The 144,179-nt window shown below is 39.0% G+C and overlaps 1 protein-coding gene and 2 pseudogenes across 1 annotated transcript; all 3 read left to right on the forward strand.

The window, feature by feature from the left end:
* The first annotated feature begins 16,707 nt into the window (after positions 1–16,707).
* On the forward strand, positions 16,708–97,437 carry LOC137771278 (ankyrin repeat domain-containing protein 17-like). The gene is given in 32 exon segments (XM_068554485.1): positions 16,708–16,855; positions 22,263–22,419; positions 26,004–26,151; positions 26,411–26,558; positions 27,724–27,957; positions 30,746–30,840; positions 32,769–33,006; positions 34,357–34,548; positions 34,928–35,037; positions 37,835–37,922; positions 39,455–39,582; positions 39,836–39,979; positions 40,517–40,619; positions 42,113–42,865; positions 47,761–47,909; positions 56,779–56,890; positions 57,023–57,168; positions 60,963–61,105; positions 61,635–61,848; positions 62,358–62,533; position 63,390; positions 63,630–63,791; positions 66,114–66,209; positions 67,506–67,530; positions 67,533–67,621; positions 78,071–78,242; positions 79,387–79,834; positions 80,279–80,434; positions 82,321–82,470; positions 83,827–85,463; positions 91,294–91,491; positions 97,385–97,437. Coding segments are annotated over 32 exon segments (6,741 nt in total). The 5' UTR covers positions 16,708–16,743; the 3' UTR covers positions 97,402–97,437.
* A 43-nt stretch (positions 97,438–97,480) lies between these two features.
* LOC137771279 (DPEP2 neighbor protein-like) lies at positions 97,481–100,887 on the forward strand (annotated as a pseudogene).
* A 1,214-nt stretch (positions 100,888–102,101) lies between these two features.
* Positions 102,102–106,801, forward strand: LOC137772154 (dipeptidase 2-like; annotated as a pseudogene).
* The last annotated feature ends 37,378 nt before the right edge of the window (positions 106,802–144,179 follow it).

A 144,179-nucleotide genomic window follows, 5' to 3' on the forward strand; every position in this document is an offset into this window, starting at 1 on the left:
ATATTACTAGAGATCCTAGTCAGGTAATATTCAGCAATAAAAAGGAATGAACTGCTAACGCATGCTGTAGGGTGGATGAATCTTAAAGGCATTGTGCATTTGTGAAAGAAGCTGCACTCAAAACTCTGGATGATTCCATTTCATTCTGTGAAAGAGAAAATGAAAGTAACAGAAAACATGATTGCTAGGGGCAGAGGGTAGTGGTAAGAGATTGCCTATAAAGGAACAAGAGAAATTTTTGAATATAAGAAATATTGTCTATCTTGTTTATGGTGGCAATTACGTAACTATGTAGTTGTCAAAATTCACAGATTTCTACAACTAAAAATGGGTGAATATATTCGAAGTTATACTTCAATAAACCTGACTTTCAGAAAAATTTAATTGGATACAGAAGGAAAAAGAATGAAGGGAAAGAATATAATATTCTCCTGATTTTTCTTCTCTTGGGAAACCAAGCAGTTGCTTTAACTGAATCTTACAATGACTGATTTTGATGCCAAGACTTTTTGCATTCATTTAAAAATTATTGGGTTGCATGTGCATTTCAGACTGAATTACATATACCAGCAAGTTAATCCTATATACCTCAAAATAATACAAATTATTATGGTAGTTCTTTTGGAATTTTTGTTAGAAATATGGAAATAAGTAAGTTATTCTTGACATTTTTCTTTAAAGATCTAAAGGTTTTTTAAAAAAATTATTTGCGAAGATTACACAATAGGAAACTACGTGGTCTTTTTTGTTGTTGTTGTTTTTAAAGGTAAGGAATATAGAAGGGTACAGACAAGTAAAAATGTAAAATTCTCTCATTGATTTCACTCTTTGATTACACTGTTAATCGCTTGGGTTTATATATCTTGAAATTTTTTGCTTGTGTTCTTGTACACATACATTTTGTTTTTAAAATCAACTTAAGCAGACACATACCACGCCTGCTTTACTGAGGCATTTTTCACCTGATGTAATGTTGATATCTTTCTACATCAGTATTCATGTATTTATTCAGGAAATATTTTTATGTTTACGGCTCTGTTCTAGTTGCAAAGGACAGAGCAAGGAACAAAATATGGTCCTTGCCTAAGTGAATTTTATTCAAGTAAGAAGAAGATAATAAACAAGTTGGGGGGAAAATGTCACTATATTGTTAAGTTTCATAAAGATAAATAATGAAGTGTAAAGAGATGAAAAGTGAAGGGACAGAATGAGCAGGATACGCACCTTAGATAGTCGTGGTGTAGGCTTTTATATGTAGACCTACTTTATTCTTTAGATGGTTATTTATTATTTCATAGTATAATTTATTTAACTTATTCTGTTGATGGGCATATGGATTACTTAGACTTTTTTTGTTATAATCAATACTTTAATGAACATCCTTGTACATATTTTTTTGCTTACATGTACAAGTATTTCTGTACACTAAATTCTTAGAAGGAAAACTGCATTTTTAAATGTCGATTATAGATTCTGCCAAATCTCCAAAATAGGCATTATCTGTCAATGGATAAAAAATAATACCACATTTTAATTTGTATTTACCTGATTCCCAGTGAAGTTGAGCATATTTATTGGTCATTTGTTATGTCTTGTATAAATTGCCTACTCATATCATTTTGCCCATTGCGGGATTTGCCTTTTTCTTACTGAAATTTTAGGATTTCTTTATAATTCTGTTTATAATATACTCATCATATTTTATAACATTTTCTCCTAACCTGTCAATTGTCTTACTTTATGGAATCTTTGGATTTTTCATTTTTATACTGTCAAAATCTATCAGTCTTTTCCTTCCTAGCTTCTAGGTTTTGTGTCTTTCCAGAAAAGCCTTCTTATAGTAATTTAGTCTCTTATATTTTCTTCTACTACTTCTTAGTTTTATTTATGTTTCTAATAGATTTTAATTCATCTGGAATTTTTAGAATATATATTCTGTGGTTGGGACCTAATTTTTTCAGTTTTGTAACCCTTCTCCCCAAATAATTTATTGAACAATATGTCTTTTTTTCCCACTGACTTGATATACAATCTCTATCATATTTTAAAAGTCCAAAATATATTTGTTCTGGATTTAATACTCCATTGTTTTGATGATTGTCATTTTATGTTTGACATCTGGTAGGGCACCCCTCCCCATTGTCTTTTTCCAAAAAATTTTGGCAATTTCTGTGTATTTTCTCTTCCAGATGAACTTTAGAATCAACATGTCAAGTTCCATTAAAAATCCCTTTGAGATTTTGATTGGAAGTGCATTGAATTTACAGATTAATTTGGGGAGAATTGACATCTTTACACTATTGAATCTTCCCATCCAGGAGCATGGTATGCCTCTCCATTTCTTCAGGTGTTCTTTTATGTCCTTTAGTAAAGTTTTATCGTTTTTTTTCATGTAGGTCTTACATTTTTCTTGTTAGGTTTACTCCTGAGTATTTTTTAGTTTTTTTTTTTTTTTTTTTCTTTGCCGGGATCGCCCGGGTGGCCTCGGGGTCCTGGCGGGGGGCGGGGGCGGGCTGGGCCGGGTGGAGGCGGGCGCGGGGCGCTGTCCCTTTAAGGCGGGAGGCACGGGCCGGCCGAGCGCGGCAGTGATTGGCGCGGCGGGATCACTGGCGTCCCGGGCCCGGCCCGGGGGAGTCGGCTGGAGCCGGCTGCGCTTTGATAAGATCTTGGCAACTCGGTAACCACCGGAGCGCCGGGAAATAAAAGTAACCCCTCCGGGCGTCGGAGGCGCCCGTTTGCCCCGGCGAAAGCTGTGCTGTAAAAGGTGGGGGCGGAGGCGCGGCCCCGGCCAAGCCGCTTCCGAGCCGGGCCCCCCCGGGCCGGGGGCAAGGTCGCGCCCCACCGCGTCGCGGGCGCAGGGCGCGGGAGGGGGTCCGTCCCGGCCGAGAGGCGGCCGGGAGGGCGGCCGCTAGCCGGACGGCCCCGGAGAGGGGCGGCGGGGGCCCCGGGGGCGGCCCGGAGCGCGGCGGGCGCGTACCTCCTTTTCAGGACCGTGCGCCGGCTCGCGCCTTTGAAGTGCACAGTGAAATCCACGGCGCAGTTTTTGTTGGAAGCGCCCGGAGGACATTGGGTGCCCGGAGTGGCTGCTGGAAGCGGGGCCCGTGTCGAAAGCCGTGCCGGGCGGGGGCCGGAGGGGCCGAGGGCGGCCACGGCGGGGGCGAGGCCCACTCGGATCTTCCGCAGAAAGAGGGGCGGCGGGGCGCGCCTCTGCCCCCTCCCTCGCCGCCGGGTTCCCCGCACTCCCTCCCCGGCCGTGCCACTCCCGCATGTTCCCCGACGCCGGGACCGGCCCGGGGGGGGCCCGGGGCCGTGGCGGCGAGCCGATCCGGGGGCCGGGGCCGAGGCCCTGCCCGGGGCGCCCGCGACGTCTGGGCGCGGAGCGCGCGCGCGGACCCCTGGTGAGTGCGAGGCAGAGGCGGCAGCCGGGCCGCGCGCTTCGATGTGCCGGGTGGCCCTTTGAAGTGGGCAGGCCGGCTATTTCGGGGCACGCTCCGGGCGGGCGCAGAGAGGGGCGGCGGGCGCGGCGCCCGGCGCTCCGGGGGTCTCGGCCGGGGTGGCGGGGGCCCGGCGGAGAAACTTGTGCGAGTGGCGGTCGCGGCGGGGGCGGAGCGGGAGCAGATCCCCTCCCCCGGGGGCGCCGCGCCGGAGCGGTGCTGGATGGGAGTCTGCGTGCGAGTGTGCGCCGGAGTGCCTTTGGGAGGTGGGATAAAAGGGTGGCGGCGCCCCCCGCCCCCTCCCCTCCCCCCGCCCCCTCCCGCCTCTCTCTGCTCCCTTCCAGTCCTCCCGTCCCAGCCCAGGTCCGCGCAGAGGGTCTCTGAGCGCCGGCCGAGGCTCAGTCTGCGCGCCCGAGCGGCCCGAGCCCGGGGTACCCGCGTCCTCCGCGTCTCTCCTGCCGCCCGGCCCCGCGCCCCCGGCCGCCCCGGCCCCTCATGCGGAGAGGCCGAGCCTCCGCGCGTCGCCATTGCTGGACCGGCTGCCGCTTTCCGCGCTTCTCCTGCGGGCGCCTCCGACCAGGGCTCGGGGGCTGCGACCGCCCACCGGGGCTCTGGACGCGTCGGGGTGGATTGGGGCCGGGGGGGCTCGGCGGAGATGAGAGCCGGGCCTCGGGCCGCCTTGGTCTTCCAGGTAACGGTGCCGCCCCACCTCCCCTCCGCCCGGGGAACGCGGCGCTACCGGCGGCCTGAGGCCCCGCACGGGGGCCACGCGCGCCCACCCGGAGCCCAGGGTTCCCGCCCCCGGTTCGGGGTCGCGCCCGCCGGCCCGCCCCTGCCCTCTCCCGAGTTTGATCGTCCCCTTGCTGGGGAAAGCGGCTGGTTTACTGGTTAGATAAGACTTTTTGCTTTTGGGAAAAAGAGGCTTGAGGTCAGCCGAGTCTGGGATTCCTGGCACAGGCAGTGGTAGCGTGAGACGATTTCTGATCCGGTTTTGTAGGGTTTGCGGCTCCAGGAGGCGGGGGGCGCGGGGGCGACGGGTCGTGAGGCTTCTCTGCTCCCTGGCAAAGTTGGAAGATCAAAGCCTTGTCTGAGTGAGTGGATTTCTGGTTTGGGGGAGCCCGGAAGACCGAGGTGTAGACTGAGCCGGATTCTTGGCAGGAGGCGGGGTCGCAGCGAACGCTTCCATCTGGGTTGCGGGGCGGGGGCTGCAGCCGGGAGTCCGGGCGCCCGTTCCGCCCTGTGCTGGGCGGGCTTTCCTCCTCGGTCGAGGCTCTTCTGAATTTTTAAGGAGTAGGAAGGGGGGGCGCGGGGGGAAGGGGTGGATGGGGGGAATGGGAACCAGATGCCGGGGCTATTTTGTAGTTTTTGTTGTTATTGTGAATTACATCTTTTCTTCCATTTTGCACTTTATTTTTCAATTGGTTATTGCTACTGTTTAGGAAATCTATTGATTTTTTATGTTGATCTTACCATTTACTTAATTTTCAATTGAGTCTCTCGAAATTTCTAGAAGGATTATCAATGTTTTCTGCAAATGATGGCATTTTGTTGTTTCCTTTTTTCAGTATTTACTTCTCTATTTTGTTTTTTTGTTTGTTTTATTTTGTTTTCTGGTCTTGTTGCATTGGTTAGGTTTCCAGATCTGTTCCCTTCTAGTTCTGATTTGGGCATCTTTTCTGATTTACATGGAATGCTTCTAATTTTTAAACTCCTACTTGATATATGCCTTAGATATCTGATAGAATACATTGTCAAGAACAAAAGTGTCCTTTTTGGCTTACCAGGTATTTCCATGGTAATAGATACTGTGTTTTATCATGTGTTTTTGTTGAGATGATACATATTCTTTTCACCTCTAACATTTTAATGTAGTGAATTACAAGACTACATTGACCTAATATTGGTAATGGTGTTTCTCATTTTTAGTATTTATTCAGCGAGTATTTGGATACTTGCAATATCGGATATTGCGTTGTGCCAGGAACTTTGCCACAAACTGGTGATAGTGCTAAGTCTGAATGGTTCCTCTCTTTTTTATATGGAGAAGAGAGATAATAAGCAAGTACCCAAGGACAAGATAATTTTAGACTGTGGTAGTACTGTGGAGGAAATAAAGAGAATGGTATGGTAGAGAGATGAGGAGAGTACCTCCTTTGGTATTATCATCTGAGAAGGTAAAATATAAACTAAGACCTGAAGAATGATGAAAGCATTGGGAAAAACATTCCAGGTAGGGGAAGATCACACATTAATTGGATTTCTTAATGTCTTCTTGATCCCCTTTCCTATATGTGTGTGTGCTCTACTTTTTACACAACTGCTGAATTTTCTAGTGGTGTTTTATTTAAGTTTTTGTTTTATTTAGGTTTTTTTTTTTCTGTTTAGGTTTGCTAATAGGGTTATTTATGCTTATGAGCTAGGGAGTTTCACCATCTGATTTCTGGACTTCGTAAATAAGATAATAATGTTCTGTTCCTTCTGAAAGGACTACCCTTAAGATTTCGTCTATGGATATATTCTATCCCATTTCTACCTTTCCTTGAGGTAATTTTGATGATTTCTTAGAAAACCATCCATTTTGTTTAGACTTTCACATTTATTGATGTATAGTTGTGCTCAGTTTTCTCCTTATATTTTTTTCTTTCTCTGATTTTCTGTAATCAGACTTGTCAAAGGCTTGTTTCTTTCTTGTTAGACTTACCCAAGAAGGAATTTTTGGTTGTATTAATTACTTTTGTATCTCTCTGAATTTCTTCATTTCTATATTTATCACTATAAGTTATATTGATATATGTTGATTTGTATTTTCTTTTTGAAGATTTTATGTATTTTAAACCTTTCTTGTGCTCTTCTGAATACATTTATGCTCTAAATTTTTCTTTAAGGATTGCTATGACCAAATTCCATTGGAAATAATATGCTCACAATTTTAATTTTCTTTTCCTCCATATTCTGAGAGTTCATGAGGAGGCTTTTTTTCTTTTCTTTTTAAATTTTCAAGTACAGTGTTATTCTTTTATTGATAATTTTTAGTTTCTTTTAGCTTAATGGACCAAGAATGTAATTAATTAAAAAAATGTATTAATTTAAAAAAATCTGTTGAGATTTTCCTTTGCTTAAGATATGATCAGGTCTATTTTACTATGAAATATAAGTGTAGTTCCTTAATTCTATTTCTGAAGTGTAGTTTTTTTTAAAATCCTAATCTACATGTCAGTTTTAAAATAAGAGGAATTTTCCCATTCATTTTTTTAAAAATTAATAGCTACTTTATTTATTTAATTAATTTATTTATTTATGGCTGTGTTGGGTATTCGTTTCTATGCGAGGGCTTTCTCTAGTTGTGGCAAGCGGGGGCCACTCCTCATCGCGGTGCGCGGGCCTTTCACTATCGCGGCCCCTCCCGTTGCAGACGCGCAGGCTCAGTAGTTGTGGCTCACGGGCCCAGTTGCTCCGCGGCATGTGGGATCTTCCCAGACCAGGGCTCGAACCGTGTTCCCTGCATTAGCAGGCAGATTCTCAACCACTGTGCCACCAGGGAAGCTCCCCATTCACTTTTATATTAACTTGGTCTTTTGGTCTTTGTTCTTTTTCGTAACATTGAAGATTATGGCGAAGATGTATTTTCTTATTATCCCACACCCCACCCCCTTGTCTTTAACTGAATTGGAGTTTTTAAAATTCTATTTCCCTCCCAGTTTGAAAAATATGTTTTCTTCCTGTTCTTCAGCAGGCATTGGATTGAATTAAACACTTTGTAACTAGTTGCTCCCTTTCCCTTAACGTAGGCTTTTGACATTATTTCATTCAAACTTGACTTTACTATTTTTTAAATAATTTGAAATTTTAGTAATATATTTGTTTTAATATGCTTTTACTTTTTTAACTTTAAGGAATTATTTATTAACAACTACCTGAAATGTTAATGAAAGATTATATTCTACTAATTTCCTTTCTAACTCCTTAGTCTTATGATTCCAAGGCTGTCCTTTTCTTGGATTCATTTTTGTTGTTAAGGCATACATTCTCTAAATTGAGACATGTTTGTGGTTTTTAAATTTTCAGAGTGCTTACATCTCTAAAAAATTACCTTGTTCTACAGTTTAGACGTTTTAGAAATAATTGTACTTCGTTTCTTTTCATTGCAAATTGTATTCTAGCATCTAGTTTTGTATTTGAAAAGTCTAATAGCAATCTGATTTTTAATTCTCTTATTAACAGCGCCCCCCTGGAATCTTTCTAGACTCTATATCCTTGGAATTCTCACATTTTACCAGGTCATGACTCTGTGTGTAGGTGTGTAATCTGTATGTGTGTGTATATCTGCATGTGCATGTTAATGCCATCTTACAGGAAATTGTTTTATTTTGAGGCTCTTTTTATGATAATTGATGAATAATGATAAATAGCAGAAGTAGGCTAAATTTATAATTAAATTGCATTGTATTATTGATATTGAACTTAAGGAAACCCTTGAAGTAATCTATAACTAATTCTGTTAGCAAAAAATCTACTTAAAAACTCTAGATTTGAGAATTCCATACAATTTTTACTTATTTTAAACATTAATAATTTGTTCACTTTCTGGTGGCGCAGTGGTTGAGAATCTGCCTGCCAATGTAGGGGACACGGGTTCGAGCCCTGGTCCGGGAAGATCCCACAGGCCGCGGAGCAACTGGGCCCGTGAGCCACAACTGCTGAGCCTGCGCGTCTGGAGCCTGTGCTCCGCAACAAGAGAGGCCGCGATAGTGAGGCCCGCGCACCGCGATGAAGAGTGGCCCCCACTTGCCACAACTAGAGAAAGCCCTCGCACAGAAACGAAGACCCAACACAGCCATAAATAAATAAATAAGTTAATTTAAAAAAAAAAAAACTGGTGAATTTAAAAAAAAATAAAAAAAATAAATAAAAATAAAATCAGAGTCCTAGTTTAAAAAAAAAATTTCATATTGCATTGATAATTTAATACTGAGTTGTTGCAGGCAGGTAAGTACTTTGAAGCATAAGAAAAGACGTCATGTCTTGTATTAGCTCTGTGAGAACACTGCTGTGTTTTCCAGTATATCACTGATGCTTAGCACATTCCTAGATCTTAACTAAAATTTAGTAGATGGATAGATGAGTATGAATGAAAGAATATAGGTATAAATCAGTGTTTTCTTAATGAATAGACTTTTTTTTTAAAGGATATTTATTTCACTTTTTTTTTTTTAAAGGAATTCCTTTTATTTTTATTATTTATTTATTTATTTATTTAGTTTTGCCTGTGTTGGGTCTTCGTTTCTGTGCGAGGGCTTTCTCTAGTTGCGGCAAGCGGGGGCCACTCTTCATTGTGGTTCGCGGGCCTCTCACTATCGCGGCCTTTCGTTGCGGAGCACAGGCTCCAGACGCGCAGGCTCAGTAACTGTGGCTCACGGGCCCAGTTGCCCCGTGGCATGTGGGATCTTCCCAGACCAGGGCTCGAACCCGTGTCCCCTGCATTGGCAGGCAGATTCTCAACCACTGCGCCACGAGGGAAGCCCGCATTCTCGTTTTTTAAAGTATGTTTACTCTCGAAGACTGACCCTTTTTCCTATCCCCACCTTGCATAATCTTTCATTTGATATATTGATCAAATGATTGATAATTCCTAATTGGTTTCTTTGTCTCTGTTGTCCTGTCTATCCAAAACCATCTTTCACGTGGCCTCTATCTTTCTAGAACACTGAGTATTTATTTTAATGCTTTAACCCTTCAGTAAGCTCCCATATAAATTCTGAACTTCTCAGCAAGATACTGAAAGACCCCCATCTTACTTAAGCATTATTCTTTTGACTATTTTCATTCAGAATTGTCTTTTCCTTCCTCTGTACAATCACTGTATTAGTATCTATTTTGTACTATTTTCCAATCTTGTTTGATATAGTTAGCTATTTGTACATAGAGTTGCCTTTCTATATTTATATTTGTGGAAGGCATTGATTATTAAAAAAAATCATTTTGCATTACCATTCTCCTGCGGCTGTCCTGCTGCTTTGCACATAGTATGTAATTGGTAGTGAATGTATTCGTTAAATTGAATGGAGTTTGTATATATGATGTCTAGTTAATCAGAATATACTGTATCCTTATTCTTTGGAGCGAATACCAGTTTATTACACTACCAAATGGACTGCTCTTGTCTTATATAGGAGTGATAATACATTTGTTCTGAAGAGGAGTTGGTTTGAAATGTTATGCTAATTTTCACAGTTGGTCCAAATGACGCTACATTTCCACATTTTCATGTGACTTTGTGTTTTGAGTATACAAGGATTGGGAATACCATTAATAGCATAAACAACTTCATTCAGCTCTGACCATTGTTAAAAGACCTTGCTTTTTATTGTTAAGCATTTGTGTTAAGTTTATTTTGGGGAGAAAGTAAAAAATACTTGTTTTGAATTTTATTATTTTTTTTATACAGCAGGTTCTTATTAGTTATCTGTTTTACATATATTAGTGTATACATGTCAATCCCAATCTCCCAGTTCATCACACCACCACCCCACCCCCACTTTCCCCCCTTGGTGTCCATACGTTTGTTCTCTACATCTGTGTCTCTATTTCTGCCCTGCAAACCGGTTAAAAAATACTTTGTTAATCGAATAGTATTACCGTTAAATAATTTTTTTAAACAAAAGCAACCTCTGCAGTAAAACATCACCTTTAATCTTTAAAAACTAAAAGGATTTAATGTGCACAAAAGTATAGAGACTAATAAAATAAAGCCTCTATAAATCTCTTTTTCAGATCACCATTATCAAAAATTTGCCACACCACTTTGTTTTAAATTCCTGACAATATTTCTGTATACTACAATATGCATCTCTAAAAGATAAGGGCATTTTCTCACCTAACCAGAGTAATTCCTTTATACTATTTAATATACAGTTCATATTCAGATTTCTTCATTTTCCTTGAACATTTCAAATAAGGTCTATATTATTTTGATGGTTATGTCTCTGGAATTTCTTTAATTTAGAACAGTTCTTCCCTTTTACTGTCTCTCTCTCTCTTTTAAAACATGTTCTAGATTTTAGTTTAGTCTGTGTGCTTCTGTTTAATTCAGTGGTTCCCAGTTTCCCACCCCCAGGGGTTTTTTTTGATTTTTCCTCCAGGGGGACATTTGGCAATGTCTGGAGATATTTTTAGTATCACAACCTGTGATAGGGTTGCTACTGGCATGTAGTGGGTAGAGGCCAGGGATGCTGCTAAACGTCTTGAAGTGTATATATAGGACAGCTCCCAACAGCAAAGAATTATCTGGCTCAAAATGTCAGTGGTGCCAAGATTGAGGAGCCCTGATTTAACTTTTTCCTGATATTTGCCTTAATAATTTTTATAAACTGCAAGTTATTTCAGGGAGGCAACAGTACTTCATAGGAGGTACTGTGTATTTTATGTTGCATAAATCAGGGGCATATAATGTTTAGTTGTCTCACTTTTAGTAATTAAACATTGGGTTCAGGTGTTGACAGCTTTATCCCTTAAATATAGAATTTAAAGTCAGCTTCTCTAGAGCAGAGTCAAACAACAGCCTCTTTTTCTGGTGGAAAGAATATTGAACTTGTTAATTGGATAACTGATCTCTTGGTGTTAGATCTTTAGAAACTTGCTGTCTATATAAGGATCCTGTGATTTGTTTTCTCATCTGTAGCAATGAATTGAACCTGGTGATTTCTAAGACCCTTGCATTTTGATGGTTCTTTGTATTAGACAAGAATTTGATGCACAAATACCATTTCATAAAATATCCAGCTAGTCAAAACAGCACATCCAAAATAGCTTAGATATAACTTAAATTGTCATGCTTTGAATATTGATAACTTTGACAGATTATTTCCCTTAGGGATGAATAAACTTAGTAAGGACATCCCTTTCCTTCTGTCTCTCCCCTCTTCAGGAAAGTTATTTATACATTTCATTTAAGGAAAATGTTTCAGAATATTTATGTGAATTTCTTATTCAGACCATTTTTAATGTTCCAGAACTTGGCCATTATTCAAAATGAATTTTTTTCTATAGAAATAATATGATAACAGTGAGTTAGGTTTCAATGGGAAAAGGCATTTTAGTTTTTCATCTGAATTTCCTCAACTAAGGATATGTTAAAGAGGTATATGCCCATAACTTAGTTGACATTTGAATAAAGGGTTACTTATTTTTGTATTTTTATAAGACTGCATCCCCTTATATCAGTCTCTCTACTTGTTCTGTAATGTAGCGCAAGAATTTCTCCAGGTGGGAAAAGAGGAATTGGTGTTAAAGGAGGAAGTCCTCTTCTGCTTCCTCTTCAGAACTCCTATGGCTCTTTTTTCCCCTCTCTTCATCTTATGCACTTTCTACCTTGTATTATTGTTATTGTATACTTTTACTCTCACATTAAAGAAATAAGCTCCGAGGTAGTAGCTCTTTTTTTTTTTTTTAATTATTTATTTATTTATTTATTTATTTTTGGCTGTGTTGGGTCCTCCTTTCTGTGCGAGGGCCTTCCCCAGCTGCGGCGAGCGGGGACCACCCCTCATCGCGGCGCGCGGGCCTCTCACTGTAGCGGCCTCTCCCGTCGCGGAGCACAGGCTCCAGACGCGCAGGCTCAGCAGCCGTGGCCCACGGGCCCAGTCGCTCCGCGGCACGCGGGATCCTCCCAGACCAGGGCTCGAACCCGTGTCCCCTGCATTGGCAGGCAGACTCCCAACCACTGCGCCACCAGGGAAGCCCCCAGCAATATCTCTTGTACAAAGACCGTTTGTAATAAAAGTGTGTTTAATAAATCAATGAAGATAGCATTTTGCCCTACCTGCTACCTAATATTTGATTTTTCTATATAAAATATACCTTTAAATTTATTTTTTGTAACTACCTCTCCCTTCTCCAAATACACTGCAACCTTTTAGAATCTGAAAGGGAAGGGTCCCCAAACCATCTTTTTATTTATTCAAGAGTTATTTGAGTCCTAACAATGTGATGAGCATAGTTCTAGTTGCTGTATATATATCAGTGCTCCAAACAAAGTGCCTATTTCCATGGAGTTTAGAAAGACAGTAAATATGTATAATAAGTCATGTGAAAAATTCATGAAAAAATTACGCAGAATAAGCATCTAGAGATGGCTGAGAGACTTGCTTAGGTCTCACAGGTAGCAGATGAAGCAGCAATGGTACCTAGGTCTTTAGATCCTAACAGTATCCTTGAAATTAGTTTATTCTTCATTAATCTTAAACTGGGGGGTGGGAGAGAATATAATAGACATCCTTTCCTATTCTTTTCTTTCATCCTAATGTCTTTTTAAAAATCTATATATAGAATTTCATAGTCACTTGAATCTACTGATTTTTAAGTTATCAAGTTTTTCACATATCAAGAATAGTGGGCTTTAAAAATCAATATGAAAACTTTTATGGATGGGAATTCCCTGGTGGTCCACTGGTTAGGACTCCGGGCTTTCACTGCTGAGGGCACGGGTTGGATCCCTGGTCAGAGATCTAAGATCCCACAAGTTGTGCTGTGCGGCCAAAGAAAAAGAACTTTTATGGAGACGTTTTAAATCAATAAGAAAACATATTTCTTCTGCACTTAGTATCCCTCATGGAAAGACTGACATGCATTTTTCTTGGTAAATTTTCACCAAACTTAGTTAAGATACAATGTGGCATAAGGGGACCTTGTGTCAGAAAATCACTTTTGATTGAAATTTAATACCTTCTGTGATCTAACTTGTAGCTTTGACTTTTCCTATAGTAAACCCTGTATTCTAGCATATAGAAATTTTATGCTTGTCTACCAGTGCTACACTCCTTCTTCTCTTTTTTTCTTATACCAATTAGTTATTTTGGTCAAAATCCTTTCATATTCTTTCTGCATGCATTGTCTCCTTTAAACAGTTTTAGTACCTTTGATATGTACTTTTGGTTTGGCACTTTGCAGTGCTCTTTGATATCTTTTGTTTTCTAAAACCTTAATCTGAAACATTATTTAATTTTTCACCTGTTCATTTTAACCTGTGTTCATTTTTCCATGATTATTTCCTCTGTTTTTCTTTTTTTTTTTTTTTTGTCTTCTCCCATTGGATTGAAAAATTGTAGGTATTTTAACAGAGAAAATTTCATTGGGATGCAACTTTTTCTCTAGAAAGACTCATTGTCTGGACCATGGTTAAATATAGGAGGACATAGTTTTTACCACTGTATAATATTGAATCACATGTGTCTATGATCAAACCATGCTGAAAAGTCCCCTTCCTAATGTGTAACACTTACGCTTTCACTACTGCCTTTAAAAATAAAAGTTTTAAAAAAATGATTGTCTCGCGAGCTCGCCAGCCTGCAGGCGGGTCGCTACCGGGCGAGGAGACGGGCGCCCGGGGCGATGGGTGAGTACAGGAAGCGGCCGAGAGGAAAGCACGGGGCTCCCCCGGCTTCCGCGTGGAGTGAGTGGAAGCACGAAGGAGGGTCTGAGGAGGCCGCCTGCACGGCCCTCTGGCGCGGCCGTTGAGGACTCACCACCCCCGCCACCTCCGCGCGCGCAGTGCGCCCCCCCCCCCGTCCGGTGCGCCCCGCCGTTCCCGCGCGCGCCGTCCCGGGTGGGACCTGCAGCCGCAGGGCCCAGCTCTTGCCTCCCAGCTCTGCCGCCCGCTGCCGGGCTTCGCTGGGCCGGGAGCGCCGTCCGACTGCCGGAACGAGCCTTTCCGGCTGAGGAGGCAGTGCGTTCATTTGGGCGCGCCCGGGGAAGGAAGGTGCCTCCCGGCGCGCATCGAGAGCGGGGCGGGGAGGGGCCGGGCTTTGCCTGCGGCCCGGGAGAGCGGCGTTGGGACCGCGGAAGGGCGCCTGCCCCCTCGGGGTCTGGGATTCCGGGACCCCTGGCTCCGTTGAATGTCCGGGACGGAAGGGGCCTGGTCGACCCCGTCCGCCACCCTCCCCTCCCCCTTACCACAGACCGGGGAAATGGACGCCTGGAGAGCGGAAATCCAGTTATCAAAGTTGACTCCAGAAGAGAGAACCTAACAGACCTAACAATGGAAGAAATTGAGAAAGTTATCAAAAAGCTACCATCCCCCAAAACACCAGTCCCAGATGGTGTTTCAGGTGAATTCTTTTAACTTTCAAGAAAAAGATAATGATAAGATTTAAATTGTTCACCAGCTTAAAGAAGGAAAAATGACAGATTTCTTTTACAAAGCCAGTGGAACATTGACACCTGAACTTGACATGAAGATAGTACTGAAATTGGAAACTTGGTTAAAAAAATCCTTCCCGAAGAAGATCTTAAGCAGAGTTAACGTGTTTCTTTTGGTATTTCTGATTGGAATAAATTTTTTTTAAGTCCAAAAAAAGAAAAAAACAAATTATTGTCTTTTTCTTAACTCCCTCCTATCATATAGGTATTTAAGGTTAATACATAGCAAAATTTTTGAAAATTCTCAAATATTTACGGAGATTATTTTCAGAGTGTTCTGTGTCTATTTATATTTGAAATACTAGAAATCTGAAATGTTATTTCATATTAAACTGCATTAGCTTAACGGAAATTTAGAAAGAAGCATATTATTTCCCCCTAAATTTAACATTCAATATTAAATATGTATTGATTAAATATAGGATTTATGCCTGGTTGCTAGACAGGTGACTTTTAAAGATGGAACAATAGAGTTTCTGATGTTATGTTGGTTAAGAATTTTATTTCCGAAGTTTAAAAATCTTATTTCTGACAGCTAGATACTAGGCATGAGGGTAATTGTGTTCCAGGTTGTTAGTAACTTTTATATCTATTTTAGTTATTACAGTGTTAGAAGTACTTTAGACTTGTGAAATAAATTTCACCTGATCATGTTAGTGATTTTTATATAATAATTATCAACTTTTGATCAGCAAACTGTAAAGAATTATATCTTTATACCTATTGGTAAGTAGCACTATGACAACGGATGTCAAAACAAAACTTTTCCCCATGTCGTAAGAGTTGCTATTTTCTAATTCTTTACATTTCTTTTAATTGAATCTGGTCTATGTTACTGTATCAGTGGGTCTCAGTGTAAGGTCTGCAGCCCTCTCAAGTTCCCAGAAATCATTTCAGGATGTTCAAGAGGTCAAAAATGTTTTCATCCCAATACTAATATGGTATTTGCCTTTTGACTGGGTTGATATTTGCACTGATGATACAAAAGCAATGGTAGGTAAAACTGCTGGCCTCTTAAGGCCATGGCACCAAATTGTGCTAGTATCATTGTAGTTATCACTGCCATATACTCACAGTTAAAAAAATAAAATGAAAGGCCAGTTTCACCTGAAGAATAATCTTGATAGAGCAAGAAATATTAATTTTTTGATATTTTCACTTTGGAATACATGTCCTTTTAATGTTATTGTGTGACAAAATGGGAAGTACACATAAAGCACTTATGCATATAAAAGTATGGTGGTGTTTGAGGGAAAAGCACTTGGGCTTATTTGAGATGTGAGGTGAATAGTCCACTTTTTTTTTCATGAAATGTCTTTTTTGCTGGAAAAATATAAAAGACAGACATACTATGCCTGTCAAACTTGGGCATTTGGCAAATGTTCTCAGAAATGATCGAAGTGAGCCTATTCCTTTAAGGGAAACAATCAACAGTATTTGTCACCAATGATAAAATTAAGCTTTCAAGCACAAACTAGAATTTTGGAAATTTTATTTGCCTGGGCTTGACAGCGTTCCAGTACTTAAAAACTTTTGTAATGAAGCCAGTAGTGATATTAATGTTTTGATTATGTGATATTGTAGTTTGATTTCAAATATGGTAAATATTAATAAATATAACCCTTATATGAAGTCCTTGGGAGCAGCACAGTACTTTCTAGGTGTATAAAGGTGTCCTGAGAACAAAAGCTTTAAGAACAGCTAATTTAGGTCCTCTACCAAAGTCAAAGGTTTCATGTCTAAGTATTAACCTCATAACCTCTCCCATCCACTACCCTTCCCCCATGAAATTAGAATAGAAAAGAATACATATGATTTCAGTAAGAAAAGAAAATAGACTACATATGATATGACTAATACATTCTTAAATTATTCTACAAATGTAATTTTCTCCTTTAAACTGTGGGCTTATCTATCCCATTGAAATTATTCAGGATTGCATTGTATTTATCATTGATTTTGATGTTAAAATATTTTTCTCTTCTCTTCCTTTTTCTTCTGTTTATTTCTCTTCCAAGTTTCCTTTTCTCCTTTCATTCCTCCCCTTCTTCTTTTTTTGGTATTTGTTTTCTAGGTGGAGTCTTTCATTTTGGATCAGGAGGATTTGGAAAATCCAATGCTGGAAACGGCTTCCAAGTTCCTCTTGTCAGGTGCTGCTGATGGTGCAGACCTCAGGACAGTAGATCCAGAAACACAAGCTAGCCTGGAAACTTTACTAGAAGCTGCAGGTAAGTCTGCAAACTCTACATATATAATAAGCCTAATTTTCCAAAGTTCTACATAACTCTTAAAAACTCTGGTTCTTATCAATGTATGATGTTGTATATTTAGTATAAGACTATTCATAAAGGTTAATGGATTACTTTCTAGAGCATTACATGCAACATTTCATATAAGCATAGTTTCATTACCAGAATAAAATTGACAGGTTGTTGTAAACCTTATAAACAGAGACTTCTTTTTTAATTTTATTTATTTTGGCTGCGTTGGGTCTCCGTTGCTCCACGTGGGCTTTCTCTAGTTGCGGCGAGCAGGGCTACTGTGTTGCGGTGTGCGGGCTCCTCATTGCAGTGGCTTCTCTTGTTGTGGAGCACGGGCCGTAGGTGCGCGGGCTTCAGTAGTTGTGGCACATGGGCTCAGTAGTTGTGGCTCATGGACTCTAGAGCACAGGCTCAGTAGTTGTGGTGCACAGGCTTAGTTGCTCCGTGGCATGTGGGATCTTCCTGGACCAGGGCTCGAACCTTTGTCCCCTGCATTGGCAGGCGGATTCTTAACCACTACGCCACCAGGGAAGTCCAAACAGAGACTTCTTATACAGTTAGTTTTCATTAGTCCTGAATTCCATCTTTGCAAATTCACCTACTTTATAAAATGTATTTATACCCCCAAATTATAGTGCTTTCTCAGTCTTTCATAGAAATGCACAGAATGGTGAAAATTTTGAGTTGTTCTGCGTGCATGTTTTCTGCTGAAGTGATGCTCTCTGCCTTCTTGTTTCAGCTCTCATACTGTAAACAAGTGTCCTTTCCATGGTCTACTTAGTGCCACATTTTCCACAGTTTTGTGCCTTTTGTTGGTGACTTCAAATGGCCTCCAAGTATAATGCTGAAGTGCTATCTAGTGTTACTAAATGTGAGAAGGCTGTGATGTGCCTTTTGTAGAATATACGTGTATTAGATAAGCCTCTTCAGCATGAGTTATAGTGCTGTTGGCTGTGAGTTCAATGTTAATAAATCAAGTATAATATATTAAATAAGATTGTATTTAAACAAAAACACACATAAAACAAGCTTATGTATTGACTGGTGAATGCAAATGCTGTGGCCAGAGACTTGCAGGCACCTAGCCCTGTATTTCCCCTTGGAGCAGTGGTTCAGTATTCATTAGTTCAGTGTTCCCAGTGACTTTACAGAACATAACCACCATGAATAATAAGAATCGACTGTGTATAATTCCTTCCACTTTTTTGTCATAGATTGTCTTTTAAAACCTTGTAAAGTGAATCATCATTATATTTTTGTAAAGTGAATCATCATTATATTGTCCTCATAGGAAGTGTTTTAATTAGAGTTTATATACATAACCAAGAGTAAGCATCATGATATGTAATATGCCTTAAATATAAGGGAACAGTAACTCTAAATCTCTATGATCATTTAAAATAACCATATTTTCTTAACTTTCCTAAAGTGGACATAAATCTATGGTGAACATTAATTGTTCATGGCTTGAGCACCCTGAACCAGTGCTAGATTCTGTACATTCAATGCATATAAACTGATATTTCATTATAGCATAAAACTGACCTATTGCTGTTTGATAATCCTTTCAATAAATATCTCAGAACACAGCATCTAGATATTTGAAGGACTCATGGTTAAGTTTGATTTCTATCCTGGGTAAAATTCTAGAATGGATTATTAAGGGAATCTTGACCAAATACCGATGAAAACATAGTAGGGGCACATGCAAGGTTCTTTCCTTGAGTATGGAAAACTGTACAGGGTAGCAGTGATATAATTTAGCATTTGCCTGAGATTTGATGTTGCTTTAGGAGTTTACCTGAGAGAAATGAGGATTGTGAAATTATTTGAAACCATGTCATAAGAGGAACAGGGAATGTTTCTCCTGAAGATGAGAAGACTCAAGTTGAATATAAGAGGGATATTTGTTTTCTGTGGTTCGAAGAGGCAGAACCAGGCTTAAAGAGGCTACATGAAGGTAGATTTCAGCTGAAAGGAGCTACTTTTGGAGGTAGAGTTCCTTTTGATAGGATGCTAATAGTTGCTTCATTTTTCTCATTTCTGTGTTTATTCCCTTTTTTTCCCCGTTTTCTTTATAATAGCTAACAATCAATCAAGGTGTCAGCTAAGCTGAGTTCTCATCTGTAGGCTGTAGAAGAAAATCCATTTCCAAGTTTATTATTGTTGGCAGCAGAATTTAATTCCTTGGAATTGTGGGACTGAGATCCTGATATTCGTACAGACTGTCAGTTGAAACTGCTCTCACCTCTTTGAGGTCGTCCACATTCCCCCCATCTTCACATCAGCATGGCATGTGGAATCCTTGTGCTTTGAATCTCTGATTTCCTTTTCTCCAACCAGCCAAAGAAATCTCTTTGGTCTTCCTGCGGTCATGTGATAAGGTCAGGCCCACCCAGATAGCCTTCTTATCTTCAGGTCAACTATGCCATATAGCATAACCTAACCATGGGGATAAAATCTATCAAATTCACAGTCCCAAAGATTATATAGAGTGTGTACACCAGAGCTGGGTAATCTTGGGAACATTTTAGAATTCCTAGTTTACCAGTGATTGGACAGAAGCCTCTCCATTTCTTTGAGAACCCCCAAATGTCAATATCTTTAAGTCTTTTCTCTGTGGCTGTTTCATTTCTTGAGAGACACATCTGCCTGTTTTTGTCTAGTGAATTATAAATGCTGGCTGCCAGCATTTGGGGAGCTGAGAGTAGAAAAGGGGCTAAGGATCTCACTGTTTATCATGCATACGTTCACTTAATCCTCATTTTCAATTTAGTATTATCTCTTCCTCATCTATAGCCAATGTCTTCTAGCCCAGGGTCTTTCTGGCTTAGTCTCTTTAGAGAATAATTATCTGGCTGTGCAGTTTGGGATGGAGTCTTACATGTCTGACTGTTCCTCACAGATGTTCAGCCAGTCTCTCTGTTTTCCAACCCAAGCCTCACCCCTGAACCTGGAACCTGTATATAACTCCTGAGTCCTATTGGGCTGATCACTTTGTTTCTCACTGATTTCTATGTTTCTGCTTATTCTGTTCTGCTAAGTCAGTTAATCTCCTCTTTATTATGTCTTCATGAATGTTAGCTTTGATTTACAAATTTCTTCTAGTTTTATCAAAGATGGAGTTCCTGTTGTATTTTAGTTCTCCTTTGAGTAAGTTCTGAGAAGAAAAAGGGGGGAAATAATTGTCTTAAAATCATCTTGAAATCAGAGATCTAGGTAATCATTTAATACACCTTTTCTCTGAAATTATATGGTTCTGTTCAATTGATTAAATGTCATAACTTGGAAAGAATAATTTGGTCATCGTGTATCTTTTCTGTTATTGATCTTCACTGATTAATATCTAATTATTGAATAAGACCAGTAAAAAAGATCACCATAATCCAGAGTAGCTAGATAAATTCATTTCCAATCACTGTTTATTTATTTGAAAGGTTACTATGTATTTCTTAGGTTACTTCCTAGTTATTTTTACTAAGCTAGTTATCTTTACTTATGAAGATATGAGAAGTTCATAAAAATTTAATATGGAATATTTTATTTTAAATGTTATTTTTTTTTAAAACAGGGATTACTTTCTTCTGATCCGGACGTATCCTCTTGTTTAGTTCTTTTTTGTCACTGACAAATAGTTGTTATATAGCCCATCTGAGTTGGCTAAAATATTGGAGCTAATTCTCTCATGTGAGAATGCATCTGTGATATTGGTCTCAATAATGTTAGGATACTTAACTAACCACAGATATCTTATTGAATAAATACTACTATAGCACGTTCAGACTACAGTTGGCTTTTAATATTAGTGACACAAATTATGCAGTAGGTATCAGTCTTACCAGATTAAGACTGTTTTTATCCTTTGTACATCTTGATTGTAGCAGACACTAAATTTGACTGCTCTGAACATTTGTTATATCTAAATATCTAAAATCAGAAATGCTTTTTGCCATATTTATTCCATAAGATGTAATATTTCATATCTTGGATTTGTCAGAAGGAACAGCAAACGCGTATAAAGTTTTTTTAAAATAAACTTCAAACACAAACTTATATGATATTATTGAGTCCTTCCACTATCAAAAGAAATCCGTGCAGATATGTTTATTATCACTTGGGAGATCTTTTTGGTCTTTGTCTTAGTTAAATAGTTTGTTTTAAAACCTCTAATAGTGTTTCTTAAACCTTAATTGCATTTGAATCACTTGGGGATCTTTTTTAAAAATGTAGGTTATTGATCAGTAAATTTTAGGGTCTCAGATTCTGTATTTCTAACAAGCTCCCAAGTGACAGTAATGCTTCTATCAGTAGTTCATGAACTACATGTTGAGTAGTGGGGTTCTGTAATATCCATTATAACATTAGATGTTTTATCTTCAAGTTAGAGCAAAGGTTCTTAATCCTGGCTGTGCTTCAGAATCTCCTTAGAGCCTTTAAAGTATGTAGATCCCTAGGCCTTCCTTTTACTTACTGAATTCTATCTTTAGATATAGGAGAGTTCAGCATCTGTACTTTTGAAAGGCTCCACTGATGGACAGCCTGGATTAGCAGCACTGAGTTTAGAATAATAAAGGTTAGAGATCAGCTTGCTTTATAGTGATATGTAGAATAGCAACAAGTTGTGTTTCATGTACATGGTGACTAACCATTTCTGCTTTTGAAATTTTAAAAAAATTTGTCTATTCTGATTATTTTTTAGATATGGTGTTTTTAGACATGATTTTGGGTGTATGTAGTAAATTGTAGTCGTAATTTGAAGCAAATAGGTACTCATAGATAGGTGATCTTTTCTATAACCTATAATGTCTTATATGGCCATTTTTTGGTCACAAGTGGTAGTAGCCCAACTAAACATTCTTAAACGAAAATGGGCATTTACCAAAGGTATGGGGATGGTGCTGGCTTCTGGCAGTACTAGTGTCAATGAGTCAAATATAACTTGATCAGAACTGTCTCCTTCCTATTTCTCTGCTCTCCTCTCCTCTATGTTGACTTATTTTGGGTAGTCTTTTTCTCTTTGTGGTGATAAAAGTGACCAAATAGCTCATGACTCCCAATTTAGCAACCTTTGAGCATAGGTTCTTCTTGCAAACGTACGGCAGAAGTCTGAGCGAGGACACCCGATTGTGCCAGCATAGACCAACGACCCATTTCTAGAAGCAGAGAGTCACAGAGTTGAGCACTTACGGACCACATGGAAGGAATAAGACTACTAGAAAACTGGAGAACAGGGATTTCCCAGAAGATTCTGGCCAGGCAATATATATGTCCAGTGTATCATTTGGAGTTTAACATAAATAGAGTTAAGTAACTTGAATTTTGCTTTGTTTCTCCTTTTGGGTATATCTGAATTGGTGTGAAAATAATAGAATAGGAATAGGCAAATTATCTACGGCTGATGGTAAAGCCTTTGCAGATCCTGAAGTGCTTCGGAGGTTGACATCATCTGTTAGTTGTGCGTTGGATGAAGCTGCTGCTGCGCTTCCCCGTATGAGAGCTGAAAGCACAGCAAACGCAGGGCAGTCGGACAAGTAAGTGGGTTTCCACTGTGATCAGTATAAAAACATTTTCTTAAAAATAATTAAAATAGCTAACATTTACTGAGCATGTATTTTGTGCCTGGCACTATGCTAACCACTTTACCTGTGATATCTTACTTATACTCACGAAAAGCCTTAGGCATGGATTTTGTTTTTATTCCCATTTTACTCATGAACAGCTGAAAAGAAGTAACTTAAGATTGAATAGGTAACAAGTAGCAGAGGCAGGACACCAGTGTCTGTCTGACTACAAGGCTGACTTCTTAGCCAATATGTTATAAAAGACCTTTTGCTTATTTAGATTTTGTTTTCTTTTAATGTTTTGGTGACAAAGAAGTAAATGATTTCTAATTAGTCATGCCATTTTCTACTTCATGTGCATAGTTCTGACCATTTTAAAGGGCAGGGCTTTTATTTGTTTATTTGCTTTATGAATGTTCAAAAACGTCAAAGATCTAGTTTCCGTAACTTGAATGTAAGTGAGTTCCAGGGATGTTATTTTTATTTGTCCTATAATTCCTTTTATATAATATTTCACGTTTAGTAAGAACTCAGTAAATATTTTCTGACTTGGCCTTTAAAGTTTTTCTGATGATGTTATGCAATAAAAAACAATCACACCATCTTGTATATAAAACAATTATGGATAGTATAATGAAAAATACAATGCCAAGGAAGCAGCTGGAAAAGAACCATTGATACATGTTACTGTCTTCACCCTTCAGAGGCTTCTTTTTTTTTGCCTTTAACTGAAAAGAAGCCATTAAGCCATTTTATTTACAGTTGACTCTTGAACAACACAGGTCTGAACTGCACAGGTCCACTTACACACAGGTTTTTTTTCTTTCTTTTCTTCTTTCTTTTTTTTGTTTTTCTTTTGTCCACGCCACGTGGCTTGTGGATCTCAGTTTCTCGACCAGGGATTAAAGCCGGGCCACGGCAGTGAAAGCTGAATCCTAACCACTAGACTACCAGAGAACTCCCAGCACAGGTTTTTTTCAGTGGTGAATACTACATTGCTGCACAGTCTGTGGTTGGTTGAATCCATGGATGCAGAAACGTGCATATGGAGATATGGAGGAACTGCATTTATGGAGGGCAGACTGATTAAGTTATTTGCAGATTTTCAGCTGAGTGGGGTGTGGTTACCCCTAATCCCCGTGTTGTTCAAGGGTCAACTGTATTTTAGCAGTTCCCTTTAAATAGTTGAAAAAATGAGAATACTCTTCTATATATGAGTTTAGAGAATAAAAAATAGCATTCAAGAATTGTCTTTTATATAATAGTGTTTTTATGCAACATCTTTTAGTATTAACAAGAGTGTGAATTTGCTGTTTCTCTTAACTCTGTGTTTGTCTTCATTCATCTAAGTTTTCTGTTTTTATTAAATTTATTTTACCATCCTTCTCATAGATTGACTCTCCTTCTTTAGTTAACTTCCAGTTCTATTCCTTAGTTAACGTTCAGTTTTTCTAGCCTACGATATTATTGATATTCTCCAGATATTTTTTAATGTGCCTTCTGGGACTGGCAAGACACCTTGAAGAGTATATTAAAGCTAGTTCAAGCAGGAAATAGAATAGAAAAATAAAGAGTCATAGATTCTTTGGCACTGACACTACTAAAAGTGATCAGCAAAACACTAGACCATGTTCGTGACAGTCATATTTGTTCATCAAAGCTTGAGAAACAGTGGCGCGCAGTGGGTGTTACGTGCCAGGTTTTACATTAATTAAGTGTGGTGCCATGTGCCAGATTTCACATACCCTTTGCTCAGAAGTTGTGAAGTTCAACTGTTGCTAGAGTAGTTCCTGAAAGGCTCTTTTAAAGCTAACACACCTAAGGAAATTGAATGAAAGTTCAAATGGGAAAATAAAGGAGGATGTGTGCCTGAGGGGGAGAGAGAGAATGAGAGACCACCCGAAAGGGAGAAAAAATATGTTCTTCTACATGAAATGTCTTGTGGGAGGGATTTGTCCTGAACTTACTTGAAGGTGATAGAGAACATTGAGTCTAGAGACTGTCATTGCCTATAAAATGGGAAATTAAGAGACAAACTTATTAAGTGCTATTTGAGACTTTCACTTTGGCAGGGGACAGTACAGTTAACAGGTAGACAAAATATATAGTATGGCATACAATGATAACGATTATGGGCAGAAGAAACTGAATGGGGAAGTGCTAAGGCAGTGTTTGGGGTTGGGGATCATGTTGCATTTTTAAGAGGGTAGTCAGGGAAACCCTCATTTAAAAGGTGGCTTTTTAGCAAAGACCTGAAATAGATAAGGCAGTGAGCTGCGCCTGGGGGAAGCTTTTTTGTCAGAGGGATAGCAGATACATAAATCTTGGAGTTGCAGCTTAATTAGCATTTTTCATGAAAAACGGGAAAGCCAATTTGGCTAAAGCGGAAAGAGTAAGTGAGAATAGTAGGTGATGAAACCAGAGAAGTAAAAGGAGGAGTTTGAGATCCTACCACTGGACAGGTCTTACAAGGATTCTGACTTTTACTGTGGGTAAGGTTAAAGGCCAGTGGAGGATTCTGAGCAGAGGAGTGACAGGTCTACTTCCTTTTAAGCAAGATCTCTCTGGCTCCTTCACTGAAAAGAGCCTGAAGGAGAGCAAGGGTAAAAGCAGGGAGACTGCTTAGGAGACTTCGCCATAATCTTGGCTAAGGATGATGTTCTTAAAACTGGGTGGTAGTGATAATATGGGTGTAGAAAACAGGTTATCCATGGATGATGGCTTTAGTACCTGAAGTGACAGGGCCATGTTTTAAGAGGAGGTTGTAAGAATTGAGGTATATTTGAAATAAGGAGAATATTAATGAAGAGACTTGGATTTAGTGTTTTTCTAAGAATGACTTTTAGCCGCAAGTGAAGGAATCTTTAGAAATGTCCATAGTTGAAATTCTTTTGGAAGATTTACAGGGCAAATGCTTTACTCTAAATATAACTTTCTGTTGTTCCACCACTTTTCCCACTCTCCTTTTTCTTGAATTAAGCCTTTGCCTTACCTGGATATTTTTCATACTTCCCCAAAACATGATGGCATAAGTAAATACTTCAAAAAAAGAATCTCTTCTCAGTTATTCATAGATTAGTCAAAATTACATGCTCACAACTTTCCTATCTGATTTCCCTTTACAACGATTGAAGAACTCAGATAGGCGTTTATAATTAGTAAAAGTTTTACCCATTTCATTAAATCTTATAAAATTGTTCTAGTGACCAAACAAACAGAAGTGTAATTATAACTTGTATTTCCTTCATGTGATTTTTCTGTACAATTTTATATTTTAAAATTTTGGATTTTTTCCCTACTTATAGTAAATTAGACTTCATCTTTCAGTTACATGACTGAAAACATTTTGTAATGTGGGTAATTTTAATTCAGTGACTTTTATATGTAGATTTTAAAAACTCAGTGAACTGAATCATTTTATTTGTTATGAGTCATATTAAAATAATGATTCTTTTTAGCACTACTGTCCAGATTAATTTCAAAAAATCATCACTTATGCTGGGCAATATTTTATATTCTTATATCCTGATATTACAATATTCTTCCCCCTGTAGCCGCAGTTTGGCAGAAGCCTGTTCAGAAGGAGATGTAAATGCTGTGCGAAAGTTACTCATTGAAGGGCGAAGTGTAAATGAACACACTGAGGAAGGGGGGAGCCTCCTTTGTTTAGCTGGTTCTGCTGGATATTATGAGCTTGCACAGGTTTGTATTATCAAAATAAAGCTCACAGTTTTTTGATTGTTTTGTCTTAATTTAGACTGTGTATTAAGGAAATAATAAAATAAAATCAACCATCAGGCTCATTTCAAGAAATAGTTTTGTTAGATACATTTTTTTTGTTTATTGGCTGTTTTGCTTATTGGCTCTGTAGTATGACTAGGTAGGTGTTAACATAAATATATGTTCAAAAAATTTTGAAAATATCATTTTCTAATATCCTTTAAACTTTTTCTTTCATAAGGTTTTGTTGGCAATGCATGCCAATGTGGAAGATAGGGGGATCAAAGGTGACATTCCACCTTTAATGGCTGCTGCTAATGGAGGACATGTCCAAATTGTGAAGTTGCTGCTAGCTCATAAAGCTGATGTCAATGCACAGTCTTCAACAGGTTATGCATACTTCTTTTTCAGTTTTTAAATATTAACTCCCTCTGATAGTAATTAATTCACATGAAAGTGATCATTAGTGATGCTTTTGCAGTTATCAGTGCTGCACATTTGTATATATCTGTGCATTAGGCTTAAAGTACATAGAATATATTTTGAATGAAATTTCTCCTGTTTTGTGTATGAGTGCTATTAACTGGCCTTGGTTCTTTTCTATTAAACACTGGCCCAGTTAAAAGGACCATCTTCTTGGAAGTGGAGAGGATGGTCTCCACCTCTCAAACCCAAGTTTCCTATTTATCAGGGGAAAATGGAAGGGAAGGTAGGAAGAATAAGAAGGATATGCAACAGAAGGCAGGTCTGTCATTGCCTAGTGTTAATAAATTGCAGCCTATAGAAAAAGAAAGTATTATGAAAACATTGTGTTTACACAAGAGACAATGTTAACCTAAATCAGTTTTTTTTTCCTTTCAAATTTGGGCATAGATAGATTTGTGTAAAAGCTCTAAAATATATGAAAATATATTTGGTGCATTTCCTTCATGCAAGATTTTTAAATTTATTAAATACTTTAAATCATTTTAAAGGTCTGCATGTTCTGGTTTGAGGGGGTTTTAGGAATTCTTATTTTACCCAGAAGTTAACTTTTTTTCCCCTGTAACATGGGAGATTTTTATCATTATGAGGGAATGTTTTTGAAATTATTTTAACTTTGGCCACCAGTTAACTGATGTGTAAATTTTCAGTGAAAACAGTACGTGATTAAAAGTAACGGTATGAGGTATATCTATATATGATGAATAATTATAATCCAAAGAAAAAATAAAGGTTGGGAAACATTTCTCTGATTAAAGTTAGAATCAGTGTAACTATTTCCTCATGTGGGAAGTTAGTTTCAGAATTGCTCAGTGCTTTTATAACTCTACAACTGTGATAAGTGTATGTGATTTTCCACATGTGTTTGACCCTGATTTTTAAATGGAAAGAATAGGGAGTTGATTTCAGTAAGATAAAATGTAATGAAGAAAAGAATTATATATATAAGTGTAATAGCTAAATTTATTAAGATTATAGTCTCTCATTTCAGTATTGTCTTTGATACTAGATAAACCTCTGTATTATTTTGGTATTTTATGTTAATGTCTTTGTTTTTCTTCATTCAAATAGGCAATACAGCACTTACATATGCTTGTGCTGGAGGTTATGTAGACGTTGTAAAGGTGCTCTTGGAATCCGGTGCTAGTGTTGAGGACCATAATGAAAATGGTCATACTCCTCTTATGGAAGCTGGAAGTGCTGGACATGTGGAAGTAGCCAGATTGCTGCTAGAAAATGGGGCTGGCATTAATATGCATTCCAATGAATTTAAAGAGAGTGCCCTTACGTTAGCTTGTTACGAAGGTACAGTAAAGAACTTGTTTTTTTAAACAAAGTTTTTAAACTCATGAAATGACAGTTACTTCACATAGAATGGTTAGTCACTTAAAATAAAAAATAAAATATGGTAATAGTACATTATAAATAAGTGTATAAAGTGTTTTAGAATTTAAAAGTTTAATATATAAACTTTATATATTAAACTTTTAAAATATACACTCAATATTATAAATATTGTCAATGAAAAATGACTATTGATCCAGTTGTTTTATTAGAAACAGTTATTTAATTTTAATATGCACTGTATTTTTTAATGATTTTGCTTGTCAGAGTATTTTGCCTGGTTTACACAAAAGAATCCAGAAGTATTTCGCCTGTAAATGTAAAGTAAATGCAATAAAAGCTAGAATGAGGGGCTTCCCTGGCGGTCCAGTGGTTAAGACTCCGCGCTTCCACTGCAGGGGGCGTGGGTTAGATGCCTGGTAGGGGAACTAAGATCCCACGTGCCGTGCGATACGGCCAGTAAAGAAAGAAATAGAAGCTAGAATGATTTATTAACAAGAAGGTGCTTAAGCTATTTCTCATGATACCAAGAAGAAAGGAAAAAAATTGAAGAGAAAGGAGGATATATGAAAAGAAAAATAAAGAGTGGTGTGGAGGGAGTTTGTATTCCAAAGAACAATTTTAGAGTATCATCAACACGTTTAATAAAGTTAGAAGGAAGAGGTGGTAGAAATTGAGAATACCTACCAATATATAGCTGTATAAAGGGGGTACATAGTGTTCTAAATGATGTCAATCAACCTGAAAATATTGATAATAGAGTCAAATATCTTCTTTTGCGGGGGGGGCCAGATAATTGTCTGGAAAGATACTTGGTCTTCAGCTAGTTAATCTAGATTCTAGATTCTAAAAAGACAGCCACAGAGCCAGACATTTTTCGGAATCAACCTTTTTGACAGATAAATTGCTATAAACTAAGAAACTTTTTAAAAAGAAAATTTCATGAAATTTTATACCTGCATAGCCATTCACTTCAATGTTTTCTACCATCTGCAGCTGTGTCATGATTGCATCATAAAATAAGTGATACATTTTTGACCCAGAGGCATCAAGAAAAAGCTCTTGCAAGGCAAGATACAAAAGTGAAGGAGGCACTCACTCTCAATGGCTGAATCTTCACGTACACTAGCTTGTGAGTGAATGTCTCCTGAAATTTTGCACCCAGGGCTTTGATTCCTTCCCCCTTGTGTTGGCCCTCCTGTTGTTTTGTTTCATTCTATCAGTACTTCAGAGTGGCCAGGGTTTTGTTAGGTCTTTTGGAATCACTTCACTTAAAAAACATGGCTAAAATACTCCTTAGCCACATAAATGACTAAAATTTAAGTTAAATGTAAAAATGTGCTCTAAAGGACTTTTGATTATCTCGTGTTACAGATAATTCAGATTAAGGGTACTTAGGAAGCACACCTGAGGTCTCTTACTGCTCCAGTTGTGTTTAGTAGTTACGCAGAGGTTGATCTTCATTGGGAGGGGAGGAATTAAGCCTTGGGGCAGCCTCTCCAGGGCAGGCTGATTGGGTGGCTCTGTCTCACCTTTCCATCAAATACTTTTGAAACCGGAGCTAGCTCCATTTTACTACTGAGACCCAGCTGGCCAATGAGCTTTGAGATGGGGCTATGTATAACTACTCTTCCCTCTGTCTTATGCTTGTAGCCCCACCATGCTGAGGTTGGGGCTTGCAGGCTTTCGTTAGAGAAACTGGATATAGAACTGAGCTGGTGGAGAACATCTCTACTACTTCCAAGGATCCATGGACACTCTTACTTTCCTCTATTTCTGGTGAGGTCTCTTAGGATACAGATTGACAAGGAGGAGATGGGGAAGGGATAGAATTCAGGCTGAGACTAAGCACTGATGTGGATCTTTGGGAAGGGAGAATGACAGAGAGGAAGGAGAGATCGTTTGTTAACAGAAACAAGGCATGGCAGGTGCTACACTTATTCACCAGAGTTAATTTGAACTGTTCATGATTCCGCCATCCACTCCTTCCTCCATTCCCAGTTGACTGAAAATTGACTGCAGCTCATTCCAGATGAAGTTGGAAAAAAATTAGTCACTTTTCTACTGTTTCTTACATAGTATCTGAAGTCCTTTTCAAAATATAATTTATGTTCATTGTAACTACTCACAAGGTAATCTTTATCTGAACTGAAGTATAGGGTTTATTTGAAACTCCATAAATATATGTGTGTGTGTATATATATGTATGTGTATATATATATTTATATCTAAATAAATGAATAAATATAAATGGTGTTATTTCAAGAATATTTTCATATACACGGTTTCCAACTTACAAGCAGGTTGTTCCCAAAATGTCTGTGAGTTAGTTATTGGAACTTAAAGCTCATTTCCTCATAGAAATAACTTCAGTGATGATTATCATCCCAGGCTACTAGTTCACAAAAACGAATTTAGTCTATAGTATAAATAAAATAACTATGGCATGCCTGGGCCCTAAAAAGGTTGTAGAGGGGATATTCTGGGTGTTGCATTTTAGGGCCACCTTTGCTCACCTACAGCAAGGATTTTAGTAATAGCAGTTTCTAGGGTAACAGGGTAAGGAGTAGAACAGCACAGATCACTTGTATAATTTGTGTTGGGCAGTTGAGGGTGGCTTGTAGCTGACTTTAGTATTATGGTAATAAATGTATTGCTCTAAGTGAAATATAACTTTTCAAAATATTGTAATTTTATTTTTGGGGAATAATAAAATATTTTTAAGTAATCTTATAAACTTTTGGTTTAGGACATCTAGAGATGGTGCGATTTCTTTTGGAAGCAGGCGCAGATCAAGAGCATGAAACAGATGAAACGCACACTGCTTTAATGGAGGCTTGCATGGTAAGATTGGTGAAATACATACATGAAATATATTTATGTATTAGGTAGAGACAGAGCCAGTGTATAGTGAGTGAGTGCCGTTTCCTTGGGTTCAAAGATTCTGTTTATCATGACTTGTGGATCAGAACCTCAGCTATCTGAGTTATAAGAGCCAGTTGTGCAATATTAACTTCTATCAGAGGTGCTTTCTGAAGCTTTGTAGCACTACCTTCATTTTCTGGTTTTATGTAATTGGCACAAAAAGTGACTTTTTGAAAGATGGATCAAGGATATTAAAAATGAGAACATAATCCACAGAGTATGCACATAATACTACTAAGTAAAACATGTTCATCAAACCCGTAATGTAAAATTTATGAAAAATTTGAAATTAGAATATTATTTGCATTACATAATTCTCCCTCTGTCATTCTCCTTTCCCAAGGATCCCTTTCCAAAGATTCTCCCTTCCCAAAGATCCTCTATCGTGGTCTTTTCTCAGCCCTGAATTCCTTTTTTTTAAATTTGTACTTGAGAATGCGTAATAATAGTACTCTTCAACTTTTGTATCTCAGTCTATGACTTGTGGCACAGAAATGAATCAGAATAACATTATAGACAGATTTATGAGAAAAACACAGCAAAGGTAAAACAGACCCCAAATTAATTTTAAGTTTCTTGTCTCAACTTCCCTTCAGAGAATGATTATTGAAAGGATGTTAAATTTTAATTACTAATTTAAGAAAAAATTAAGTAGCCATTTAAGACTTGAGTTATTTTTTGTTTTTCTTATTGCCATACCAGTGTTTGCTTTAGTAACTTATTCTTTTGATTAAACAAGTTGTCTGGGAGGGTTTTGAGTTCCCCATCTGTGAAAATAATATCCTTCTCTAGGGTTGTTGTGAGGATTAAATGACATAATGTGTCTAAGGAACTTAAAACATCCTTGCCACCCCCATTAGAGAAACAAACTATATGTAGATTAAAAAATTAAAGTGGAATATTCTGTAAACCTACTCTGCATGTAATGGAAGTGTTATAAGTAGATGAAAGATACTAGTAGGGGCCATACGTTTGGAGACTTGCTAAGAGACTGAGGTTTTAAACTGGACTTTAAAGGAAATGTAGGAGTTGACTACTTATGGAGGGAGAAAATTCTGAGCTAAAGGAACAGCAAAGTAACCACAGTGGTAAGACTTGAAAGTTGTGTAATATGGCAAGTACCAAGGCAAAAATGGGCATGACATGTTCAAAAGAAGATGAAATGTCTGTGAGGTAATACAGAAGGAAAAATTGTGTCAAAGGAAGAAAGAATGGAAAAGTGAGCCTTGGGGTTGCCAATATTTAGGGAAACTGTGAGAAAGGGAGTCCGGTAAAGAAGACGGAAGATATTAAGAGAGAACTTCTTTTTCTTTTTCTTAATTTTCACTGGCATTTGATTGTCGAGCAACAAAGGAATTGTCATGTACATATTGTGTTCCCTTTTCCCTAACACATCATGCTCAATTCCCCCACTCCTCTAAAAAGTATTGGATTTTTCTTTTTCTACCTAGCCAAAACTTTGCTTATCCTTAAGGTTTCTATGAAAATCCTGCTTTCCCTTTCTAAACTTTATCCTTTTAGCATTTAAGCTTATACTATGCAGTGTTAATGTTATCTCACAGTAATCTCTTATTTTATGTGCTTACTGGTTTTTTTTTTCTGATGGTTAATAAGCTTTTTGATTGAAGGTATTTTTCTACATATTTTATATCCTCAATTGCTATTTACTACTAGAGTAAACTGTAGATATGTCTTAATTAATGCTTGCTTACTCACCTGTTAAATGTAGATTTATTAATTCTTATTTGAATAGAGATCAGTAAACTTCATTGTATAGCAATTGAGAAGTATGTTTAAAGATTTTTTTAATGGTGCTGATTCAGTTTTTTTAATTGCATTGTAATCAGGATGGCCACGCTGAAGTAGCTAGGTTACTTCTTGACAGTGGTGCCCAAGTGAACATGCCTGCTGATTCATTTGAATCGCCATTGACTTTGGCTGCATGTGGTGGGCACGTGGAACTTGCGGCTTTACTTATTGAAAGAGGAGCTAGCCTGGAAGAGGTCAATGATGAAGGTTATACACCATTGATGGAAGCTGCTCGTGAAGGACATGAAGAAATGGTGGCATTACTTTTAGGCCAAGGTAACCAATACCAATCAAGACACTAACGCATAAATGTGTAAAATGTAAGATTATGATTTTATAAAATTGAATTTATTTCATTTTTCTAGTAGATTTGTAATGAGGTGCTATCACAAAAACTGAAGATGAAATATTTTCTTTGAAAACAGCTCTCATACTGTACTCAAAATCAGATGGACTTCTTTAGTATTTAAGAGCTTTCAGAGCCATTTTGTGCTGTGTTAATAAAAATAGAAAGAAGTGGGGGTGGGATAGGGTTGTAGGTTATGTGGGGGCATGTATGAGATTCAGCATTTCTGCAGCTAATATATTGAGAGAGTGCCTCGTAGGGCAGAATACCTATTAATAAATATTTGATGTTTCTAGTGTTTCATGAAGTACACTATGGGAAATCTTGCCATAAGGACTAACTTGATGAGAATGCAAGAATGCATGTATAAGAAGCTGTCAAGGAGCTCAGTACACAGTGGGCTTCTCTTTTGGGGAAAGTGAAACAGTTACTTGACGGTATTAAGATACCTTAAGTTTAGAAGTAATCTCGCATCTCTATCCATATTGGTAGCCTGGTTTTATATCTCTTTTACTAATAAAGGTTTTGTTTGTACAAATTTAAGAGGAATGGCACATTTTTCAAAAACCTTTTACTGAGAGGTAATATTGACTAGAATTTTAAAAGCATAGTTTTCGGAGCAGACTTCTTCGGTTTGAATCACAAATCCACTGCTTGCCGACTTTGTAACTTTAGGCAAGTTTCTAACCTTCTGTGCCTCAATTTTGTTGTCTGTAGGGTTGTTGTGAGAGTTTATAGATGTCTATAAAGCTTTTCGAACACTGTCATATAGTGCCTGTTAAGTATTAACTGTGGTGATGGTGGTAGTAGTGATGATGATAATGTTGTTGTGACCTTGGGCAAGTTAGTTAATCTCAATTTCCATAGCTGTAAAAATGGAGCTAACAAAAATATGTAAAATGCTTTAAATATTGCCTGACAAATAACAGCATATTAAATATTATCTATTATCATTTTCATCAACACGTTTATCATCATTATTTTGAATCTTTCTAACGAGGGAATGTGGTTTATTTTCTAAGGCCTTAAATCACATGACTTGTACCTTCTGGCTGAATAAATCTTATTCCAGCAGTATACATCAAATATGGACTAGTCAATGTGGTGTTGATAGTTTTATTTTTAACTGCCTCCTAGAATAGGGGAGAGGTACTTCATCATTTAGTAAATTAATATAAATGTTCATTTTTGAAGTATAGTTTACTAGGAAATAATCATGTTTTGCTTATCTCTGGAATAAGTTAATGACTTTCTTTAAATAATTGGAATCTTTATTTTAGGAGCAAATATCAATGCACAGACAGAAGAAACTCAAGAAACTGCCTTGACTTTGGCTTGCTGTGGAGGCTTTCTGGAAGTGGCAGACTTTCTAATTAAGGCAGGAGCTGATATAGAACTAGGGTGTTCTACCCCTTTAATGGAAGCTGCTCAAGAGGGTCATTTGGACTTAGTTAAATACTTATTAGCTGCAGGTAGGCATTTTTGCATTTGGGAGTTTTTTTACATGATTTCTTTAAGTAAAAATATTACAATGCTAATAGCTTTTTTTGATGTATGATGCACTGAATGTGTATAGAAAAATCATGTGATGAATTTTTTAGTGTATTCTGAATAAATAATTTACCTTATTGCTGTTTGAAATATCTGCAGTTTTAATTTTAAGCAGTAATCTATTTCTAATTTTTTTTCTTTTTTGCTTTTAAAGATGCTGACAATATTCTCTATTTCTAGAAATGGATAAGGCTGTTTTGTCTAATTTGAGGAGATATGGCTTATCTAGAAGAAATTTCAGTATCCACATTTGTGTCTTATGATTCTTTTATTAAGGCTGTGTACCTAACACTACTGCAGGAGCTAATGTTCACGCAACAACAGCAACAGGGGATACAGCACTAACATGCGCCTGTGAAAATGGTCATACCGATGTAGCAGATGTCTTACTTCAGACAGGAGCAGATCTGGTAAGCTATGTCACTTTCTAAATCTTAATATTTAAAGCTAAGACAAGAAATTAATTGAAAGGAGATTATAGACAAAAGGTATTTCTTTACTTCTAATTTTATGTTGGCCTTTTTGCCATTCTTTATCTCATTTAGTCATATTTTTTTCCTATGCTGTTTGGTGTCCATTCTTATTTTCCTTGTTAGCAGGACTATCCAGTGCACTACCCCTTTTCCCTTACAAAAAAGGGAAAATTTTGTGTTTGATATGTTAATAATTAATCGTAATAATTAATACAAATTTTCTCTTAACTACTTAGCTATTTTTAGAAGCTTTTCTGATTTGTCATAAAAAGGCAAATATGGCTTAGAGGCGGCATTTCACTGTAGTTTAGGAAATAAATTGTACCTATACCATTCAAAGCATTATTAAATAAAGGAGTTAAAAAGATAAGTATTCAGTAAATAATATTTTTCCCTCAAATAACTTTTTATTTAGTGAGAAGGATGAAATACTGAGATCATTTTTAAAAATATTTATTTATTTATTTATTTATTTTGGGCCGCGTTGGGTCTTCGTTGCAGTGCGCGGGCTTCTCATTGCAGTGGCTTCTCTTGTTGTGGAGCATGGGCTCTAGGTGCGTGGGCTTCAGTAGTTGTGGCACTCAGGCTCAGTAGTTGTGGCGCACGGGCTTAGTTGCTCCACGGCATGTGGGATCTTCCCGGACCAGGGCTCGAAGCCGTGTCCCCTGCATTGGCAGGCGGATTCTTAACCACTGCGCCACCAGGGAAGTCCCTTCTGAGGTCATTTTAAGGTAGATTACAAAGAGATGTCATAGGGAAAGGACAGACAGTCAAAAAGCTCAGAGGAGGTGAAGATGTCATCTAAGATGTTATGTTTGGGGCTGGGTAAGGTTTAGAAAGGTAGATACTGTGCTCTTGTTACAAAAGAGATACTCCAGTTGGAAGAAATAGTATGAGTACAGCCTGAGAGGTAGGGAAGAATAAAGCAATTGTGTGTGGGGAAAATAGTCATTCTTCCAGTTTAGCCTGTGAGGGAGTAAGAAAGGTAGGTTTTAGTTAAAACATAAGCACCCGTGTGTTCATGGGGCTGAGATTAATAAGTTAATGTGTTTTCCTGTAGAAGTTCATAGTTTTTGACAGAAACTCACATGCAGGCAGAAACAGGCTCCTCAATTAACTGGTTTCTTTTTTTTTTTTTTTTTTTAAAACATGTTAATTAATTAATTTATTTATTTATGGCTGTGTTGGGTCTTCGTTTCTGTGCGAGGGCTTTCTCCAGTTGCGGCCAGTGGGGGCCACTCTTCATCGCGGTGCGCGGGCCCGTCACCATCGCGGCCTCTCCTGCCGCGGAGCACAGGCTCCAGACGCGCAGGCTCAGTAGTTGTGGCTCACGGGCCTAGTCGCTCCGCGGCATGCGGGATCCTCCCAGACCAGGGCTCGAACCCGTGTCCCCTGCGTCGGCAGGCAGACTCTCAACCACTGCGCCACCAAGGAAGCCCTAACTGGTTTCCTAACTTAAAATTTACTTAACTTCTCTTTCCTCATTTATGAAAGGAGAGGGTTAAATTAGATTACTGTTGTGGCCTCCTTCAGCTCTGTCTGTGTTGGTACAACGCTTGGAGAACTTATGACGCACATTATATTCTAGCTAGTCATGTGCATATTCCTCTTATTAGGTTTTGAGCTTCTTCAGCTTAGGAACTAAATTTCTAGGGTTTACTACAGTGACTGTGAAACATACAGCAATGTAATCTTGCTTAGTGAATTGCAATTAAAACAACTTAGTGGGGCTTCCCTGGTGGCGCAGTGGTTGAGAATCTGCCTGCCAATGCAGGGCACACGGGTTCGAGCCCTGGTCTGGGAGGATCCCGCATGCCGCGGAGCGGCTGGGCCCGTGAGCCACAGTTACTGAGCCTGCGCGTCTGGAGCCTGTGCTCCGCAACAAGAGAGGCCGCGATAGTGAGAGGCCCGCGCACCGCGATGAAGAGTGGCCCCCGCTTGCCACGGCTAGGGGAAGCCCTCGCACAGAAATGAAGACCCAACACAGTCATAAATAAATAAATAAATAAGTTAAAAAAAAAAAAAACAACTTAGTGTATGACTTAAGAGAAGAATCATCAGATGTAAGTGTAAAAAATATTGACATATAAAATGCTTTATAAAAGGTGTTTTTTTCTCAAACCTTTATACCGTAAGATCTGAAAATTTTTCCTATGCTGATATTCTGAATTGCAAAAATGCAGCTGGTTCTCCATCCTTTTGAAACCCAGAAATCTCTAGTAATATCTTATAATTGATGGTATTAAATGTCACTAGCCTTGTTATTTTTATGTACGGTAAAATAGAGATAATGGGAAGTCTGTAAAGGCAGAGAGTGATATATTTAGAGAAATTCATACACGTAGGATACAAACTTATGAAAAGAAAATCACTTGTAGTGGATTAGGATAATGTTGATTGTTTGGAGAGGGCTGTGCTAGAGTGCCATTCATTGTTCAAGTTCCACAGTCCTTTTCGTAGAGAGAAGGAAAAATTACCCAGATGGATTTCGATGAGGGTGTAACAATCACATGAATATAACCCCAGTTCTTAATTTATCTATATTTCCATAGAACATGTTTCTAATTTGAGATTGTTTAAATTAAAGAATATATTCCTTGATTTACTTCAAAGCATGTTATTTAATATATTTAGATTCTGAAATTTGTTCAGTTCTCTTCCTTTTGATTTTCATGAAAAAGAAAAATTGTTCATTAGAAATTAAATATCAAGTAAGTCTGTGTTTTTTAAACAGGAGCATGAATCTGAAGGTGGAAGAACTCCTTTAATGAAAGCTGCAAGAGCTGGTCATGTTTGTACCATTCAGTTCCTAATTAGTAAAGGTAGGTTTGTGTAAGGCAGTAATTTTTTTCCACAGGTATCTATCCCCTGCCCTTGCGTATTAAGAGATTTACAGGTAAAGGACATTTTGGAGGTGTCACGTGGTAGAGGGATGCTACTGAGATTTTTGTGAGTGGGTAGTTGATAAACATCCTGCAACACATAGAACCATTCCAAACTGTGAGGAATTCTGATACCGAATACCACCCTTGTTAAAAACCATTTCAATACAGAAAAATTTCTCTCTGTAAAAAACTTTGAGGGTTTAGATACCTTGAAGTCTTTTCTGTTCATGTAATAATATATCTTGAAACCTGGATTTTTATGTTGTTTCTGCCACTGATTAATTTGAGGGCAAGTCACTTTTCTTCTTTATATTTCCTTGGGCCTAAGTTTCCTTCTTTGTAAAATATAGAGAGGTGGTCATAAATATAGCACCCCCCCAAAAAAATCAAAATTGAAATGGAACAAATATGCCAAAAATGCATTTTCATTCATGGTCATTTATTCTACTTTGAATACCAAAATCCTTAATAACAAAAGTAGCATATTATTACTTCCTTTAAATTACTTTTTAGGTATTCACTGTATAAGTTCAAGTTGAAAGTTTTTCATGAACTTTAGAAGATTAGAGATTTCATTATATTCTTAAGTATAGGAGATTAAAGATTTTACTTTTGATTCAACATTAGTAAAAGTGAGACTGTGTAGACCATATACAATTAAAAAGGCAACATATGCCATTTCCTTCTTACCAAAAATACTAAAGTTTGAAATCATTTGTAGGTAAAGAAAAGAAATCAGAAATAACTTACTGGTCAAATTATTTTAGGCAATTTGAACACTTCCTTGTGTTATATGTTTATAAATAAGACATAGTATTCTCAAGAATGAAATTATTTTCAGTTATTATCTTCTCTCTTCTTTGGTTAATTTTAATGAATCTGATTCCAGTTTCTTCCTGGTATTTTACTTCCATTTCCCACATGCATAGCACAGTGCTCCAAATCAGGGATGAATTCATATTAAGGGGAAAATGTACCTGTTTTCATTCTCAGATATTTCCCAATGAAAAAAGATTATACTACTATTACTTACTATTTTTTGTTAATTCCTTCCATATTTGGCCCATAGAGGGCAGTGTGGTTTATTTTTTATTGGTTTTCAGTCATCTTTCCCACTGAAGATATTAAAATGTAGATAAAATTTTATATTTTACTTTTTTAAAACAGTGATTATATTAGGAATAATATATACTTTTATCATTATCTTTTAATGGTACATACTGAAACATTTATGGATAAAATTATATCATGTTCGTCTGGGATTTGTTTTAGAATAATTCAAGATGGGAGAGGAGAATGGATGTGGGTATATGTGAAATGAGATTGGCCATGTTTATAATCATTGAAGCTGGGTAATGGGTATGTGGGGCTTCATTATACTGTTCTCTCTACTCTTCGATTTTGAAGTTTACCATAATTTAAGAAACAACACTCTATTAACATGATTTTTCATGCCTTGTCTGTTTTAGGAGCAAATGTGAATAGAACCACAGCTAACAATGACCATACTGTACTGTCCCTGGCTTGTGCAGGGGGTCATCTGGCAGTGGTGGAACTACTTTTGGCTCATGGGGCAGATCCTACTCACCGTTTAAAAGTATGTAACTCAAATGTTTCAGGTAGCATTGTGAATTAATCTTCACTCTTGAGCATAACAAATTATTATCTATAAGTTCCACTTGTATATTGGCATTCTAAATGTGTTCATTTTCTTCTGTTTTTAGAGGAAAGTGTTCTTTACTAAACCTAAAACTTTAGTGTGTCTGGGGCCTGTTGGCTATATCTTCCTTATGTTTCTGTAAATTAACTTTAAAAAAAAACTTTTTCCCCTTCCATATTCACTCTTTTAGGATGGCTCGACTATGTTGATAGAAGCAGCAAAAGGTGGTCATACAAGCGTTGTTTGCTATCTTTTGGACTATCCTAATAACTTGCTTTCAGCGCCTCCACCAGATGTCACTCAGTTAACGCCCCCATCCCACGATTTAAATAGGGTAAGCTTCTAAACTAAAGCATTTTATGTTATATCATCTTTTTCCCTTTTTCGGTCATAGTTCAAGATTAAACTAGATTGTTTTTTGTTATAATATGTAGTTCTTTTTATAGATAACATACTTGATATGGTTAATGAACATCTGGTGTAATATTCAGATTCTAGATTGATATGATTTTGCTTTGCTTTCTTACTGTGGCCAGAATAATCTTTTGATTTCAAAGTTCATTAAAAAAATGTCATGGAGGGAATTCCCTGGCGTCCAGTGGTTGGGACTCAGCACTTTCACTGCTGGGTCCCGGGTTCAATCCTTGGTCGGGGAACTAAGATCCCATCCCGCAAGCTGTGCGGCATGGCCGAAAAAAAAAGTCATGGAAAATAATTTGATACCAGCACATTTTAAGTAAATATGTCACCTGAGATTGTCATATGAAAAAATATTTTGAATGGATCTTTGTAACTTATTCTTCATTTAAAGCAAATTATATAATGGAAGGTGTAGGAAAAGCAGATATAGAATCAGTTTCATTTGTCTTAGGCTCCTCGTGTACCGGTTCAAGCACTGCCCATGGTTGTCCCACCTCAGGAGCCTGACAAACCACCTGCCAATGTTGCCACTACTCTTCCCATCAGGAATAAAGGTCAGTTATACTTCTAAAGACTTACAAGTTGTCCAAGTAAAAATGATAAGATTGCAAAAAAACCCAAAAACTAGCCATTTAAAATTATTATTCCACAATAATTGAATTTTACTAGGTCGGCATAATTGAAGATTTTTTTTTAAACAATGAAAAAAGCATGTTATTGGGAGAGAACATAGTTAAGAACACTAATTTGTGCTGGAATCAGAAGTATTAGCAGTAGAAATTCAGATGCTCATCTTTGATGCAATTCCGATTATCCGTGATTTCCTCTAATAACTAGTCATTTCTATTCATGTTAAAATGTTAGGCTGCGTATAATTGGGTGACATTTTTGTAAATTACTAAAATTTCTGTAGTGATATGAGGCATAAGATTAATAAGCTAGATCAAAATTAAATTTTATTTTAGAATAACTGGTTTTAATGTAGATTTTATATCTGGAATACCTTTTCTCAACCAAGAATTCAAGGTTACTTCAGATATGGTTGTTTGTTGCTCTAGAACTCTGAGGTCCATATTTGATTTGTGGAAGTTACATCATGCATGTTCATAAGTTACGTCCCAAAAGATTACAGCTACCAGTTTGAATCAGTTTTTCCTTTTAGAAAGTTTTACCTGAGGAACCAATGTGTTTTTAAGTTTTTGGTTTTTGGCTACCTATATTATTTTACCAACAAGAATACTAAGTATTTCCACCAGTTCTTTTCAATCACCACTACCAATCTAGAGCCTTGGCCCCTTTTTCAGTTGGTATAGCAAGCAAATGATTGCTATACCGATAGGCAGATATGTTTATTCACCTGGCTGTCAGAAGATACAGTGGATGTCATAGTTCAGCATCTTTTCTTCCAGGGAAACTGAATCCCAGTTCCCTACTGGCCAGGTAGCTTTGTGAATATGTGAATTTCTATCTTAACTTTTATCAGTCTTGAAGATGGTAGGCCCCAACAAAGACATATATTTTAGTTGGATTTTAATTTCCTGGTACTTCTCAGTGGTTTGAGTACTCTTTGTGTGTATGTGTGTGTGTTTAAAAGGCACAGACTATTAAATGTAGAAAAAGCTTGACTTAGAGGTTTAAGTTTTCCCTACATCTTAATAATTTAGCATTATTTTTCTGTTCTTATGATAAGTTTTTACATCTTTATGACCAGATGAGGTATCTATCTACACATAGCCTTAGATTTTACTTTAATTGTACCACTTAGATATCACAAACCTGCATCCCTCTATTGTCTAATTTTAACCATGTGATATTTTTAAAATTCTGAAATTAATTTCCCAAAGATTACTCTATGCACATAAAATACATACATTTTATATTTATGATAAAGAAGGTGGATTTGTTTTTAACTCCTTAACAGTGCATTTTCACCTTCTATGGACATAATAACTTGGTGCATAACTGTTGGCACTAAACCTCCCAACAGTAACTCTGTAATGAGGATGCCATTCATGTGCGCTTCTGACGGGGTTTCTTTTTCACACAGCTGCTTCCAAACAGAAGTCCAGCAGCCATTTGCCAGCAAACAGCCAGGATGTACAGGGTTACATCACCAATCAGTCTCCAGAGAGCATTGTAGAAGAGGCTCAGGGCAAGTTAACAGAACTGGAACAGAGAATAAAAGAAGCCATAGAAAAGAATGCACAGCTGCAGTCCTTGGAACTGGCTCATGCTGACCAACTTACCAAGGAGAAGATCGAGGAGCTGAGCAAAACAAGGGAGGAACAAATTCAGAAGAAACAAAAGATTTTGGAGGAACTACAGAAAGTAGAACGAGAATTACAACTGAAAACTCAGCAGCAGCTAAAAAAGCAGTATCTAGAGGTTAAAGCTCAAATAATTCAACTTCAGCAGCAGCAGCAACAGTCTTGCCAACATCTGGGACTGCTAACTCCTGTTGGGGTTGGAGAACAGCTTTCCGGGGGAGACTATGCACGGTTACAGCAAGTGGATCCCGTTCTGCTTAAAGATGAACCCCAGCAAACTGCTGCTCAGATGGGTTTTGCACCAGTCCAGCCTCTGGCCATGCCTCAAGCTTTGCCTCTGGCGGCAGGTCCCTTGCTTCCAGGGTCCATGGCAAATCTTACAGAACTGCAAGGAGTGATAGTTGGACAGCCAGTACTGGGCCAAGCACAGTTGGCAGGGCTGGGGCAAGGAATTCTGACAGAAACACAACAAGGGTTAATGGTAGCCAGCCCTGCTCAGACCCTCAATGACACGCTGGATGACATCATGGCAGGTGGGTTATATTGTTATGAGCAGGTATCAAATATGATTTGCTTAAGGCGAGTAAGAGTGTGCCAGAATTTTTTGCCATTACCCAACTTGAGAACTATTTCTGGACTCTTGAACCATGTATATCTTTAGAAATATTAGTTCAATCTCAGACGTTCTCAGATGGATACAGGTCAAATGAAAGATTAGCTCATTCAATGCAAGAGGCTGAAACTTTCTGGCTTAGGTGGGTAGGCTGGGAATCTAGGTTTTTCAGTAGTCAGGTTGATGTTTGATTTTTTTGTTTGTTTTTGTGTTTTCCCTTTACGTTCAGAATACTGATAGAATTTTGGCTTTTTTGCTTCTGTATTCACACCAGTAAACCGGGAAATTGATAGAAGTTGAAGTGCAAAACTAGTAGAATATATCAGAAAGCTTATTTGTGAACAGAAATACTTTATATTGTAATGGATCAGACTTCAAACCTGATGGATATTTAAAAGAAACAAAAAACGTAAATACTTTTACAACAATAATAAAGTACCAAACCAAATAAGGTTTGATTATACTGTATGTCAGTGATTTATCCCCTGTGAATGTTAATGTGTAGTTTCTTTCTAATTGTATTATGAGAAGGTGTGGTCCCCTGATAGTATCATAAATGATATATCTTTAAATGGGTAGGCAGAGAAATTTTTTTCCATTTTAATTAGTTTCATTGACAAAAAGAAATATTTTAGGGGTCGTTTTGATGGTTCTAGTTTTGGGTACTTAGTTTTTGTGAGTTCTGTAACAAAGTAGTAGAATGAGATTTTACAGGATTATAAGCCATAAGAATACTGTACTGAAAAGAATAATTTTCTTCATTAAAAAAAAAAGTAAAGAAAAAAAAAACCAGAAAAAGAAGGAACAGGGGAAAACAAAGGGAGTAAATAGGTGAATTTTGATAATTTTCATCTGCTCTCTTCCCCCCTTGTAATTCTTTGGTCTATACTTAAAGGTTGATTGAATTTTCTCTTATTTTGAAACTATGTTTAAGTAGCATTATATATTATGATGAGATTATACATAATTTAACTTTAATCTTTTAAAAGAATAAAAGAAAATGAAATTGTATAGCGTTGAGATATTTAGCTAACATTCAGAAACGAAGAAACCAGCTAATGAGACAGATTTTGTACTTAAAAATTGCTCTAAAGTTTCCCAGTCCTCTTTTAGTATCACCTCAACAATAGTATGTGGAATGAAAGTCTCTGCTAATCTTAGAGGGTACAGTAACTACATCGGAAAAAATGCTATTAATTGTTAGTAAGAACTATAAAGCTTCTTATATTAAGAAGTATACATTTGTCCTATAGATTTGAAAGTTACTACTAATCACCATTAGTGGGTTATAATAATTGGGAATGTAATTTTAAAAACAGTAGCTGTCTTATGAAAATTGAAGCACAGTAGCTCCAAATGCCAAATTTGATATTACTTTCATGGCCATTAATCTAGATCATAATGGTGTTCTTTATATTATGTCAATTGAACTACCAAAGAATGTTTAGAATTAAGTGTTATCTATTGAGTTAAATGAAGAATGGACATCCCATACCAATGAATATTTAAAAAATTTTGATATGCTATCAGAATTTACCTCATGTTCTTGGGCATAGTTATCAATAATGATTTGCCAGTTGTATAATTTTTATGCTGATCAGAATTATCGGAGGTTTGTAAAGTAGTTTTTCTGTTGATTTGTTTACCAAACAAAAACAATTAAATTCTCGCTATGTGTTCTAGGTGTTTTCATATAAAATTATTTTTTAAAGCTTATAACTGTTTAGGAAATATGACAGATACTTGTCATATTATAAAAATACTTTACCTGTTTATTCTCATTTATATGAGGAGAGGAGAGATGGCCAGAAGAAAGAACAGGATTAAAAACATCCAACTACCTCCCTGCAACCCATTCCTGCATCATGCATGTGTACGGGCACAAACATACACATATACACTCACTTCCACAGCCTTTAAACTTCTGCTATGGTAGTACTTGTTATTTCAGTTGACTAGTGACCATTTCCATTTCTTTCCTTGGGTTTTTTAATATCTTACAACTTCATTAGGCTCAGTCTTCCTTCTCTCCTTCAGCATAATCTCTGTTCTTTATTCCTTAGTCCCCATTTATTAGACTGCTTTTATAAGATTCAGTCTCTTTTTCTCTAGTACTTGGCTGGTCAGAATCTTCTATCTTCCTTGTTTTCTGTACTAGCCAAAGCAAAATCAGTTCCCTATTTAACCACTCTTAACAACTTGCCTTTGCTGTGTTGTCAAGTTCCCTCTTTCCTTACCTGATGTTAAAACTTCTTTGAGCATCTGGTTTTCCCTCTCTGAAATCTAACCCTAAAATGAAGTTCCACATGTAAAGATCTGGTCTGTACCATGGTTCCTTCAGGTACCTACATATTTACAATTGCTACTTTTAATTGTAAAGAATGGATGAGTGACAGGCAGCTATTTAGTTTTAGTAAACCAATTTCATAGGTACCCCAAGGGAATTAAATGAGGGAATTGATTTTTCCTATCTCCTTCTAGAAGAGGTGATAAGAACAACCAGTTTGACCAAAAATAAGAAAACTAATAATGTTCTTTAAAAGAACTTATTCAAATTGAAATGTAAATTATAATTTAGTCATTTAACAATAAAGCTTAGATTTTTTTGTTCAGTATGATGAAATAAAATTCAGTTTTTCGGACAGATTGGTGTTCATTCTGTTGAAGCTAATTTTGTGTTTAGCATTTTCATTTGTGAAAATCAGTCTAATCAGAGGAGAATATGGAACCCATTTTAAGAGCCATAGATTTTATATGGTTTTGAAATTTATATCTAGAATGTGTACATTTGAATTGTCTTGATCTTTTTCTTTTTTTTTTTTTTTTAAATATCTTTATTGGAGTATAATTGCTTTACAATGGTGTGTTAGTTTCTGCTTTATAACAAAGTGAATCAGTTATACATATACATATGTTCCCATATCTCTTCCCTCTTGCATCTCCCTCCCTCCCACCCTCCCTATCCCACCCCTCTAGGTGGTCACAAAGCACCGAGCTGATCTTCCTGTGCTATGTGGCTGCTTCCCACTAGCTATCTATTTTACATTTGGTAGTGTATATATGTCCATGACACTCTCTTACCCTGTCACATCTCACCCCACCCCCTCCCCATATCCTCAAGTCCATTCTCTGGTAGGTCTGTGTCTTTATTCCCGTCTTGCCACTAGGTTCTTCATGACCTTTTTTTTTTTTTTCCTTTTTCCTTAGATTCCATATATATGTGTTAGCATACTATATTTCTTTTTCTCTTTCTGACTTACTTCACTCTGTATGATAGACTCTAACTCCATCCACCTCATTACAAATACCTCCATTTCATTTCTTTTTATGGCTGAGTAATATTCCATTGTATATATGTGCCACATCTTCTTTATCCATTCATCCGATGATGGACACTTAGGTTGCTCCCATGTTCTTAACATACAAAACTATCAACGTGGAGTAACAATATCAAGATCATTAGATGATTAACATACTAGGGTTGAATACATGCCCTTTTCTATTGATCTGGATCCTTAAGGATTCAAATAGTGTGTTTTGTTTTGTTTTGTTTTGTTTTGTTTCCTCCTTTGTTCTTCCTTTGGCTTTTAAGTGGACTTAAAAATGTATAATTGTAGAATGAGTGTTGCTATAATGTATAGTGTATGTTTGTGTGTGAACTAAGGATTTCATGTAAAATAGATTTCTTAATTGACAATTGTGTTTATAATTGTTATGATAAGGTCTATTTCAGTTTTGTTCTTGGTAGGAGCATAACCTCTTTTGCCTGGTTTCAGATACAGTTGTGAATCATGATTGTTTTCTGTCTGATGTACTTGATAACTACGTTGGTAACATACATCCACACTACTGTTGATCATTCAAAGATTAATGCCCAGACTCTAGTGCTATAGCATTTTGAATAAGGGGGAAAAAGGATTGATGTTCACATGTCAACTCCAGAAGTGAGTTGATGAGGGAATAAAGTACCCCTCAACTGCTACCACCTTTGGAATTCTCCCATCTCAAGTACTGACCTAATTAGCCCCTTCTTAATTTGCTTATTTTGGTGAAAATAATATCATGGCAAAATTATACGTAGAAGAACTAACAGTAATCTATATTTGAAGGCTGATTGCATGCATACATTTATTTCTACCCTAATGTTTTAATTTTGTCCTCCTAAGTCAGTGTGATTGCTAGATTGATTGGTGAGCATTTTATGCCCTTCAGAATAATTCTGTATGTGAGAAACTGTTTCTGTGTGAGGATCAAATTTTTATATATATATGCTGTCATACTGAGGGCCACCCCCTGTGTGCACTTAATAAAAGAATAGGAAGTATTTTAAATATTCAATAGCGAATGTCCCCAAACAGTGATATTACTTTCATTAGTTCTAGAAAATAAGGTGTGAAATTGGCAGGTAAAAGACACATTTTCTCCTTCTGAACTTGAGTATTTTAACTTTTATTCGTTTTCTGATTAAGAAGATATAATGGGTAACCATTTGCATATATATTTAATTTTAATTCATAAAAATATTTTTGTTTTCAGGGTTATTTTGAATTAAGGTTTTGTGATTACATACCATAAGAGGGGAATTTGTTTTTCATATGGTTGACTGTTTAGCAAATGGGTTACTCTCAATATATATTTAAATTTTGGTCTGTTGTCCAGTGTCAGAAATAACCAGGACAATGAGTTATTAGTGCTATGGCAGTCTACCTGTAGATATTTTGTTTTTAAAGATATTTAAATATTTTCTGACAACTGTTTCTTGCTGTTACCTAACAACGTTTCATCCTCATTAAGTACAGTTATTTTGTTCAACAGCAGTCAGTGGAAGAGCATCTGCAATGTCAAACACTCCTACCCACGGTATCGCTGCTTCCATTTCCCAACCTCAGACTCCAACTCCAAGTCCTATCATCTCTCCTTCAGCCATGCTTCCTATCTACCCTGCCATTGATACTGATGCACAGGCAAGCTCCAAACTCAGGAGTGATAGTTTTTAACTGGAATGATATCATCATTAGAAACATTAATCAGTTATTTAAATCATCTTAGACTGCTTTGTCTCTGGGCAAAGACCTGAGCCACAGTTATAAATTAGAATCCACATTTAAAGAAATAAAATGCCAAATACAGATTATTAGTGATAATTATTGTGAAGATCTGGTTTCTGATGTCATCAAGTAATCTTGTTTTCTTAAACTTTAGTTTCAAAAGGGATGTAAAAAGAAAGAACTTATTTAAGATTATGTATTTTCTTCTAAACTTAAATTAGAAGATGTGTTATAAAATTCATATTGGATTCCATTTATATAGCATATATACTCAGTTGCATTTATATTGTCTTTGAAAATTCTGATCTTGCTGACTGAAATATGTAGTAAGTCTATGTGTCTCTTTCGATAACGCTGTTAAGTTTAAAAAAAAGTTTTTTAAAAGAATTAGTTTACCATGAAATGTCAGAGCAAAGTGAGGTTGGAAAAGAGAAGGTAGCTTGTGTTTTGTCCTGAAGAAATGCCAAGCAGCCTAGCTTAGAAGACTGCTGAATGAGGTAAGGGTATATGGTTTTCTTCAGGACTGAGAAATGTTTGCAGTTTATTTAGTTTTGTGTTTTGATTAATGCCTGATGGAGAGACTAGTGTGAGGGTGGTGGTGTACATTATAAAACTTGCAGTTTTATTAGTGATCACTTCTTTATAAGCATCAATTTTAGGGAGGGGGGATGGGGGGAGAGAGAGAGACTGTGTGTGTGTGTGTGTGTCTGTGTGTGTGTGTGCGTGTGTGTGTGTGTGTGTGTGTTTGTATTATTGCATCCTTAAGGGCCTGTACTATTAAGCTATTGAAATAAAGCCTCCTTTTCATTAAGATGTTTCTTGGTAATACTATGAAAAAGGAATTTCATTTCTGTTCTTACTTGCTTCCCTTATTTTATATGAGCTAACTTTTTTGAGCACCTAAAATAGTTAGGGGCTTTTTTTAAGGAATAACTTTATTCAATCTTCAGAGTACACAGATAAGGTAGCTCCTCTTAAACACCCATTTTCCTGATGAAGAAACCCAGGCTAAGAGAGAGATGAAGCATTTGGCTTACAATCACTTCATTTAACTAAGAAATGGTGGGGCTGGGAGTCAAACTTAGGTTGGTTTGACTTCAAAGGCACCCTTCCAAATACCATACTATAGAGCTTCATTTTTAGTCTCATAAAAAAAATTAGACATTCATTTGGTGAACCACAATGGTTTACATTTCATGTTGATAGCATTATAGAATTGGATTGAACTTTTTATTGAATTTGCATTATTTTCCTCTAATCTGTTTTGCTCTGAGTCTGTTAATGTTTTAACCAGAAGTATATTTTCTAATTTTGTGGGATCAAGAATTGATCCATAAGCGGGATTCCCTGGTGGCGCAGTGGTTGAGAATCTGCCTGCCAATGCAGGGGACACGGGTTCGAGCCCTGGTCTGGGAAGATCCCACATGCCACGGAGCAACTGGGCCCGTGAGCCACAATTACTGAGCCTGCGCGTCTGGAGCCTGTGCTCCGCAACAAGAGAGGCCGCGATGGTGAGAGGCCCGCGCACCGCGATGAAGAGTGGTCCCCACTTGCCGCAACTAGAGAAAGCCCTCGCACAGAAACGAAGACTCAACACAGTCATAAATAAATAAATAAAAGAACGTGAATTTCTTTTAAAAAAAAAAAAAAAGCAAACTGGGCTATTCATTTCAGTAACAGTCAAGTGGTTTTAGTTTGCATTCAATTTCCAATCAGTTTAAAAAAAAAAAAAAAAAGATCCATAAGCAAAAGTAAAACTTGACCAAAATATAAAGGGTTTCTTTCTTTTTTTTTTTTTTTTTTTAAATGCTTTAAAATAAAACAGCCACAGGGACTTCCCTGGTGGTCCAGTGGTTAAGACTCTGCACTTTTACTGCAGTGGGGCAGGTTCGATCCCTGGTTGTGGAACTATGATCCTGCGTGCTGCACGGTGCAGCCAAAATTAAATCAATCAATCAATCAGCTACAGAAAAGGTTCCATCAAGTATGATCATGATTTTATTGAATTTGAGATTATCATGATAATGAAATTTTACCTGACTATACCACTCAACCAACCATACATTAATTTCTGAGAAGTTACATATAAATACTTTTTAAAAGTTAATTTGAAAAAATGACGTACATTTTAAATGTAGTAGACATACTTATGTAAAAAGATTTGACTATGGCTCCTTAAAAAGCTGCTTCTTTATCCGGTCTTTACATTGAGGCTTTTCAGTTGGGTTAGCCTAATATGGGTTACAATACTTTTCATGGAGTTTACCATAATTGCATAGTTAGAAATTAGAAATTTCCTGTTTTGGAACACATAATACAAAATAATTATTTGGAAATAATTGTTCACCATTTTTTCTTTAACCTTCAGTGTTAGTTTTTTTAACTTACTAGTTTTTATGATACCAAGAAGGTACTTAAAGTGATAAATACAAAGATTCTTTTATGCTTCATCCAGCTGAAGTTTTTTCTAGATTCTCAATACAAATTCCATGAGATTTTACGTAATGGATATTTTGGTTTATGTGTGACAATACTGTGCCATTACAGACAGGTGATATGATGAAAAAGTTAATACTAAGATTCTTCCTCTATTTTGAAAGATTAAAAATCCTCTAATAATTGGATCTTTCATTTGTTTATTTAACAAAACTTAACATGTACATTCTTAACTCTTTACAGATACTTACTTCTTTAACTTAATCTCTGTAACAATCCCATGAAGTAGGTACTGTTACTATTACCATTTTACAGGTAAGGAAAGAGGCCTTGCCTAACAGCCAATTTTTAGTGGAGCCAGCTTTCAAACAAACGAAAAAAAGACTCTGGGTCTAAAATCGAGAAAATGGGTCTGCCTAGATAGCAAAGGGTCATGTGTATTTAATCTTTACATCTGTTTAGCATATTTCCTTGGCCATACGGCATATCTACTGCAAATCTTAACTTAAGGAAGAACAAAAGAAGTGTGATTTTTTTGATGCCTCAGTGTGTAAGTCTCTTTTTTAAAATGCTAATGATTCTTGAAAAATGGTCCTTTAGTTGATCATTATAGTAGGGAACTAATATTTTAAACAAGGATTAGCTGGAATCATATGTGTAATTTCTGGCCCTTAAAGAATGCTGACGATAAGAGTTTGCATTCTTTATAACATTCCTCAAATCTTATGTTCTATAACTAGAAATCAGCCTTGGTTTGTGTGCCACAGGCTCTCCCCCTCTCATGTAATGGCTTTATTGAATTAAGTTCGTCTGGATACTATCAAAACTTTTAAGATTAATACTACACACTGTGCTGTTACCAAAATTTATTTTAGGAAACATCAATAAATGATAGTTTGAAGTAATTATTTGGGACTGTTTTACTATACATTCTGATAACATAGCTCTAATCTCTATTTTTATTTTGCTTGAGTGGTGTAATACAACTTATACCTGGGTACTCTAGATATGGAAATTAGGAATCACATATAGATTTTTGAGAACTGTGGTTTTATATGAAACAATAAATCTGGTTGAAGGTTAGAGTTGAATCCCCTGAATTAATTAAATATTTTCTGTATTTTATAGTGTGAACTTTTTATTAACTCTACTAGCCACTAAAAGTGAGAAAGAATTAGTTGTTCTGTTCATAGGTTCTAAAACCTGTGTTCTGGCATGAACTGAACTTGTGTTGTAGTTCTGAACTGCTTGACATTTTATTCTCAAATTTCTAAAGGCTTTCCTTGAACTTGGAGTAACTTATTGTAGCACATCTCAAAAATGAGAAAAATAAATACCTCCTCATGTAATTTTGCCTTTTTTTCCTGTTTTTAATAATTAACATGTATCCATTATCTTTTTTTTTTTTAAAGATAGTAGTCATCTTTTCTTTTTTAAATTATTTATCTATTTATTTTTGGCTGTGTTGGGTCTTCGTTTCTGTGCGAGGGCTTTCTCTAGTTGCGGCAAGCGGGGGCTACTCTTCATCGCGGTGCGCGGGCCTCTCACTGTCGCGGCCTCTCTTGTTGCGGAGCACAGGCTCCAGACGCGCAGGCTCAGTAGTTGTGGCTCACGGGCCTAGCTGCTCCACAGCATGTGGGAATCTTCCCAGACCAGGGCTCGAACCCGTGTCCCTTGCATTGGCAGGCGGATTCTCAACCACTGTACCACCAGGGAAGCCCTCCATTATCTTTTAAAGAAGGTAGATGTTAAATTTAACCTACATATCAAGACTGAAATTGTAGAATATGTAAAATTATGTTTTACCTTTAATGGTATAAATATCATTGGTATTTCTCTTTTCTTCTGTTTTTGCAACGTGGAAAACAGTTTCACCACGATTTAATGAGAAATTAAGGAGACCAGGAAAAAACTCATTTAACTCATAATAGTAATATGAAATACTCTGCCATTAAAGCATTCTACTTTAAAATGCATGCATTCTACTTGTTTATATGAAGTGTTTTAAATAGGTTATTTACTATCTTACTGATTTTTCTCATTTATTGAATGCCCTAAAGTGCCATCCTTTTTAATGTTATATATGACCCCTAACATGGTTAGAGCATGAGATATTTGGGACTATGGAGGTCTAAAAATATTCAGCCCTTTAAATCCTAATAGTTTTCAAAGTAATTTATTTAATTACTTTAAATGAAATTAATAGATATACTTCCTTTTTTATAGTTAAGATATTTTTTTCACTTATATTCTAGCTTATTAAAAGTTGCCTTTTCCTTTAATATTGTATTTGTCTTATGATTCTTGCTTGTTTTTTTTTTTTTTTTTATGGCTGTGTTGGGTCTTCGTTTCTGTGCGAGGGCTTTCTCTAGTTGCGGCAAGCGGGGGCCACTCTTCATCGCGGTGCGCGGGCCTCTCACTATCGCGGCCTCTCTTGTTGCGGAGCACAGGCTCCAGACGCGCAGGCTCAGTAATTGTGGCTCACGGGCCCAGCCGCTCCGCGGCATGTGGGATCTTCCCAGACCAGGGCTCGAACCCGTGTCCCCTGCATTGGCAGGCGGACTCTCAACCACTGCGCCACCAGGGAAGCCCCTTGCTTGTTGTTTTTATCTTGTAAAATTGAATAGTCATACTGGTAATTTACAGAATATTTTTACATTGAATATAATTTTATCATTTTTTATAAGCCTGAATCATCATAACATGTTATGATACAGAATGATATATTTTATGATATTGTGAGCTAAATGGAAATTTTCTTTAAAATATAAACCTGGAAAGCTCTTAACAAAGCTCTGGGCATCTTTTTCCTTTCCAGGTTTCTCTTAGATATATGACCAAGAATGTGACTTGGTAACCAGTATAATAACATAACTTTAGTGTTACTTTGCCTTCTAGAAAGTCATCACCTACATTTCATTTCCTTGATTAGAAATATTCAAAACACCTGTTTTCTTTAATTCAAAACTACCTGTATCTTATCAGTAGTGAGTTTTAACCCAGACTCCTACTTCAGTTAAATTGTTTCTTGATATATTGCAAATCAGGATATTTCTTATCATTTTGGGAATGTGTAGTATGTATTTGGGCAGGGGGCGGTGAAAGTCTCACTTCAGAATCTTTAAATTCTTTCATTATTGTCTTAAAAAGATTGTTGTAAAATATTAGTTGCTTTAATTTCACCTTAATGCAGAAGTATAGTGAAGTTACCTACTTTCACGTTGCCCAGGGAATTTGACTAACCTCCCCCTCTTCTTCAGCTTTAAATATCTTTTCCTTCAACTCTCACATTGTTCGTATTTCTCTCTTTGTCTCAACCTAAATTTGCCCTGTACAGTAACCTGTAAACTCCTAGTGAGCAGAGACTATATTTACTTATCTTTGTCAGCCCTAGAGTGTCTAGCAGAGTACTTTGAATATAAAAGGTGCTTAATAAATGTCAATTGAATTGATGTTTTATAATGTGGAAAAAACCCAAATTTTACTGATCCTCTAAAATTTTCCATGCTTACCTTTTCCAAGTTTTGTCTCTTCATTCTCTCTTACGATTGGCACCAGTTTCCTAAATTACTCTTTAACCCCTAGAAGACTTCTAGAAACCTCATAAACTTCATCATAAAGTTGACTCTTCATCATAAAGATTACTCTTCTACTGATTGTCTATACACTAACATAGAGAGCACATAATACAAATAGACTTAGCATTCTGTTCACCTCAGTCAGCTGTGCCTTAGGGCTGCTCTCTGATGTAAGAGGGTAAGCAGCATTTTGTTATCCATGATCCTCTTGGTTTTTTTCACACCAGTCTTTACCAGTTGTTAGCATGTGTGACCATCGGAAGGTTATTTCTCTGACCTTTGTCTCCTCTTCTCTGAAATCAGACGTAATAATTCCTTCCTTATAAACCTGAAATAAATATAATATTATATAACACAGTAAATATATATTTCATATATGTAATCCTTTGTTTTATTAGTGATAGCCTTTTATTCTATGATCCTTACAGCTACTGTCATTCATCCAACTTAACTATCATTTATTGTTTCCTAGGCAAGACATCACTAATAGGTAGAGAATGCAAACATAAATAAGACATGTTCATTACCTTCCAGGAATTTATAGTCCCCTGAGGGTGATAGGCACATAAGTAATATTGGTGATAAATGCTGTAATAGAGGTGAATATGTAAAAGCAGGAAGATGGCTTAGACAGAGCTATGCAATAAAAAAATAATACAAGACTCCTATAATTTTATGTTTTCTGGTAGCCACATTAAAAAAAGCAAAAAGAGGGACCTCCCTGGTGGCTCAGTGGTTAAGAATCCGCCTGCCAATGCAGGAAACACAGGTTCAACCCCTGGTCCGGGAAGATCCCACATGCCGCGGAGCATCGAAGCCCATGTGCCACAACAACTGAGCCTGTGCTCTAGAGCCCGCGAGTCACAACTACTGAGCCGATGCACCACAACTGCTGAAGCCCGCGTGCCTAGAGCCCGTGCTCTGCAACAAGAGAAGCCACCGCAATGAGAAGCCCGCGCACAGCAACGAAGAGTAGCCCCTGCTCACCGCAACTAGAGAAATCCCGCGCACAGTGATGAAGACCCAACGCAGCCATAATAAATAAATAAATTTATTTTAATAAAAAGCAAAAAGAAATAGGAATTCATTTAAAGAATATTTTATTTAACCTAATATATCCATAATATTGTTTAAACATGTAATCAAAACTAAAAAGTTACTAAGGTATTTTTCATTTTTATTTCATACTAAAAGTCTTCAAAATTCAGTGTGTATGTTACACTTACAGGTTAGAGTGGTCAGATCATCCTGGTTTTCCCAGGACTTTCCTGACTCTAGCACCAAAAGTCTCTCATCCCAGTAATCCCTTCCATCCTGGGCAAATCCAGATGGTTTGCCACCCTGTTTAAAATATATCTCAACTTGGACTTCATTGGAAATATTTGTTTTGCATTTAGATTTGATTAAATGTATGGCTAAAAAGTAGGTTTCATTACTCAGTTTGCTCCAGACATACAGAAAAGGTTTCCAATAACCAAATCGAGTATCACATTTTAAATTTAAATTAATTAAAAGTAAATAAAATTTAAAATTTAGTTCCTCAGTCACACTAGCCATATTTCAAGTACTAATAGCCACATGTAGCTAGTAGTTACCTTTTTGGTATAGCACAAGCTTAGAGTACTAAAAGCATGAGGACTTAGTTCACTAAATAAGTATTTAAACTATGATAGAGTGTGACCACTGGTTAAATCTATCATTGGTCACTATCACTGGCATAAGTCAGAAGTAAACTGTATATAAACAGTGTCATGTCTCAATTATAATTGTGTTTGTCTTTCAAAATACATTGTATATTATATTTTATTGTTCCTTTAAATTTTTAGGGGCTTTGTTCCTCGAATGCAGTTAAGTTACTTGGAAGTAATTTTTTCATTTCAAGCCTTGTTTTTCAGCTTTGTTAGATGGGTCCAGAGTAGCTAATTTGGCCTAATGGCTGAGGATTTTTCTTGATATTCTGTGTGTTTTGAGGGTCTTTCTGCTCTGGCTGTGGGAACCAAACTATTTCCAGTTCTGTGTAAGCTCTAGGTGTTGTTCAGTCCCTTCTGGTAGTCTTTCCCTGGCCTCCAGTAATTTTTCTTATGCACGTGTGTTGATCAGAACTCAGCTGAAGACTCAAGGGGAGCCCTCTGCAGATCTCTGGAGTACTCTCTGTATGTAGTGCCTTCCTCTCCAGTAGTCTACCCCATGAATTCTAGCCACCTTCACTTCTCCAAACTCTCTTTTCAACTCAGGGAGAATGCCAGGCTCTGTTTGGGTACCCTCTTCCTGCACTTTAGCCTGGAAACTCTCCAGGCAATACAATAAGTTAATCATTTCTGTCCTCAGTGATCACTGTCATGTGTTGCCTGTCTAACTAACATCATTTCAAATAGTTTGTCTTTTTTTGTCATTTGGGATAGGAAGATAAATCTTGTCTATGCTACTCTATTTATGGGTAGAAGGGAAAGTGAGTCCACAGTAGTATTGCTTAAAGCATGTAGTTGAAAACAGCATATGTTGAAAATCATACTTTTTTTTCTTCTTGCTTGCTTTAAGAATTGCCCATAAAGTTCAAATATTATTTGTAGTCTTTAAAAAAATCACAAGTTGACCATTAGTGGAAAAAAAAAGAAACTTACTATCCAAATGTTTGATATAGTAGAATGGTATATATGTATGTGTGTGTGTGTGTGTGTGTGTGTGTGTGTGTGTATTTGGTATATGTACATATATGTAATTGATGTTAACATTTTTAATTGTCTAATGAGCTAATCAACAATTTTTTACAGACTGAGAGTAATCATGACACGGCACTAACGCTTGCCTGTGCTGGTGGTCATGAGGAACTGGTACAGACATTGCTAGAGAGAGGAGCTAGTACTGAGCACAGAGACAAGAAAGGTAAGGCCTACTTTTGTTAACTTTTCTTCTGAATTATTTGTGTTCTGTGACGAAATACTACTTGTAGCCCTATTTTGATGGAAAACAGCACTGTTCCTTTGCTTAGCTAAGAAGATCTTTATTTTACTCCAGGTTTTACTTCGCTCATCTTGGCTGCTACAGCTGGTCATGTTGGTGTTGTGGAAATATTGCTGGACAATGGTGCAGACATTGAAGCCCAGTCAGAAAGAACCAAGGACACACCACCATCTTTGGCTTGTTCTGGGGGAAGATAGGAGGTATTATTGTCCCCAAGTGTAATTTTTTGTCTCTCTCTGTTTAACAGATGTGCACTTCAATTTATATGATTTTGTGGTAACAGTGGACAGACATTAAGATTTATCACAGTAACTGAAACTATAATCTTTTAGCAAAAGGATAAGAATTAGTGTTAGCATAAGCTGTCTTGCCAGAAAAATCATACATTGTTTATTATCCTACTCATGTAAAAGTACGAACTGCCATAGGAATCCCTCTATATTGCATTCAGGCTAAGAGAATGATTAAGACATCCCAATTCAAATCAGCAAGCTCCTGATAAGTGGGGCCTATATTCACTCATCTTTTCCTGTCCCAGAGTACTTAGTGTGAAAGGTACTTAAGCTCAGCCTCTGTTGCTCTCTATGTATAAGATTAGTAGGGAATTAAGAGTGTTCAATTTTTAGTTGTCCTGAGTACTTTTGTCTTTTAATTGTTCCCCAGCCCTTCTCAACTCTGGAGGAAAGGTTCTCGGTTATATTATATGACCTTTTAGTTTCTTTAGGTAGAACAGCTGGTGTGCTTAGGTGTAGGCCCAAGAGGTCATAGCTTTGCTCCATTGTGTGTCTTCTTCGGACATTTAATAATCAGTTGGATAACCTCATTCTGCTGGCATTTAATAACTAGTTGGATAACCTCATTTTAAATCAGGTTTTTTTTTTTTAGAAATTCACGGTCTTTTATTTATTTATTTATTTATTTATGACTGTGTTGGGTCTTCGTTTCTGTGCGAGGGCCTTCTCTAGTTGTGGCAAGTGGGGACCACTCTTCATCGCGGTGCGCGGGCCTCTCACCATCGCGGCCTCTCTTGTCGCGGAGCACAGGCTCCAGACGCGCAGGCTCAGTAACTGTGGCTCACGGGCCCAGTTGCCCCGTGGCATGTGGGATCTTCCCAGACCAGGGCTCGAACCCATGTCCCCTGCACTGGCAGGCAGATTCTCAACCACTGCGCCACCAGGGAAGCCCTTAAATCAGTTTTTTAAATCCAGTTCTATTCACCAGTCGTGCTGTCTCTCTGGATTGGTAACTTCTCAATTAGGGAGTTGTTGAATCTTATATTTAGGAAGCACTCTAGGTCATTCCAGGTGAGTTTCCTACTCTCAGCTTAAAAATCTTTTTCTTTTTTATTTCACCATTCTAATTATTTTCTGTATTCCACAGTGGAGGTGATTCTATCAGTCAGAAATGTAAATGTTCTGTTTTTGGTATATAATGAAAGTAAAATTTTGACTTAACTGAAATTTTCAATCACTGTGTGGTTTGAAATAATACTTGTCTCATAACATTTTTCAATATTGAATCAAAAAGAAATCAGTTGATTTTCTTCCTTTCAAAGCAATGGTAAAGCCTACTGTAATCTTTATGTATTCTTACTAAAATGTAACAGATGAGGTTATAATAATTATAGAAGTCTTTTAGGGTAATAATTTTGCCTATAACACTCTTGCTTTTATTTGGTGTCATTAGAACAGTAAAGTATTTTGAAGTAATTAATAAAATATTAGAAAGTCATTTTACTATAAAATCACAAAATAATTCTTTTATATTGAATGTTTATTACTTTTGGGGAATAGACCACTCCCTCTGAGAGATAACTAGGGTCAGTTATCTTTGCATAAAGGAATTAAGAAAACTTTAGAAATGTGATTAGGGTTTTGTACTTTATTGCTTAAGGGACTGTTTGTAAAATAAAATAGCCTAATGCCAATTTGGGGGCTCGTTTTTATGATCTTGTTACATAAGCCAGTTAGTCTTACTGGCTCTAAAAGCAAAAATGTGATAGAAAGTCATCTAAGATTAGTCATAGTTTCAGAGAAAGATAAGAATCATATCGCTTATACATGGAATCTTAAAAAAAAAAATACAAATGAACTTATATACAAAACAGAAATAGACCCACAGACACAGAAAACAAACTTATGGTTACCAAAGGGGAAAGGAGTGGGGGAGGGATAAATTAGGAGGTTGGGATTAACGTATACACACTGCTGTGTATGGAATAGATGAGCAACAAGGACCTACTGTACAGCACAGGGAACTAGACTCAATATTTTATAGTAACCTCTAAGGAAAAAGAATCTGGAAAAAAAAAAGTATGTATATGTATGTATAATTGAATCACTTTGCTGTACACCTGAAACTAACACAACTTTGTAAATCAACTATACTTCAAAAAAAAATTTTTTTTAATGAAATTTAAAAAAGAAAATGCTTATGAATGTGAACTTAAAAAAACCCAAAAAACACACAAAAAAATAAAATTGGTCATAGCTTTATTCAAACGAGTAAAGTTTTAGCTGGTAGTAAGGCAAAGCACTGGTCATTAACATTTATTTATTTCCCAGTTAGATATATTTTTAACAGTAAGAGCAAGGATAAGTGCTATGATCTTGAGCAATCCTTAACTTCCTTATGCCTCATTTGTAAAATGAAGATGAAGATGCTAGTACCTGTGTCAAAGAGTTGTTTTGTGCATTAAATGGCATAATGGACAAAAGATCTATGAATGGCACTTAAATAAATGCTAAATATTCTCAGCTATCAGGGAATGCAAATTAAGACCCCAGTGAGATACCACCAACCACATCCACTAGAATGGCTAAAATTATAAAGATTGACAATACCAAGTTTTGCTGAAGATGTGGAGCAACCAGAACTCCTTGTTGATGAGCGTGTAAATAATACAACCACTTTAGGAACAAGTTTGGCAATTTCTTAATTAAACATGCACCCAGAAATTCTGCTACTAGGTGGAGCCCATGAGCAATGAAAATATATTTCCACAAGAAATGGTCATAGCAACTTTATTCAGAATTGCCCAAAACTAGAAACAGTAGAGATGTTTATCAGTAGAATAAATAAAGCAGCATATTCACATAATGGAATGCTACGTAATACACACAGATGACTCTCAAACACTGTGTGATTGACTTATATGAAGATCTATGGTAAATGAAACTAATCTTTGGGTAGGATTGACTGAGAAAGAACATGAGTAAATAACAGATTTAAATTAAGTTTATGCATTTGTCGATACTCAGTGAATATACACTTAAGTTTTGTGCATTTATTGAAAGTTACAAATTTCACCTAAAAAAACCTAAAAAGCCTAAAAACAAATAAGAGTTTAGCTCATGGTACACATGCTGATGTGTTTAAGGGAAATTGCAGGTGTCTACAATTTACTTAGAAATGAAATGCATCAAAAAATGATGAACAGACGAATAAATGTGATAAAGTAAGTAGAGGAGAATGTTAATGGTAGGATCTAGGTGATGATTGTATGTAAATTTTTTTCAACTTTTCTGTGTGCTTAAAAGTTTTTATGGTAAAATGTTGGGGGAAGATAAGTGTTAGCTTTATTCCAAAAATGTTTTTAACATTTAGGTTTTGATTTTAAGTTTAAAAAATATTTTAAGGACATTTACATGTATAAATGAAAAAATCTTATTCTATTTTACCACTATGTGGTAGAATAATACAGAAATACTAATTTCCAAAACAGCATTGCACAAGAACACGAGGTCAAGATCTTTCAATGAAAACACTGTGCCATTTCAACAGATTCCAAAATGGATTTTACTTGAGAAACTATCCCTTTATTGGCCTCTAAAACCTTTTGCTTTCGTTTGAGACTGATTTTGTGCAAAGGATGAATGACTTTCCCCTTCTTTTGTTATACAATAAAGCAGAAAAAAAGAGAAATCAGAAATATACACTTTGCAAGTTGTCTCACCATAAGAAGAAAACACATTTTTTCCTTTTCTTTTTCCAGGTGGTGGAGCTATTGTTAGCTCGAGGGGCAAATAAAGAGCACAGGAATATTTCTGATTGCACACCTCTAAGCCTGGCTGCTTCTGGTGGCTATGTGAACATTATCAAAATATTACTAAATGCAGGAGCTGAGATTAATTCTAGGCAAGTTTTATTCTCTCTCTCCAAGTCCCTTAACAGTGTTATGTTAAAGATATTTGTAGAACACTTTTTTTAATGCCATATTTAGGAAATGCCTTCATTACAAATTTAGAATTCAAATTTAAGTGTTTAAAACTGTTGACATAGAACTTGAAAAAATTATCAATTACTTTATTTCTTATGATAAATGTAAACACATCTGTCTTATGTTTTTATTAAGCAAGCAAGTATATACTTTAGAATGGAAAGTTCATTTTTAGTAATGACTTAATAATTTATCACTTTTCAGCCCAAGTCATTATGTTGAATGAGATACAGAAAGTATTCTAGTTCTGGGTAGTAACAGATTTGTAGTGTAGTCTTGGTAATATCTCGAAGATTTAGTAGGGCTGAGAAGAATGATTCTTTTAAATAATTCTGCAGAATAAAGAATCTTAAATCCTGAGATAGAATTCTGTATTATCATCTAGTTTTTGTGGGACATTTAAAAAATATATTTTTCCCTTTGTTCTCCCCATACTTCCACCCCCAGAACTGGTAGCAAATTGGGTATTTCTCCTCTGATGTTAGCAGCTATGAATGGGCACACAGCTGCCGTTAAGCTCCTGTTAGACATGGGCTCTGACATAAATGCTCAGAGAGAAACCAATCGGAACACTGCCCTTAACTTAGCCTGCTTCCAAGGAAGAACTGAAGTGGTTAGTCTTCTGCTTGATAGAAAAGCAAATGTGGAACACAGAGCTAAGGTAAGAAAAAGTCTGAGATTTACCCATGGATTTATTGCTTTGACATTTAAGGTGTACATTAGCAATATGCTAATTATACTTCTAGTACTTTGTAGTAACATTTATCTCCTACATATATATTTAAACAGAAATCATTCTGTATGACTCAGTTAAGCATGAACTCTTGAAAATACCTCAGCAATAGATTTTTATAGGTAATAATGACATGGGGGTTATCAGCTGAAAACTGTGTAGTATTATGAAAGAGAAGAGAGGGAGCATTTATTAAGTGCCAGTTATATGCCAAGTACATGTGTCTTAAAAGTTTTACCAACAAATGGACATTGGGTAGAATCATCTGCTTTCAGTAGACCTCACTGTAACTGAGAGAGGTTAGCAGTGTCAGTGCTGAAATTTAGTCGTGAATTTTGTAATAGCTATGCCGTATTGCTCCCCCAGATCGTTGTTCTTTAACATTTTAGTACTTTCTGGTCTCTTACGTGTTGTTTTTTGTTTTTCACTAAACCTAGACTGGCCTCACACCGCTAATGGAAGCTGCCTCTGGTGGATATGCAGAGGTGGGCCGAGTTCTTCTGGATAAAGGTGCTGATGTTAATGCCCCTCCAGTGCCCTCCTCGAGAGATGCAGCTTTAACCATAGCAGCAGATAAAGGGCATTATAAATTCTGTGAGCTTCTCATTGGCAGGTATGATGCTACCATACCCTTCATATATGAACATGGTGTTACTAGTGATTACTATTCTCTGTGCAAACTGAACTATTAAAAAATCAAATGTGATTACTTCTATAAACTGCAGTGTATTTTTTTAATGTTTTAAACCTACCTCTATTATTTTCCACCCATCCAGAGCTATGCTGCATTGTTTAATATATTTCAGTGCAATCTTGAAATATTTCTTTTCTTCCTTTTTTGTCTGTGTATATACTTTTCAAGTACTATAATAAGCTATTTGAACATCCAGCTATTGTCATCCATATTCACATCTCCCACACAGTTTTGCAGCGATATCACCTTAAGTCTTGTTAAGTCTGGCAATAATCTAAGGCTTCATTGTTGATTTTCTTGTTCTTTATGGTAATTAGGGCTTTTAAGAGACAGTTATGGAACTGTTCAAGATATAAGATGGAGTCCAGGATATTTTTTGTTTTCAGTCACTTAGGAGTTACTTGCGAGTCTTTCAAAGTTGCTTGTATGCTAATTGGATTTCCTACTTTAACAGTCTGAAAGACTTTTGCATGGTGTCCTAACAGTAGTAATGAGTAGTAGCTACTATCAACTAGTTATTTACCATGAGTCTTATCTACCATGATACCCACTGAGTGCTAAATCTTCATGTTATTTTAAGATTCATTCTTTTATGAAGCCACATAATATATACACATGAATACAAATAATCTGAAAGATATAATCCCCTCATAGGATACTGTTTATGCTCTAGGATACTGTTTAATATATTATGATATTAACGGGATGTACCATTATTTTTCACTAAAGAAAATTTTACATTTTCTCAGGATTTGAAGCTCAGAATTATGCACAGAGTCATTATTTTTAAAATAAGAAAAGCAATTATTGATGTATCGTTAGTTTTGATTCAGTGGCTTTTAATTTGATGACTGGAAATTCTTTGTAATGTAATTCTGAGAGAGAAATATATTTTAGTCCTATATATTTTAAACAATTTTTTCCTTTACAAAATATTTTCACAAAATTCATAGTTGATTTTTATTATTATCTGTGTCATTTCATTTAAAAGTGACATTTGTGTCATTCATTTAAGGGTGCTCACATTGATGTACGTAACAAGAAGGGGAACACTCCATTGTGGCTGGCAGCAAATGGTGGACACCTTGACGTGGTTCGGTTACTGGTGCCAGCAGGTGCAGACGTGGATGCAGCTGATAACCGCAAGATAACTCCTCTTATGGCAGCATTTAGAGAGGTAGAAGTCATTCATCCTCAGTCACTTGGATATTTTTCACTTAGGCTAGGAAGTGCATAATTTAATTATCACTAAAGACTCTTATTTTAGGATCTAACAGTAGTGATGAAAGCAGTAAAATAATAAGCAAATAATCACTCTGATGGCAACATTGAAAGGTAGGTACAGGCATGCCAGAAAAGCCATTAATAGTATCCATATTGGACGTCAAAGCTAAGTAAACTTTTAAAAAGTTGTTCTAAGTAGTATTTGCAAAATCTAGTTGCAATCTTAATCTTTCACAAAATATAAATCCAACTAAGAGTAATTAATTACTTGTTTATGAATGAGTGTTTTCTTGTATTAGCACAGCAGAGAAAAATTTAACTTAAATTGATTCCATTTTTAATTATTCACTTTAATTTCTAGGAAAAAAGGAAAAATGAAAATTCAGCTGCCAGTATTTGAAACCTTCAGAAGTAGAAATAAATCTTGTGAAATTGAAACTTTCTGTAATGCATAGCACAGAACTGTGTATAAGTAATTTGATTTAATGTTCTGGTTGATCTGTTAAATGCAGGTCTGATTTGTTATTGGGGAAGCCAGACTACTATTCCAGGGATTATAATTTTGAGTTTTGTCATTCTGTAGGTATGATTTTGAGTTTTGTCATTCACGTAGGTAAAATCTCTTATAGATTCCAGATTACTTTGTTGTATTGAAAATTTTTAATATATAAATTGTAAAAAATCATCTTTTCCTTTTTCTCTTATTCTTCTCTCTGACTCTTGTTCTTTATACCACCTCCTCCCTGGGTGTTCTAGACTACCTTCCCACTGACTCTCTGAATTTTTTTTTCCTCGCTAATCAAACTTATTCTCAGTGGCTACCTACCTCTTCTCCAAGCAAGCTAGCATATCAAGTTTATCATCCAAACCATTTCACTATGTTAGTATCCTCTTCAAGTACCTTTTCATGTCTCCCCAGTCTCTGTAATCCTTTGAAATCCAATCTTAGTTTGTTATTCAAAGCCCAATCTAGTGCTTTTAGAACTCATCTCCCATTGAGTCCCTAATGTGGAGTCTTTTCCTTGCTTGGTCTTTTGTCATTGTCTCTCATAGCACCTTTGTTCTCATCTTGGGAATGCCCATGTCCTTCCTCATTCTTCCAAAATTACTCACTCTTTGGATACAGTGTAAATCTCCCCTTCTACAGAAACTCTTCCCATTCCATTTGAGCTCACATTGAGATACCTAATCTCTTAAAGGTTGTAGAAATTCTACAATTCATTATTATCTTTATCATTTATTTTGACAAATATATATTGTTATTACCTTAACATCTAACATGCATATATCTCATCTTTCCAAATAGACTTAGCTCCTTAAGAAAGGCACTTATCTTTTATACTCTTTGTATTCATTCCATTATTTATTTTCTTAGTACCTACCATGTACAACTGTAATTGTTGACATATTAAACATTGTACAGATTCCAACTGTTGCATTTTGTACAAAATGTAATAATCAGGGATCCACACACAAAGTCAGGTAGCTGTATGAGTTGTCCCATATAAATAGTTTAAATACTGTAGAAGTGTTGGTGAGATATCAAGGAAAGGTGCAAATGGCATTTAAGCTATTCATTAAAAGATAAGGATAGTTCAAAAGGATGCGGATGAGAAGGAAGAAATAAATGCAATAGAGGAAATGTACTAAATATAAACAGATGTTTATTCATCTGTTTATATGTGTTGTGTCAGTAATAGTGTGGATTAGAGAAAGTAGAGAGCCTCTTGAAGGCTGGTCTAAAGATTTTGAACTTAGTGAACTGTGTTACAGTGAATAATATAATCATCGCTCAAGCTTTAAGAAAGTGTATGTTATTTCTTTTGCACTACCTAGTATAGTGCTATGCATTCAGTTTTTATCTCAAAGAAAGAACAAAATTGTTATTTCTGCTCTCTTAATGCTTAAAATTGAAACAGGATGCTCAGTTCTAACGAATTAGCTAGAAGAAAAAGATGAGGTTTTTCTTTTCTTTCACACATATCCTGCATTTCTTCATACTGACTTTATTGTTTTTTTAAATTCAGAATGGTTTAGAATGTTAGGTCACGTTATTCTGTATTTTTTTGGAGGGTAGGATGAAAATGAACAATGTAGATTTATCTAACTTATTAGAACCAAAGCCTGTCTCTTTTTCATTTAAAGTGCGAATAATACCCAATTTAAGTCTTTATTTTGTGGCACTAATGTTAATGGAATCTTAGTTAAGACAGACTAGATTCACTGAATCCTGATAGAGTCTGTTTTCAGTCTGACATTAATATCTATTTTTTAGGGTCATGTGAAGGTGGTGCGCTACTTAGGCAAAGAAGTCAGTCAGTTTCCATCAGATTCTGAATGTATGAGATACATAGCAACGATCACTGATAAGGTAATATACTGATTAAATTCATCCCCATTATATGAGCTTGGGATCCCATTTGGCTTTTTATATATATGTATATTCCACACTAAGATAAAACAAGTCTTAGTTTGAGCAATAATGTGTGGTACATAGCAATTTTCATTTATCTAGTATTTGGGAATGAAGTATAATATTTAAGAAACTCTTCAGATGATTTACTTACCTCATGAAGTAATAAAACTTTTTCTGTTTTAGAATTACTTTATCTTTTTAAATAGTACTTAAGCTAATTTAATTTTAATGTAAATACTAAACTATCTAAAGCAAGTTATTGTTACTATTCATTAGTGCTATAATCTATCCAGACAGATATCTCTTCTGAGAGGAACAAGTCAGTGGATTTTTTTTAGACCTAAACAAAAATTAACACAGTACTTTTAATTATGGTCAAGAAAACTCTTAAGATGTTCAACATAATATAAAAGTTGGAGTAACTGTCAGTTTAAGAATGAATTTGCTAGGATTTTTGCAGGGAAAGTACGGAAAATAAAATAAATCCCTTTAGAATTCTAATTGAGATCAAAATATTTGAATAAAATCCTAAGACATGCCTCTGAAAATCTAAAAATGTCTTTCATTTTCTCAGCAGTTATCACATGATAGTGAACAGCTTTTTCCCATAAGTTTTATTTAACATAGCTAATCCACTGTCTTGCCTGCCTCTAGATTCATTTATGACAATTAATATTCCTGGATACCCCTTATGGAAGGGGGGCAGAGATTAAAAATAAAGCTTTTGTCTTCATAGGGAAATATCCCTTTCCTGTCAAAAAGTGTATGTTCTAAGAATGAAATCACTGAGATAAGTCTATAAATACGTGCTTTTTATGAACGATTCTAGCACAAGAAGTTATAGCAACAAAGCTTAAATATTTGAGAACAGTTCTTGCCAAATAAGTATTTTAAATTGTTTTAAACTCATTTTCTTTTATTGACATTGACCTTTTCCTTTAGCCCATTAACCAGCTGACAGATTATTGCAGCTCTATTTGCAGTATGATTTCTCATATTCAAATTACAGGAGTAAATAATTTTAGTACCAGTCAAATGGATATTATTTTGAAGAACAATAGAAGCTCTTTGCTTATGTATTTTTTAAAATATACCATTTAAATTATGTTTTTATTTGCACTCTTGTTTTGCCCTACTACTGATCTTTATTGCTTATGTTCATTCAAATACCTTAATTAATATTTTCATGTTTTCAGGAATCTCTAAATGTTAATTTTTTGAGTCTGGAAACATCTTAATTTTTCATTTTAGGAGATGCTGAAGAAGTGTCACCTTTGTATGAGTCGATAGTACAAGCCAAAGATAGACAGGCTGCTGAAGCAAACAAAAATGCCAGCATTTTATTAGAGGAGTTAGACTTGGAAAAGGTAATGGTAACCTTTACATATGAAAAATACCTACTTTTTTCTTTTCAGCTTCTCTTCCTCCTAATTTGTAATCTGCGGTTTTTTGTTTCATTTTGGTTTTGCTTTAAATTATGTACATGGTTTTCTCTCCAAGTTTGGCTCAAGTAGTGGAGAGAATTATGAGTATTTTAAACATCATTATATCGTTAAAATAGTTTTCTTTATAATCAAATTAACAAAATGTTAATGTAGGAATTGCATTGATCTGCAAGTCAGGGAACCTAGCCTCTAATGCTCAATTATCTCAACTGTTCTCTTAATCCCCATCCAAGTCTGTACTTCATTGATCGTAGACCTTGTAATTTGTTGCCAACGGATTTATCAGAAGTACCAAATACACTACGAAGGCATACACTACCAAGCCATGACCAGCTAGTGAAATACGACCAGTTGATGGAATGTTTAATGCGTACCTTTTTATTTTATTTTATTTTATTTTTATAAAATTGTACAATTTAAATGCATGAAATTTATTGTATATCTATTATTTTTTTAACATCTTTATTAGAGTATAATTGCTTTACAATAGTGTGTTAGTTTCTGCTTTATAACAAAGTGAATCAGCTATACATATACATATATCCCCATATCTCCTCCCTCTTGTGTCTCCCTCCCACCCTCCCTATCCCACCCCTCTAGGTGGTCACAAAGCAACGGAGCTGATCTCCCTGTGCTATGCAGCTGTTTCCCACTAGCTATCTATTTTACATTTGTTAGTATACATAAGTCCATGCCACTCTCTCACTTCGTCCCAGCTTACCTTTCCCCCTCCCCGTGTCCTCAAGTCCATTCTCTACGTCTGCGTCTTTATTCCTTTCCTGCCCCTTAATGTGTACCTTTTTAAATGGATGATTTCTCTTGTATTTTTCTCTTTCAGGCACACTACAGTATCAGTCCCATTTATTGCCATGGGGAATAAAACACTCCAAACAATGTACAGTTTGGGCAGTCCCATAGCTGCTTCTTTACTCTCTGTTCCTATCAATAACTGTACTCTAGAATGTAATAGTAGGAAAAGAATTAGTTGGTATTGAATATTATGGAATATATATTCCGCCATATTTCATCTTTTTTAAAAAGGTTAAAAATGCTATGAAGTTTAACATATACTTTTTAGATTTATAAAGGATATGCAGTGATAGTGGGGGCTGGGGCCCCCCACCCCCATGCAGTTGAAAATCAACGTGTAACTTTACACTTGGGCCCTTCGTATCTGCAGTTTCAAGTCTATGGATTTCAACCAACCACAGATTATGTAGTACTGTAGTACTTATTTATTTTAAAGAATCCGCATAAAGTGGGCCTGCACAGTGTTGTTCACAGGTCAATTGTATATATAACATTTTTCATTTGAGTCAGGTCCATTTTTTTAAATTAGACTTACTGACTTTGTTAAGCTATATATTTCATCTCACATAAAGAAAATATGAATTATTTTAAACATTTTGTTCTAAAGTCAATGTGAAAATACACTATTATTTTCTGAAAAATATATTTAAAATCAGAGGTTCTTCATTTTAACAACTTTCTAGTTTAGATTCTGATCAAATAAAAATTAGCTTTTTTGGCCACTTTGAAGTTTTAATTGAATATGAACACATTGAGAACAGATATTGTTATAATTATTGTAACTGTTACTTTACCTATTTTTAATATTCAGTTTCATCAAATATTTATTTAATGTTTACTAAATACCAGGCAATGAAATAGGGCCAAGTTGTATGACAGATTATATATTATTTGAGTCTTCTCTGTAAGAAATATTATTACCCTCATATTACAGATGGAGAAACTGAATCTATGGGAAGTTAAGTAACTTGCCGAAGCTAGGCTAAGATTTAAATCCACTTTTTTTATTCTAAATTCCCTGCTTTCCTCTCCTCCCTTAATTGAAGTCAACCTACCTTTTAGTGCTTTCTCCTTATAATATTATAATATCCTGTTTTTGCATTACTCTCTCATATTTAGATGTTAGAATCGCTAAGTAATAGTTATTTCATAATATTGTTTCTTTTTGCATTTTTATAAATCTTAGAAGGCATCCTTTCTATAGCTGAGACATAGATATCTGTTTTTAAATAAAATCTTTAATTGTTTCGTACCTTTGTTGTTTATACGTTACATGAAATACATTTAGAGATTTACTGCATACCTGTGGATCACAAAGTCAAGAAGCAGCTTTTAGGAATGTCCAATTGTGCATGTCTATTCTCAATCAACTTCAATGATTTTTTTTCTTTTTTCTTTATTACAATAATGTGTTCAGTTTAAACTGTGAACTATGCAAAGATAACTAAAAGAAAAGCATACGCCATCATTGTAAGGTAACTGAAGTTCAAAACCTGGTATGGTAATTAACTAAAAGTCCTCACTTCTAACCTTTAAAGCCTTTTAAGACCTTACATGTTCTGCCCACTCACACCACTTCTTACACCTGTCTGATCTTATTTTACTACTTTCTCTTGGTCACTTTGCTCTATCCATAATGACCATCCTTTTTGCTCTTGCTATGCCTTCTGCCTTGAATGTCACTTCACTTGCCTCATATTTTAGTCTCCGTTTTACATTCTTCCTATTCTTCTTCCCTTCTTTTATTTTCATGTTCTAACATTCTAAATACTGTATTTTACTTAGTTATCTTGTTTGTCTCTCTCTACCACTAGACTGTGTGAACTACAAAATGGTGCCTGGCATGCTAGTAAACATTTGTTGAACAAATAAATATCCATGTATATGAAAACTGTACTTTTTAAAAATTAGAATCATGCGAACATATTACTCTAATACTTGCTTTTCCCTCTCTCAATAAGTGAAGAATATTGTCAACTGATAGTGATTTATAACTGCATAATATACTCCATAGTAGGTTTGTTTCCAGTTTTGTCACTACAAATAATGTTGCAATAAACATCGTTATACATATTTCTTTATATTTTGGTGCTTTTATTTTTATGGAGTAAGTTTCTTCACTTGGGTCAGTATATTTTAAATTTGATACTTTCAGAATATTTTCCTACTACCATCAGCAATACATAAGTGTTGTTTCCTTGAATTCTTGCCAGTCTTTCTTAACCTAGATGTTCATGCTTGCAGAGCCTCAGGTTTAAAGCAATTCAAAAGGAACTTCTTTCAATGTCATTGCATATTTTCCAGTATTAATTCCTAATCATAAATTAATTAGATGCAAATTCTTCTGCATGCACTGATACTTTATAAACAGTTTTGAATGGGGATGGTACATAGAATTCTAGACTGTGGACGAGACTCTTCTTTCCTGAACTCCAGCCCCTTTCTATTTCTATTTAAAAAATGATCAGATTGAGATAGGGTTTGGTTCACTACTTTTTATGTATGATTTACATCTGGAAAAATACACTGTTTTGCCTTTTGAGGCTCAGTACATTCTGGCTCCACCATTTCTGATTTAGAAGTATCATTGGAGTGGTCTTGTCTGGTTTGACTTGGATGCTCTGCATGGGTAACTTACTGCTTGTGTGAAAATGCTCCTTTGATCAACCTTTCTAATTTGAAAATGTTGAGTAATAGGTTTGTAAACATTGCTGCTGAGAATACTGCTCATTATATTCATCAGATTCCCTTATCTCCTTATGCAGCAAACACTATGTGGAAGAGCCCCTGCTCTAGAGCAGTTCATCTGGTCTAACTGTGGAATACTCTGGCAGTTGATTGCTTCTTCTCTTAGGACATTAACAACTAGGTTATATTTGGGGCTGTTAGAATCCATAGTGGGTATTATTGGTCTGCATTTTTAATGTTTTACCCCTCTACTTTATCACTTATTGTTTTTTCTCTTTGTAAACTTTCATAATCTTTTAGGGAGCTACGTATGGTATATTTTTGAAATATTCCTCATAGATGTTTTCAGTTGGGTTTTTTGGCACCACTGAAGCCATTAATATGCCCACCTCACAACCTCAGTTACATACATTTCATTCTCTGATTATTACCTCTTGTCTTTTCAACTTTACTCCCTCTAGAATTCTACCTCCAGCAATCCTAAAAACATTCTGTCTACCAATAAATTGTAGGATCCATTTATCGTACCACCCTTCACTGGCCTTACTCTTTTCTTTCTCCTTATTCTTAACTGAAGCCTAGTAACTAAAGGTGTCTAAGGAAAAAAAAGCATTCAACCTTGATGACTAATTTGACTTTAAATGTGTGACAGTGAACCCTTTAATGCTGCCCAGTAGTCATACTATATATTTCCCTAGTTTAATTTATTCTCCCATTCTTCTAGACCATTCTTTCTTTCTCCTTTATCCTGTGACTTCTGGTACATCCTCTTCTTCAACCTCAGTTGATGACCTTGCATGCTACTTCCATGAGAAAACTGAAGCACCAGAAGAAAACTGCCAGAGACTTCCCCTACCTCATCTTCCCAACCCACCAAGCCCTGTACCCATATATTTCCTACCAATTACTAATTGTAACCAATCCCTCCATTTGTGAACTACATCATATTTTCTGTCTGCCATCCCTTACTCAAAAACATTGTTGTGGCAGTTTTCTTTTCTTCTATATCATTTTCCCCCCTCTCCTGGATCATCCTCATCATCATATAAACTTCTTTATCCAATCTTAAAAAAAACTTACGATTTTTCCAACACGTACCTCCCCGCACCCCCATTTTCAGCTACAAGCCCATTTCTGGTCCCATTTGCAGCAAAACTTGTCTATTTTGGGTATTCCAATTCTTTTTTGTCTTGAATCTACTCCTACCAGGTTCTCACTCCTACAGCTCCACCAAAACTATGCCTTTACGGTCTATGGGGACTCTCACTAGCTAAATCCAGTGATTACGTCTCTATCCTTATCGTACTAAGCCTAATAACACCTGACATACTCTATTTACTTGGCCTCCATTACACTACACACTCTTGGCTTTTCTCTTATCTTCCTGAATATTCCTTCTGTATCTCTAGTTCCTCCTCTTCTCCCCTCTTAGTTGGCAAGTCATTTAGCTTATTACATGATCTTCTTTATCCACTGGTCATCTCATCCTGCTTCTTACCTTTAAATATAATCTAGCTGATCCCAGATTTATATCTTTAGCCCAGACCTCTTCCCTACATTCCAGTCTCTTATATCTAGCTATCTACTCAACATGTCCTTTTGGATACCTAATTAGACGTCTCATACTTCTGTTCAAATGTGAACTCCTGATCTTTGCCCACTCCAAACCCACAGCTCTGTCTTGTAATTGCTCAGGCTAAAGATATTGATATCACGCTTGATTTCTCTCTGTCCTCCATTGTGTTGGAAAATCTAGTTACCTTTGCCTTAGAACTATATCTAGGATCCTAGTCACTGTTTATCACTTCTCACCCTGATTCAAGTCATTAATATCATCTTTTACCTGTATTTCCACAGTAGTCATTTAACTGGTCTCCCTGATTCCATCATTGCTCTGCAGTCTGTTCTCTATTTAACACTTAGAGTGATCCTCTATATCACTTAAATCAAATCACTCTTTTGCCCAAAACCCTACAGTGCCATTTCCCTCACAGTAAAAGATAAAAAGTCTTTAAAATGCCCCGTGGGACCTTAGGTGATGAAGTCTCCTGATATGCTTTCTGAAAGTCATTTTCTATTATTCTCAACCAGACTGTCCTACTTAAACATTCCAGGCCTACTTGAACATATAGCTTATATACTGACTGTTCTCTTTGCCTGCTCTACTTCAAATCTTTTAAATATTTACTTAAACTTCACCTTCACGTTCCCCTACATGTGCCCATATACACACTTCTCTTCCTGTGCTCCAGTATTCCTGTTTTACATTGTACTTAACACCTTTTTAAAAAACTATATAATGTATTATGTTTGCTATCTGTGTGCCTCCCCCAGCAACTAAATGTAAGCTTCATGAGGGCAGGGATATTTTGTCTGCTGCTGAGTCCTAAGAGACTAGAACCATGCTTAGTACATAGTTATCAAAAAATTTTCGCTGGATCCTGCCCTTCCCTTCCCCTGTACTCCTTGATCTCTTTTTCTGTTATTGATACCACTACTGATTATTCAGAAATAACTGAAATCTTGATGTCATTTTCAGATTCTCAATTATCTTTGCTCCGCATTCTCTATATCCATCAAATAAGTTAGTGTAGTAAAGTAACTTAAGCCAGTATCTGGCACATATTAACCCCCTAAATATTAATGGTATCAGTATCATCATCATCACCTTTAATTGAGCTTTGGCAGTCTCTTTATGTCTTCTGTTCCATCCTCTCCTAAATTATCACTTCTCGCCTGAAGTATTGCCTTAGGCTTCTTAACAGTCTGTCTATAAAGAAATACCTTTGCCTCTGTCATCTTTTGCCTTCAGTTTAATCCTTCTTTGTTCCGATGTAACTTTTCCAGTTCCCATAGTTTCTGATACACAGATAAGATTGCCTTTACTCCCTACTCGAAATCCTTCAGTCTGTCTTCATTGTCTGCATGGGAAATCTCAGACATTCAGCTCTTCCTGTCTTCTCTAGGCTCCTCACTCACTATGGTTTTCTACTCACATATCTCATTCACGTAACTGTATCCAAATATGCACATGGGGGACTTCCCTGGCAGTCCAGTGGTTAAGACTCTGCGCTTCCAATGCAGGGGGCATGGGTTCTATCTCTGGTCAGGGATCTAAGATCCCACATGCCGCGAGGTGCGACCAGAAAAAGGAAAAACAGATTTGCACATGGTATTTCTTTAGTCTGGACTGCCTCTCCCTAAATCCTTAAATTCTCATCTTAAAAAGCTTAACTCTCAAACATCAATTTGTTTCCTGAATCTCTAATTAGAAATCACCAGTTAGGGAATTCCCTGGCAGTCCAGTGGTTAGGACTCAGTGTTTTCACTACTGCTGGGGCCTGGGTTGGGGAACTAAGATCCTGCAGCCAGAAAAAAAAAGTCAGTTGGACTAGTGCTCTTTCTTTCCTTTTCCACAATGAGGTTACTTATTCTGCAATTTGACTCTTTTCTTCAAAACCTCTACCCTCCCCCACATATGCTCACAAACATGTGGTAGTTCCCCGGTAAGTGAAATGAGGTCTAGGCATGTACCTTGTGAGAAAATATAGAATGTAGGCTGAATTTCTAACCCTGTTTACCTGCACCTCCAGACTTACTCGACTCTCATGGTTTAAATACTCTGTTTTCATCTTTTCTCTTTCGGATCTTGTATCAGTTATGACCACCTCTCCCATACTTTAGTGCCTGCTGTTTCATTAACTCCTACCCTCTTTCTACAACTTCATGAAGTTAACTATCCTAATGAAACCTTACCTCAAATTTAGTATTTTGTTTCCTTATCTAAATATTTTAAGGGAATAATCTATGTCTTGTTGACTCTACTTTTCTTTTTAATTCTCCGTCCAGGACCATTTGCTTACTTCTCCACTAATTCAGTGAACTAACTATGGCAGAGGTCACCAATGGCATCTTATTGCCAAATCCAGAATAAGATTAGACATCTCATACTTGTGTCCTTGCTGATACTTTGTGATACTTACCAATGTCAATTTGCCTTCCTTTATGAAACTCTTCTCCCATTGAAGCTGCTTTCTCCTGATTGTCTTCTTCTGTCTGATATATGCCTTTCTAAAAGTCTCATTTGGTCTTCCTTTTAATAACGGATATTCCCTCCCCACTACCTTCCCCCTCTTTATGTGTACACACACACACACACACCCCCACACACATACACACATTGTTATAGCCTTTTACCTTTGGTGATTTCCTTTAATTTATTAGTTTCAGCTACCACCTGCAAACTAATAATGCCTCTTAAGTCTGTATCTATCTTGTCAAATTCTGCTTAGTTTTAGAGAGCTTCATACCTTGTAGGTCCTTTTGCAGCCATAGTCTGAGATCTCTCCCCTAGAAAGAAATTGTTTCCCTAGGACCTCTGAATTTGTGTCTCACTTTTTAGTGAGTCTAAAGGGTTAGTAAGATCTATGAAATTATCAAAATACCAGCCTTATAACTTCAAAATTTAGAAATAAGAGTAACTACTTATCCCTTAGGGCTAAACTCTAAAATTTGATAATTCAGACTGTTGCCAGCGGGCCAGCCTCCACTGACTGAACTCTGTAAGCTCTGAGGCACATTCATACCTAAGGACCCAGCCACACCTATACACTAAGACCCATCCCAGCTCATCACCCCTACCCACCCCTAAGGCAAGATGGTTTTAGAGGAAAGCCTGCTTTCTAGTTTTTCTATTTTTAAAAGTTCTTCCCCCCTTGAATACCAATCACAATTACTTCTTACCACTGGACACATTTTTAAAATCGAGCAAAATTAATAACTCATCTGGCTGAGCCAAAAGTCTTAAACCTCACTTGTTATTTTTATCCCCCTAAAGCTATTTCCTGTACCTTTCTCAAGGCTTTTGTGTCCATACAGATGTGATATAGATAAAATATCCGCTTTATTATTCCTGATTCTAAATTGGAGAGGTTAGTATCTATCTACAGCCACAGTTGCTTTGAAAATGTTTCTCTGGCACACCCTTCACCCCCCTTTCTACTCCTTCTCTTCCCTTTACACTTACCTATTTATTTCGTGAAAGTCAGCAAAACACATCAACCCCAGGCCTCCCTCACTGGAGCTCAGGCAAAGATGTAGAAAGTACAGCTCCTGAGGACAGGCATCTTAGCTACATTAAAGCAAGGCTGAATGAGCTGAGTCATACACGCTCAGTTCCTTCTTTCAAACTCACCAATCAGGTAGTACTCCTCCCTTGTAGTGAACTAGGGTGTGAAGGTCACCAATTACTGTTTTCTTCTCAGTCCTTTGGAAAGGTCAAAATCTCCTCCTTTACTGGTCTTCAGAGGAAACTTGGGTACTTCTGGAAGACCAGCAAAAATTTCTAGGGGGTAGGTACTATGCAGACAATTTTTATATCTCCAGTTTCCATTTGTGTTCTTTTCTAAAATCCATCTGCTTGAGAAAGTATCTGGTGTTCTATAGATTCTCCTTAATTATTTACCTTTTCAGAAGCAAAGGTCATATCTCTTACCCAAGAGAATGTAATTATGGTGCATTGCCCCAGGGTGTGAAAACTTTCAAGGTGGGCAAAACCTTTTAGGCACCCAACAGGGATTATTTCAAAAGGGAGGAGGAGTGTCTAGCAAAAGGTAGAGACTTAATTAAAAGTCAGACTTTTTCTCAAGAAAACTAAGTCTGATTTGCCTTATAAGTTTGTCTTTAGGGGCTGGTTTCAGTAGTTAGGATATTGTGACATTTTCCATAAACTGAGTATCATTGTTTTGACACATATTTAAAATATACATAAAATATATAGAAAGCTAGATTATATCAAGGAATATGTACTTTGAAAATGTCATTTAGAGAACACACAAACAAAAGAGTTTGTAGATGATTTTACCATTTTATGAGCCAAAGAGGAAAATTTAATAGTTAAAATAGCTTATTAAGAGATGTTATTGGACTTTAAAACTTATTCCTAGTTTTTTTGACTGTGAAAGTCATATGTATCCAGTTTAACAAATAGAAACAATGTCCAGTCATATAAAGTAACATTGAAAGTCACCATCTTTCTGCTACTGCTTGTCCAAGCCCATGCTCTAGACGGAATCACCAGTAAGCCTTTGATTTGTATCCTCTTAGCCTTTTTTTTAAATTCCCACGGATAGATTCACATAAAGCACTGCCCCCCCATAAATGAGATCATTGATTTGCAATTTGCCTTTTTTTCCCTAGCAAATGTAAATTGTGAGCATTTTCCCAGCTATACATTTATAACTTTTAATGGCTGCCTAGTATTCTGTGAATGTATACTGTTGTTAATTTATCCCCACCCCCGACCCCACCCCATGGATTTACCTAGTTTCCATTTACTACTATTGTAATCAGCTTTGCAATGGAAAGTACTGAGCCTATATTTTTCCACTAGAGGTAGTCATTTTATAGAATATATTCTTAGGATAAGCACTTTGTAATTTTCATAGGAGGCTTTCAAATTACCTTTCTAAAAATGTTAATGTTTGTACTGACAGCAGTGTAGGGAAGAATTAATTTTCCCAAACTTTTGCTACCTGATATCTTTTTGAATTTTCCCAAATTAATGAACAAAACATGGTAGCTTGATATTTTAATTTATATTTCCGTAGTGATTATGAAGTTATGTATATCTTTATCATTCATTCATTTTGAGATTAGGTTGTCTTTTATCATTAATTTGATCTTGACATTTAAAAATATTATTTTCTCTTTACAGTGATTTGAGTATGATCTTGATCAAACAATGAATTGAACTAAGATGACTTTGAATTGTATGATATCCCAGTACCCTTAATGATAAAATGACATTATATGACAACTTTTTTCCAAGGTAAATTCCAGTGTTATAATTCTGTTTTATTGATTCTTTAACAGTTAAGGGAAGAAAGCTGGAGGCTGGCTTTGGCTGCAAAAAGAAAAAAGAGAAAGGAGAAGAGAAGAAAGAAGAAAGAAGAACAAAGAAGAAAACTAGAAGAGATCGAAGCCAAAAATAAAGAAAACTTTGAACTCCAAGCTGCTCAAGAAAAAGAAAAGCATAAAGTTGAAGGTATTTTCTCTAAACCATCTAATTTGTTTCATGTAATACATTCTACTCAAAATTATATTTCCTTAAATATCAGTAACTTAAGGTGAAAGAAGATCTCTACGTTACTAAGGCCTAAAGTATTTATATGCTATTTTCATTTATTGACTTCTTCCCAGCTTTTTATTATAAAGAATTTCAAACCTACACACAAGTTGAAAGAATAATGAAACAAACACCTGAAATACCCTTCACCTAATTTAAAAATAAACATTTTACTATATTTGCTTTATCTTTTTCTCTAAATATACATACATAGTTTTTTCCTAAGCCGCCTGAAAGTAAATTGCAGACATCTGACATTGCATCTATAAAACATCAGCACACATCCAAGGAATGACATTTGCTTACATAATTGCAATACCATTTATAATACCTTAAAAAATTAACAGTAATTCCATAATTTCATCTACAGTCAAGACCATATTCAGATTTTTCTTAAATGAGGGGATTATTTTTAACTAGGTTCTAACTAAAAAATTATTTGAGATGAGGATATTGTTAGAAAGAACCATTGTCATTAAACCACCAAATATTTATGCTGTGTGTGTGTGTGTTAATTTCCCCCTCCTCCAGCCTTTTATTTTGAAAAATTTCAAACTACAGAAAAGTTTAAGGATTAGTATAATGAACACCTGTAAGTCACCTAGATTCATATAACATTTTGGCACATTTGTTTATCTTTTTTCCTCTCTCTTTTTTTGAATAGTCTTATATATGTTGTACACATCATACGAAATTACCCCTAAATACTTGAGCAGTGTTTCCCAGTAAAAGAACATTATTTTACATAACCACAATAACATTATTACACTTAAGACATTTAATAATTATGTAATAATATGTAATATATAGTACATATTCATATTTCCCAAAGTGTCCCTGAAATATTTTTTATAACTGCCTACTATGCGTTGTTTAGAACTTAGGGACAGAGAGAATAGATCAGTCATATCCATCTCATTACCAGTGAATGCTGGAATGACTGATAACTTTATATCTAATGGTAGTAGTAAAGTAAATTCAGCATTTAATTTGTCGAGTGCTTAAAGCTAAATATATGCCAAGAACACTAGAACTTGCTAATTCAGTATTGCTACTTCTACAGATGAGCCTGAAGTCTTGACAGAGCCTCCAAGGGCCACAACCACTACTACCATAGGTATATCTGCAACCTGGACCACTTTGGCAGGTTCCCATGGTAAAAGAAACAATAGCATAACTACAACCAGTTCAAAGAGGAAAAACAGGAAAAATAAAATTACTCCAGAAAATGTTCAAATTATATTTGATGATCCACTACCAATCTCATACAGTCAGCCAGAGAAGGTGAACGGAGAGTCCAAGAGCAGCAGTACCAGCGAGAGTGGAGACAGTGATAACATGAGAATTTCCAGTTGCAGTGATGAAAGTAGTAACAGCAACAGCAGCCGAAAGAGTCACAATCATTCACCTGCTATGGTCACCACCACTGTGACCAGCAAGAAGCAGCCATCAGTTCTGGTTACATTTCCAAAGGAAGAGAGAAAATCTGTTTCTGGCAAGGCTTCAATAAAGTCAGTTCCAATTTTCATTTTCATGATTTATAGTATCATTATGAAATACTTTGTTGCTGAATTTTTTAGTAAAGCAGGCAGATGAACAACTGACAAAATAAGGGTTTGTCTTTGTTCTAAAGAAGGCATGATTTCATTTGAATTAAAGAATTACTGTGTAATTTCTTCGTTTTGGTTGTTAAACTGAACCCATGAAGAGTATTGATTATGGTTTCTCAGGGATTATTATTGTATTTCAGTTCTGCTAAATTTGACCTCTAGATAATATCTTCTTAAAATTGGCCCTTCATATCATGCTAAGTATTGAAAAGTGAAAAATAAATTTCTCATTTATTCATCATAGTATTCTTGAAATAAAGAATCAAATCATATAATAGTTTGCCTTTATCATTAAAAAATTCTACATCTCTTCTATATTTAATGTGTTTTTCCTCCCTGTTAAAGATTGTCAGAGACTATCAGTGAAGTGACCAGTAATTCTCTCTCCACTTGCACAAAATCTGGTCCATCTCCCCTTTCCTCTCCAAATGGGAAATTAACAGTAGCAAGTCCTAAGCGTGGACAAAAGAGGGAAGAAGGATGGAAAGAAGTTGTAAGAAGGTGACTGATTATTTCTTTGATTGTTTTTCTCATTTTTATATGTGCTCTATTTCACAATGAAGCATAGTTTACCTTACAGTTAAATTCCCCTAACTCTTCCAAAGGTTGCAAACAAACTGGTGGCCCAAGGCTGCATCTGGCCAACAGAGACAACCTATACTACATTTTAGAGGGAAAAAAAAAAGTATATGTTAACACTTTTAAAATTGGGAAATTTTACATAAAAAGTTAGATCATTGTGGTGTCTGCTTGACCCCCATGGGTATTGGTATTTGGTAGTGAACTAATTTATTTAAGATGATAGATTGTCTTGTTCAGCTTTGTAACCTCAGAGCCCAATATGTAGTGTCTACTACAAACTTGTAAATATTTGGAGAATGAATTAAGTATTGGTTTTAAACTACTCTTGTCTTCAAATCATAGGATACCTTTATTTCAAGGGTTTTAGGACTAAAATAGTTTGCTGTATTTTGCTTGGAGCTTTTAAATAATATGTGTTAAAAAGTAAAGCAACATCCCAGAAACTAAAAGGTGGTAAGATACCACAGACCTAGAAAGGATGTGATCCATTATAAATCTTTGATAACCTATTTTAAGGAACTCTCCAGAAATTCCATCAAATAATTAAACTTTTGATTGTTTTAAAACAAAATCTGTAGTGAACCAAGCTTATTACTGTTAATCTCAAGACGTACTGTACATTTTTTATCTCATTTTGGGCCAACACTTCCCCTCAACCCCCGTCTCTATCTTTATCTCTTTCTCTGTCTCACACACATTCTTTTGAACTAACTGAAATCACAACATCAGAATACTCTCTGTACAAAAGTAAGAGAATTCAGTTTTCCTGCATGTATTTTATATTGTAGTATGCAAGCAAATTCTTAACTAACTTAAAATAATGATCACTGACTGATTATTATGTCCTTTAGGGAAAAAGGAATTATCAAGTAACTTAGTTATGTATACAAAAGGGCAGGGATCATACCTTACCATTTAAAAAAATAATGTATAATTTCATATTTAATCTATTCTAAATAAATAATTTACTTATTCATTGAAGCACAACTGGCTCCTTCTTTTTATTGAGAGTTACACTGTTTTTCTTTTAGAAGTATTCTTTAATTTAGACTTGTCAGAAATTTATATCTACCTTTCCTGAATCTGAGTGTTTAAAATTGTAATGTAATTTTGTAAGTGTTAGGTGGGTTTTGCTTTTTTTGGAATTCCAGCAGGCTTTTCTCTTTCCTCACACAACTAAACATCCCTTAGCAAGTTTCCATATTTGTGGATAATCATTTTAATGCCTCTAGAAGAATGCAGGGCAGCAATGAAATTTTAGTATCATCCTTTCAGTTATGTATTAGGGAATAAAAACAATCATGTGAGTCAAATACCCAAAGGTACCCACAAGAAGCCTTTCTTGACTCCTTGGGGTAGATTAGATGCCCCAAGCAATGTGTCTTTATGATACCCTATTAGAGCACTTACAACATCGTGTTGTAGTTTTCTTACTTGGTTTCTACATAGTCAGTATTTGTGGGCAAGAACCCCTGTCTGTCTTATTTGCCATTAGTATTTGCATTAACACAGTGTGTATCTACATGTATGTGCTTCACAGATATTAATGAAGGACGAAAGTCAAAACAGCAAACAGTTTTTGGTAATGAGATGAGAAGCTGTGGTAAAGCTCACTCTCTCTCTGTCTTTCTCTTTTTTCTGTGGCTCTTAGTTGCCTTTTATCACTTAGAGTGAGAGTAGGTAGAAGAGGCTTATTCGACAATATTCTGCATTTACAGACACATATTTTAGTAATAATTCTTATTTTAAGTACAACCACTGATACTTGTGATTTATCTTAATTTATTTTTGCAACTGTTAAACAGGTCAAAGAAAGTACCTGTTCCATCAACTGTGGTATCCAGAGTGATTGGAAGAGGAGGCTGTCATATTAACGCTATTCGGGAGTTCACTGGTGCACACATAGATATTGATCAGCAGAAAGACAAGACAGGAGACCGGATAATAACTATAAGGCAAAATTTGGTCTCTTACGGTTTTTTTCTTTTGTATTTTGTTGCACTAGAGCTTAATTATCAATATATATAAGCATTTGAGTTTTCAATGGAACTTTGTATTTAATAGCATACTTTTTTAAATGGGAATTTGATTCGTGTTTAAGATAAGCTTTACAGTTTTTTTTTCTTATTTATGTGCTCTTGTGAAGTATTTCAAAGGGCTTTAAAGGAATTTTTCTTTTGTGTGTGTATGGCAAAGGTTTGAATAATCTTTTCCTTATAAAAAATTTTAATATGACATTCTTAAAAACTTCTTTTTAAGAAGGAATGGGTTTCTAACACATTCTAATCTGTAGTTTTCCATCTTTCTCTTAAATTAGCATTTGAGATTTCTTATTCTGAGATTGTATCCTTAGAATATGAGCTCAGTAATAGATTTAAATCTGAAGTGGATATTTGTTTTCAATTGAATATTTGAACATGTCTATGTCGAATACCCTTAGAGTAAAGATGATATTCTAAGAAATCATAAATTTGGTTGTGAGAGACAGGTGCCCTTCCCGGTGGTAGAGGGGCAGATAGTTTTTTAGCCTGCCTCAAGAGGAAGGAGGCAATTAACCAGCTCTGTTTTGCACTTATCCCCTTCTCCTATCTTGTTTATCCCTCCCCTGGGATAGGTGTAGTCACAACTTGCCTTATCCAGAGAAGAGGGGAAGCATATACCCTTTATAAGTAATTTCCCCCTTAGGGTCTCCATAAGGCTTTCCGTTCAATCCAATATTTTCCTGAACATCCAAGACTGGAGTTTGACCTTATGGCCATGGTTGTCATTATCAGGATTCTTCTCTCATTTTGAGACATCTGTCCAAAAGAGTTATAATAATCACTCTACTAATAGAGAAACCACTAATAAATATAAATGGGGTCATCTAAGCTACCAGGATTTAAAATAAAATACTGTTTTCTTACTCAGTGGTATTATTTTTCTTGCTTATTTGTACTGCTTTTAATATTGATCAGCTGTTTAACTTCATGGTAACAATATGGATTACATAGGATTTTAAAGTGCAGTGGTTTTTCTGTCTAGAATGTATTTCACAGTAGGAAGATGATTGCTTAGTCCGAGGAAACAATAGTGAAATTAAATTTCTTGGAAAAGAAGTCATTTACTTTTCCTTTGAAAAATATAGTGGTGTGTCAGGACAGTTTATTGCTTTGTTTGCATAATACCTCAAAAATAGTCAGAAAATTGCTTCTTAACTTTTATCTGTTCTCTGTATGTGTGTACATACACATACACACACGAATTAATTTAGGCTTTACATATTAAAAAGGCGAAATCGGACCTAATTTTTTTTGTGTGTCAACTTATAGGAGTGGCACTGAATCAACAAGACAAGCAACTCAGTTGATCAATGCTCTGATCAAGGATCCAGACAAAGAAATTGATGAACTTATTCCAAAGAATCGTTTGAAAAGCTCCTCAGCAAATTCCAAAATTGGGTCATCAGCACCTACCACCACTGCTGCTAACAGTTCCTTAATGGGAATTAAAATGACAACTGTAGCTCTGTCATCAACATCTCAGACTGCCGCAGCACTCACTGTGCCTGCAATTTCTTCTGCATCTACTCACAAAACCATTAAGAACCCAGTGAATAATGTGAGGCCTGCTTTTCCAGTTTCTCTTCCATTAGCATATCCTCCTCCACAGTTTGCACATGCTTTGCTTGCTGCTCAGACTTTCCAGCAGATCCGTCCACCAAGGTTGCCCATGACGCACTTTGGAGGTACTTTTCCACCAGCTCAATCCACTTGGGGTCCTTTTCCTGTCAGGCCTTTGAGCCCTGCCAGAGCTACTAACTCGCCTAAGCCTCACATGGTGCCTCGCCATAGCAATCAGAATAGCAGTGGTTCTCAGGTGAATTCAGCAGGTTCTGTAACTTCAAGTCCAACAACTACAACCAGTTCATCAGCTTCAGCGGTGCCTGGTACATCTACAAATGGCAGTCCAAGTTCACCTTCTGTTAGAAGGCAGCTTTTTGTCACAGTTGTGAAGACATCCAATGCCACCACCACAACAGTCACCACCACAGCAAGTCACAACAGCACTGCACCCACAAATGCCACATATCCGATGCCTACCGCCAAAGAACACTACCCAGTATCATCCCCATCTTCCCCATCACCACCAGCCCAGCCAGGAGGGGTTTCTAGAAACAGCCCTTTGGATTGTGGAACAGCATCTCCAAATAAAGGGGCATCTTCCTCTGAACAGGAAGCAGGTGGTCCACCAGTAGTAGAAACAACAAACAGTGGACCTCCAAACAGCAGCAGTTCTTCTGGGAGTTCATCAGTTCATTCTACTCAGCAGCAACCTCCAGGATCTGTTTCTCAGGAGCCAAGACCACCTCTTCAGCAGTCTCAGGTTCCTCCCCCGGAAGTTAGAATGACTGTTCCTCCTTTAGGAACAACAAGTTCTGCTCCAGTGGCGGTGCCTTCTACTGCCCCAGTGACTTACCCTATGCCTCAGACACAAATGGGATGCTCCCAGCCTCCGCCTCAAATGGAACCCCCTGCTATGAGACCACCCTCTCATGGCACAGCTGCCCCTCACAAGAATCCAGCTCCTGTGCAAAATTCATCTGTTGCAGTCCTCAGTGTCAATCACATTAAAAGACCTCACAGTGTTCCCTCTTCTGTCCAGCTACCTTCGACCTTAAGTACACAAAGTGCTTGTCAAAATTCAGTGCATACAACAAATAAGCCGATTGCTCCCAATTTCAGTGCCCCCTTACCATTTGGGCCCTTTAGCGCATTGTTTGAAAGTAGCCCTACTTCTGCTCATGCCTTCTGGGGAGGTTCTGTTGTTTCATCTCAGTCAACATCAGAATCTATGCTATCAGGAAAATCCTCATATTTGCCAAATTCAGATCCTTTACATCAGTCTGATACTTCCAAAGCTCCAGGTTTTAGACCACCATTACAGAGACCTGCTCCAAGTCCCTCAGGTAAGTTTGTATTTTCTGACATTCTGCAGCTGCTCGTTTCTACAAATGATGTTGAAACTCTTGGTTATTTTCTAATATTTTTACTCTGTGACTGGGTCAGATAGACAGATTGTAGTACTAATTCAAATGCTATTGTGAGTATTGAGTGTGTCTAGTATGGCATTTTTATTTTTTAAATCTTTTTAGAAGCTGTAATGGATTTTTATCTTAAATTTACTATAAATAAATTTCTTCATCAGGTATATTTTTCTCTCTCAAAATAAAGAAAAGGGGACTTCCCTGGTAGTCCAGTGGTTAAGACTCCGCACTCCCAATGCAGGGGGCCCGGGTTCGATCCCTGGTCAGGGAAATAAATCCCACATGCCGCAACTAAGACCGGGAGCAGCCAAATAAATAAATAAATAAATATTTTTAAAAAATAAATAAAAAAAGAATTTTTGAAAAATCTCATATTTTAATTTAATAAGATAATGCCATCAAAAGTTTGCTTTTAGTTCAAATAAAAAATAATTACCAAAGATTTTTAAAATTTGATTTCACTTCCGACTGTCTTTTTTGTTTTAAAAATAATGAGAAAAATATAGAGCTACATAGTTCAATAGGGTAGGCACTAACTATATGTGCTATTTAAATTTAATAAAATTAAAAATTCATCTCAGTCAAGCTGGCCATTTTTAAAATTTTTTCCCAGTTTTGTTGAGATATAATTGATGTACATCACTGTATATGAGCTTAAGGTGTAGAGCATAATGGTTTGACTTACATACATTGTGAGATGATTGCAGCAGTAAATTTAGTTAGCATTCATCATCTATAGATACAATTTTTTTAAAAAAAGAAAAAGGAAAAAATATTTTTCCTTGTGATGAGAGCTCTTAGGATTTAGTCTCTCTTAACAGCTTTCCCATGTATCATACAGTAGTGTTAACTGCCGTTACTATGTTGCGCATTACATCCCTAATCCTTACTTATCTCGTAAGTGGAAGTTTGTACCTTTTGACCACCTTCCTCCAATTCCCCCCCACCCCACCTCCACCTCCACCTCTAGTAACCACAAATCTGATCTCTTTTTCTATGAGTTTGTTTGTTTGAGATTCCACATATAAGTGAGATCATACAGTTTTTGTCTTTCTCTGTCTGACTTATTTTACTTAGCATAATGCCCTCACGGTCCATCCATTTTGTCAGAAATGGCAGGATTTCCTCGTGTTTTTGTGTGTGTTTTTTTTATGACTGAATAATATCCCATTGTGTGTGTGTATGTGTGTGGTATGTATACATATATGTATACATACCACAGCTTCTTTATCCATTCATCCATGGATGGATACTTAGGTTGTTTCCATGTCTTAGCTATTGTAAATAATGCTGTTACGAACATGGAAGTGTAGGTATCTTTTCGAGTTAGTGTTTTTGTTTCTTTTGGATATAGTTCCAGAAGTGGAATTGCTGGATCATGTGGTAGTTCTATTTTTAGTTTTCTGAGGATCCCCCATACTGTTTTCCATGGTGGTTGTAGGCTGGTCATATTTCAAGTGCTTCCTTAATAAGCACATAATGGCTGGTAGCTGCAATATTGGAGAGCCCAGATATTGAACACATCTATTAACATAAAAAGTTCTGTTAGACAGTGCTGATATCTAAAGAGGTTCTAAAGATCTGGTTTTGAGTGACTGCTTTTTCTTTTTTAACTTTTTACTTTGAAATATTTTTAGATTTATAGAAGAGTTCTTCTATAATTACCCCAATTTCCCCTAATTAAACATTCTTACATAAACACCATATATTTATTAAAACTAAGAAATTAATATCGGTACAGTACAATTAACTGGACTATAGACTTTATTCAGATTCCACAGTTTTTCCAATAATGTTCTTTTTCTGTTGCAGTGTCCAGGATACCAAGTTGCATTTTGAGCTTTGTGTTTTAATATGAATATTTCAAATAATTAAAGATAATTTCATTGAGTTATTTGTAGTGAGGTGGATGGACCTAGAGTCTGTCATACAGAGTGAAGTAATTAGAAAGAGAAAAACAAATACTGTATGCTAACACGTATATATAGAATTGGAAAAAAAATATGATTCTGTAGAACCTAGGATCAGGACAGGAATAAAGACGTAGATGTAGAGAATGGACTTGAGGACACGGGCAGGGGGGAAGGGTAAGCTAGGACGAAGTGAGAGAGTGGCATGGACATATACACACTACTAAATGTTAAATAGATGGCTAATGGGAAGCAGCCGCATAGCACAGGGAGATCAGCTCGGTGCTTTGTGACCACCTAGAGGGGTGGGATAGGGAGGGTGGGAGGGAGACGCAAGAGGAAAGAGATATGGGGATATATGTATATGTATAGCTGATTCACTTTGTTATAAAGCAGAAACTAACACACCATTGTAAAGCAGTTATACTCCGATAAAGATGTTAAAAAAAAAGTCTACCATTAAAGCAATAACAAAATAAGAATAAATAAAGATAATTTCATGCTAGAGATAGACAAACTATGGTCCATGTGCCAAGTATGGCATACTACCTGATTTTACATTTGTGGTTTTTTTTTAATTGAGTTATAACAATTGTGTAAGATTTTTAAAAAACTTTTTTTTATTTTTAAAAAGAATAATATGTGACACAAAAAATAGTACATTCGGAACTTCCCTGGTGGTCTAGTGGTTAAGAATCCGCCTTCCAGTGCAGGGAATGTGGGTTCAGTCCTGGGTCTGGGAACTAAGATCCCACATGCCACGGGGCAACTAAGTCCTGGTGTTGCAACTAGAGAGCCCACCTGCTCTGGAGCCCGTGTGCCACAACTACAGAGAAGCCCGCGTGCCGCAACTAAGACTCGATGCAGCCAAAAATAAATAAATAAATAAATATTTTTTAAAAAAATAGTGCATTCAAATTTCAGTGTTCATAAATAAAAGTTTTATTGAAATACATCTATGCCCATTCATTTACATATTGTGTTATGGCTGCTTCCGTGCTCTGCTGACAGCCTAAAACTATTTATTATTTAGCCCTTTACAGAAAGGTTGCCAACTTGTTGTGTGTTATTGAAGAGATGACATTCTGGGACTAAAAATTTCTAAATAGAATGGGAACTGATTGTTATTTTTACGTATTTCTATAACACATGAATATAATGTAAAGAACATGGTCAGTAAATATTTCCTTGCTGGGGGTTGATTGAACTATTTTCATGTACTTTCAAAAACACTTTCTCTTGAATACTAAATAGAATCATTTGGTTGTAAAAGCTTCATATGCTAATTAGTACATTGGAAATGCTTTTATTTTTTTCATTTTTTTATTTTTTAAAAACTTTTATTGGAGTATAGTTGATTTACAGTGTTGTGTTAGTTTCAGGTGTACAGCAAAGTGAATCAGTTATATACATATACATATATCCACTCTTTTTTAGATTCTTTTCCCATATAGGTCATAACAGAGCATTGAGTAGAGTTCCCTGTGCTATACAGTAGGTTCTTATTAGTTATCTATTTTATGTCTAGTAGTGTGTATATGTCAATCCCAATCTCCCAATTTGTCCCTCCCTGCCCCTTACCCCCTGGTAACTGTAAGTTTGTTCTCTACATCTGTAACTCTATTTCTGTTTCGTAGATCAGTTCATTTGTACTCTTTTTTTAGATTCCACATATAAGCAATATATGATATTTGTCTTTCTCTGTCTGACTTCACTCAGTATGACAATCTCTAGGTCCATTGATGTTGCTGCAAATGGCATTATTTCATTCTTTTTTATGGCTGAGTAATATTCCATTGTATATATGTACCACATCTTCTTTGCCCATTCCTCCGTTGATGGACATTTAGGTTGCTTCCGTATCCTGGCTATTGTAAACAGTGCTGCCGTGAACATTGGGGTGCGTGTATCTTTTCGAATTATGGTTTTCTCTGGATATATGCCCAGGAGTGGGATTGCTGGATCATATGGTAGCTCTGCTTTTAGTTTTTTAAGGAACCTCCATACTGCTCTCCATAGTGGCTGTACCAATTTACATTCCCACCAACAGCGTAGGCCGGTTCCCTTTTCTCCACACCCTCTCCAGCATTTATTGTTTGTAGATTTTTTGATGATGACCATTCTGACCGGTATGAGGTGATACCACATTGTAGTTTTGATTTGCATTTCTCTAATAATTAGTGATGTTGAGCATTTTTTCATGTGATTTTAGCCATCTGTATGTCTTCTTTGAAGAAATGTCTATTTAGATCTTCTGCCCATTTTTTGATTGGGTTGTTTGTTTTTTTTGATATTGAGCTGCATGAGCTGTTTGTATATTTTGGGGAGTAATTGGAAATGCTTTTATATTTCATTTTTGTAAAGTTGGAATTTAGTGAAAATACTTCACTTTTCAAAAAATGTGAAATCTAGGTAATGTGTTAAGAAAGACTAAAATTAAGATTTAGAGAAAAAGAAGTAAATTCTTGTTTTGTGGAAAAGTATAGAAAAAAGACGTGCTCCATCAGGAGGTAAGGTTTTGGGGTGTGCAGTTGATTAGAGCCAAAATTAGCAATGAAGTTTAACTTAAGAGTCTATCAGAGGGAAGTATTAGATTCAGGTCAACATAGGCATGTTTGCCTTTACAGCTATACCACTATTGCTACACCCTAGAAATTAACATTAATTCAGTAATAGCACCCAATATGTAGTACCATCATCCCAAATATACCCTTTATGCCTGTATGTTTCTTTTTTCTCTCCTTTTGATCCAACCAATCAAGATTCACACATTGCTTTTGGCTATTATGTCTCTTTGATCTCCCACAGTCTAAAACATCTCACCACCTTCTTTTGTTCTTCTTGACATTGAATCCTTTGAAGAGTCCAGTTGTACTGAAGAATGTCCTGCATTTCAGATTCACCCGTTTTCTCAATCTGTGGTTCCATTCTGGTTAAACATTTCTAGCAGGAACATCAGATAGGTAATGTTTGAATTTCACACTGTATTGTATCAGGAGGCACTCAATGACAGATTGTCCTTCTCTTATCTATGGAAAGCATGGCCACTTAGTTAAGATGCTGATTGTCAGATCTCTCTATTATAAAGTATAGCTACAATCTTTTTTTTTCTCCTATAGTTTTTTTCTGGTTTGTTTTTAGTTTTGTGGGGTGTTTTTGGTTTTGTTTTTGTTTTTTTATTTTAGTAGCACTCTCAAGTTCACAGCAAAATTGAGAGAAAAGTACAGGGGTTTTCCATATACCCCCTGCCTTCACACAGGCGTAGCCTCCTTTATTACCAACATCCCACTCCAGAATGGTATTTTTGTTACCGTTGATGAACCTACAGTCACACATCCTTATCAAAGTCTGTAGTTTACATGAGGGTTCATTCTTGGTGCTGTACATTCTGTGGGTTTGAACGAAAGTCTAGTATAGTAACCATTATACTATCATCCAGAGTATTTTCAGTGCCTTAAAAATCCTTTGTGGTTTGCCTACTCATCCCTCCCTTCCCCATACGTTTTTTAAAGGTAAAATTTTATACAACTCCTTGGCCACCAAACCTATTTAAATTCTAGTGTTAATATTAAATCTATATGTATTCTATAATAAGCAATAAAATGTCAAAATTAAAAGTAAATGTAAAATGTTTTCCTTGGTAATTTCTTTTTTATAGCTATCTTTATAAAATAAAGGGGGAAATAATGAGTGGAATGACTGGAAGAAGTAAGCAAGGAGAAATTTTTTTAATAATCTAAAATATTTTTGGATATATTAGGGACCTCTTGGAATTTTAGGTTTTTCTAATTATATCTCCTAGGGGTAACTATTATAAATTATGATTATCTTCTACATTATAGGTATTGTCAATATGGACTCACCATATGGTTCTGTAACACCTTCTTCTACACATTTGGGAAACTTTGCCTCAAACCTTTCAGGAGGTCAAATGTGTGGACCTGGGCCACCCCTTGGAGGAGTACCCACAGCTGCTAACTTTAACAGACAACATTTTTCCCCGCTTAGTTTGTTGACTCCGTGTTCATCAGCATCAAATGGTGAGTAATATACACTATAGTTCCAGAGGAAGAGTTTGTCTGTATGTTCCCTTAAAAAACAAAAGGTTTTAAGTTTTTCAAAGTTTGGAATTTTTAAGTTTTAAATCTCTTAATAATTTAAATTCTATAAAAATGTAATTTGTATTCATGGCAATCTGAAATCAGGAGGAATTTAAATAGAATTTCCAGGTTTTTAAAGTATTAGAATCAACTTCGGCTCTATCAAACCTAGCATATTATATTGAAGTTAATTTCTAAGAGGGATCATTTTTTGAGAATAAAAAATCTTGTTGTATCATCTATTGATTTACATTTACTTTCAGGTTTGAGAATATAGCTCCCAAGAAGAAAGGTTTGTAGCCTTAAAAGTAGTATAAATATCATGTGCTTTTGGTCTACCTTTAAATCTCATCTATTACATAAATAATACAACTGATTTCACATTACCAGATGTGTGTTTTTAACTGTAGTCAGACTTTGAAGCATTGATCAGATTTTTCAAACCAAGGAAGATCATTCATCAATAGGGAATTCAACTCACATTAAGAGAATTCCATAGTGAGGCTATTATTTGTGGTTATTTATTTATTTAGCGAGGAAAAAGGCATCAAATTGCTTTCACCTTGAGGAAATTTTAATAAGAATCCATTTTTTTTTAAACTACCAAATTTCTTCTAACAATGTTAGAGCCCAGTTAATAGAGACTGGTTAACTGAATGAAAGAGTAAAAAAAAATTGGTATTTGAGAGATGCATGTGAAAGTACATTGCCAGTGAAAGCATGAAGTAGGGTGTAGCATATAGTGAATTTACATATTTATAGTTTTTCTTGTGTTTGTCAAATAACAAGGACTGTCACTTGGAATATTAATTATCCTTGTACAGGTGTCCCTAAGTGAAAAGAAGTTCATAAACAACCTTAGTAATCATTACGGATAATATCCAGACTATGGGTGTCATTGGCAATGATATTATAACCATTCCTGGAGTATTACAATGGGCTGGTCATTGTCAATGGTACTTTCAAATATTGTGCTGCTCTGCCCGAGCGCACTGCAGTGTAGATGTGATCATTCCCACTTCACAGAACATAAACTGAGACTCAGGATATATGATGCTTTATAACACCAAATACAGAAAAATTTAAAGAAAAAGATGTCCCGTAGTCAAATCAGTACTGTTATTTTAATCACTTTTTCTGCACTTGTATTATTAAAATTTTAACAAAATGAAATACTCCATGTAGTATTTTGTGCCCTGCTTTTACACTACATCTTCCCACCATTAAATATTCTTGGAGAAAATCATTTTTAATGAATGAACTGTTTACCATCCTTATTTAAAAAAAGCATCTTTATTGGAGTATAATTGCTTTACAATGGTGTGTTAGTTTCTGCTTTATAACAAGGTGAATCAGCTATACATACACATATATCCCCGTATCTCCTCCCTCTTGCGTCTCCCTCCCACCCTCCCTATCCCACCCCTCTAGGTGGTCACAAAGCACCGAGCTGATCTCCCTGTGCTACGCGGCTGCTTCCCACTAGCTAGCTAGCTTACGTTTGGTAGTATATATAAGTCCATGCCACTCTCTCACTTCGTCCCAGCTTCCCCTTCCCCTTCCCCTTCCCCGTGTCCTCAAGTCCATTTTCTACGTCTGCGTCTTTATTTTCCATTCTTAAGTTGGGCCATCAGTTATTTAACCAACCCCCTATTGTGGGATTTTTAGGTAGCTTCTAATATTTTTTCTATTACACTGCTGGCTGAGCTGAATATTCTTGAACATAAGTCTTGTACATAAATTTGACTTTCACCTTAGGATAAGATCCTAAAAGCAAAATTACTGGCTCAAAGTGTATGAACATTTTAAGGCTGTTGATACACAAATTGCCAAATTACCCTCCAGAAGGTTCGCACCAATTTCCATCCCCATCAGCAGCAACAGATGAAAACGGCCTTTTCCTTACATCCTTAGCAGCAAATTTTGTGCATTCTTAAAACTTTCTACGAATTAGATTAGCAAAAAAAAAAAAAATAGATTTATAACTTGCATTTCTTTGTTAGGTAGTGAAGTTGAACATCTTTCCATATTTATTGGGGATACGCTTCTGTTCTATTGTGAATGCCCTGTCACATCTTCTACCCGTTTATCTATCACTGTGTTGGGAGATGCTGGGATGCAGAACCTTCTTCGGTGCCTGGTGTGGTTCTGCTCCTGCTGGCACAGAGTCCTCTCCCAGTGGAAGATGGCTGCTCCTTAGCACTGAGAAAAGTCAGCACCCCTACAGCCTGCCATGGGCCTGGAAGTGATGTCTCAGTGGCTCTGGAGGAATTAAATTCAGGTCCCTGGATTTAGCAACTCACCAGCAACCAGAGCTGGTATACTTCAGGACTAAATGACTCTGCAGTGCATCAGTTCTCATGAACTTGACCTTCTTCCCACCTTTTCACCCAGTGACTGAATCAGGCCAAGCTGCGGTGGAGACACAGCTTCGTCTCTCTTCTCCCGGGAGTGGGACTGAAAAGCCAGTACAGAGCAGATCATCCCTGCAGACACTCGCTGGGTGACCCCGGGGCACAGCAGGAGGAAAGAAGGGTGATCAGCCTCACCCTTCTTGGAGGGTGGAGCTACGTTCCAAAAAAAGATGCAGTAAGCGCGAACCACACAACAACCCAGATGAACTTGAACTCAGCAGTTGGAATGAATAACCCCTCCTTTCTGCAAGTCACTGCTCACCCTGTGCCTCTCTCCATTGGTGAGTGGTTCCTTCTGGCTTGAAATCACTACTGGTGACTTATTACCACTGCTGGTGGTTTACATTGTTGTTTCCCCCACTAGAATGTCAAGTTCAGGGCATCCAGTTCCTCCGGGTGAAACCCTTTGTAGTTGCTATGGGTGAACGGATGAGTGAGTGATAAATGAACAAAACAATTTTTCCCTAGCACTTCCATGCTGTTTCTAAATGACAGATTTCCACAGCTCCCTCCCCCATACAACCACAGACTCTTTGAAGACATTTCTCTCTCTCCTCGAATGCCTGGCACAAAGGGGGATAAATGCTAATCGAGGGAATGAATGAACCAAACCTTATCTGAACCACAATAACGCCTACTTGAGCTCATCTTTCTGTTTGTTTTTTTTTTTGATGTTTTAGTTTAAATTTTATTTCCTGCCCCCAAACATCCATTAAGTGCCCAGGAGAAGGAAAAGGGGATGTGACTAGCAATAGAGAGAAATGTTCTTCACAACAATGGCCATGGCAAGCTTAGGCAATTTTGGTGAAATCTCTCTGGGAAGTACTGGCAGAGGAATAAAAGGCAAACTGACACAGAAGTATTGCTTGGTGTGCATTTCCAGGCTCTGCCTTCTTTCTCATCTCTTGGTGGCTGGCGGAGGAAGAGGAGAAAAGGTTAAACTTTTTTATAAACCGGCAGAATAAGCTTATCACATTCTCTCACTATCTCTGCATAGGTTCTAGTCTCTGCAGCATTCTATAAGCTTTGCCCGAAGTAATGAACAGTTGAAAGTCAAATGTAATACTTCACCAAACAACTTAAAAATGCTTGGGCTTCCCTGGTGGCGCAGTGGTTGAGAGTCTGCCTGCCAATGCAGGGGACGCGGGTTCGAGCCCTGGTCTGGGAAGATCCCACATGCCGCGGAGCGGCTGGGCCCGTGAGCCACAATTGCTGAGCCTGCGCGTCTGGAGCCTGTGCTCCGCAACAAGAGAGGCCGCAACAGTGAGAGGCCCGCGCACCGCGATGAAGAGTGGACCCCGCTTGCCACAACTGGAGAAAGACCTCGCGCAGAAATGAAGACCCAACACAGCCATAAATAAATAAATAAATAAATAAAAATTTAAAAAAATGCTTGCACACCGGAAAGGATTAAGTTGCAGAGAACACAAATGGACCCAGAGCAACCTTTGCCAAAAGAGAATATTGTGCTAAATGTACAGCCATAGCTCTTTTCCATATGAAGAAACAGTCAGAAGGATAAAAGAACTTGGTCAAAATCACACGAGTAAATAGGACAGAATCTGGTCTGTCTGTCTCAAGGGTTGTGTTCTTTAACCAACAGGCTAGCTTTTCTCAAATCTGATTCATGCATAGAATAACTATGCACCTCTGTTTGCCTTGAATATTCCCTGTTTATACGTATGCCTGCTGCAGTTTTTAACATTGCCCACTTTGACTCCCAAAAGCAACTGAGAATACACAATAATTTGGTCACTCTATCCATGGACCACTGTGGTGGGACTGCCCAGGAAGCTTATTAAAAGTGTAGCTTCCAGAGCCCTACTCCAGATCTAGATAAGTTTTCTGAGGGTTGGCTCAAGAATCTAGGTACAAGTCTTTTTAAGTGGTTTTGTGGAACCCCCCCAGGTGAGTCTCTCGCTCTCTTAAGTTAATAAACCATTTATTCTGCCTCCCGCAGATGCCCAGCCAGGTCCTGTTAAGGTAGGAGTCCCCGCACCACATCAGAGGGATGCTCCCAGCCAAGTAATCTCTGGAGCCTTGGAGAATCTGGATGGTCTCGTGCTGGCCCACCTGCCATGACAAACCTCCTCCAGAGCATTTCCCTTCACATTTTACCTTCTACCACTCCCAAAGGCAGTCTGCTCCAATGAGGCCTGACTTCATCTGTCCTAATGTGCACCCACTGATTCAAGAAGTTTAGGAATACAAGGTGCTGTGGTTCTCAACCAGGGGGGCCCAACCTCTAAAACAGTAGTCCAAGCAGTCTCTGCCTCCTGGGCACATCCCCTCTGCAACAGCCCCAGTAAACGAATGTCCCATCCTTGCTTTTTCAAGGTTGGCAACAGGGAGTCCCCTCCTAAAGAAGGTTCTCTCTCATTGCCACACTCTCAAAGGCTGCCCCCAATGTGGTTCCTTCCTGTGGACCTGATCAGCCTAAGGGCAGAGTTGTCTCTTTCCTTCTCTGAGTCGGACCAAATCGTCTTAGTAACACCTCTTCACAGTGTTGACCATGTGTTTCACGGGGGCTGCTGCTGAGCCTTTATCTCATCCTTTCATGGTGGAGAGAGAGAGGATTATAATGATTTTTACTTCTAGGGGAGAGGGGAGTGTAATGATTATGTTGTCATTTTGTATTATGTCCTTTGGTCATGAACTTGTTTTGAATTTCATATGAAAATGGGCCCACCATTCCCACTTTGTGAGGTCATTCAGCACTCTCATTTTGCACCTTTAACATCTCTCTCAGTATCACTTGGAAATGTTTGAAATGGCATGAGCTTGTCCTCACATTCCTATCAGCTGTAAATCCGGAGCCCCAACATGAACCTAACCATTGAGCAGAACACCTCTCCACTACCTGTGTAACACTGGGTAGGCCTCTTAACCTCTTGGTTTTCTTCAGTCCTCAGTTGTGAAAATGTGAGGGTTCTATGAATTTATATTTGGGGCAGGACAAGGTCGAGGAGAGTGTGTCTTTGCTTTTATTCTTCCAAACTGGAATGTCTTCCCTCTCTTCCCCATGGGTCCAAATCTCACTTGTCCTTCAGTCCCACTGCCAAGGAGCCTTCCCTGATTCCCCAGTCCACACAAATCTCTGCCTCTTAGGGTCAGTGCCATACAACCTAGCTGTCTCTTACGTTAATCTTGCCTCTCAAGCCAATCTCAGAATGTGGGTCTCTCTTGCCCTCCTGGGGCCCCTGGGGCTGTGCCAGCCCACCGGCACGCCCCACGTGGGGTGTCTGCTAGACTAGGGCATGGGTGGGGAGGCCCAGGTGTGAGGGGCCAGGCAGAGTACCTCTGCCTCCCCCCTGCTCTCCTCCACAAAACTGCCCCTCCTCCTGAAGCCTGACCCCCAAGTCACAGGTTCCTTATTATGACCTCACTGGGTAGTGATGACCTCACCGGCCTTCTCACAGTTTCCATTGCAGGGTAACTGCCAACGTGCTGCCCTCAGAGAAACTTCCCTGACAGTTCTCCACCAGATACCAATCTCTTTGGTTGTCTGAGAGAGAATGTGTGACCGGATCCTCTATCTTCACTCTAACCTGTGCTCTGTTCCATGGCTGGGCAGTGCGGCAGGTACACCGAGACCGGGCATCTCTACAGGAGGCATGGTGTACACACAACCTCACCTGGCTGCCTCATGTTCCTGTGGGGCTTGCCCACTACGTATACCTGAGCGCGTTTCCAGCTGTAAGTAATACCAGTGACCTGGGACACCTTCAGGGACCCACAGTGCTCACTGCTGAGGACAAGTGAAAGGTCATCCCTGGACAAGTGTGCAGGATGGTTCTGATCTTTATAAATGTAGCTTTCCCCTTTGGGCTACAGGATGCTTCCATTCAGACCCTTTCCTGATTGGCCTCTTAGCAAAACACAAGTGCATTTTTGTTGGCAAATGGTAAATGGAGCAGTTTGAGGAAGAGGGCCACTCTTGAAACACACCTTCAAACCCAGGCACCTCTGTGCTGTCATGTAGACATTTATATCTGTGCCCTCAGACACATCCCATCCTGAGCTGCTGAGTACTAGGGGAGAGGGTGGTGCCATATTGATGGGAAGACCGGAAGAACCAAGAGGGGTGTTGAAGTGCTAATGAGACTGGAGGGCTGAGGAGATGGTGTCCCCGGAGGCTGGGTTGATGTGAGCCTAGACTTGGTACCCAGAACGCGGTTCTCAGTCTCCTGATCACTCTGCCTCAGTATTTGGCCTTGTTCTAATCTAGATAAAAGTATCAGAGGGCTAGAGTTCAGTGTGGTTGAAACAGGCAGTATAAATGGGGCCCAAGAGGGGTTGCCAAGGTGGGAGGGGTTCTTAACCAATTTATATTAGATTATTTTTTTCCAAAACTTGAAAGACATTTCCATTAAAGCCTCAGAAGTGACAGACTGCAAGAAATGTTTTCTCTGTTGTGGAAGGGAGAGATGGAGAGAATCATGATTGCAATTACTTTTGGGTTCTACTGTTTTCCCTGGAAACGGTGAAGAGACTTCCTCATGTGCTGCAGCCGTAGGCTCTAGGAATTGCTTTTGCAGCCAGTGTCCCTTCCCTAGGGACTCATAGAGGTGATGGGCCAAGGCTGTGTTTTGGATGTCAAGTAGATTAAAGGTCTTCAGCCAGAAACTGGGAGAGACATGAGAGAGGGAAATTCTGGCAGGAGACTGTGTACAGCAGAAGTGACTGATCAGTTCTGATTTTCTTTGCAGCAGCAGTGGCTCCTGTTTCTCCTCCTACCCCTGGTCACTACCGTGTCCTCAACCGAGGGTGTGGAGAAACGCAGTTGGGCTGGCATGGGGAGACATCCTGCCTGGTTGGTGGCTACCGGGCCTACGGGGCTGTTTTTTGGCCACGCCAGCAAAGGTGGAAGCAGAGAAGCCAGTCCCCAGACGTGCTCCCAAGAGAAAGCACTCTCCGAAAAGTCGCGCAAAGATCTGGGTTGCCCCAGACCCAAAATCCGGCGATTGGAGCATTCAAGCAGTTTCGGACTAGAAGGTGCTTTGATTCTCAAGCAGGGTGGCCCAACCTCTGGGCACATCCCCTCTGCAACAGCCCCAGTAAACTAATGTCCCATCTTTGCTTTTTCAAGGTCGGCAACAGGGAGTCCCCTCCTAAAGAAGGTTCTCTCTCATTGCCACACTCTCAAAGGCTGCCCCCAATGTGGTTCCTTCCTGTGGGCCTGATCAGGCTAAGGGCAGACTTGTCTCCTTCTCTGAGTCGGACCAAATCGTCTTAGTAACACCTCTTCACAGTGTTGACCATGTGTTTCACGGGGGCTGCTGCTGAGCCTTTATCTCATCCTTTCATGGTGAAGAGAGAGAGGATTATGATTTTTACTTCTAGGGGAGAGGGTCGTGCCATATTGATGGGAAGGCCGGAAGAACCAAGAGGGGTGTTGAAGTGCTAATGAGACTGGAGGGCTGAGGAGATGGTGTCCCCGGAGGCTGGGTTGATGTGAGCCTAGACTTGGTACCCAGAATGCAGTTCTCAGTCTCCTGATCACTCTGCCTCAGTATTTGGCCTTGTTCCAATCTAGATAGAAGTATCAGAGGGCTAGAGTTCAGTATGGTTGAAACAGGCAGTATAAATGGGGCCCAAGAGGGGTTGCCAAGGTGGGAGGCGTTCTTAACCAATTTATATTAGATTATTTTTTTCCGAAACTTGAAAGACATTTCCATTAAAGCCTCAGAAGTGACAGACTGCAAGAAATGTTTTCTCTGTTGTGGAAGGGAGAGATGGAGAGGATCATGATTGCAATTACTTTCGGGTTCTACTGTTGTTTTCCCTGGAAACGGTGAAGAGACTTCCTCATGTGCTGCAGCCGTAGGCTCTAGGAATTGCTTTTGCAGCCAGTGTCCCTTCTCTAGGGACTCATAGAGGTGATGGGCCAAGGCTGTGTTTTGGATGTCAAGTAGATTAACGGTCTTCAGCCAGAAACTGGGAGAGACATGAGAGAGGGAAATTCTGGCAGGAGACTGTGTACAGCAGAAGTGACTGATCAGTTCTGATTTTCTTTGCAGCAGCAGTGGCTCCCGTTTCTGCTCCTATCCCTGGTCACTACCGTGTCCTCAACCGAGAGTGTGGAGAAACGCAGTTGGGCTAGCATGGGGAGACATCCTGCCTGGTTGGTGGCTACTGGGCCTACGGGGCTGTTTTTTGGCCACGCCAGCAAAGGTGGAAGCAGAGAAGCCAGTCCCCAGACGTGCTCCCAAGAGAAAGCACTCTCCGAAAAGTCGCTCAAAGATCTGGGTTGCCCCAGACCCAAAATCCGGCGATTGCAGCATGGTGCCAGGAGGTAGACCCCACAGAATCTTGCTGGCTGAGCCATTCTGAAGAGAGGGTAATGGTGTAACTGCCTAAGGCAGCGAATGCCTCTTCCTGCAGTGACCCACCCCGTCCCCCCACTGCCCACTGCCACAGATTAGAACCTGCGTCGTTCTGTTTGAGCCTTCCTCAGCCAGGAGCCTCCTTCCACACTAAATGGCCATAAGCAAGGAGCCTCAGAAACTGAGGTTTGAAATGAGAGTCTGCCCTGAACATCCCAGGGCTGAAGCTGGCCTGGAAGAAAACGTGATGTTCCTCTGCTTAATCCTCAGAGGCCCCTTTGTGAGCTGATGAAAGAAAAGTCTGCACTCTGCGAGCCGAGGAGGATGCAGGAGCAGAGACAGGGTGCAGAGAAGCCTTAGCAGTCTACCACATGCGCTCCTGCCCTGAGCCATTGTCAGCGGCCACCACCACAAACCAGGGGGGAGCTGGGTTTTTTGAAACTGAAAGCAGCAATCTGTGGCTTCCCAAAGAGCCTCCTGCCTGGGGTCTCAGGAGGCAGGCTAGAGAGACCCAGGAAGACCTGCTCCCTGAAGCAAGAACAGGATGGAGAGTCAAGCAGCACGCACCCTGCCCCGAGGTTCACATGCTCCTTTATTCCCAGCCCTTTCTGTCCCCAGTGGGGTCCCTTAGTGCTCAATAAAATGTTTTTCTGTAACATTTCTAGGGTCGCCAGTGCTCAGACTTAGGTCACTACCCCTGTGCTAGGCACTCCTGCTACCCAGGAAAGGTTCCAAAGGTGGAACAGCTCCAGGGGGTGCCAGGGATCAGAGCAAAAACTTGAGAGGCTGGGGATGAAGGAGTTTGGGCACAGTCCCTAAAGCATCTCAGTTGTTGAGCTTCTGTGAGAAGGCACATCCCCTATGTGTGTGTGTGTGTGTGTGTGTGTGTTGGGGGGAGGGGGGTCCCCAGAGGAGGCAGCTAGGGGGAAGGCCTGAGGCTGGAAATGGGGAATGGCGTGTGGCCTCTGAGCAAGCACAGGCACTTAACCCTTGAGGTTTCTGGGAAAGCTAGAGCCACAAGGGCCACGAGATAAGGCAAGTGTAGCAGCAGAACCCAGGTGCCAGGTCTTTCCTCAGAACCTATACTTCTCCACGAGGCCGGGCCTTCCACGCTGAGGTAGGAGGGATCCTGGCCAGAAGGTCAGCCAGCAGCTCTGGGAGGAAGGTTGCTGCGATGGGGGCTCTGCTGCCATGGAAATGACTTCATTTCCTTCCACTCAGCCTACTGACTGGGTTCCTGCTCTGTTGAGTAAAAGGGTCGTTGACTCTCCCCAGAAGGTTGTTCAGTTCACATCCCAAAAGTCCCTCTATTCAGGCCCCGGGGAGGTGTAGCAACTCCTGAGGGCGCTCTTTCCTGAGGCTGGCTGACAGAAGTGGGGGAGGTTCCTGATAGTTCCCAGGTGCTGGTTGAAGTCCCCAGAAAATGGTCATGCAGGTTGGGGAGTCAAGTAGGTGGAGAGAGAAGGTCGGGGGCAGAGGGCCCCTTCCTGAATCCAGAGCTCACAAGGTTAGCCCATTTCCAGAAACTCTCTCTTCCCCCACACCAGCCCACATGGCCCAGTACCGGGCAACCGGGAGCCCAGAGCACTTGTGGCCGCAGAGACACTCACACGCAGCCCTCGGAGTGGGCGGGGCCGGCTGCAGGCAGATGGGGACGAGGTGTGCTCCCGGGAGGCCTCGGGCTGAGGGTGGCCCTCTGAGAGAAGCACCCCAGCTTGGCCAGGAAGGTTAGAGGCGGGGGAGAGCAACCTAGGGCGCCCCCTCGGAGCAGTGGGAGTGGGAAGAGGGGCAGGGGCGGAGGGAACCCGTAATGGGAGGCGAGTGGGCTCTCAGCAGAGGCCAGCTTACCCCGCGGGAGCTGCCTCTGAGCAGGGGGCGGGAGGGCAGTGCCGCCCTGTGGCTGCCGGGCTTCGCGGATCGCTCTCCGCACACGGGTCGCAGGGCCCTGTGACTCTGTATCCTCTCCCTCACCCCGCCCCCCTCGCGAGGCCGCGCCGCTGGGTGGCCTGTGTCGACGGGCAGAACCCCATCGCCCGCCCCTCTCAGACCCGCCTTTGCCCACCTGCCTGGCCCTGTGCAGCTTGCGGCCCGGGGGCCTTGAAGGTCCCCGCGCACTCAGCCAGCGGCCTCTGCTGTGTCTGCTGCTGCGGCCGGTAACCCGCGTCCAGACCACGCCAGGCACCTCCAGCACCCCAAGGCCGCGGGAGCGCACGCGGGCCCTGATGCGGGACTTCCCGCTTGTGGACGGGGGGCTGCAGTGTGTGCAGGCTGGTGGGGGCCTAGCCTGGCCCTGGGCAGGGGAGGAGGTCCGGAGCATGCAGACCTAGTGGGGAGGCTCCCTCACACCACCACTGGATGTCCTCTCCATCATCTATGGATGCCCTTCCCCTTATCTGTCATGCCCTCCCTGGTGGGAACCCCTCAGCCCAGGCCTCAGCTGCTCCTAGTATAGTCTGTGTGACAGTGTGAGGTGGGGGACCCCCCGGCTGGCCCAGGCCAGGCAATGTGTCCTGCCTGATCCCAAGACCTAAGGAGCCCACCCATTTGCCTTGACCTCCCTCCAGCCACAACGACATGCCCCTGGTCCTGAGGCAGTTTTACCACAATGGGCTGGATGTTGATCTGTGCAATTTCAGCCATGGCCAGACCAGCTTGGACAGGCTGAAAGACGGTCTCGTGGGTGCCCAGGTACCAAAGGGACACACAAGGTGCCACCATGGCTGCTGGGGAATGTGGGGTAGTTTGGGGGCCTCAGAGACCACAGGTTAGTCACATTGGAACTAAGTTACCATAGTGACCTAGAAAGTGCCATGCCATGGATGCTGGGGGCTACAGGGGTCACAGTGAGCCAACCTGACGGGCATCCAAGTACCACAGAAAAAGCAACGCATTACATGTGACTTCTGGGCACAGTGAGTGCTGTGCCAGCTGAGGCGGCTATGAGAAGCCCAAGAAGTTCCAAAGCCCAAACTAAGCCCTGGCCTTCCCTCAGTTCTGGTCAGCCTACGTCCCATGCCAGACCCACGAACGGGATGCTGTGCGCCTCACCCTGGAGCAAATTGACCTCATCCGCCTCGTGTGTGCCTCCTATTCTGAGCTGGAGCTTGTGACCTCACTTAAAGGTAGACGGGGGACTTCCCTGGTAGTCCAGAGGTTAAGACTCCACGCTTCCACTGCAGGGGGCTCGGGTTTGAGCCCCGGTGGGGGAACTAAGAGCCCTCATGCTGCGCGGCATGGCCAAAAACAAAAAAAAAAAGGTAAACAGACTGGTGGTGGTAGGTGTTACGGACTTCAGTAAGCTACCCCTGCCTCTGAAAATGACCATCTGACCTACCTGCCCCCAGCTCTCAACAATACCCGGAAGTTGGCTGGCCTCATTGGTGTGGAGGGCGGCCACTCACTGGACAGTACCCTCTCCATCTTGCATACCTTCTATGCGCTGGGTGTGCGCTACGTGACACTCACCCACGCCTGCAACACGCCCTGGTGAGCGCAGTGCAGACGGTAAGGGCCCAGTGAGGCAGGGATCTGCCCAAGATCACGCTGGGGCCCAAAGCAAGTTTACCCCTGGGATCCGGCCCTGAACCTGGGGTGGGGAGGGGAATGGAGGTTTGCAGAACAAGACTGAATCCCCAGAAGGGCCCTCCTACTGCCAGGCACAGCCCAGTTTGGGTCCCTCCTCTTGCACCAGGGAGTTGCAGGTGTAGACGGTTCGACAGAACCTCTTTCTAGGCTCTTGTAGCCAAGTCATGGCCACCAATCAGACTGCCTCCTGGCCATCCTGCAGGGCACAGAGCTCAGCAAAGGGTATCCACCCCTTCTACAGCAATGTCAGTTGACTGACCGGCTTTGGCGAGGTAAGGACCCGGGTTCCATACCCTGCCCCACATGAATGTACAGCCCCGCCTGTTCCCTACAGATAAATGCACACAAGGTAAATGCAGCCCTGATGCCCTCTCCCCATCCTGTCCCTGCAGACGGTGGTGGCAGAAATGAACAGCCCGGGCATGATGGTGGACTTGTCCCATGTCTCGATGCTGTGGCACGGCGAGCCCTAGAAGTGTCACAGGCACCTGTCATCTTCTCCCACTCAGCTGCCCGGGGTGTGTGCAAGAACACTCGGAATGTTCCTGATGATATCCTGCAGCTTCTGGTGAGAGACTGCCCTGGCCCTCAAACCTAAAGCAAGAGGTTCAAACCAGGAGTCCTTGAACCTGAGCCTCTTCTCCCTCAATTTCCTCAAACCCCAGGTTAAATATCTTCTGCCCCCCAAACCCACGGTCCACAGCCCCTGAACTCTTGAGCCCTAGGTGGGGGTCTAGGTGGTAAGATACTCCTCCAAACCCGGAAACCCAGGGCCAAGACACCACCCAGACCAGGGCTGCGGCTCCTCCATTCACACAAATCCAGAGAGGAGACGACTCTGACCTCAACACCTTCCTCACAGGGGCCGAGAGAGTGAACAGGCAAGTGGCTGTGCTGGGGGCCAAGCTGACTGTCCACCGGTCCGCCCCTGCAGAAGAAGAACGGTGGCATCGTGATGGTGTCCTTGTCCGTGCGGGTGCTGCAGTGCAACCCGTTAGCCAACGTGCCTACTGTGGCAGGTGAGCCTCACCCTGGGCTCTCTGAAAACTCTGATTTGGAGCTGAAGCTGGGTCCAAATTTGGGGAGGATTTCAGAAGAGCCCCAGTGGTTTGACCCACCTGTTGGCAATAGGTACAGCTCCCAAAAACCCAATAATGGACGGTACACAGCACCTTGGTGCCATGTGGAACTGGAGCCACAGAATCAAAACTGCGATAATGATGGGTATCAGGGAGGCTGTCAGACACAGAGCCCGGGTGCTGCCCAGCTGTGCCTCTGCAGGGGCTCCTAAAGCGCACTGCCCCTACCTCTGGCCAAGGGACTGGACAGCTCCTTAGGTCTCTGGGGTCTTCATCAGTTGTACTCTTGCTCCTCTCACATCCTCCACACCCGGGGAAAGGAGCCCCCACAGGTTCTCAAGGAGACTGGGAGGCAGGGTGAATCTTGGGTGGGAAATGGCCCAAACAGGGGGCTCTGGGGTCCACTCCAAATCTGAAGTCCAGTCTAGAGCCAGCTGGGATCACTTCAGATCAAACCTCAGGGCCCTCTAGTTGGTACTCTCGGTGCCAGGCCACGAAGGAACTGGCCTGTTTGGCCTACAGGCTGCAAAAAGGGGAATCAACAGAGGCCAGTCATCACCCCCACCTCTGCCCTGGAAGCCCCACACTGCTGACTTCCCATTCTTAAGATCACTTCGACCACATCAGGGCAGTCATTGGATGCAAGTTCATCGGGATTGGCGGAGATTATGACGGGGCTGGCCGGTGAGTGCTTCCCCGTGGCTTGTTTCGGGCTGGCTGGGCAGCAGTGGGGCTTTCACAGCCACCGTGCCCACCACACTGTGGTCCTCATGGCCTTGAACATAGCCTCAGGTGTGCTGGCCCAACTGGTATCTCCCCTCTCCCAGGGTCTGCTTCCTGGGCTCTCCTGTCTGTTTGGCCCTACTCTAGGTCATCGTATTTGTCTAAAACACCACACAGAGGTCATCTGCCCAGCATCTGCGGCCATCCAGTGCCAGCAGACCCACGGCCTCTGAGCAGACTCTTAGCAAGGTCTGGGCTGGGCTGACCATCTTCTCTGCCTGCAGCTGGGTCTGTGCATGCAGGGGGGTCAACCCAGTTCTTAAAAAGCTTTTCTTCTCTTTATAAATGGAGGCAAAAATTGCATTCAGTGAAAGGCATAGATCTTAACAGTACAATTCAATGACTTTTGACGAATAGTTGAGGCGCTTTTGGGGCCTTCCTCTGAAGGATGAAGAGTAGGAGTGAATCATTTACTCTCTCCAAGTCTCCATTTTCCATATCTGACCAAGGCTGGGGTTCAGTGGACCCTGGACACATAGGGCTTTGGTTCTGACTCAGGACCAGGGAACAGGTCTGAGGCCCAATAGCTGGCTGGCTGGCGGCCACACAGGTTCCCACAGGGGCTGGAGGACGTGTCCATATAGCCGGTACTGATAGAGGAGTTGCTGAGGCGTGGCTGGAGTGACGAAGAGCTCTGGGGTGTGCTTCGAGGAAACGTGCGGCGGGTCTTCAGACAGGTGGAACAGGTATGCTGGGCTGGGCAAAAGAGGAGCTCTGAGCAGGTGGTCTGAGCAGGTGTACGTGGGGGTGCTGTGAGAGGTGCTGCCCGCTGACTGCCGCCTCCAGGTACGGGAGGAGAACGAGGGACAGAGTCCCTTGGAGGATGAGTTCCCAGATGAGCAGCTGGGCAGCTCTTGCCGCTCCGTCCTCCCACGTCTGCATCAGAGAGAGGATCTGGCTCCAGGCCAGAAACTAACCAGAGCTGCGGTTCGTGGGGATCCCATTTTGCCACCTAAGTGGGCATTCTCAAAATCTTGCCCCCACATGGGCCCAGGCCTCACAGTTATTGCTGCCTTCCCAGTCCTCATTGTTTGGCTCTGGTGATCCAGTTAATCCTGCCAGATGTCACTTTGGCAGCCACAGATACCCCACAAAGTTTCCTTGCATGCGACCACAGACATTTCCTATGTATTATTCTTTTCTGATAATTCTTTCGATGTATCCCTTCTGGCTTTGTGCAAAGCGATTCTTTGTTTTGTACACGGGGACCACATCTGGGAAAACATCGCCGCACCCTCATAAGTGACAGGGGGAGACCCGAACTGGCCAAGCCATGACAGGAGCTCGCCGCTGCTGAGCTCTACAGATCCCGCTCCTTCCACACAGTTCGCCAATTCCGCGGCGAGCTCACCTTTCTTGAAGTTCTTCCCTTAGGAGACGTGTACAATGCAGCAGGATTCTCAATCCGTTCCCCGTGGTCACTTGTGCTAGATGGAGCTTTGCAGTGTTCTGTGCTGGCCGTGGGCCGCTGGTGGAACACTGTGTGACAACTGCCTGCACAGGACTTCAGGGATAATGAAATGTCTGTCTTCCCAGCCTGACGCTGCTGAAAACCACGCTTCCCAGAGAAGGAGAGAGATCCAGCTGGTCCACACCTGCATACACATTTGTTGACATGTGCAGATGACAGCAGGCTCTAGCAGGACCTACATCAGCCTAAATTCAAGAACTCGGGTGCCAGCCCTTGACAGCCGCTGAAGGGGGGTTTACAAGAGATGCAACCTCGAACCATACCCTAGGCTGAATCAGAGATGCTGTTGGAAGAAATAGGCCGTTGTGTCACTTTAACGAAGAGTTTGGCCATGAGAAAAGTCCCCCAGAGCCCAGCACTGTGAGAGAGGCCTCACCCACAGAGCAGGGCAAGTGTCCCAGGCAGGGTGCCCCGCGCCCGGCACCCCACCAACCCAGCAGGAAGGTGCCCCCCCTACGCCCCAGACAACGGGAGCTCTCCCTTCCTGAATAATTGAGCTTCTCATCCAAAAGAGGTTCTCTTCCCACCCAAACATTAGAGCTTCTAAATATTTCAGGATCCCTGGGTTGTAGAGGGTCACTCGCCGTGCCCTTTGGATAAATGAAGCCAACGTCAGCTGCTTCTGGGCTGGCCTTGAACAAAACCATCAAGGTCGAAAATCTCTGCTCCTTCCCTTCCTCCCGTCACCCCCCGTCAAGCCTTTCCTGCTGCATGCAATGACCCGGCTCTTTTGTGAGCAGGTGAAGAACACCCACGGTGCGTGCAGTTCTGTGGTCCCTGCAGAGATGAGGTGGGTGAGGGGGACCCTCAACCACGCTGGCCTCTGCTGCCATCCCCAGGGCCCTTGATACAGGCTTCAGCACAGCACAGCCAGCCTCAGGAGGCCTGTGGGACCACTGGGGCCCCGGCGGCGATCCCCTGGATGTTCCTGGGGACGCTCCCACGACTCCAAGGCAAGCCCTGCCAGCACCCAACTCCACCAAGCTGGCACTCCTTGCCTTTTCCGGATTCTGTTTGCAGCCCCCTCCTCATACGCATTCTCAAAGCTTCCAAGGGGGATGACCCCACTTCTAGGCTACAACTCCACCCTGAAGGCAGCCCCCGACCGACAGCACCGCCCGCCCCCGCGGCAGGGCAGCCCTGAGTAGCTGCCCCTCCACGTGGACTGTCCGTTCCCAGGTCCCACGCCAGCCCGCCGAGGGGTGGAGCCTCCAGGAGAGCCACTGTCCGCTCGCACTGCCCCAGCATCACCACCGCCACTTGCCGCCACTCTGCACTTGCCTCCTGTGTGCTTCCCCACCCCGGTCCCCTGCGTGGGTCCCCCGCTGCGCGTACACAAGCCTGTGCAGAGGCAGAGCACAGCCACCAAGTCTGAGCCTCGCCGCTGACGTCTGTGCTTGGAGAGGCTGGAGGAAGCTGCTCCCCAGTCGCCTTCACCGCAGGGTCCTGGTACCCAGTCTGCCTCCAGCAGGGAGGTGATGGGACCCCACGGAAGGACGCCCAGAAGCGCTCCCGGCCTGCGCGGTCTGGGGCTGTTCAGCTCTCTAATGCTGGGTCCTTCGGAAATAAAGTCTTCAGTCACCTGCCTGGGCACCCCATCCCCTCTGAAGATACAAACTAAACCTCCTCCAGGGTCTTGGCCTGGAGGGAGGAGCCGCCCAGGGTCAAAGCCCATCCCTCTCTCTTCCCACCTCTAGACCTGTGGGAAGGGCTCAGGCTAAACTCCCGGTGCCTCTTCTCTCAAACCCTCAAATGACAACAGAAGAGGTATGTCTGTCCACCTTGCAGGGTCCTTACTCCGCCTGCCAGTAGGTGACATGGTCCTGGAGGTTCTTCTTAAACTGCCAGTCTCACTGTCTTAGCCTCAGAGTTACACACGCCCAGGAAGGACCCCGGGTACACGGCGTCCCGTTACTCCCAACTCTACTCCTGAGCGTCAGGGTTAGCTGACAGCAGGGGACAACCCATTTCAGGGATTTCTCATTTCCAAGGGCTCTTGAATGCAGAAAGAGCCCTAAGAGTCAAAGGAATTTAGCTCCAGTGGTGAAGTTACAAGTCATCTGGCAAACACTTACAGCTGGGGGGCCAGCTGAGCACCCCCTTAAATCTCACCACACAGACTCTGCTGATCCGGGCTGGCCGGTGTGGTTCTCCTAAGGTTGCTTGTGATATTGATCATCTTGCTGTACCTCCCAGTTAAAGACACAGCCTTAGGAAGATGGCTGGACCCAGACCATCAGGCAATCATATTTACCCATTGACCTACCCTCTTCCTCCCTCCTTCCTCCCTCACTTTGGAAGCTTTAAGCGAAACACATTTCACTTCCCACTTTAAAATGAAATCATTAGCCTCTAAATAATGAACCTTGCATGGATAGGAGGGCAGGCAGTCTGCACACACACCTGTGCTGGTCGATGTGCCCAGTGAAAGGGAGGAGCAGAGTATTCCCCAAGGGGCTTTCTCGGAGCTTCAGAGGCTGAAATTTGACGGTTGACGGGGTGTACACATTAGGAAGTGAAAGAGAGAGACTCCAGCTGCAGGAGAGGAGGGGAGAGACTCTCAACGCTCTTCCTAGGTAGTGAGCTGTCAGAGCGAGTGGCATTCCTCCCCATCACGCCCATGAAACAGTAAACACAGCACATGTCTCTGTGTCCTTTTCCTAACAATGAATTATTTTTTAAAATATTTTAACTTTGTGTGTTGTTGTACAGGAGGGTGACTGAGGGATATATTTGAGACTAGGACCCCTAACTCCATGAATAGCAAAGTTAATATCTGATGCAGCCAGGACGTTGCAAAGCCTCTTGGGACCCCAGGTACCCAGGATCGCTGTGCACGGAAGAGCCAGCTGCCCATTCGCTGCTCATCCCCCTGCAGGCTCCCCTGTCAATTGCTTATGTACCTCCTGTCTGTATGTTCCCTGTTGCAGCTCACGGTGCTTGACTAACTGAGCCCGAAGCATTCAGAGCCTCTTCTGCTGGGTGCACAGAGCACTGATCCCAAGAGCTGCACCACCAAAACAGGATTCTAGGGTCGACAAAATGGGAAATCTTGCACAGTTTATCCTCTTTCTAAGGATCCACCGTACTTTTTGTTAGTAAAGCCTCTTAGATAACCTTTAAGAAAGACACCTGGGTTTTTTTCCAAACTCACTAAACTTTTCCCATAATGAAATTTTTATTAATATCCTGCAGACTTGTATTTCACAAAAACACTCAGGAAGTCTTTTCCAGAATCGTATAGGTCGTGTCTGCAACAGCAGTTCTCGTGCAAATGCAGCAGTGAACTTTGCATGACTGTTTCAAGGATGTTTAATTAAAGCCAAGGGCATGATTCCTAAAATGCAATTCAGTGAAGATCATTATACAAGGAAATAAACTAATATGGTTCAAGTAACTGGCCTTCTGGTAGACCAGTGAGAGGCATCTGCCTCAGAGTGCCTACAGGGGTGGATGGGGCGGGGGACCTTGGATGGTCACTCCTAAAGGGCACTCCTCTCCCAGACTTTGTAAGTACTGAACAGCCAACAATTCGAGGTTAGACTCTCAGAGGGAAATCAAAAGCACTGTTATCTTGCTTTAATAATTGAGGATAGGATCTATATGCTTTGGAGACGAGAAAAGCAAATGGCAGAGATGCCATCCAAGTAGGAAACTTGATGAGCTAATCAGTATTCTCCCCTGAATGGAAGTCTCTATCCTCCTCCAGGACTGAGGCAGGGACAGACTTGCCTGAGGTCATATGGTGAGTTGGTAAGGGGAGAAAGTCACATCCAGTTCCCTGACTCTATTCAGTGATTACTCACCCTACCAACAACCCAAAGACCTCAGCTCTTCTTGAATATTTTGAACTGAGTTGTGGGCTTGTAAGGTGCCCAGAAGTTTTTTATGGTTTTGTTTTATTTTTATTAAGTAGCTGGAAGTCTGAGACCACGATTGATGCACATCCAGAGGAAAGGGAAGGAAAAGAGGAAAAAGTAGATGAAGTGCGTCCTCCTGAATTCTTGCTATTTTGTTTTCAAACTTCACTTCTCCGTACTCTAACCATGAAAATACCGATGGTCATGGTGAGGGCAGTGGCTGTGATTTACTGAGCACCCACTCTGTACTATGTCCCGTCTTAAGCAGGCTCTCTTGATTCTCATGCTGGTTCTGTCTCATTTTTCTGACTTTTAAACCTTGGAATGTCCCACCCACTCCTCTTCTCCATCCTCACTCACTCCCTTGATGATCTCATGCAGCCCCAAGATTTTTAATGAACTACACACTGATGATCGTATCCCAGCCCCAGCCTCTCCCAGGGCCCCAGATGCTCACACGCCTCTGTCTACCCAACACCTCCACTTGGGTATCCAAGAGACTACTGCTGCTTAATGCGCCTGAAGCCAAATTCTTGGTTCCTGCACCCCACAACCAAAGGGTTCTCCTTTCACCCAGTTCTCCGTTTCAATATGTGACAACTCCAGTTTACCCATCGTTCAGGACAAAATCTTTTTTTTTTATTGCAAAAGTGTTGTTTCCTTTTTTTTTAAATTTTTATTGGAGTAGAGTTGATTTACAATGTTGTGTTAGTTTCAGGCGTACAGCAAAGTGAATCAGTTATACAGATACATATATCTGCTCTTTTTTAGATCCTTTTCCCGTACAGGCCATTACAGAGTATGGAGTAGAGTTCCCTGTGCTATACAGTAGGTCCTTATTAGTTACCTATTTTATACACAGTAGTGTGTATGTGTCAATCCCACTCTCAGGACAAAATCTCGAGGTCTCTCTTCGTGTCTCACTATTCACCCAACCCATCCCGCATACTAGCTCATCCTACAAGTTCTACCTACAGAATATTTCCAGATTCTGACGGTCACTTATCACCACGACCACTGCTGAAATCCAAGCTCCCTTCCTCTCTCACCTGGAGATGCAATCACTTCCGACCTGGTCTTTTGGCTTCTCCACTTACAGTGTTGTTGTTTTTTTTTAATTGGAGTATAATTGCTTTACAATGTTGTGTTAGTTTCTGCTGTACAATGAAGTGAATCAGCTATAGGTATACATATATCCCCTCCCTCTTGGACCTCCCTCCCCTCCCCCAATCCCACCCATCTAGGTCGTCACAGAGCACCGAGTTTACAGTCTTAAAATCTACTTTCCACTGAACAACCAGAGTGGTCCTTCTAAAACGTACATCAGGTCATTTCTCTGCTCCAGGCCACCAGTTGTTTCCCATCTCACTTAGAGTAACCCTGCCAGGCTGCATGATCCAACCAGCCCCTGCGTGCGCGCGCACACACACACACACACACACACACACACACACACACACCCTCTCTGCCCTCTTCTCCTTGACCCCCACTTTCCCACCCCTCCAGCCACACAGAGCTTCTTCATGCTCCTTGAACTTGCCAAGCACTCTCCCACTCCAGCATCTTTGACTTGCTCTTTGCCCTACCTGGACATCTATATGGCACCTCATTTTCTTCCAGGTTCTGTTTAAGTATCATCTCATCAAAGATGCCTTCCTTGACTTTTAAGAAAAGTCGTCCACACATGCATACACTGTCTCCCCTACCCCTCACCCCAGCTTTATTTTTCTTCTAAGTATCATAACCACCTGACACAGATGTCATTGCCGAGTTTTTCGTCTTCCCATGTTAGACTATTAACATCCGAAGAGGAGAGACTGTTCTGTTTACTGCTTGATTTCCAGCACCTAGAATACGCCAGAGTATGTATTTATATGTTTATATTATTTGTTAAATCAGTGAGTGCAGGTACCGTGATCCAATTTTACAGATGAAGAAACAGAGACTCTTAGAAGCTGATAACCTGCCAAAGACCAGTAAGCAGTAAGTTCAACCAGTAAGTTCATCAGATACTGGAGTCTTTGCCTTGGTGTCCAGTCCCCTGTGGTGCCACCACATCCATCACATTCACAACAATAAGGCATCTCCTTCTCCCGACCTCTCTTCTCCTGCTTCCGGGAAACAAACTGCTCTCGGGAGGTGTGGTGGGGAAATGCACAAACCAGCAACAGGCAGAGAGAAGTACAGGGTGTGTGCGGTTTTATTGGTGCCACACACCCAGCCTCTTCTGTCTCTTGTAATCGTTCTGATTACAAGTTCTGATAAGTAATCAAATTGGAAACCATTAAAGACAAAGAAAAATTATTGAAAGCAGCAAGGGAAAAACGACAAATAACATACAAGGGAACTCCCATAAGGTTAACAGCTGATTTCTCAGCAGAAACTCTACAAGCCAGAAGGGAGTGGCATGATATACTTAAAGTGATGAAAGGGAAGACCTACAACCAAGATTACTCTACCCAGCAAGGATCTCATTCAGATTCGATGCAGAAATCAAAAGCTTTACAGACAAGCAAAAGCTAGGGAATTCAGCACCACCAAACCAGCTCTACAACAAATGCTAAAGGAACTTCTCTAAGTAGGAAACACAAGAGAAGAAAAGGACCTACAAAACAAACGCAAAACAATTAAGAAAATGGTCATAGGAACATACATATCGATAATTACCTTAAACGTGAATGGATTAAATGCTCCAACCAAAAGACACAGGCTTGCTGAATGGATACAAAAACAAGACCCATATATATGCTGTCTACAAGAGACCCACTTTAGACCTAGGGACACATACAGACTGAAAGTGAGGGGATGGAAAAAGATATTCCATGCAAATGGAAATCAAAAGAAAGCTGGAGTAGCTATACTCCTATCAGATAAAATAGACATTAAAATAAAGAATGTTACAAGAGACGAGGAAGGACACTACATAATGATCAAGGGATCAATCCAAGAAGAAGATATAACAATTATAAATATATATGCACCCAACATAGGAGCACCTCAATACATAAGGCAACTGCTAACAGCTATAAAAGAGGAAATTGACAGTAACACAGTAATAGTGGGGAACTTTAACACCTCACTTACGCCAATGGACAGATCATCCAAAATGAAAATAAGTAAGGAAACAGAAGCTTTAAATGACACAATAGACCAGATAGATTTAATTGATATTTATAGGACATTCCATCCAAAAACAGCAGATTACACGTTCTTCTCAAGTGCGCACGGAACATTCTCCAGGATAGATCACATCTTGGGTCACAAATCAAGCCTCAGTAAAGTTAAGAAAATTGAAATCATATCAAGCATCTTTTCTGACCACAACGATATGAGATTAGAAATCAATTACAGGGAAAAAAACGTAAAAAACACAAACACATGGAGGCTAAACAATACATTACTAAATAACCAAGAGATCACCGAAGAAATCAAAGAGGAAATCAAAAAATACCTAGAGACAAATGACAATGAAAACACGATGACCCAAAACCTATGGGATGCAGCAAAAGCAGTTCTAAGAGGGAAGTTTATAGCTATACAAGCCTACCTCAAGAAACAAGAAACATCTCAAGTAAACAATCTAACCTTACACCTAAAGAAACTAGAGAAAGAAGAACAAACAAAACCCATGGTTAGCAGAAGGAAAGAAATCATAAAGATCAGAGCAGAAATAAATGAAATAGAAACAAAGAAAACAATAGCAAAGATCAATAAGACTAAAAGCTGGTTCTTTGAGAAGATAAACAAAATTGATAAGCCATTAGCCAGATTCATCAAGAAAAAGAGGGAGAGGACTCAAATCAATGAAATCAGAAATGAAAAAGGAGAAGTTACAACAGACACCGCAGAAATACAAAGCATCCTAAGAGACTACTACAAGCAACTCTATGCCAATAAAATGGACAACCTGGAAGAAATGGACAAATTCTTAGACAGGTATAACTTTCCAAGACTGAACCAGGAAGAAACAGAAAATATGAAGAGACCAATCACAAGGAATGAAATTGAAACTGTGACTTAAAATCTTCCAACAAACAAAAGTCCAGGACCAGATGGCTTCACAGGTGAATTCTATCAAACATTTAGAGAAGAGCTAACACCCATCTTTCTCAAACTCTTCCAAAAAACGGCAGAAGAAGGAACACTCCCAAACTCATTCTATGAGGCCACCATCACCCTGATACCAAAACCAGACAAAGACACTACAAAAAAAGAAAATTACAGACCAATATCACTGATGAATATAGATGCAAAAATCCTCAACAAAATACTAGCAAACAGAATCCAACAACACATTAAAAGGATCATACACCACGATCAAGTGGGATCTATCCCAGGGATGCAAGGATTCTTCAATATACACAAATCAATCAATGGGATACACCACATTAACAAACTGAAGAAGAAAAACCATATGATCATCTCAATAAAGGCAGAAAAAGCTTTTGACAAAATTCAACACCCATTTATGATAAAAACTCTCCAGAAAGTGGGCATAGAGGGAAACTACCTCAACATAATAAAGGCCACATATGACAAACCCACAGCAAACATCATTCTCAATGGTGAAAACCTGAAAGCATTTCCTCTAAGATCAGGAATGAGACAAGGATGTCCACTCTCACCACTATTATTCAACACAGTTTTGGAAGTCCTAGCCACGGCAATCAGAGAAGAAAAAGAAATAAAAGGAATACAAGTTGGAAAAGAAGAAGTAAAACTGTCACTGTTTGCAGATAACATGATACTATACGTAGAGAATCCTAAAACTGCCACCAGAAAACTGCTAGAGCTAATTAATGAATTTGGTAAAGTTGCAGGATACAAAATTAATGCACAGAAATCTCCTGCATTCCTATACACTAATGATGAAAAATCTGAAAGAGAAATTATGGAAACACTCCCATTTACCATTGCAACACAAAGAATAAAATACCCAGGAATAAACCTACCTAGGGAGACAAAAGACCTGTATGTAGAAAACTATAAGACACTGATGAAAGAAATTAAAGATGATACCAACAGATGGAGAGATATACCATGTTCTTGGATTGGAAGAATCAACACTGTGAAAATGACTATACTACCCAAAGCAATCTACAGATTCAATGCAATCCCTATCAAATTACCAATAGCATTTTTTACGGAACTAGAACAAATCATCTTAAAATTTGTATGGAGACACAAAAGACCCCGAATAGCCAAAGCAGTCTTAAGGGAAAAAAAACGGAGCTGGAGCAATCAGACTCCCTGACTTCAGACTATACTACAAAGCTACAGTAATCAAGACAATATGGTACTGGCACAAAAACAGAAACATAGATCAATGGAACAAGATAGAAAGCCCAGAGATAAACCCACGCACCTATGGTCAACTAATCGATGACAAAGGAGGCAAAGATAGACAATGGAGAAAAGACAGTCTCTTCAATAAGTGGTGCTGGGAAAACTGGACAGCTACATGTAACAGAATGAAATTAGAATACTCCCTAACACCATACACAAAAATAAACTCAAAATGGATTCAAGACCTAAATGTAAGACTGGACACTATAAAACTCTTAGAGGAAAACATAGGAAGAACACTCTTTGACATAAATCACAGCAAGATCTTTTTTGATCCACCTCCTAGAGTAATGGAAATAAAAACAAAAATAAACAAATGGGACCTAATGAAACGTCAAAGCTTTTGCACAGCAAAGGAAACCATAAATAAGACGAAAAGACAACCCTCAGAATGGGAGAAAATATTTGCAAATGAATCAACGGACAAAGGATTAATCTCCAAAATATATAAACAGCTCATTCAGCTCAATATTAAAGCAACAAACACCCAACCCCAAAATGGGCAGAAGACCTAAATAGACATTTCTCCAAAGAAGACATACAGATGGCCACGAAGCACATGAAAAGATGCTCAGCATCACTAATTATTAGAGAAATGCAAGTCAAAACTACAATGAGGTATCACCTCACACCAGTTAGAGTGGGCATCATCAGAAAATCTACAAACAGCAAATGCTGGAGAGGGTGTGGAGAAAAGGGAACCCTCTTGCACTGTTGGTGGGAATGTAAATTGATACAGCCACTATGGAGGACAATATGGAGGTTCCTTAAAAAACTAAAAATAGAATTACCATATGACCCAGCAATCCCACTACTGGGCACATACCCAGAGAAAACCGTAATACAAAAAGACACATGCACCCGAATGTTCATTGCAGCACTATTTACAATAGCCAGGTCATGGAAGCAACCTAAATGCCCATCGACAGACGAATGGATAAAGAAGTTGTGGTACATATATACAATGGAATATTACTCAGCCATAAAAAGGAACGAAATTGAGTCATTTGTTGAGACGTGGATGGATCTAGAGACTGTCATACAGAGTGAAGTAAGTCAGAAAGAGAAAAACAAATATCGTATATTAACGCATGTATGTGGAACCTAGAAAAATGGTACAGATGAACCAGGTTGCAGGGCAGAAGTTGAGACACAGATGTAGAGAACAAACGTATGGACACCAACGGGGGAAAACTGCGGTGGGGTGGGGATGGTGGTGTGCTGAATTGGGCGATTGGGATTGACATGTATAAAGTGATGTGTATAAAATTGATGACTGATTAAAAAAAATAAAAAATAAATAAATAGAATTTAAAAAAAACAAAAAAAAAACAAAAAAAAGAAATGTAAGGGATGATTCTGAAGAGTAGGCTGTCTTAAGATGCAGTTGTTCAATTTTTATAAACATGTGAATTCCTTTTAAGTTTGACTTACATTTCTTTCCTTTACTTGTCAATATACTGTACTACATAATGATTTAAGCAGCCATAGACTGCTTTTAATCCCAAAGAAGATGTACTATTAGCATAAAATGTAGTATTTTTGAGTGCTTTAATTCAGAACTATTTTTGTTTAGTTTTTTTTTTTTCAGATCTCCACACTGAATTCAATTTCTTAAGTGTGTATTGCCTGAGCCACCATGTGGGTCATTTTTCTTCATTCTAATACTATTAGAATGTATTAGAATGAGAAAAATCATTCCTAATACTATTGAAACTTGTACTAGTCAGTGTTTTCCAGAGAAACAAAACCAATAGGAGATATTTTTTAAATTTATATTTGTTTTTTTATTGCATAAAGAGATTTATTATAAGGAACTGATTCACATGATTACAAAGGTTAAGAAGTCCCAGGATCTGCAGTCAGCTGGAAACTCAAAAGAGCTGATGGATTTAGTTCCAGTCTGAAATCTGGTAGACTTGAGACCAAGAGGAGCTGATCTTTCAATTCAAGTACAAAGACTAAGAAAGGAAAAAAGACCAATGTCCCAGCTCAGCACTCAGGCAGGAAGAGTTCCCTGTTATTCTTGGGAAGGTCAGTCTTTTTATTCTATTCAGGCCTTTAGACTGAATGAGGGCCACCCACATTAGGGAGGGCAACCTGCTTTATTCAGTCTACTGACTTCAGTTGTTAATCTCATCAAAAAAAAACACCCTCACAGACACAAACAGAATATGTTTGACCAAATATCTGGGTACCCTGTGGCCCAGTCAAGTTGACACACAAAATTAACCATAACATAATTTGAGCATATCCTTCAGTTTGGCTATTTTTCTTCTCCAAATTCTGACTCTCTGGGCATAGTGAAGGAAAATGGAAGGGGGCCACACAGGGACCACAACTCAGGATGGTCTTCCTGGTCCTTAATCTTAGGAAACCATGTGAAAACAGTTGCCACCATTTTTAAACATTCTCAATATCAGTTCTGCTGAGCTTTTGCCTTTTCTACAGAACATAAAATGCTTCCTCACCTACCCATTTATGTCACCAATGGCATAGGCACCCAGAGGGTTTGACATGCATAAGTTTCATTACATGATTGGCTCCTTGAGCTGATCTTACCAGCCTCTATGAAGATTCTCTCAATTATCTCCTCTTGTTCCCAACCAAGCAGAACAATCTGAACAATCCAACCCATTCAGGGCCTCCTAATAATTACAGCAATTATGTGCACACATTCTACCTTTGGGGTCCGTTTTTATTTTTAAAGTCAAAGATATGTCTATTCTTTAATTTGACCTCAAATTAAAGATTCCACCATAGTGCTGATGCCTGATACAATTAATCTAATAGTGCTTTTCTGATCAATTTTCTTGCATTAAGTGAAATGCCTTTAAATGTCCAAATAAATAGGATATGAATAACAAACAATAGCCTAGAAATTACCATTTTGAGAAAGAAAAGAACTTAGAGTCACTAAGAGCCAAAATCAAGAGTTCTTATTCTACGTTTACATGAAAAAAAATAGTTTGTTGCTTATTTCTATATATTAATGATACCAAGAAGCCTTTCTACTCTCACTAAAAGTAAATGATGCAATCTGTATGATTCCACTGGATAAAATTCACCTGAATGGTAATACATTACATAAGGCTGAAATTGAACAGAAGAGGGAAGGCACCACTGTCAGCTCCTCCATGGTTTAGAACCCCATTCTTCTCTCAGATTCACAGTTGTTCCTAACACTCATATCATGCTTCTGTATATCAACAACTCTTCCAAACACTTTACATCTATCAGCTCATTTATCTTCAGAACAATTCTATGAGATAAATATTATTTTCATTCCTATTTCACATGTGAGGCAAAAGAGGCACAGAGAGGTTAAGTAATTCATGTAAGTCTCACAGATAGTTTGTATAAGAGATGAGACTCAACCCAGGGAGTATGGTTGCAAAGTATACGATATTAGTCATACTGCATATTCCCTTTCTATCATGTACCACACATGGTAGCTCTAGTCTAACATGCAATCCAAGTTAGGCTACCAGCTTTGATCTGTATATGAAATATCATCAAAGTTTCATTTCCTTCTTAATTTTTAGATAAAGAATAAGTATAAGCAGAAATTAAATATTTTCTTTCTGCACTCCATCATTTTATCCTTGGGAGCGTGCACCCCTTTTGGAGCCCTCTGGCTAAGATATCTGGCCCATCTTCATCTCCACAACACTCTTGCTACCTGTGATATTCCTTGAATTCCTGTTTTGGAAACTCTGAAACATTTTAGTCTTTTAATTCTCTCCTTCATTTTTACTATTCATATAACCAAAAACCCTTCCAGCATTTATGCATTTCCTTTAAAAAAACTCAACTTGGAGAAGTGTGAGAGGGGAGGTGGAACTAACCAATGCTTCCTGAATGCTGTCCATTTTGTGTATTATAACTCATTAATTTCATAAGCATTTGGCCAGTCAAAACAAGCTTTCATAAATTAAGCAAAATCTGTCATTTTTCTCATCCTCTGTTCGTATCTTTAATCAATAATTCTCTTGATTCTTACATAAACTTCCTGGTTTTAAGATTTTCTTAATTTTTTCTAGATAAAACTTGGTGAATTTCACCTACCAACTCCTTGATTTGCTCTTGACACTGCTTCCCAGATTTCAAATAAATGGAACTAACTTCAGGGTCTCTGCTCACTTCACAATGATCCCATTTCTTTAAGAACTGCTCACCACACCATACACACACCCCACCCCTCCCATGCACACACAACTGACCTTGACTAGGCTAAACATATTCTTCTTAGCAATTTGGAATAAAGGTTCAGAGACAGCTAATTAGCTTCTACCATATGACCAGAACCAAGATAAATCCAGCTTGAGAACTGGGGGTAGCCATCTACCTCCATGCACACAAAGAAGCAGATAATTCCAGTTGATAGAAAAGAATAAAGCAGTATGGTGAGCAAATCAGAGACTAGAGACTGAAGAGAAAAAATTGTTGCCTGGGATAAAGATTTATTTTTTAATTCCTATCCCAGCAGGCTACCGACTCAGATATTTTGGGGTTCCATGAGATACCTAAATATCTTTCCAACAAATACTTTTTCTTGATGTTGTTGACTTTTTAAATTACCTCAAATTAGTTTCTTTTTTCATTAAAAATGAATGTAATACTGTGTTTCCAATTTACCCCTAAAGACTATTTATGTCAAGTCATGGCCTAACAAGGCCACTTTTATACCAGCTACAAAAAATGCACTTTAGTAGAAATTCCACCCAATATATACTGACATGCTATAATTAACCCAATCCATTAGCATGATCAGTGACTGGCAGTATACAAAAGATGACATTCAGTTACCCTCAAAGTTGCCAGGATACGCAGTAGCTTAAGGAGGAAAGAACATTTAACAAAAAGAGAAAAACCAATATGACCAAACTGTGATGAAGATGGAGAGTGGCACTTGCATTAAGAATCATTCAAAGCTTCATTAGTAATTCAGGACTGTATCCTACCACCAATGAGAACGCAGTATAGGCTGAATTATACTGTAGTAACCCCCAAATCCCAGTGGCTTAAGGAAAAAAAGTTTATTTTTCATTCATGCTATATGTCTATTGCGGGGTGATAGGGACTCTTCTCCCCAAAGCCACTCAAAAATCCAGGCTGAAGGAAACTTGACTGACTTGTAACTTCACCATCGGGCATGTGCTCATAGCACAGACTTCACAGCAGAGGAAAGGCATTTGGTGAGTTAGACTCTAGTTTCTCTCTTCTTCTGCCTAAAACTGACAAGTCACTTCTGCCCACAGTCAATTGGCCAGAACTAGTCCCATAGCCTTCCTAACTCGAGGAGGCTGAGAAATGTTAGGGAGCAGATGGAGGGTTTGGTGAGCATCCTTGTCTCTCCCACAAGTCACATGAACAGATTTGAATTTTTCAAATATCCCCTTGTCTGCTGAGTAAAGACTAGGAACCAACATAGATGTGAGGAAACCAGACAATCGTTGAGGTCCAAAAAGAGTGAGAAATGATAGTGGTTTGTAATGAAGGTGAAGAAAAATACAAAGATTTGATATACATTTTGGATGTAAAGTTGATAAAACTTGGCAACTTGATTGTAGAAGCTGAGGGACAGGGAAGAATCAAGTATAAATTGTGAGTTCCTGAAATGAGCAATTGAATGAGATAAGTGGTAGAAAAGAGATTTTTGAGCGGCAAAATGAATTAGTTTCAGAAAATGTAAATCTTAATTGCCTGGAGACATCCAAGTAAAAGTGTCAAGTTCTTTATAAGATAAAGTCATCTCTTTAGGTAACTTCTCATTAATTTATTAAATAGAATATATGTTTAGTAAGTTATTTTAAGATTAATGGTCTTGAATTTGGTATTTTTCAAATGCAATCAATTCAATAAATATCTGAATATGTTTAAGTATTTTATGAAATCTTGGGGCTCTTATTTTAATTGCTTCATTGAGCATACGTTCTACTTTCTAGAAGCTATACAATAACATGCTCTCAGTATAAACAGTATAAAGTGCCACACAAATAGTAGATAGCATTTTTATCATAATAATAATTGTACTTAACTAAGATTAAAGAATAGTAAAAAAGGGCCAAGATAAATGTTTATGAAATGTTATACCTCAGTGGGAAGATAATGTCTAAAGTGTTCAGTAGCTCAATTTTACTATCTTCACACACACGGAAAACTTCACTGTGATGGAGGAAAAGAAGGAAACTAGGAGTCAGGAAATCTGAGTCTTAGACTTGGCTATATTGCTAAACATTTATCACTTGAGCATTAATTTACCTGAATCTCAGTACTTTTTTCTATAGTATGGGCATAAGAAAAGGATGGCATGGCCTGGATCAGTCTTTTCTGAACACTAATCAACAGATTACAAGTGGTTGATAAGTAAACTCTACTCATGTGACAAAATGAGGGAAAAATTAATAATGTAATTTTTCATGAACAAAACTTATTTAATAGAAAGGATTATCCTACATAGTGATAATATATATTTCTTAGTTTTTTACCATGAAATATCTTTTCTTTTAGGAAATGATGGCTATAATAAGTATAAATTTTCCTTTTGTTTCCTTAATTAGAAAATTAAAAGTTCTTAATCCTATTACAGTCCTCAATTTTATAAATGATATTCATACATCAACCTCTGCTTCTAGCTGAAGAAACAGCAGTGACTGAATTTACCCTCCCACATTAAACAACTAGAAAACTAGACAAAATATATCAACAAATGCTTTCAGACACTGGACAACACAGGACTGTGACCTCTGATAGAATAGAAATGAATTAAATAAGTCCTAGTTTCCTGCCTCTGCATAGGGAGAGGAAAGCATAAACTGAGCCCCACCATCTCACTAAGTTGAGGAAATAGAGATCAGAATATGAGAAGGTAAAAGTATTTAGAATTTGTGGGGCACAGCACATAAGAGGAGGGAGTTCCTTTTGAATCTTTTGTTGAGTATTGGTCTGTGCCCACAAGGAGTCACACTCCACAATGTGGGGTAAAGAACCACCAAAAAGGGGACTTCCCTGGTGGTGCAGTGGTTGAGTCTGCCTGTCAGTGCAATGGACACGTGTTCAAGCCCTGGTCTGGGAGGATCCCACATGCCGCGGAGCAACTAAGCCCATGCACCACAACTACTGAGCCTGCACTCTAGAGCCTGCAAGCCACAACTACTGAGCCCCCATGCCACAACTACTGAAGCCCACATGCCTAGAGCCTGTGCTCTGCAACAAGAGAAGCCACCGCAATGAGAAGCCCACACACCGCAAAGAAAAGTAGACCCTGCTCGCCACAACTAGAGAAAGCCCACACGCAGCAATGAAGACCCAATGCAGCCAAAAATTAATTAATTAATTAATTTTTAAAAAAGATTTAAAAAAAAAGAACCACCAAAAAGCAGTGCGCCAAACAATCAAACAATTCCCAGATCTCACCCAGCACTAGGAATGATTTTTGTCCCACAAGACAGACTGAAAAGATTTCATAATAAAGGGGGCCATTGGTAGAGTCCTCAGAAGTATATCTTTATAGCTTTAGTCTATAGACTACTCTATTTGTTTAAAGACTACTCTTAGACATGTCCAAACAAAGCTTAAAAGCAAGACTTAACTGGGTCAAACAGATTCCAAGTACTTACCTGCCTTCCAGAACAAAGCCCAAAAATATTTAAAAGAATACAACAAAATCCAGCAGCCAACAACAAAAAATGCACAATGTCTGACATCAGAACAAAAATTACCAGGCATGAAAAGAAGCAGAAAAATACAGCCCATAAGCAGGAAAAACACCAATCAGTAGAAACAAATCCAAAAATAACAGAGTTAATGGAATTAGCAGACACAGACATTATAACAGTTACATAAGTTATTTTAAATTTGTTCCATATGCTCAGGAATATAGAGGAAAAACATAAACATTAGGAGGAGAGAAACAGAAGATATAAAAAGGACCCAATTGGTATTTACAGAGATTTTGTAGCCACTTCACAACAGAATATGCATGAGTCACCAGTAACTATACGAAAAACTGCCAGCATCTTTGGTTGTCAGGATAATGCAAATTAAAACCACTAAATGAGATACCACTACACGCCCACTGGAATATTTAAAATTTTAAAACCTAACAATATCAAGGATTGGTGGTAGAGGTAGAGGTAGAGCAACCAGTACTCTCATAAATTGCTAGTGAGGATTTAAAATGGTATCACCACTGTGGAAAACAGTCTGCCAGTTTCTCATAGACTTACCATATAGCTCAGTCATTCTACTCCTAGATATTTAACAAAGAGAAATAAAAACATACCACTATGTAAAGACTTGTACTTGTTTATGTTCATAGCAGCTTTGTTCATAATAGTCCAAAACTGGCAACTCAAATGTCCATCAGCAAGTGAATGAATAGACCAAATTTAGTAAATCCATACGGTGTAACGCCATGCAGTAATAAAAAGGAATGCTCTCCTGATACATACAACACTGTAGATTAATTTCAAAAATAATATGATGAGAGAAAGAAGCCAGAAAAATCCATTCACATAAATGTCTAGCAAACGGAAATCTAATCTATAATGACAGAAAGCAGATTAGTGGTTGCCTGGAGTTGGGGGTTGGTGGAGGAGGGCTGTCTGCAAAGGGGCACAAGGGAATCTTTAGGAGTGCAGAACTATTCTATAGTTTAATTGTGATGGTGATTACACACAGGTACATAGCTGTCAAAACTCATCAACTATGAGCTTAAGATGTGTAAATTGTACTGAATGTAAATTACACCTCAATAAAGTATTTTTGTAAACAGACATCTAGAGCTCACAGAATACCTAGGAAGACTGAAAAAACAGTATGTGAGACTACACGTTGAAGAACAATAATTTGCATTTGAAAGGTCATGCAAAGGCAGAGGTAAATTCCAAGGCTGAGGTCCTTAAAAGATTACAAGTCATCCCTTCCTTCCACCACCCCACAACACCAAAAGACACACATACACAGACACACACACAAACGCACACAACCTAATTGTGGATTCTGCAACTTGGTGAAAGATCAGGGCCTAAGGAGAGGCATGAAGAGTCTATCAGATATTCCCTAGGGTGGACAAAAGTGATAAAAGTCTAGGAAGTGAGGACTGATATTGAATTTGCTGTTTCCTGTTCTGCATGGAAATTAACACCCCAGCCCCCTTACCCCAGAATCACCAACAAAACCACTGAAAATCTGTTATTCACAATACTGACATATGAATGGTGCTTTGGAGAAAAAGGGAGATGTTCACACAGGGGTGGAGAGAGGGCAGCAACATTGAGTAAAAGGATAGACAGGGAACAGTAAATGAAGTTAAGATGGAGAAAAAGCTTGGAGCAGAGAGTTCAAGTGTCAGGAGGAGAATGGAAGTGCCCCCCAAACCTTCCTTGAGAATCCACAAAAATGTTAGGAAGGCATTGGGTTTCCTACTTTATCTGACAGGAGTCTAAGGACTTCTTTTGATAGAAGGCATGACTTCACATATCTGGAATACTAGGTGACATGAAGTAGCTTATTCGCACAATCTCATTAAATCTTCACAATCGTCCTGTGAGGCAAGGTATTATTTTCTCTACTTTATAGACAAGGAAACTGACATTCTCAGAGGCTGAGTAATGAATCAAAGGACATAGAGCCAGGATGTAGCTGTGCCACAATCTCAGGCTGCCGCACACTGGCCCCTTGAAGGGTCCACAGTGAGTGAAGTCAACAGGTAAATAAATAACTATAGCAGTCCCCCCTTATCCACTGGTTTCACTTTCCGAGGTTTCAGTTACTTGTAGTCAACTACTGCAGTCCAAAAATATTAAATGGAAAATTCCAGAAATAATCAATTTATAAATTTTAAACTGCATGCCATTCTGAGTAGAGTGATTAAGTCTCTTTTTTAAAAATAAATTTATTTATTTACTTTTGGCTGTGTAGGGTCTTTGCTGCTGCACGCGGGCTTTCTCTAGTTGCGGCTAGCAGGGGCTACTCTTTGTTGTGGTTCGCGGGCTTCTCATTGCTGTGGTTTCTCTTTGCTTTGGAGCACGGGCTCTAGGCACACGGGCTTTAGTAGTTGTGGCACGTGGGCTCAGTAGTTGTGGCTCGCAGGCTCTAGAGTGCAGGCTCAGTAGTTGTGGCTCGCAGGCTTAGTTGTTCTGCAGCATGTGGCATCTTCCCCAACCAGAGCTCGAACCCATGTCCCCTGCACTGGCAGGTGGATTCTTAACCACTGCACCACCAGCAAAGTGCAAGTGATGAAGTCTCTTGCTCTCCCACTTTGTTTTCCCAGGGTCCCCCACCACTGACACTGTCTGCTCCTGACATCCAGCCAACTACATTGTCATGGTTCAATGATCCAGGATTACTCAAAACAGATGATCCTCTTTCTGACACATTTTCAGAAGGTCAGTAGTAGCCTAACACTAGTCACCATGCCTATGCCATTCACCTCACTTCATTTTATCACATAGGTATTTTATCACCTCATTATCACAAGAAGAAGGGTGAGTACAGTATAATAAGATATTTTGAGGAAGACCACATTCACAGAACTTTTATTATAGTATATTGTTCTAATTTCTATTTTATTATTAGCTGTTAATCTGTTACTGTGCCTAATTTATAAATTAAACTTTAAGTATGTATGTATAGGAAAAAACATGAGTATATATATAGGGCTTGGTATTACCCAAGGTTTCAGGCATCCAGTGGAGGTCTTGGAATATATCCCCCATGAATAAGGAGGGGGAACTACTGTATAAGCAATATCAGCCATAAAAATAAGAACTACAACAGATACAAACTAAGGAATGACAGTAGGGAAAATGCCCAATTTTGCTAGACCAGTCACAGAGAAGAGCAGTGTGGCCACTTGATTTTGTTATTTTGCCAAATATTTGTTTAGTACTTAATAACTGCTCTGCTCATAAGGAAATATTAACTACTAAGCATATGCTTCATTTATAATCAGCATTAGCTTTCCTTATTATTAGATAAGTATTAAACATTAAAACAAATGCTACTTCTAGTAGAACATGTAATGCAAATCTTTGATAAATGCAGACTCATTTATTTCATGAGCATTTATTTAGCACTGGCCTTAAGGTATTATCTAGGTGGGCTAGACAGATATGATAAAACATGGTTCTTACTCAAAATAAACTTAAAGTTCATCATATGCCAACTCTATTAAATTTGCTGGAACCTATCATCATTCTGAAACTTACACATTGTCCTCTAAACTAATTTTACATCAAGGTCTGGAAGTTTATTTTCAATTCAGTTAACTTAGTAAATTATTTCTGTAACTGTCTTTTTTCTCAGTCTGCTGCTAAAGTTACTCCACACAGACTTCAACTCCACTCAGTTGTTTTAGCTCTAAATTGACTTATATAAAGAAAAGTTAAGACTCTAGCATCAAGAGAAAAAAATAGCACCTATTATAGTCCAGGAATTGGGCCAGTAGTTGGCATTATAAAGATGAAGAGATAGAGTTTCTGCTCAAGGAGATCATAGACAATATAAGACAATAAAAATGGAAGCAAATAGCTGTAATGTAGTGTGATGTATGCTATACAGGACGTGAGTATGATGTTCTATGGGAGAAGGATAAATGTGCAATTAATTTGGTCAGAGAACTACAAACTACAAAAAAGATCAACTTTTCCCCAAATCACATCATTTTATTGCTTATGTTATTTAAAAAGACAGCTCTTTACACAATGCCTAGCATATAGCTGGTATTCAAAAAATGTTTGCTGATGAAAATGTAACCAGGTTGATTTCTATGTGTGCCTATACTCTTTAGTTTGATCTGAAAACAGCGTTTACAGTTTATCAGTTCATGAATAGCCTTTAGACTTCTTTCTATGTTTATATACATGAATGTGTGCACGTATGATATGTGCATATATGTGCATAAATAAAAGCTCAAGCAGCTGCCATTTAAAAGTTGTGAGCTGCTTCTAAGTCTCTCAGTGATGATGATCTGTAACTTTAGACAGATCTTCATTCTTAGCTGAATCTTATCAGTGGACTATTTTAATCATGTTTTATAAGTAGAAGGTAAAACTAGAGTTTCTAGGCTTGACTAAATAATACTCCAGGTATGCAGAATTCAAGGATATCAGAGAAAAGGTGCTTGAATTCACATTAGGAGATTGAGAGCTTCCATATATGAAAGAGATTGAAATTTATTCCCCATCTTTTAGGATTCAGTGCAAATAGAGTATCTCAGCAGCACTGTTAAGGTCCCAGCTGAGGCCATCTATCTGTAATGTATACTAAGGGTTCTGAAGAAGTCATTCAAGTTGACAGAAGAGATAGTCAAAGATTGATGAACTTGGCTCAATGACGGGACCTCAGTCGTCATGAGAGAGGCTAGGTTTGGGCATATTAAGTGGCTGAAATTAGAAACCCTTCTCTCTCTCCAATCACCCAACCACTCTAGGTTGGGTGGACTTTAAGGAGGGTGGTCATATAATTTATCATTCAAATCTAGACATTTTTAGAGTGAAAGGGAATACTATTAACAATTTTTGCTTTGTTAAAAGTGGTTGTGCGGGGGGGGAGGAGAGAAGATGGCGGAAGAGTAAGACGCGGAGATCACCTTCCTTCCCACAGATACAGTAGAAATACATCTACACGTGGAACTGCTCCTACAGAACACCCACTGAACGCTGGCAGAAAACGTCCGACCTCCAAAAAGGCAAGAAACACCCCCCGTACTTGGGTAGGGCAAAAGAAAAAAGAAATAACAGAGACAAAAGAATAGGGACGGCACCTGCACCAGTGGGAGGGAGCTGTGAAGGAGGAAAGATTTCCACGCACTAGGAAACCCCTTCGCGGGCAGAGACTGCGGGTGGCAGAAGGGGGAAGCTTCGGAGCCACGGAGGAGAGCGCAGCCACAGGGGTGCGGAGGGCAAAGCGGAGAGGCTCCCGCACGGAGGAGCGGTGCCGACCAGCACTCACCAGCCCGAGAGGCTTGTCTGCTCCCCCGCCGGGGCGGGCGGGGGCTGGGAGCTGAGGCTCGGGCTTCGGTCGGATCGCAGGGAGAGGACTGGGGTTGGCGGCGTGAACACAGCCTGAAGGGGTTAGCGCACCACAGCTGGCTGGGAGGGAGACCGGGAAAAAGTCTGCAGCTGCCGAAGAGGCAAGAGACTTTTTCTGGCCTCTTTGTTTCGCTGCGCGCAAGGAGAGGGGATTCAGAGCGCCGCCTAAACGAACTCCAGAGAAGGGCGTGAGCCGCGGCGATCAGCGCGGACCCCAGAGACGGGCGTGAGACGCTGGGGCTGCTGCTGCCGCCTCCAAAAAGCCTGTGTGTGAGCACAGGTCACTCTCCACACCGCCCCTCCCGGGAGCCGGTGCAGCCCGCCACTGCCAGGGTCCCGTGATCCCCGGACAAATTCCCCGGGAGAACGCACTGCGCGCCTCAGGCTGGTGCAACGTCACGCCGGCCTCTGCTGCCGCAGGCTCGCCCCGCCTCCTCCGTACCCCTCCCTCCCCGCGGCCTGAGTGAGCCAGCGCCCCCGAAGCAGCTGCTCCTTTAACCCCGTTCTGTCTGGGCGGGGAATAGACGCCCTCAGGCGACCTACACGCAGAGGCGGGTCCAAATCCAAAGCTGAACCCCAGGAGCTGTGCGAACAGGGAAGAGAAGGGGAAATCTCTCCCAGCAGCCTCAGAAGCAGCGGATTAAAACTCCACAAACAACTTGATGTGCCTGCATCTGTTGAATACCTGAATAGACAACGAATCATCCCAAATTCAGGAGGTGGACTTTGGGAGCAGGATATATTAATTTTTCCCCTGTTCCTTTTTTTTTGTGAGTGTATATGTATATGCTTCTGGGTGAGATTTTGTCTGTATAGCTTTGCTTTACAATAGCTTTATTTTACTTCACTATATTATAGCCTCTTTCTTTCTTTCTTTCTTTCTATTTTTTCTCCCTTTTACTCTGAGCCGTGTGGACGAAAGGCTCTTGGTGCTCCAGCCAGGCATCAGGGCCGTGCCTCTGAGGTGGGAGAGCCAACTTCAGGACACTGGTCCACAAGAGACCTCCCAGCTCCACGTAATACCAAACGGCAAAAATCTCTCAGAGATCTCCATCTCAACATCAAGACCCAGCATCACTCAATGACCAGCAAGCTACAGTGCTGAACACCCTATGCCAAACAACTAGCAAGACAGGAGCACAGCCCCATCCATTAGCAGAGAGGCTGCCTAAAATCATAATAAGGCCACAGACACCCCAAAATACACCACCAGACGTGGATGTGCCCACCAGAAAGACAAGATCCAGCCTCATCCACCAGAGCTCAGGCACTAGTTCCCTACACCAGGAAGCCTACACAACCCACTGAACCAACCTTAGCCACTGGGGACAGATACCAAAAACAACGGGAACTACAAACCTGCAGTCTGTGAAAAGGAGACCCCAAACACAGTAAGATAAGCAAAATGAGACGACAGAAAAACACACAGCAGATGAAGGAGCAGGGTCAAAACACACCAGACTTAACAAATGAAGAGGAAATAGGTAGTCTACCTGAAAAAGAATTCAGAATAATGATAGTAAGGATGATCCAAAATCTTGGAAATAGAATAGACAAAATGCAAGAAACATTTAACAAGGACGTAGAAGAACTAAAGAGGAACCAAGCAATGATGAAAAACACAATAAATGAAATTAAAAATACTCTAGATGGGATCAATAGCAGAATAACTGAGGCAGAAGAAAGGATAAGTGACCTGGAAGATAACATGGTGGAAATAACTACTACAGAGCAGGATAAAGAAAAAAGGATGAAAAGAACTGAGGACAGTCTCAGAGACCTCTGGGACAACATTAAACGCACCAACATTCGAATTATAGGGGTCCCAGAAGAAGAAGAGAAAAAGAAAGGGACTGAGAAAATATTTGAAGAGATTATAGTTGAAAACTTCCCTAATATGGGAAAGGAAATAGTTAATCAAGTCCTGGAAGCACAGAGAGTCCCATACAGGATAAACCCAAGGAGAAACACGCCAAGACACATATTAATCAAACTGTCAAAAATTAAATATAAGGAAAACATATTAAAGGCAGCAAGGGAAAAAAAACAAATAACACACAAGGGAATCCCCATAAGGTTAACATCTGATCTTTCAGCAGAAACTCTGCAAGCCAGAAGGGAGTGGCAGGATATACTTAAAGTGATGAAGGACAAAAACCTACAACCAAGATTACTCTACCCAGCAAGGATCTCATTCAGATTCGATGGAGAAATTAAAACCTTTACAGACAAGCAAAAGCTGAGAGAGTTCAGCACCACCAAACCAGCTTTACAACAAATGCTAAAGGAACTTCTCTAGGCAAGAAACACAAGAGAAGGAAAACACCTACAATAACAAACCCAAAACATTTAAGAAAATGGGAATAGGAACATACATGTCGATAATTACCTTGAATGTAAATGGATTAAATGCTCCCACCAAAAGACACAGGCTGGCTGAATGGATACAAAAACAAGACCCATATATATGCTGTCTACAAGAGACCCACTTCAGACCTAGAGACACATACAGACTGAAAGTGAGGGGATGGAAAAAGATATTCCATGCAAATGGAAATCAAAAGAAAGCTGGAGTAGCAATTCTCATATCAGACAAAATAGACTTTAAAATAAAGACTATTACAAGAGACAAAGAAGGACACTATATAATGATCAAGGGATCGATCCAAGAGGAAGCTATAACAATTGTAAATATTTATGCACCCAACATAGGAGCACCTCAATACATAAGGCAAATACTAACAGCCATAAAAGGGGAAATCGACAGCAACACAATCATAGTAGGGGACTTTAACACCCCACTTTCACCAATGGACAGATCATCCAAAATGAAAATAAATAAGGAAACACAAGCTGTAAATGATACATTAAACAAGATGGACTTAATTGATATTTATAGGACATTCTACCCAAAAACAACAGAATACACATTTTTCTCAAGTGCTCATGGAACATTCTCCAGGATAGATCATATCTTGGGTCATAAATCAAGCCTTGGTAAATTTAAGAAAATTGAAATCGTATCAAGTATCTTTTCCGACCACAACGCTATGAGACTAGATATCAATTACAGGAAAAGATCTGTAAAAAATACAAACACATGGAGGCTACACAATACACTACTTAATAACGAAGTGATTACTGAAGAAATCAAAGGGGAAATCAAAAAATACCTAGAAACAAATGACAATGGAGATACGACGACCCAAAACCTATGGGACACAGCAAAAGCAGTGCTAAGAGGGAAGTTTATAGCAATACAAGCCTACCTCAAGAAACAGGAAACATCTCGAATAAACAACCTAACCTTGCACCTGAAGCAAGTAGAGAAAGAAGAACAAAAAAACCCCAAAGCCAGCAGAAGGAAAGAAATTATAAAGATCAGGTCAGAAATAAATGAAAAAGAAATGAAGGAAACAATAGCAAAAATCAATGAAACTAAAAGCTGGTTCTTTGAGAAGATAAACAAAATTGACAAACCATTAGCCAGACTCATCAAGAGAAAAAGGGAGAAGACTCAGATCAATAGAATTAGAAATGAAAAAGGAGAAGTAACCACTGACACTGCAGAAATACAAAAGATCATGAGAGATTACTACAAGCAACTCTATGCCAATAAAATGGACAACCTGGAAGAAATGGACAGATTCTTAGAAATGCACAAACTGCCGAGACTGAACCAGGAAGAAATAGAAAATATGAACAGACCAATCACAAGCACTGAAATTGAAACTGTGATTAAAAACCTTCCAACAAACAAAAGCCCAGGACCAGATGGCTTCACAGGTGAATTCTATCAAACATTTAGAGACGAGCTAACACCTATCCTTCTCAAACTCTTCCAAAATATTGCAGAGGGAGGAACACTCCCAAACTCATTCTACGAGGCCACCATCACCCTGATACCAAAACCAGACAAAGATGTCACAAAGAAAGAAAACTACAGGCCAATATCACTGATGAACATAGATGCAAAAATCCTCAACAAAATACTAGCAAACAGAATCCAACAGCACATTAAAAGGATCATACACCATGATCAAGTGGGGTTTATCCCAGGAATGCAAGGATTCTTCAATATACGCAAATCAATCAATGTGATACACCATATTAACAAATTGAAGGAGAAAAACCATATGATCATCTCAATAGATGCAGAGAAAGCTTTCGACAAAATTCAACACCCATTTATGATAAAAGCCCTGCAGAAAGTAGGCATAGAGGGAACTTTCCTCAACATAATAAAGGCCATATATGACAAACCCACAGCCAACATTGTCCTCAATGGTGAAAAACTGAAACCATTTCCACTAAGATCAGGAACAAGACAAGGTTGCCCACTCTCACCACTATTATTCAACATAGTTTTGGAAGTGTCAGCCACAGCAATCAGAGAAGACAAAGAAATAAAAGGAATCCAAATCGGAAAAGAAGAAGTAAAGCTGTCACTATTTGCAGATGACATGATACTATACATAGAGAATCCTAAAGATGCTACCAGAAAACTCCTAGAGCTAATCAATGAATTTGGTAAAGTAGCAGGATACAAAATAAATGCACAGAAATCTCTTGCATTTCTATACACTAATGACGAAAAATCTGAAAGTGAAATTAAGAAAACACTCCCATTTACCATTGCAACAAAAAGAATAAAATATCTAGGAATAAACCTACCTAAGGAGACAAAAGACCTGTATGCAGAAAATTATAAGACACTGATGAAAGAAATTAAAGATGATACAAATAGATGGAGAGATATACCATGTTCCTGGATTGGAAGAATCAACATTGTGAAAATGACTCTACTACCCAAAGCAATCTACAGATTCAATGCAATCCCTATCAAACTACCACTGGCATTTTTCACAGAACTAGAACAAAAAATTTCACAATTTGTATGGAAACACAAAAGACCCCGAATAGCCAAAGCAATCTTGAGAACGAAAAATGGAGCGGGGGGAATCAGGCTCCCTGACTTCAGACTATATTACAAAGCTTCAGTAATCAAGACAGTCTGGTACTGGCACAAAAACAGAAATATAGATCAATGGAACAGGATAGAAAGCCCAGAGATAAACCCACACACATATGGTCACCTTATCTTTGATAAAGGAGGCAAGCATATACAGTGGAGAAAAGACAGCCTCTTCAATAAGTGGTGCTGGGAAAATTGGACAGCTACATGTAAAAGTATGAAATTAGAACACTCCCTGACACCATGCACAAAAATAAACTCAAAATGGATTAAAGACCTAAGTGTAAGGGCAGACACTATCAAACTCTTAGAGGAAAACATAGGCAGAACACTCTATGACATACATCACAGCAAGATTCTTTTTGACCCAGCTCCCAGAGAAATGGAAATAAGAACACAAATAAACAAATGGGACCTAATGAAACTTAAAAGCTTTTGCACAGCAAAGGAAACCATAAACAAGACCAAAAGACAACCATCAGAATGGGAGAAAATATTTGCAAATGAAGCAACTGACAAAGGATTAATCTCCAAGATTTACAAGCAGCTCATGCAGCTCAATAACAAAAAAACCAACAACCCAATCCAAAAATGGGCAGAAGACCTAAATAGACATTTCTCCAAAGAAGATATACAGATGGCCTACAGACACATGAAAGAATGCTCAACATCATTAATCATTAGAGAAATGCACATCAAAACTACAATGAGATATCATCTCACACCGGTCAGAATGGCCATCATCAAAAAATCTAGAAACAATAAATGCTGGAGAGGGTGTGGAGGAAAGGGAACACTCTTGCACTGTTGGTGGGAATGTAAATTGATACAGCCACTATGGAGAACAGTATGGAGGTTCCTGAAAAAACTACAAATAGAACTACCATACGACCCAGCAATCCCAATACTGGGCATATACCCTGAGAAAACCATAGGTCAAAAAGAGTCATGTACCAAAATGTTCATTGCAGCTCTATTTACAATAGCCAGGACATGGAAGCAACCTAAATGTCCATCGACAGATGAATGGATAAAGAAGATGTGGCACATATATACAATGGAATATTACTCAGCCATAAAAAGAAATGAAATGGAGGTATTTGTAATGAGGTGGATGGAGTTAGAGTCTGTCATACAGAGTGAAGTAAGTCAGAAAGAGAAAAACAAATACAGTATGCTAACACATATATACGGAATCTAAGGAAAAAAAAAAAGGCCATGAAGAACCTAGTGGCAAGACGGGAATAAAGACACAGACCTACTAGAGAATGGACTTGAGGATATGGGGAGGGGGTGGGGTGAGATGTGACAGGGTAAGAGAGTGTCATGGACATATATACACTACCAAATGTAAAATAGATAACTAGTGGGAAGCAGCCGCATAGCACAGGGAGATCAGCTCGGTGCTTTGTGACCACCTAGAGGGGTGGGATGGGGAGGGTGGGAGGGAGGGAGATGCAAGAGGGAAGAGAAATGGGAACATATTGTATATGTATAACTGATTCACTTTGTTATAAAGCAGAAGCTAACACACCATTGTAAGGCAATTATACTTCAATAAAGATGTTTAAAAAAATAAATAAAATAAAATGATATTTGCTGAAAAAAAAAAAAACAGAAAAGAAAACAGTTGACAATCTAGTATACCCAACTCAACTATGATTTAAGGGCAAAGGTAAAATGAAGACATTTAACAATAATCTTGAAATAATTTACTAGTTATTCATTCTCATTGAAAAAATTACTCAAGGACACACTTTATTTTTTTTCCTGTATTTACGTTTATTGATTCAATCCTTTAATCATTTATTCAACACATACTTACTACATGCCAGGTACTGTTCCAAGCACTAGAAATACAGCAATGAACAAAACAAAACCCCTGCCTAAATGGAGTGTAGTTCACCTACTGCAATTACTAGTGTAGTTCACAGTACTGAGCATTTGGCCAGGTAGCAGTTTCAAAAATAAAGAAAATGGGTAACATGGGGTGTGGTCATCTACAAACAGTGGCATTAACATGCTGTCCTGGGAGAAGCAAAAGAAATGAGAGCTAGGGAAGAGCAGACAATAGAGAGTCTTAGTGCTAAGCCACAGAGTTTGAATTTCATTCTGTAATCGATAAGAGAAGGACACACTTTAAAGGAATTAAAACATTGAAAGTAGAAGGAAGGAATGAGAAGCAAGAAGCAATGTGACAAAAAGAAATTGGTAAATAAAAGAATATCTAAATAATCACTAACTGTAAAATAATAAAAGTAATACTGACTACTTTGAAGGTAAAACACAAGTGGAAATAAAATACCAGACAATAATAATGTGTAAAATAGAAAGAATATGATTGGAATGAAAAACTCTGAAAACCTTTTATTATTCAGGAGGAAGAGATAAATTGTTTTAGATTTTAAGTCAAATTATGCATGTGGAAATTATAAGGGTAACCACTAAAGTTCTAGCAATGAAATAAATTCAAATAGTTCAAAATCTGAAAACAAAAAAAAATAAAAGAAAACTTAAGCTAAGCAACAGAAAAAGAATTGCAGACAATTTTTCACATTGTGGCAACTAGCTCTTTTTTATTTCAATTAAAAAATTTCTCACTATCAACTATGAATAATTTTGAGTGTATGGGCTGAGGGAAAGGGGAGAATATTCCTCTATGCCTACTATGTGCCAATCAACATAGTGCTAAATGTTAGTGTTGTGTAGTGTTAGTTTGGTGGTGAAATGATCATATGCATAGAAATTCCAACAGAGTTAACAGAAGACTATTAGCACTATAAAGAGAATTTAGAAAAGTTTTGGGGACAAGACCAACTTGTAAAAGTCAGTAATATTTTCCTATACCAGCAACTATCAACTAGAAAATATAATTGAAATAAGATGCTATGTATAATATCAATCAAAATGAATAAATTTCTAGGAACAAACCTAAAAAGGAAAGCCAATATCTTTGTGGAGAAATATTTAAAACTCTATTAAAGACATAAGAAAAGTTTTGAATAAATAGGCCAATTTAATGTAGTAAAGATGTCAATTTTCCTCAAATGAATCTATAAATGCAGTACAATTCCAGTCAAAATTCCATCTGTATTTTCTGAAGAACTTGAAAAACTCTTCTAAAATTTGTTTGGGAAAATGAAAGTCCATGAATAGGTAAGCCACAATTGAAAAAGAAGAGAAAAGACAAAGTTTATTATATCAGATATTAAGACATTTGACAATTATATGGCTTAAAAAACACATTATTGGTTATGGAACAGACAAATAGATCAGTGGAATAGAATAAAGACTCAGAAATTAAACTGTATATGTGGGGGACTTAACACAGCTGATAGATAAAGTGACATATTAGAAAATGAAAGAACAGATTATTTTAGTGGCATTGGGAAAATTTTCACTCGAAGAGAAATTTGGATCCCTACTTTACACTGTATACAGAGGCAATTCTGCATGAGTTAAAGACATCATTGTGAAAGTTAAATCTTGTAAATCTAATAGAAAAATATTCATACAAAAAGATCAACAACATCAACAAAAAAAAGACAAGAAACCCAGGGAAAAAATGGGTTGACAATATGTAAAGGCAATGTAGAGAGTGAAGTCTGAATGGCTAACAAGTTCATAAAGAGAGTCCTCAAATGCTGTAATCAGAGAAATTAAATTAAAGAAACACTGAGGCACCATGTTAAAGCTATCAGAACACAAACATTAGAAATGCACATGCAAAGTGTTGGTCAGGATATGTAGTGATAAATACTATGTTCTCTTGTGGGTCTGTGAAGTGGCATGTTCATTGTTGTTACACCCTGTGGCCTAGCGTATTCTTGGGTATTTGTCCCAGAGAATTTCTTGCACATATCTATGAAGATACATATAAATAATGTTAAAATATGAAATAATATGTGTTAGAGCTCATGAAAGTATGAAATATTTGAAGAGAGGAGAAAGTAGGGCAAGTTGGTCAGATGCTAGTAAACTTGTTATCCTCTCCTTTGGGTTTGACTCTTGAGGGATGCCCATAAAGCCGTCTGGATAGGTATGAGGGAATCACAGAGTGTCTGGTTTATTTGTACAGGTCTTTATGCAAAGCTTTGCTTTTGGCTTGAGCCACATCTAACATGGTGAGAGAAGGAAAGAAACACAAGTGGAGAATGGTGTCTAGAGAAATGAACCAGAGGTATTGTGCCTGGTTCCACAGTGTAGAAGATATGAAGGAAATGAAAGGCCTGGAGACTGGGCTCAGGACAAAGAGGCAGCAACATGTGGGGACTTGCTAAGAACAAACCAATGGCTGTGTCCACTGACTTCACCAGTGGGTGTCTGCTCCGTAGGGCTAGTAGTGACCAGCCACATTTCAGTAGACGTCATCATAAAATGCCCAGGGGCCGAACCATATCCAGCTACATCCCAAACCCAGGTATCGAGAAAAGGCATAAAGACCTACAGGTGAGGAATGTAAGCCCACTTTCCTCTGGTGGTTAAAATCACATGATTTCCCTTATACTTTCAGACATTGGAGAGGAGAGAGGGGAAGATGAAATATTCTAAAAAGGCAGAAAACTTACCTAAAAGAGAGTTAACCTGGTAGAAATAGTTAAACAGGAAGAGATGCAGATGCCTTTAAGTGGCATGGGAGATTAGATCAGTTTCAAAATAAGACGAAGCTGCATTTCTCCCCTGTGTACCTGAATGTAAAGTCTGTGGCATGTCTTTGCTACATTGCCATATGCGTTTTCATTGCACCAAATTAAGTATGTGATTCAGGCAATTCTTTTTCACACTTGATCTAAACAGATGGAAACCCTGTGGAGCAAATTACAGGATGATTCAGTGCAAGAAACACACTTTCACAAGGAAACAAGAATCATGAGGCCATGGTATTCATGTGTAATGGGTTCACCCACAACCTATTAAACAGAAGTCCTTGTGGAATAAAAGCAGCTTCCATAAATCTTAATAGTTTTGACAAGCTGAGAAGCTTGAGTCAGCCTCACTCAGATGACTTCAGGGCTCCAGAAGAGTTCACCTTGTCCCCACTTAAAAAGAAAAAAAATCTCCTGACAGATGCTATACTTTGCTTTTCAATCCTAAGTTAAAGCCTTTATTTTCCATTAAAATGCATGCAACTTGACTTAATATTGATTTAAAGCAATTTTCTCCAACTGTATTTTGAGTAATAATGTCTACCAACAGAGAGAATTTATTGTAAGATACTTGTTTCTTAATCTTAACTAATCAAAGTTATGGAACCGTTCAAATTAGAACTTCCGGTTAACACCTGGAGCTAGCTCTGACCACTTCACTGCCTTGGTATTTTCCAGGCTAAAGTTACCCCCACCACACGCATTTATCACTTCCAAGGCCTCCAAAATGGAGACAGAGTGAACTAAGAAGCTAGTACCATGCAGTTTGGGGGAAAGGACATGATTAGTTATTGAATAAGGTCACATCCTAGCGTTGTTTTTCACTTAGCCAAAACCTTAAACTGAGTCTCATTCATGTAAAGGAGATAATAGGACTTCCTGCACTGTTGTAGGGAAATTTAGTTGGTTCAATATGTGTAAAAGTTCCTTGTATTTCATACAGTTTGTCATAGTTATTCTAATTTCAGGAACTGTTTATAAGAAAGTTATCTAATATATGGAAACACTTATGTACACAGACCTATTTGGTGCAGCATTATTTATGTATAAGTACAAATAAGAAAAAGAGAGGGGACTTCCCTGGTGATGCAGTGGTTAAGAATCCACCTGCCAATGCAGGGGACACTGGTTCGAGCCCTGGTCCGGGAAGATCCCACATGCCGAGGAGCAGCTAAGCCCGTGCGCCACAACTACTAAGCCTGCGTCCTGCAGCTACTGAAGCCCGCGCGCCTAGAGCCCATGCTCTGCAACAAGAGAAGCCACCGCGATGAGAAGCCCACGCACCTCAACGAAGAGTCGCCCTCGCTCACCGCAACTAGAGAAAGGTGGCTTGCAGCAACGAAGACCCAACGCAGCCAAAAATAAATAAATAAATAAATAAATAAATAAATAAATCTTAAAAAATACATTTATTTAAAAAAAGAGAAAGAGGAAGAGACATAGTTAGCTCTTTGGTAACTTTTGACCTTGCTTTCTAAGTATCCAGGTTTGACATCAGTCCATGAAACAGGGTTCACCCACAAATTTGAAAAAGTGTTTTTGGAGTAGCTATATTTTCCCTTAAGATCTTATACTTCTTCCCTGTCTATCCCCACGTGTCTTTATATATCTGTGTCTGTCTGTATCTTCTGTGCTAAATTCTGACTATGTGCCAGGTACTCACATGGGAAGCAACGTAGAATTGCTGTTTGTTGACTGTTAAGCCTGAGAATAGAAAGAAAGATACTGAGTAATTAATTGCCCTCCTCTTTCCTCCGCCTCTCCATTTCTGTCTCTGTCTTCATCACTTCCCTCTCAAATGCACACAATCAAGAAAGCCTCACCCGGCCCTTTACTCTTGTCCTTATGTTCCCTGTCCTCTGTCCGTACCATCCTATACTTACAGTTTTCTCCTGCTTCATGTACAAGCTAAAGGGTCTTTGAACTTCATTTCCAGTGCTCCTTATTTCTGGCACCCATATCCTTGGTGTCCAAGCTTCCAAAGGGCAGAAATTACGTCATAAATTTGTGGATTTCTTACTCAGAACAGGAATCATTGCCTTTGAACAACACATTGCCTTTTTACAACACTTAGTTCTAGAAAACTGATGGTGATTCCTGTTCAAATGCAAAGAAATTTTGGCCAGTGAAGATATAATTGATTCCACTGTATGCATCTATTAGCAAATCCATTTTAGTGTCTATTTGAATTCTCTTTTGAAGCAGTATTTTTTTTACATATTATTGGTGCCTTCATTAATCAGTTTAATAAAATGTTTGACATGTGTTAACTTTATATTTGTGTGCGTCATGATATTAGTCTTTAAAAAATTATACCTTAACATAGCCAGTGGGGAGGGGAAAACGAAACCATTTGATTTCTAATATTTAGGGTTGGTTTTGCCCTAGTTTTTTGGGGGACGGGGGGTGGGGGAGACAGGCTCTGTTCCTCACTAGTTGTTTAACAGTAGATAAGGGCCTTGCTTCATCTGAGCCTTAGTTTCCTCGTCACCTTCCCATTCTGAAAATGGGGGACTCTCCCTCAGAATGATCAGGAAAACCGTTCTGTGTCTACTCAGCTTTCTCCAGGTAAAATGTTCTTTTCAGTATTTCAGTTTTGCCCTAGTTTTATCTAACTTTAGTGCTGTAAACAAGGAGGCTCTAAGTAAGAGTAAAAGGTAAAGTTAATAGTTATTTGAGAAGTTTTGGTGAGTCTTTGTTGGAATCCCTCCCAGAAATTGAGACAGTGGATGACTCTAAAGTGGGTAACAAATGTTTTTCAAAGTGAGCTACTTTCCAATTCTTTAACTAATCAGTTGATAGATCATTAAACAAATTTTGGTTACAGAACCCTGTATTAGTTTCCTGGGTCTGCTGTAACAAAGTACTACAAACTGGGTAGCTTAAGACAACAGAAATTGATTGTCTTACAGTTCTAGAGGCTAGAAGCCTGGTACCAAGGTGTCAGCAGGGCCGTATTCTCTCTTAAATCTATAATGGAGAATGCTTAGCCTCTTCTAGCTTCTGTTGTTTGCCAGCAAGCCTTGGTATTCCTTGACTTGCAGGTGCATCACTCCAATCTGTTATCAGATGGCTATTCCTTGTGTGTGTTTACCTCATCTTCCCTCTGTCAGTCTCTGTGTCTCAGTTTCCCCTTTTTATAAGGGCACCAGTCATGTTGGAATAGAGGCCTGCCCTGTTCCAGCATGACCTCATCTTAACCTAACTAACTGCACCTGCAACAACCCTATTTCCAAATAAGGTCACATACTAACATATTGGGAGTTAGAACTTCAACATATGAGTTTGCGGGGTGTGGGGGGTGACAATTCAACCCATAACAAGGAGAAAGTTAGAATTCTAGAGGAAAGAAATTGCTAACTCGTAGCCAGATAATTGACCAAGAACCTTGATAATTCTGTATGTTCTCTGGGTTTTTTTGTTTTGTTTTTTTCAGGCTCTAAGTCAATAAAATTTGGGAGTCCAGCTGAGTCCCTGGGTATTCATCTTTGGTTGGAGAACTGCTTGGAGGCTGGGTAGGTCCATCAGAAGCATAATACTCTTCCAAGGTGGCTTGGCGTATGGAGCTCACCATGGGTAAAGGTAGTGGTAATGTGTGGGTGAGCCAGCAGGAGAGGTAGGTGAGTCCAGACACAAGTTGAAAAGGACATTTCTACTCTGGATTCACTTCCCAGCACATCATAGAAAGCAATTCCTACTGGACCCAGGGAAAGTACCTGTCTTCTCAGTAGAGTGGTGACCCTCTCCTTCCAGAGTCACAGATTTATGAGTTTTCCTGTTGATTTCTTTATTTTCATCTCCCTAGTTGCTTAGAGGAAAATCAGGATAATTTTGAATGTAGAGCTTTCAACCTAAAGTCTTTTATTGCTCCTGAGTTTGTGGTTTTGGGTATTACTCATACCTTTACATGCACAAAGTAAGCTTGAGTTGTTATGTGGTCATTAGTTAATCAATTAATCTAAGTAAAACCTTCCCTGTTAGGCATTTCTTGTATCATCTTTCCAGTGAGTTTGAAACCAGGTTTCCAAATAATTTCTGATCATGAAAGATCCTTTGGCTTAGGATTCATGGTAGAAAAGTTCATGGAAAGCCTAGGGGTGTTAACTTCTTTCCCGGCTGTATTCCAGCTGGTTTTAAATCCCTCTGCTTGCTTTGGCTTTCCCACATTACCTCTTTATGTGGGTGTTATAGGAACCTTCCTCTCAGTGTCCAATAAAACTCACCCCTTCCCTCCTAATCTTGCTACAAAAAGTTGGAAAAAACCCGATGGTAATCTTACCTTAAAATTAAGGCCAGAGGATAGACAGAGGCAACTAAGAGGATGAAGTTAGGAGTGGTTGTAATTTTTCACGTTGAACTGTTTGTGAGCAGCAGTCAGGAAAGAGCCCTACAGAGGGGATGGCCCTTTATGTAATGAGTTCTTTGGAGGAAATATGTGTCTCCTGAGAATTAGAAGTTCGCCTAGAGATTTAAGAAAGGATTAGCAATTCATATGTGCTACCAGCCAAAGGCAAAAAGGAAGTTGTTCTTGTGGGTGGTCCGAGGTCCATGGAGCCATGGGATTGTCTGACAGATAAATATCAATGAGGAAAAAGAAAGAAGGGATTTCTTTTAAGCAGACAGCTGGACTATTTTTAAGTCATCCAAGCACCGAGCACTGATGGGGGTGTTCCAATGTGGAGAGCACCACACTCTCCCAGCAACCCCAGAGATTGGGGTTCTTGTCTCTGTTCTGCTATTAGCTAGTTGGAGGATCGAGTACAAGCCCTTCATGTCTTTGAATCTCTCCTTCCAAACTTAACGCTCTTTACCATTGGCTCTGGTTCAAACAACTTTTTCATGGGTCTGTCCTTTTGCTTGAAAGCTCTTTTGACCAAAACTTTCTTTAAATGCATATATATGCATTTGGGAGGAATACTGTTAGTGCTGTTATGAATAGTGTCATTGGTATTGTGTAATGGGGGCAACTCTGTGACAGGCACCACAGTTTGAGTGATTTATATCTGTCACTTTCTTTAATCCGAACAGTGATCCTAAGAAGAGAGATGATCACCCTTTACAGCTGCGGAACTGAATCTCATGTAGGTTATTAAAGTGTGCAAG

The sequence above is a fragment of the Eschrichtius robustus genome, chromosome 11 (assembly GCF_028021215.1).
Source record: "Eschrichtius robustus isolate mEscRob2 chromosome 11, mEscRob2.pri, whole genome shotgun sequence".
Lineage (NCBI taxonomy): Eukaryota > Metazoa > Chordata > Mammalia > Artiodactyla > Eschrichtiidae > Eschrichtius > Eschrichtius robustus.